The 144179-nt window shown below is 40.3% G+C and overlaps 2 protein-coding genes, 1 long non-coding RNA gene, 2 other non-coding genes and 1 pseudogene across 5 annotated transcripts; 3 read left to right on the top strand and 3 right to left on the bottom strand.

Moving 5' to 3' along the window:
• Positions 1 to 35437: 35437 nt before the first annotated feature.
• On the top strand, positions 35438 to 43355 carry LOC122726691. The gene is made up of 5 exons (XR_006352814.1): positions 35438 to 35590; positions 36113 to 36199; positions 38865 to 38957; positions 40459 to 40596; positions 43253 to 43355. It is a non-coding gene; the product is annotated as an uncharacterized LOC122726691 (long non-coding RNA).
• On the top strand, positions 38709 to 38785 carry LOC122727090. Its single transcript, XR_006353046.1, has one exon. It is a non-coding gene; the product is annotated as a small nucleolar RNA R38 (small nucleolar RNA).
• On the top strand, positions 40298 to 40370 carry LOC122727091. Its single transcript, XR_006353047.1, has one exon. It is a non-coding gene; the product is annotated as a small nucleolar RNA R38 (small nucleolar RNA).
• A 648-nt stretch (positions 43356 to 44003) lies between the features above and the next one.
• ST6GALNAC2 (ST6 N-acetylgalactosaminide alpha-2,6-sialyltransferase 2) lies at positions 44004 to 118593 on the bottom strand. The gene is made up of 9 exons (XM_043964548.1): positions 118300 to 118593; positions 55016 to 55079; positions 53235 to 53403; positions 51641 to 51806; positions 50941 to 51079; positions 49963 to 50066; positions 47777 to 47860; positions 46904 to 47003; positions 44004 to 44662 (listed from the first exon to the last, which is right to left on the bottom strand). The coding sequence occupies exons 1-9, from the start codon at positions 118446 to 118448 to the stop codon at positions 44495 to 44497; spliced, it is 1143 nt and encodes a 380-aa protein (XP_043820483.1). The 5' UTR covers positions 118449 to 118593; the 3' UTR covers positions 44004 to 44494.
• LOC122726690 lies at positions 74899 to 75353 on the bottom strand (annotated as a pseudogene).
• A 2741-nt stretch (positions 118594 to 121334) lies between the features above and the next one.
• ST6GALNAC1 (ST6 N-acetylgalactosaminide alpha-2,6-sialyltransferase 1) lies at positions 121335 to 142266 on the bottom strand. The gene is made up of 9 exons (XM_044003286.1): positions 142085 to 142266; positions 131062 to 131305; positions 125535 to 125703; positions 125150 to 125324; positions 124638 to 124776; positions 124036 to 124142; positions 121938 to 121982; positions 121743 to 121842; positions 121335 to 121526 (listed from the first exon to the last, which is right to left on the bottom strand). The coding sequence occupies exons 1-9, from the start codon at positions 142264 to 142266 to the stop codon at positions 121335 to 121337; spliced, it is 1353 nt and encodes a 450-aa protein (XP_043859221.1).
• Positions 142267 to 144179: the final 1913 nt, after the last annotated feature.

The raw sequence follows: 144179 nt of genomic DNA, 5'->3' as shown, positions 1-144179 counted from the left end.
TACTTTATAAATTAATATACAGTACAGTATTAGCAATTTAATTAATTAATATCATATGTACCAAGAAAGAATTGACCACATGTCTCCCTAACTTCTCATAGCCTCAGGCCTTCATACGTACATAGTCCTAAGAGCATGCACTAAGCAAGAGAGGGGTTAGAGGGCAAAAAGAGAGAGACCCTGGTGTGGCTAAGGGTTTTATCCTCCTTAGATAGAAGCGGGTCACTACACATTGATCTAATCCAATTGGTTATAGCATCATTCAGTTCCATTGATTGACATGACTTGAGGGTGGTCTAGAGAGCATGCAAAAGGGCAAAGTCCAGTGTCTGCGTGTGGTTCTAGCTACACAAAAGAATCAGTCTCCATTTCCCCTGCTCCCTTGGGCTTGTCCCAGACAAGAGCTGAACTTTCTGGAGGGAGGGGTGGGGGGGAGAAAGGACAAACTGATCTCTGGGTCCACCCAAGAAATTCATTATCAAGAATTATTGTCCCCTAACTCCTCCCCTAGGTGCTATTGGGCGATCCTGTCCCTGCCTATGGTGTGGTATGGGTCTTTCTCATTTCCTGACCGCTTCATGTAAAATAGAGCCAAATTCTTTGTACCTTACAATTTCAAACTGGAATCACAAGGAGTAGCTGAGGCTGGGGGTAAAGTCAGGGATATAGGGATAAGAGCAGCAAAATGGTAGGGATAGGAAAAGAAACAGGAGTTGGGAGTTGCTGTTTCCTGGGATGAATATCTCCTCCTCCTCCCCACCCCCCACCCCCAACCTCCCTGCTGATAAAACTCTATTCTTTGTCACTGTTCTTGTGGCCAGTAAACTGATACACAGCCTCCCAGGGACCTTGAGCAGGGAGGGCATTACCACTCCTCCTCAAGCCAAGAAGTCAGATTCTCTTCCTCCATGTGCCCTGTCCTCATATCACTGAATATTTCTCTGTATCCTGGCTCAGAAAGCAGACAGGAGGTAGTGACCTGGTGAGTTTTTTATCCTCCATTTGAATACTAATCTCTCCACTGGTAGGAGGCTGAGTGACAGCAAAAAGGCTGCTCCGAGCTGCAGGGAGGCAGGGGGCATCGTCTGGGAGCAGGGAAGGTGCTGTTCTCAGTTGCTTCTGCTGCTGAGACCTGGTATTTTGCTATTTCTCCTAGTGCTCAGACATGAGCTGAGAGCTAATGGGGTGTGTGTGTGATGGGATGAGGGGAGCTGATGTGCCACAGCAGCAACAGCCTCATTCTGGGTACCGTGGCTGGATGGAGAGACTACTTCCCTTTTTCAGGCACATGCATGGATATATATGTGTGGAATGCCTACACACATATGTGCATGCTTACAGATAGGCCCTGGGCAGAAATCAACATATGCACGTGTGTATTTCCTGTAGTCATCCTAGAAACCTTGCTGGGAATGTTATCTATTCATTGGGCTGATCAGCGCTGCATGCAGGTCTAAGTAACTGGATTTAATTGACATATGAAAGAAAGGCATTACAGTGCCTATGACATGTGTGGACTATGCAGGTACCCAGGTCTACAGACTGTGCAGTCTGTGTATGAAAAGCTCTTTAGTGAGGTTCTGTTGAGACTATAAGGGGCATCATTGGGATACCCTGAAATAATCCCTAAGGAAAAACTCCTGGGAAGAAGGAAAAGACTTTTTTTCTTCTTCTCTAGGGCAATGAGGGTTAAGTGACTTGCCCAAGGTCACACAGCTAGTGAGTGTCATGTGTCTGAGGCCGGATTTGAACTCAGGTCCTCCTGAATCCAGGGCCAGCGCTTTTTCCCCTGCACCACCTAGCTGCCCCAGAAAAGACATTTCTTGATCAGACTTGAAATGAGGAGATACCAGGAAAGGGTAGGAAAATTACTTCCTTGGTAAAGGTCTAGAGGAAGCAGCTGCCTATCCCTAATGGCCTATGGTTCAGGGAGTAGAACTGGGTTTCTAGTCTGTGGGTTTGGGGATATAAGCAACTTCTAATCTGTACTCATTCCCTTCAAGGTGACAACAACACAAGAATTATTCTATAAGCAAGATTTTCCCAATCTAGGATTCAGTTTCCTGCCATTTGCCAGAGGTGCTCAGCCAAGGTTATCCTCCCTGCTTTTCAGGAATTCATTATTCAATAATGGAGCCAACTCCAAATATAAGTGCCACTCTATTCTTGCCAGATGAAGGAGCATGAATCCTGTCTGCCTAGGAGATGTCTGCTCTGATATCTGGCCAGTCTCCCTCAGTTGAAAAGCAATGAGAACTAGCAGTAGACATGTAATTAAAACAAACAAACAAGACAAACAAAAACAAGAAACCTTTGACAGTCTTCTCTCCAACCTCCATTCTCAAAAGACAGATAGGGGACCTTGGGGGAACATGGGAGGGGGCAGGCAACCTGAGATGAAGGGATGGGAAAGGAGAGAGAGAAGGGTCTTACTAGATAGTAGCTGGCATGGAGAGGAAAGGCTCATAGCAGGATAAACTGGGGAGGGAGTACTGAGAAGGGAGGAGAGATGTCCAGTGTCCTTCCTGCTGACAGAAACTGGAACTCGTTATTGAGTATTACAGGTTCTATCTGTGGGAAACATCTGCCCTCTAGTGGGAGTATAAGGACAAAGTGAGAAAGAAAGGGAGGGAGGGAAAGAAAGATACAAAAAGGGGAAGGAAGGAAGGGGAAATGGGGAGAGAGAGAAAGAAAGAAAAGAAAGAAAGAAAGAAAGAAAGAAAGAAAGAAAGAAAGAAAGAAAGAAAGAAAGAAAGAAAGAAAGAAAGAAAGAAAGAAAGAAAGAAAGAAAGAAAGAAAGAAAGAAAGAAAGATGGAAGGGAGAGAGGGAGGAAGGAAGAAAAGGAGAAGGAAAGAGGGAGAAGGAAAGAGGGAAGAAAAGGAGAAGGAAAGAGGGAAGAGAAGGGAAGGAAGGAAGAAAGGAAAGAAGGAAGAAAGGAAGGAAGGAAGGAAGGAAGGAAGGAAGGAAGGAAGGAAGGAAGGAAGGAAGGAAGGAAGGAAGGAAAAACAGGTTTGAAGGCATAGTCATTTGTATCTGGTAGATACAGATACACACATATATGGACCATAGCATGTACTCACATGGGACTCATATTTTCCTAGCCCCAAATTGGGATGTGAAGTTTGACAAAAAGTTTATTTGCAGGGGCAGCTAGGTGGTGCAGTGGATAGAGCACCAGCCCTAGATTCAGAAGGACCCGAGTTCAAATTCGGCCTCAGACACTTGACACTTACTAGCTGTGTGACCCTGGGCAAGTCACTTAACCCTCATTGCCCAGCAAATAATAATAATAATTATAAAGAATATGAAAAGTAAAAAAACAAAAACGTTTATTTTCTCTTTAATTCATTGATTTATTTATACAAGTCTTAGAAAATTATATAGTTAAGGAATGTTTTAATTAAAATTTAAAAATGACAAGAAAAGAAATACAACCTTGAACCACAGGCAAAATAACTACCTCTGCTAGTGCCTGAAAATATTCATTGTCTTAGCACATACATTACAGTCAGATCAGCTTTGTCCACAATTGGGGAAGGGGGAGCAAAGGGGTATTTTAACATAAGAAATATGGTGCCAAAAGATTTCTTCTGTTGTCTGCACCATGCCAAACACCATATGTATCCATACTATATGCCTAACCATAGACAGAGCTCATTCATGTTTTAGTGGGCAATTATGATTTTTTGGACCTGGGATCCATATCTCTATTGTAATATTTGTTGGCTTGATTTCTTCAGTTACTGTTTACTAAAGAAACTAGAGTTTGTGGGACATTTCAATGGCTTATAAGGACAAGAAGACAGAATAGCTGAAATTGGAATAATTGTAGGAAATCTGGCCCTCTTTGCATTGAAGCCTGAATAGCTTTGCTGGCTAGAAAGCTGGCCCTGGATTCCAGAAGACCTGATTCAGTCAAGCCCTGTCTCTGATACAGACTGATCGCAAATCACTTAAACTCCCAGTGCTTCAGGCAGTTTCCCAAGACTATAAGTTACAGAGACTCCTCTGTATACATATCCCCAATGTTGTTTCTAATTAGCAGGATGGATACCTTGTATTCAAACTCCACCATGGATTCACAAACCCTCTCCTGTAATATCCTGGCTAACTGCTCATTCATAACCTATGAAACTGATTGCTCCCTCTAATTTTGTTTCACCTACAGTCATGTTTTCCGGGAACCAATTAATGATATTAGGCAGGATGTGCCTGTTTATCCTTGCTATTGAGATGCTTACAGCTGATTAGGGGAGACAGGACAAAAATATGAGAGAATATTAGATGTAAGAACACACAATTACAGCTGCACAGAACTATGCCTTGTATGTACTACATGGTGGGATTTCTGGAATGAGAACTATAATTTCCTTATATGTAAGATGAGAAATTTGGATGTGATGATTTTTAAAGTAGCCCCTTTCAATGCAAACATTCTACAGTTGTTTGATTGGAGTAATGGGGAAAATGGTGGGTCTATTCTGGGAAGAATTAAATTAAATTATACTAAATACACACATATGCATGTATATACATACATACACACATACTTTTTTTTGGGGGGGAGAGGCAATGAGGGTTAAGTGACTTGCCCAGGGTCACACAGTTAGTAACTGTCAAGTGTCTGATTCTGTATTTGAACTCAGGTACTCCTGAATCCAAGGCCAGTGCTTTATCCACTGTGCCACCTAGCTGCCCCCACACACACTTTCTTTCTGTGACCAGTGCAATGTGAAAATTAAAAATATGAGAGACATAGTTTCTGGGTAATGTAATCATTTTATTAATGGGCCAGCAAATTATTAATAAAAGGACGGTCATTTGACTGTCTCTCTCAGACCAAAGACCCCTAATGGCAGTAGGGTCACAGATTACATGCCTTTTGAAGAGGAGGTGTTCCTCAAGAATGCCTCATAATTTTTGATTGGTCAACTTAATTCGGAGGTAGGCTATATTAAAATGAAGGACTAGGGGCAGCTAGATGGTGCAGTGGATAGAGCACCAGCCCTGGAATCAGGAGTACCTGAGTTCAAATCCGGCCTCAGACACTTAACACTTACTAGCTGTGTGACCCTGGGCAAGTCACTTAACCCCCAATTGCCTCACCAAAAAAAAAAAAAAAATGAAGGGCTGATAGCAGACAACATAGGGGGATCTTCACCCCTTCACCCCTTTTATTGCCCTAACACAAGAATAAAAAGAGTCATTCTTGTCTTATCAAGAGTCCTAAAAGTTTATAGCCAGTACATCGGTCAGGGCTAAGGAGAGCATCTTATTTTATAGGTTTATGGCCCTGACTTTATTTTAGCAATAAGGACTTTGGAATGGGTAGAAGCCAGTATTGAATCTCCAAGATATCAACTACAAAAATAATTTCTTACAACACCTTGTGGGATATGCTAGATATAAAAGACACAGTCAGCTTTACTGGTATTTCAGAGGCTGCAAAGTTTCATTACCCAAATATATCTCATACCAGATGAATTAGTTCCTGAAATTCCACAGTTAAATACCCTTAGAAAAAGCAACGTGGTACAGTGGAAAGAATGCTGGATGGATTTGGAGTTAACAGGACATCGTTTCAAATCCTGGCTCTGTTACAGAGGTGTTGGACAAGTCACTCCCTAGGCTTCATGTTCTCCCACTATGAAATGAGGGAGATAAAGTAAATTACCTTGAAGAGACTACCATGTCAAAATCTGTGCTCCTGTAATAAGGTTCTTATTCTACTAACCCACAGACACACCAGCAGCTGGGGTCCCCAGATCATGAGCTGGCTATATCTCTTCCTCAGGTTTTTAGGGGTGCCCCTAAGGGCCTTAGGGTTCCCTAATACTGTAAGCTTGAGCCCTCATTCTGTTGTGTTTCTCCCCACCCCAACAGCACTTATTAGTAATTACTGCCACTGGTATCATCTAATATGATATCGTTGATAAACAATTAATATCTTTTGTTATTGATTTATTTAATTAGCAGCTTTTATGAAGAGATATTTACCAAGAAGATATAGCAAGAACAGAAGTAAAAACACACACAGCCCCCCAAAAAACCCAAGGCACATATTCTCTTTACCACTTTACTCCTTGTGAAGAGTGGCTACTGTTAATAAAGTGGCTCCTATTATGTTTATCCCACCATATTCACTCCCAAATGTCCTATCAATTGATCAACATTTATTAAGTGTATACTATGTTCCAGGCACTGTGCTAAGCTTTGGGGATACAAAAAGAGGCAAAAGACAATGTTCCTGGGGGGCAGCTAGGTGGAGCAGTGGATAAAGCACTGGCCCTGGATTCAGGAGGACCTGAGTTCAAATTTGACCTAAGACACTTGACACTAGCTCTGTGACCCTGGGCAAGTCACTTAATCATCATTGCCCTGCAAAAAAAAAAAAAAAAGACAATGTCCCTACCCTCAAGGAGCTTACAGTCAAATGGACAGAGTCACTACTACTTACAAGACAGGGCTTCTTGGCTGCCAGGTTAATTTACCACTGACTGGGCTTGGTTAAGTGGGCTGCTCCTTAAGGCTGCACTGGTTCACCAGGCTCTGATGTGAGCAGACTCTGGTATGGATTCTGGTTTCTGAACCATTTCTGACCTTTTAGTCTCCTAAGTCCAAAACCTAGCCTGTTCCATCTCCTCCACCCTCTCACCTAAGAATAGAAAGAATAAAGACAAAAAGGCAAAAAAACCCAAAGCACCACCTGTTCAAGAATACATGTTGGCCGGGGTCGGGGGGGGGGGGGTGGGAGGGTGGGGAAGAAACCCCATTCATCCGTTGTTGTTGTTCAGTCGTTCAATCATGTTTGACCCCATGGACCATAGCACACCAGGCCCTTCCTTCCTCTACTATCTCTCCAAGTCTGTCCAAGTTCCTGTTCATTGTATCCATGACACTATCTATCCATCTCATCCTTTGCCATCCCCTTATCCTTTTGCCTTCAATCTTTCCCAACATCAGGGTCTTTTCTAATGAGTCCTGTTTTCTCATCATGTGGCCAAAGTATTTCAGCTTCATTATTTGACTTTCCAGTGAATAGGCTGAATTAATTTCTTTAAGTATTGACTGTTCGACCTTCTTGCTGTCAAAGGGACTCTCAAAAGTCTCCTCCAGCACCACAGTTTGAAAGTGTCAATTCTGCAGTTTTCCTTATAGTTCATCTCTCACAGCCAGACATTGCCACTGGAAAAAACCAACAAAATAGCTTTGACATTTAACCATAGGGAAGAACAATTTGTCTGGTTAATGCTTTTTGTATGCATACTCAATTCTAGCTCAGGAGCCAATTAGAAAGTTTCCCCCACATAATGTAGTAAGCACAAAGAAAACAGTCATGCCTAGCACATGCTCTGAAGTAGAGGGTTGAACCCTTCATTATGTATGCCCAGAAACAGGCTCCCCAAGTATCTACTAAGTTAGCACCAGGCAGAACAGATTATGCATGCTCAAAGGACTGGGCTCCTATCAATCAGTCACATTTATACTCCTGGCATCCCAAGCCACGTTAATCACACAATAAAGCCCAAAGCCAACAATAGCATTTATTTATTGCTGCACAGAGATAGAAAGATTAGATAGGACACTAACTTCTTCAAGGACTTCACAGTCTAGTAAGGGCTAAAAAAAATGAAGATAACCACAATTCAAAATATTACATGAGGGGCAGCTAGGTGGCGCAGTGGATAGAGCACTGGCCCTGGAGTCAGGAGTACCTGAGTTCAAATCCAGTCTCAGACACTTAACACTTACTAGCTGTGTGACCCTGGGCAAGTCACTTAACCCCAATTGCCTCACTAAAAGAAAAAAAAAATTACATGAAACATGCATTAGAGAGTTATAAAACAAAGTATTGTGTTAGGTATGATTTCAAAAGTTATTTTTAACTTTCATGGAAGGCTTCCCAGAGAAAGTGACATTTGAGTTGAGTTTTAAGTAATGGTTAGTGAGAAGATCAAAATATTACCTTGAGTTTCTACTGTATTGATTCTACAATTTTATGCTCTATTGATTTTCATAATTGAGTCTGCATCTGCCTAAAACCATCTTTCTATATCCTTGAGTTGAGCTCAGGAATTTATTTTTCTCTGTGAATTAGTATAAAGTTATAGTTAAAAGAAAAGTTGTTATCTTTCATACCAGGCACCCCTGGGATACTTGCAGGACATCTGCTAACCTGGTACCATCTCCAAAAGATGTGCTATCTGTCCTTGCCTGTTCTTATGCAATTAGGGAGTTTTTATCTCCAAGAAGATAACAAGTTTGGTAGTTTTGATCCCCTAGCAAACTTTACAGGATGCAGATGGTTCCCATAAAATAAGTAACATTCCTTAGTGACTGAGAAGGATGGTTTCTATCCCCACATAGGTGCTAGCCCATTTTCCTTGATGCAGCCAATCATGTTGTCCCTACCCCTATGATGCTGTCTGCTCTGTAACCAATTGAGTTGCCTCCCCCACTACCCATCTCTCTTCTTTGTTCCCTTGTACTTCCCAAACAACTCCCCCAAACTATAGGAAGGCTAGTAAGCCCTACCTTGGGGTTTTGGGTCATTGAGAGAGGTCATTGACCCAATTTATTGGTTACTGCCAACCTAACTAATAAAGTGATCATGCTTGGGCCTTTGTCTCTCAGTTTTCCTTATTTATTTATTTATTTATTTTAGTGAGGCAATTGGGGTTAAGTGACTTGCCCAGGGTCACACAGCTAGTAAGTGTTAAGTGTCTGAGGCCGGATTTGAACTCAGGTACTCCTGACTCCAGGGCCGGTGCTCTATCCACTGCGCCACCTAGCTGCCCCAGTTTTCCTTATTTTTCAAATGTAACATTGGGAATTCAATATGGAAAAAAGGGATACTGACAGCATTTCAGACACAGGCAATACGCAGAGCCAAGGTACACATACACCATATTCAGGGAGCAAAGAATGGTTCAATTTGTCTGAAGCATAGAATGTATTGAGAGAAGGATAGTGAGGTAAGAAAATTTGGTGACACCAAGTGGTGGAGGGCCTTGAATGACAGACAATAGAGTTTGAATTATATTTTAAATAATTAAACGACTGACTGATAGGTGATATAGTGGATGTTATATAGGCCTTAGAGGCAGGAAGAACTGAGTTGAAATCCTGCCTTAGACATTTACCAGATGGGTGACCCTAGGAAAGTCACAACCTCTCTCAGTCTCAGTTTCTTCATCTCTAAAATGGGGATAATAATACCATCTATCTCACAGGGTTGTTGTGAAGATTAAAGGGGATAATACAGATATATAAAGTACTTTGTAAACCTTTAAGTGTCACATAAATACCAGCTTTTATTGTTATTATTTCAACAGTGTAGGGACTCCTACCAAAACAGATTTCAAGCCCACTACGCATTAGGTTTCCAGAATTGTTGTGGTCAAGAAATTCATCTTTCTACAACAAGCCTGTGTTGTTGTTGTTTTGTTTTTGTGGGGCAATGAGGGTTAAGTGACTTGCCCAGGGTTACACAGCTAGTAAGTGTCAAGTGTCTGAGGCCAGATTTGAACTCAGGTCCTCCTGAATCCAGGACTGGTGCTTTATCCACTGCACCACCTACCTGCCCCATATAACAAGCCTGTTGATGCATAGTACGGTCAAGGGAAGCCTTTTTAAAGACTTGGGGAGACCTGAGAATACTTGTTAATAAATGACAAAGAGCCAATGGCAAGGGAGAGATTAAAGATACTTGAGAGAGAAGAGCAAGTTCTTGGAAGAGGCCAGATGGTATGGGATCAAGGAGGCATATAAAATGGTAAGGCCATTTATTTTTGACTATCCATTTTACAGATGAGGAAACAGAGGCAAACAGGGTTAAGTGACTTGTCCAGGATCACACAGGTAGTAAGTGTCTGAGGTCAGATTTGAACTCAGGTTTCCCTGACTCCTATATCCACTGTTTCACCTAGCTGCCCTAGGGAAAAAGAGGGAGGGTATTCATGGGATTTGAGGACCAGAAGAAAGTAATTAGGGGGCAACTAGGTGGCACAGTGGATAAAACAACGGCCCTGGATTCAGGATTCAAATTTGACCTCAGACACTGGACACTAGCTGTGTGACCCTGAGCAAATCACTTAACACTCATTGTCCCACAAAAAAAAAAAAAAAGAAAAGAAAAGAAAAAGAAGAGAGTAATTGAAGTATTTCCTACTAGATTACTTTAATTTTCAGGGAAATACAAGGCCAGGTCTTCTGCTGTAAATATGAGGGGATATGGTTGTTGGGGGGGGCGGGTAAGTGGTACAGTTGGTAGTAACAAGAGAGAGGAACAAGCAGCTAGAGAGGTGGTGAAGTAGATAGAACACTAGACCTGAGGTTGGGAAGATCTGAATTCAAATCCAGCCTCAGATATATTTACAAGGTGTGTGACCCTGGGCAAATCACTGAACCTCTGTCTGCCTTAGTTTCCTTAACTGTAAAGTGGAGATAATACTAGTACCTACCCTTTATGGTGGTTGTGAGGATCATATGGGATAATATTTGTAAAGCACTTTGTAAACCCTAAATCAGCATATCAATGCTAGCTATTATTATTACTTATTATTAAAGGCTTGTGAACAGTCACTGTAAGGACTGAGAAAAGGAATCAGTAGTTGAAATGATATGAAGTAGCAATTAGTGCCCAACTAAGGTTGTAGGAAATGAAATTTGTAGAGGATTAAATGAATGGATCTTGAGAATTTGTGTAGTGATGCTCAGCCTCCCTGGAGTAGAAACAAAGAAACCAAATGGTAAGGGTGAATGAAGATTTACAGGTCAGGAATGACAAAAGGGTTAGGGTGGTAGCTAGTGCAATTTTTACCCCCATTTTCAATTAAATTTTTTTTGGGGGGTGAGGCAATTGGGGTTAAGTGACTTGCCTAGGGTCACACAGCTAGTGTTAAGTGTCTGAGGTCAGATTTGAACTTAGGTCCTCCTGACTCCAGGACCCTTGCTCTATCCACTGTGCCACCTAGCTTCCCCTCAATTAAAATTTTTTAAAAAATTAACCAGCATTTATTTTCTCCCTTTCCCAGTCATCCTCCCCACTGAGAAGGAAAAAAAGAAAAACAAAATCCTTATACCCAACATGCATAGTTAAGAAATCCAAAATGTGTGTTTCATTCTGCATCTTGTGTCGATCATCTCTCCATTAGGAGGTGGGTGGCATTCATTACTGGTTCTTTGGAATCGTGGTTGGTCACTGCATTCATCAAAGCTCTTAAGTCTTTCCAAGTCACTCATTTTGACAATGTTGTTATTGTATAATTTATCCTACTGGTTCTGCTCACTTTGTTGTTGTTGTTCAGTTGTTGCAGTTGTGTCCACCTCTTCATGGTCCCAGTTGGGGTTTTCTTGGCAAAAATACTGGAGTCATCTCCTTCAGCAGCTCATTTTAAAGATGAGGAAACAGGCAAACAGGGTTAAGTGATTTACTCACAGGATCACATAGCTAGTAAGTATCTGAGGTCAGATTTGAACTTGGATTTTCCTTACTCCAGGCCCAGCACTCTATATATCATGCCACCTAGCTGCTCTAGCTGCTCACTTTACTCTGCATCAGTTCATATAAGTCTTCCCAGGTTCTTCTGAAATTATGCTTTCATCAAGTCTTAAGTCCTAGTGCAAAATTAAAGGGGTAAACCATGGAGTCAAGCCAGACTATGCAAGTGAGCTAAGACAGCAGCTCCTTTACTTTGACACAGCTTTCTTCCCACAAATAATCCATACACAACTTCCTTCAGTCCCAGTTTCCCTGAGTGGCTTCCCTGGTTAAATTTCCTCCCCCCAGGACATGTGATTGATCCCAGTTCCCTGGCCTGGGGCCAATAAAAATCCCAATCCATGTAGGCTAGGTGCCTGTTATATTTGGTAGGTGCAGGAGACAAAGAGACTCTCTATATCCTGATGACTGACTGACCAAATATTTCTAGATGGAGGATGGAACATCCTTGTTCATAGCCTTATTGTGTTAGGGTAAAATAAACTTCCTTCTTTGTTAAATGTTGACTCACAAGTGCCTCATTTTGTCCCAACATCAAACTTGAACTAAGAGAAAAACAGTAGAGTGAAAAGTAGTTTAAAGAAAGTGTGGCAAAATATCTCAACATCACAGTCCCAGATATGCTGAAAGAAGAGTTAAAAATATCACTAAAGAGAACATGGATTTGAAGGAGAGGAAGAGTATGGGAAAAAATCTTGGATCTTCTTAATACTTGAAAAGACTATGAAGACAACATCAGTTACATGTGACTAAATGTGACTACTTTCCCATTTATACCAATCCTATATAAGTCATCTAAACACAGATTGGTGGTATTAATAGTAATTATTAAAATAACTATTAATCATATAATAAATAACAATATCAATAGTAGCTACAAGAGAGAATCAACAATGTTCCACACTTTTATCATTTCACAATTAACTGAAACATATAGAAAATAAAAGCTCCATTATGCTAATTGGTTGTTGACTATAAAAAAAAGCATTTGATTTGGTAAAACAAAGCACTGTCTTACTGGTTCTTTTATAACAAAATACCTTCCATCCAAACATCAACATCATTCAAGATTCCTTGGAAGATACAACAACACTGAACAACCTGGTTCAATGACCTTCTGATAGTACCCACCAGGTAAGGCATAAGACAAGAAGATGTGTATGCTCATCAGAGGTGTTTACTGGAGAAATGCAGCACAGAATTTGACTTGTAGAGGGTGAGGACCTCCAGATTCTCCTGTGTGTGGATGACATTGTCCTGGCTAAATCAAGCCCTAGAGTACTGCAGATCCTTCTGGAAATGAAATGCAATCACTCAAAGGAGTTTGGCATGGGCGCTCACACAGAAAACACTGTCATGGGGTGCAGAGCACCCCAGAAGTTCTCTGGGGCACATCAAGGAACCTTCTCCTTGAGAAACCAGAGGACAGATAACGCCTAGAGAGATAAGCTGAACCAACACGGACTGAGCTAGCTTCGGAATCCTACCCTTCATTCTGGTCTCCCTTACCCTGGGGAGATAAATTTGGGTGTGGCTTCGGCCTTTGTGTTCTGAAGAGGGATCCGTAGCCACCCCTCACCCAATTCCTTTAGTCACTACCAGTGGGGGATGGTCCTCCACTCCTCACCCAATTCCCCCAGTTACCACCAGTGGGGGATGGTCCACCCTCACTAAAGGAACTTTTCACGGGCAGATGGTCCACCCCGATCAGGCCTCTATAAAAGTACTTTCCAGTCTCCTGTTCGAGGAGATTTGGTACCTCTGAGCCATGTGCTTTATGCCAATCTCCCCATGAAAGTCCAAGGATTTCTTTCATGGTTTCCCTCCCCCCACCCTTCCCTTCCCTTGCTCCTTAATAAACTACCACCTTATTCTAACTACTTTTGTGTGCAAGAGGGTGTAATTCTTTAAAGAGGAATTCCTAAGAACCCCAACCCTGTACCCCATTTTCCCACCATTACAACACCAAGCAGGTGAAAAATGATTATTGCCTAGATTTCAACATGCTTTTGGATGGACATCCTATAGAGTTCATCTAACTGTATATATAAATCTAGAACAAACAGTTCAGGTAAATAATGAACTAGACCCAGAGTTGAAAAGGAGGAAGAGAGTAGGTTAGATTGCTTTCAGGAAATTATAATAATCCCAAGATTCCTATGAAAGTGATGTGGTGGGAAAATGGGGTACGGGTTGGGGTTGGGGTTCTTGGGAATTCCTCTTTAAAGAATTACACCCTCTTGCACACAAAACTTAGTTAGAACAAGGTGATAGTTTATTTAGGGCCAAGGGAAGGGAAGGGTGGGGGGAGGGAAACCATGAAAGAAATCCTTGGACTTTTCATGGGGAGATTTGGCATAAAGCACATGGCTCAGAGGTACCAAATCTCCTCGAACAGGAGACTGGAAGGTACTTTTATAGGGGACTGATGGGGGTGGCCCATCTGCCCGTGAAAAGTTCCTTTAGTGAGAGAGGACCATCCCCCACTGGTGGTAGCTGGGGGAATTGGGTGAGGGGTGGCTACAGATCCCTCTTCAGAACACAAAGGCCGAAGCCACACCCAAATTTATCTCCCCAGGGTAAGGGAGACCAGAATGAAGGGTAGGAATCCCAAGCTAGCTCAGTCCGATTTGGTTCAGTTTATCTCTCTAGGCGTTATCTGTCCTCTGGTTTAGTTTCTCAAGGAGAAGATTCCTCGGTGTGCCCCAGAGCACCCCATGACAAAAGCAAAGGCTCATCTTGTTAATATTAACATTATATAGGTTTTCCATATGACAGTGAGATATGGAATACAACCACCTTTAAAGAATGAAAAATGAGTATTGGGTAGAGGGCAGAAAGTAATGGAAAGGCATTAAGGTAGGAAGGAGCAGGCTAGGACACATAATCAATGAAAATGCTGAAGAATAAAAGGAGTAAGAGAGATCATGAATAATAACAACTGCTACCTTTAAGGTGTGCATAGTGCTTTACAACTCATCTCATTTCATCCTTACAACTACCCAGGAAGATAGGTACTATTATTATTCCCATTTTATACACAAAGAAACTCGGGTTAAGCGAGTTTAAGTGTTACCCAGGGCTGCATAATTAGTGAGTGTCAGAGGCCACATTGGAATTCCAAGTCCAATTTAAAGTCCGAGCTCCCTATCCACCGTGCCACCTAGCTGGTAGGATATAAAAAGATGGTCCTTGTCAAGTAGCAAGGGTAAGGGATAATAGACAATCAGAGCACTCAACCAGTACCCTTGTGATGTCAGGAGAAATCTAGGCTCCCAGAATGTTGGGAAGATTCCCTGTGGCAAACTTATGGAAGGATATAGACAAGATTTGCATATGTAACGATTGGAATGACGCCACCTGCTGGAGACTTACTGTAGAAGAGTTCCACCCATGAAGCGAAGGTCTTTGAGGGCAAGACCAGGAGTCTTTTCTTTGGAAAAGGAAGTGACGCGGGCTAGTGGGAGGAGGAAGGAAGAGACTGGCGCTCGCGCTCGCTCTCTTTCCTCTGGACTCTGGTGGAGAGCGGAGCTAGAAATGTGCTCTCCCTTTAATAGATAGGAATCTAGGCCTTTCTCTCTCTTTACCAAATTCTTATTCTCCTTAATAAATGCTTAAAAGTCTAACTCTTGCTAAAGCTTATAATTTATTGGTGACCACTCATTGGATATTTTAGACAGACTAGCTAGAATTTTAGCCCTTAACACATAGAATGGCCAGGCTTGGATGGATTGAAATCTTGGATGGAAAATTCCTGAATCAGTGGGATCATGGCTCCATGTAAATACTGGTTTGTTCAAAAGCCACTTGGATGTGATGCCAGCAAGAGACAGAGTGAAAGGGAAGATCATATGTCAGGTACTAAAGTAATTGAAAAATTTTGGAAAATGACCTAAGAGTTGGTAGATAACAGAAACAAAGATGGAGGAAAGGTGGCACAAGCATGGGGGGAAAAAGAGGGAGGAGTTTCAAAAAAAATCTTGAAAGGGCATTGCTGTTTGCTATACAAATGTAAAATTCAACATTTATTCCAATGTGCTTTGCTTTTCCATATAGGAAGGATAATAGATCAACAATTTAGTTCTCTGGCTCCAAGGACACTGTTATTTTGGCAAAAATGCCCTCTGAAATCACTGAGACAGAAAAAATGCTTATTGGGGAAGATTACAAATAGAAAAGAGGTTCTGATGAGCTAGTATATAATTTTCCACATTTCAGTGAATGCATGGCCTCCTTTTGAATACAAGTTTAATACTGCTATTCTTATTAGCGGAACATCCAATGCTTCATGTCTTATAATAAAATTCCTTTTAGTAAATGCTGCCTGCAGTTCAGATTCAAAGGTTTGAAAGCATAATGATTAGGAGTTGATCAAGGCAATCCATATCAATTGACTTCCATCTCCTTCCACCCTGCACCCCCAGCTCTCCCTGGATGATACAACCACAGAAAGTGAGGGGAGCAGATAACAGAAAAAAGGGAGTGTTAAGGTTTTAAATGAAGTATGAAGAAAGGTTTACACTCTTTGTTATGTATTTCCTTGCTAGAAGTGTGCAGAGGTCTTCAATGAAACTTGGAATTTGGAAAGCTTGCTAGATGGCCTTTAAAAAAGGAACTTGCCAAGTTCTGGAGACAAATTGTAGGAGGCAGAGTTTTATAGGGTGTGGCCCTCTGGTAATCTAGAGCAGGAGTTCTTCATTTGGGGTCCTGTGAACTTTAATAAAAAAATAGCAGAACCAAGAGAACATTGTGCACAGAGACAGCAATATTGTTTCATGAAGAACTGTGAATGACTTGACTATTCTCAGCAATACAATGATCCAGCACAATCCCAAAGGACTATTGATGAAACATACTAATTACCTCCAAAGAAAGAATTGATATTGATTGAACACAGACTGAAGCCTGCTATTTTTTACTTTCTTTAAATTTTTTTCTTTTACTCAAGTTTTCTTTGTACAAAATGACTAATACGGTAATGTTTTGTATAATGGCACACGTATAACCCATATCTGATTGCTTACCCCCTTGGGGAAGGGAGAGGGGAAGGAGGGATAAAGATTAGAACTTAAAACTATAAATAAAAATGTTTATTTAATTAGATTTTGATAAAGCTTTATTTCAATAAAACTGGTCTCCTTTGTAATCCCATATATTTTACTTTATGCATTCAAAGATGTGATTCTGATAAGGGGTCCACAGCCAGAGGGAACAATGGCACCCCCCCAAAAAAAGATTAAGAACCCCTGATCTAAAAGAAAGCTAGCTATGGAAAAGAGTAATTTCCTCTCAGAGCTTCCTGCCTGTCTCCAGAGCTGGCTGGTTAGCTTTTTAAAGGCTTCCTCTCCCCTCCCCTTCTCCCTCATTAACTGGTCTGCTAGTTGGCAGTGGCAAACCGTCTTTCTAATTCCATCAGACTTGATTGGAGATTTCCTCATGCCCCATAAAGGGGTAACAATGAGGGCAAATAAACTCTTCTGTACATTTAAATTAAAACCTGAACTCTCTTTGTATGTTTTCTTGCTTTTATTTTCTGTTGTGAGAAAATAATGGGGTTTGGGGACTTCCAGAGGCCCCGCTTGCTCAAGGGCCTAACCCAGAGAGCCTTGCCTGACCTTTCTTAAGGCCAGCCCAGAGTCAGAAGAATTCCAAAGGCAATGTAGTTGGACCTTGACAGTGAATAGAGACAATTAGAGATTAAAAACACACCTCCCTGAAAGCCTTCCCCTCAGAGGTTCCGTCCTCTATACTTTGATCTCAGCATGTACCACCCTCAAGTCCAGCAAACCAATAGATTTGAATGATGCTAGCCAATTAGCTTTGAGCAGTGTGGAAGGTCAGGCTCTCTTCCTGACCTCAGCGAGCTTACACTTGCACTGTGTCTCTTCCCCTTGGAACTTGGAGGGAGCATCCACACGGCCCACTCTCGGGCTCTTGGCCCTAGCATACTGGAGGAAGCAGAGAAGCTTTGATGAGCTCTCTATCTTAGATAGGCCTTCTGATCTTTCTGAGCCATGTGCTCTATCTTTACTAATATTTAATATGCTTTAATAAATGCTTAATGCTCAAAACTGGTGTTTTAGTCTCTAATTTCTTTCTTTCTTTTTTTTTTTTGGGAGGGGCAATGAGGGTTAAGTAACTTGCCCAGGGTCACATAGCTAGTAAGTGTCAAGTGTCTGAGGCCAGATTTGAACTCAGGTCCTCCTGAATCCAGGGCCGGTGTTTTATTCACTGTGCCACCTAGCTGCCCCTAGTCTCTAATTTCTAAGTAGCGATATATTAGAAATCCCAGCTATGTTTCCCTAAAACTTGGGACATACGTAGGGCACCCCATAAATTTTTAATCACGACACTATGTTTACAACAAGTGGGGGTGAGGTGGAAAGAAGGGAATCGATAATTGATCAGGAGGATCCTGAACAGCTTGGCGTCACTGGCTATGAGTTTTATTCTTTCTTAATTGCTGTCCCTGGTCTTTTTTTCTCCTGTCCAAGCAATAATCTCTGTCTAAACAATACTCTGTCTGTCCTATTACAATGCCTTTCTTGTTGTCTTTCCATATCTAACTTTGAGGAAGCATTGCTGTATCACCATAGGGGCTAAGGCTGAGCTCACTCCATGTTCTGCACTCTGCCCTTGGGAGAGCCTGCCTCTAATGAGATGGTCTAGGTTCCCATTTCTCAAAGTCTTTAGCTCATTAAGCATCCCACTCTGGCATCTCCCCACAAAAGGGGAGCAGAGAAAAGTATTCAATATAGACTATGATTCAGCTGTGGGACAGGTAATTTATTCCTACATACCACAAGAAATACCAAACATCAGACACTCACGAGTGGCATATTTGATGCCCCATCCCCACCAAAAAAAAATCTTTTAAAAGGAAAATATAACTTGGTTTATGAATACTGTTATAATCTGCTTAGAGATTGATGCTTAAACTTCATCAGACCATAAGGCAGTTTGGGCATTTTACATTTAACCTTGGCTCATCACTGTCCGACCAACTCTATTTACAGGTTGGTTAGTAAAATGGTCTGGCTTGAGCCAATTTTCCTATCTGTGGGTATCATTGTCTTTGGTCTAAGAGAGAGGTGGCCAAATGACCATCTTTTTATTAAAATGCTGGCATTATTAATAAAATGATTGAATTATCCAGAAATCTCTTGAACCTTTTAAATGCCACAAGTAAAGTATATTTCAAAGAATTCAAAGAAAAGATGAAAGCTCATGACCTGAGACTCTTTAAAAAAAGAAGAAAAGAGTAACCTGGGAAAAGGGGATAATATTAAATAATTTAAGAATCATTTGGACTTTCTGAAAACCATGACTAAACAAAAATTGCAGATAATATATTTCAAGTTATAAAAGAAAGTTGGCTCAGACTACTAGAACTAGATGGCAAATAAAATAGAAAGAATTCATAAGTTTTCTCCCCTCTCCTCCCCACCCCCACAAGAAACTCAAACTAAGCACATATAGAAATGTCATAACCAAGATCTAGAGCTTTCAGGCCAAATAAAAAGTGCTTTGAGTAGCAAAGAAAAAAGAGATCAAGCACCAAGTTACCACAGTCAGGGTCATACAAGACTATGTAGTAATTACTTTCTTTGAGAGAAGAATTTGGATAATGATATAACAAGAAGAAAAAGATTTACAACAAGAATAATGTTTCCTACAAAACTGAGTATAATTCTATAGGAGGTTGGGAAGAATAGGATAGAGGACTTTCAAATAGTCTTGTTGAGAAAACCAAAATTAGGTAAAGTTTATGAAAAACAAAATCTTACAGAGGCAAATTCATTTGACTAATTTGAAAAAGCTAATTATTGGTCAAGTTCTGACATATTCATTGTTTTTTTGTTTTTGTTTTTTGTGTTTTTCCCTTTGGTGAGGCAACTGGGGTTAAGTGACTTGTTCAGTGTCACACAGCTAGTAAGTGTTAAGTGTCTGAGGCCGGATTTGAACTCAGGTCCTCTTGAATCCAGGGCCAGTGCTCTATCCACTGCTTCACCTAGCTGCCCCAAGTTCTGACATATTCATAAGGTGAGAACCAGGGGTGAGCTGGAACCAGCTCATATACACATTTAGTGTCAGACATTTTAGAAATGAGCAAACATTACAAATCAGAGCTCAATTTATTGTTTTGTTGATTTCTATACTTAATAAAGCAATGGAGAAAATGTTAATAATTTAGATTAAACATAAAAGTTATCCTGAATATATTATGTATGCATATATGTGATATATATGCATATCCACACATGAATGTTTATGGATATATATGTATGCACATACCTACCAGAGAGCCAGTTCTTAAATATTTACCAGCATACTCCTAGAAGAGATCATTGTCTTTTCAGAATCCCATTGTCTTTAAGGGGCAAAGAGGGAATAATTAAGATAAGCTCAGAGAATGGGTGTGGTTGTGTGCTGTTTTGTTTGTTTGTAAGCAACACATGAAATATAAGGATTCATACAGAGTTAAAAAGAGGGGTTGAAGGGGGCAGCTAGGTGGCGCAGTGGATAAAGCACCGGCCCTGGATTCAGGAGTACCTGAGTTCAAATCCGACCTCAAACACTTGACACTTAACAGCTGTGTGACCCTGGGCAAGTCACTTAACCCCCATTGCCCCGCAAAAAACAAAAAACAAAAAACAAAAAGAGGGGTTGAAAATGAATTTATTAGTAAACCTCTGATTTTTATTCACTAGTAAACCTCTGTCAAATAAGGCATAAAATAGGGAGACATATGTACTCACTATGGTGTTTGCCACTAATAATGAAAGATGTCCTGCATAGTGTCTAAAATGAAGAGAGATTCCAAAGAGATGATGAGATCCTCCAGATGTTCCTTTTTGTGAATTACATAGTGTTTCAGAATTTTGTAAATGAGATTTATAATCACTCAAAAGACTTTGCAACAATCTACACAGGAAAACCAAATGAACAATGAAAATCTATTTTCTAGACCAGATATTCTCTAACTTTTAGGTCTCAGAATTCTTTTACATTCTTAAAAATTATTGAGGACCCACCCCTTACCGAACAGCTTTTATTTATGTTTATTGATACTTGTTGTATTTGACATCTGAATGTCTTTGTATTGTTATGAAAATCATTTTGACCTTGCGGACTCCCTGAAAGTGTCTTGGGGATCTATTTCTGGACCACTCTTTAAGAACCACTGGTCTAGGAGCAGCTAGATGGCACAGTGGTTAAAGCACTGGCCCTGGATTCAGGAGTACCTGGGTTCAAATCCGGCTTCAGACACTTGACACTTACTAGCTGTGTGACCCTGGGCAAGTCACTTAACCTCCATTGCCTGCAAAAAAACAAAAACAAAAACAAAACTATAACGTGCAGTTGGATAGAAAGACCAACAAAATGGTCCATCAAGACAGATACAACAAATGGCAGGCCCCCAAATGAATAGGAGTAAGACAGCAACATACACTTAGGAAACTGAGCAGTAATTTTAACAACTCCAAGCTTCTCCCTACAACAAAAGCCCATCTTAAAAAACAAAATAATGTTATACCAGTAATGCTCTGTGGACATGAATCTTGGAAATAATATAATCTCCAATGAATCAAGTGTGCATATTAAAAAAAGACAGTGGATGTTAAGGGGCTAAAATTCTAGCTAAACTGTCTAAAATATCTAATGAGTGGTCGCCAATAAATTATAAGCTTTAGCAAGAGTTAAACTTTTAAGCATTTATTAAGGAGAATAAGAATTTGGTAAAGAGAGAGAAAAAGGCCTAGATTCCTATCTATTAAAGGGAGAGCACATTTCTAGCTCCGCTCTCCACCAGAGTCCAAAGGAAAAAGCGCGAGACTGAGCGCCAGTCTCTTCCTCCTCCCACTAGCCCGCGTCACTTCCTGACTCCTGGTCTTGCCCTCAAAGACCTTCCCTTCATGGGCAGAACTCTTCTACAGTAAGTATCCAGCAGGTGGCGTCATTCCAATCATTACAGTCCCCCCTGTTGTTCCTCAAGAAACAAAATGTTTCCTTGACGGAACAGTAAAAACAATATAATAACTATTGCTAACTAATAATATGTGAACAACAATATAGAAAAGGAAGAGAGGAAAGTTTTGTCCAGAGGGGCGATTTTTTGTCCTCATGAACTGACGCTTTGACATTAGTCTTGCAAAGGGAGGGCCTCTGCAGAGAATACATGTTACAGATGGTGTATATTATAACAGAAAGAGAAAAAAAACCAACAAAAACAAATCAAAACTGTTCATTTAAAGTCTCTGAAAGTCTTTTCTCAGATGTCCTCTAGGTGTAGTCGTGGAATAGAAGTCTTTTCAGGGGTTGATGTGTGGATACTGGTAATCAGCCAGGAAATTTCCTACAAAATTGAGCTTAACACAACTTTAAAATAGCTTTGTCAATAATCAAATCAAACAATGAAAGTTCTCAAAAACATGTCTAAGGGAATACAGAATCTTAGTTGTTAACACGTGAAACATACAATAAAACAAAAATTGAACCATTCTTTAAAATTACATTATTATTATAGTCCCCCCTTATGGAGAGTAATTGAGAAGACAATTGCTGCGATATTAATTTTTAAAAATAATTTTTTATCTTTGTTTCATCACTTTTTGCATCATCTGCCTAATTATCCTCATGCCATTATGAGAAATTAAAAAATCTAATATAATTGGTAACAGGTGTCAAGGCCAAATTCAACACTGTATTTATCGTGACACCTGAGATAATTATGGGGGTTACCATAAAAGAACAGAGAAATGATGGGATATGAGCATTCCCACACTTGAGCAATATGTACTGCCCATACAGTATGCCAGGCTTAAAATAGGTGGATGGAATATATGTCCATGCCACCGAACATATTGGAAGAAACTGAGTCAGACTTAATCAGATGCATGGGATTGAGATGTCCATGGCATCAGGCATATAGGAGGGAGCATAGAAGCCAGGTGTAGAAGTGAGATGGGTGGGATGAATACTTCCAGCCATCTGTACAATATTGTGGGGAAAAATAAAATAAAATATTAAACCAAGAGAATCCAACCTCAACAATAGTCAAAAGCCGTTCTCTCAGCCATACCTTGACTTCATGCATGTCTCCCCTCATGTGACAGTTCAGTGTCTGCTCTTGCATGTATTCCTCTTGTGATTGGATGGCACCTTGGCCAACTGGCATCTGATAACTCAGAATAACGGCAATTAATGTCTTAAATGATAAATTCCCATAATTTAAAATCTCATATGGATTTAAAATTGAGGATAATAAATGATTGCAAAAAATGTGAATACATCTTGACTCAGAACACAATATATAGTTATGCAACAATTTCAAATAATATCTTTTTTTTTACTTAGTATACAATTACTTTTGTGAAAAATCAGAACATATTTAAATACAAGTTAAAGCACAACACAATCTCAAAGAAAACTTTTTTTTTTTGAAAATAGAAAACTTTTACAAATGTTCCTCTCTTTTTTTTTTTGGAATATGCTTATCAAAAATAATACTTCTTTACACTTGCCATGGCAACCAATTTGCCAGGGAAATGCTTTAAAGAGTTTGATCAAATAATCAGTTGAGAAAAAATAGCAAAAACAAATAACTCAGAATATGGGAGCACAATACTCCTAGAATTAACATTGTATTATGAAATCAAAACCATCTTGCAATTTTTCAAAATTAGATAGATAAACGAATAGAAGAAAATACACGTGGAATAATAAAAGACAATGAAATTCAAACTAGGGAAATCTAAATGAATATGAACTTAATATTAATAAGAGTATTATAAAATATAAACTTGATCACATGACTATAAAAAGCTTTTACAAATATTCTCCTTGTTTTAAAAACTAAGTACAAAACCCAATCTCAAAATCATGAAAATCTCTATGAAAATAAACCCATACCATTAATTTCAAAATGTATATATAATAGCATAGAAATCCTATGTAACCTCTGAACTGATACTATTACTCTGAGTGAATTCAGAACACTTATGATTCCGATATCTAAAATCTCCAATACTCATATCAATACCTTGCTGCTTACTTCTACATTTCTGTAAAATATGTACCCTTCCGTGGCAAAAGAAGCGGAGTCTTGAACTATGGTGATGATTGTCATTCTTATTCAGCTTAAGTTTTTCTTCTTTAACCCCTCTATATTGTCTGTCAGGCTTTTCACCATACAAATGCTTTATAAGATTACTAATTAAAGACAAAAGCAGGTTAGCAAAATTATGAACAAAACGAGCATATCTGGAATTTAAAGGGTTTTCTAAGGTTGTCTCAGAAGCACAACCAGGCTGGGGAAGGGCTGAGCCTGAAGCTGCAAATGTAGGTAGAGAAAGTTGAGCATGCGCATCAGATCTCTGGACTTCTGGGCAGGGGAAGCAATGGGCTTAGCCATGGGAGGGGTAGAGGGTGGGGTCTGGAGAGGAGGGGAGGGACCAGCACAATTTGAATCAGACTTGATTTTGAACTCAGGCCTGGATTCCTCTTCCCCCACTTGGCCTCCAGGTGCTAGGGGATTAAAAGCTTCTAGAGGGTGGGTCATTGCCTCCAGGCATGCAAAATTAGAGCAACAATTAGTGTTAGAACTGGGAAAAGCTGCAGGAATCTCTTCAGGTTTCTCTGAAAAAGCATGGTTGGGAGAGGGGGAGATATTTCCTTGTGTGAGTACATTGCTGGCTCTTCTAACAAAAATAAAAAGAAAAATAGAAAATCCACAAAAACAAAGCATTAACATGATCTTATCCCCCATTTGTCTGGTTAAACAGACTAAAATCAAAAATAGGGTAATTAGGGAGTTTAAAAGGTCCATTCGAAAAAATTTAAAGGGAAAACACAGCCAGTATGCCAGTACTTAGCAGTTAAAGGGAGAGGGTAGAGAAAATTTCTTACCCAACCAGAAGATCAGAAGACTGAGGTTTAGCTTTCCTCTTCATGGTCAGCCATCTGTTAAGGGCTAAAATTCTAGCTAAACTGTCTAAAATATCTAATGAGTGGTCGCCAATAAATTATAAGCTTTAGCAAGAGTTAAACTTTTAAGCATTTATTAAGGAGAATAAGAATTTGGTAAAGAGAGAGAAAAAGGCCTAGATTCCTATCTATTAAAGGGAGAGCACATTTCTAGCTCCGCTCTCCACCAGAGTCCAAAGGAAAAAGCGCGAGACTGAGCGCCAGTCTCTTCCTTCCTCCTCCCACTAGTCACTTCCTGACTCCTGGTCTTGCCCTCAAAGACCTTCCCTTCATGGGCAGAACTCTTCTACAGTAAGTATCCAGCAGGTGGCGTCATTCCAATCGTTACATGGAGATACATATGGCAAACATAAATAAGTTGCATCATGTTATGAGTGATAAATCATGCAGAAGAAGCAATGTAAAAAATATTCAAAGAGATGTATGACCGGAAAATATGAACCAGTTAGATTCTGCAAGAGTAGGCATACTGGATAGGTATCCTCTATGCAGCATTGGTACTAACTTACTGTTTTTTTCCATTTATTTAGTTCAGGATTCTTTTTTTTGGGGGGGGGGGTGAGGCAATTGGGTCTAAGCGACTTGCCCAGGGTCACACAGCTAGTAAGTGTTAAGTGTCTGAGGCCCTTCTGAATCCAGGGGCTGGTGCTCTATCCACTGCGCCAACTAGCTGCCCCTTTCCATTTATTTGGAATTTTTTTCCCAAATTACATGTAAAAACAAATTTTAATGTCGATTTTTAAAATTTTGTGTTTCAAATTCTCTTTCTCCCTCCCTCCCCACCCTCCCCCTCTTAAAACTCAAGCAATTCAATATAAGTTATACATGTGTAGTCATGCAAAACATTTCCACATTAGTCAGGTTGCAAAAGAAAACAGACAAAAAAAGCTTTAGAAAAAGGAATTTTAAAAAAATTATGCTTCAATTATATTTAGACACCATCACCTCTGGAGAAGGATTACATTTTTCTTAAGTCCTTCAAAGTTGTCTTGGATGACTGCATTTTTGAAAATAACTAAGTCATTCATAGCAGTTCATTTTACAATATTGCTATTATTTTGTATACAATATATTTCACTTTGCATCAGCTCATGTAAATCTTTCCAGGTTTTTCTGATGGCTTCCTGCTCATCATTTCTTTTTCATTTTTTTCCCCAGCACAACAGTGTTCCATCATTAATCTCATCCCAGTTTGTTTAGCCATTCCCCAACTAATGGGCATCTCTTCAATTTCAAATTCAACTTTTTTTAAAAATTTCTTTTTGGATACTAACCTAGTAGTGGTATTATGAGGTCAAAGAATATGCATGGTTTTATAGCCCTTTGGCCACAGTTCCAAATTGCTCTACAGAATGTTTGAATCAGTTTACAGCTTTACCAAGAGTGTATTAATGTCTCATTTTCCCCATATCCCCTACAACATTTGTCATTTTCCTCTGCTGTCCTATTATACAATCCAACAGATATGAAGTAGTACCCCAGAATTGTTTTTTTTCTTTTTAATTTTATTTGTGATATATAATTATATATATCTAACAAAGATATAATATATACTTACACACATATATGACATATGTAATGTAAATTTTCTACATTATTACATTTAGCTATACCTAGATATATTCTAATACATATAACAGTATTTTAAATCCTTAAATAACTGCTTTATAAATAACATACATATCATTTTATATAAATAATTTATGACAAATTTGTTTAATTATAATTACTATATAAATAAAACCTAAATAACTCATAAATGAACAACATATATATTTATGTATGTGTATATAAATACATATATACCTCCTTTATTCTTCCCAGCACATCCCTCCTCACCATTCCAGATTAAACATTTTTATTTATATTTTTCTGTTCCAATCTCTATCCCTCCCCTCTCCCCTCCCCGAGGCAGCAAACAATCTGATACAAGCCATATATATATATATGATCACGCAAAATATCACCGTATTTGTCACAATGAAAGAATGTGAAAAATAGCATGCTTTAATTTGTTCCATCAATATCAGTTCTTTCCTTGTAGGCAGATAGTATGTTTCATCAATATTCTTTGTCTTGGATTGTCTTGGTTGATTGTATTGTTGAGAATAGTCAAGTCATTCACAGTTCTTCATCAAATATTGCTGTCTGTGTATAGTGTTCTCTTGGTTCTGCTCACTTCCCAATACATCATTTCATACATGTCTCTCCAGGCTTTTTTGAAGCACATAGTTTTTTCAAATAATTTATATAGTGTTGGGATTAATTGTTCTTTAATAGTTTGGTGGAATTCATTTGTGAATCCATCTGGTCCTGGAGATTTTTCAACTCATTCAACCTCTCCTTCAAAAATTTAGATGCTATACCATTTGGTGCATATATGTTAAGCATTGATATGGCTTCATTGTCCATGGTACCTTTCAGCAAAATATAGTTTCCTTCTTTATCTCTTTGAATTAGATCTATTTTTGCTTTTTCTTTGTCTCAAATCATAACTGCTACCCCAGCTTTCTTTGCTTCAGCTGAAGCATAATAGATTTTGTTCCAACTCTTTACATTTACCCTGCGTGTATCACTCTGCTTTAAATGTGTTCATATTTATAGTTATGATGACTGTCTATTTCTTTCTATGCTATTTTCACCTGTTTATCTTTCCCACGCTGACCCCCAACCCTCTCCTTTCCCACAATTGTTTTACTTATGATCACCACCTTCCCCAATAGCCCCTCCCTTGTATCAGTCCCCCCTTCCCCTTCTATTATCACCATCCCTATTCGAACTTCCTTATAGGGTAAGACAGTTTGCTATATCAAATTGAGTGTATTTGTTGTTCCCTCTTTGTACCAAATTTGATGAGAGTAAGGTTTAAACTTGCTCATGTCCCTTATCTTCCCCTCCATTTTGATAACTTTTTATGCCTCTTTGTGTATGTATGTGTTCACCCCATTCAGTTTCTCCCCTCCTACTTCTTCCATGCAATTTATTTTTATCCTTTTATTTTGTTTTCTATGGTGTTGTATCATCAATGTCACCTTATGACCACACCCTCTGTCTACATATACTCTTTCTAATCATATATTATAGTTTTTAGACTTACAAATATTATCATACCTTAAATATTACCTTATGACCACAAGCTCTTTACATATACTCCTAATTGCACTACTTTTACAATAAAGTTATTATGACTTACAAATATTATCTTATCATACAGAACTAGAAACAGTGTAACCTTATTAAATTTCTTACAATTTTTCTTTCTTGTTTCTTTTTTATGTTTTTATGTTTCACTTGAACCTTGTATTTGGAAGTCAAATTTCCCATTCAACTATGGCCTTTTAATCAAAAATGCTTGAAATTCCTCTATTTCATTAAATATCCATTTTTTCCCCTGAAAGATTATATTCAATTTTGCTGGGTATGTAATTCTTGGTTGTAATTATTTTCTTCCTTGATTTTTTGTAATTCCTTTTCCATTTGGCTAAATCTGTTTTTTAGGGATTTATTTTCCTTGGTAATATTTTGTATTTCTTTTTCATAGTTCTCCTGCATTACTTCCAATCTTTGCTCAATCTCTCTAATTTGAATTTCAAAGTCCTTTTTAAATTCTTCTAGGAATTTATTTTGGGCCTGAGACCAATTTGCATTTCTCCCTGAAGGTTCACCTGTAGTAATTTTGTTACTGTCCTCCTCTATGTTTTTGTCTTGGTACTTCCTGTTATTGAAGTACCTGTCAATAGTCAAACTCTTTTTCATTGTTTTCCTACTCATCTTTGTGTCAGTTTTTTGCTGAATTGCTAAAGGGGGTCTTGCAAGGTAATTTTATTGTGATCTGCTGAATCCCTGGAGCTGGTTTGCTGTGGAAATAGTCTCTCTGCTGGGAGGTCACAGGGGTGGGAATCTGTTTTTGACCAGCTTGGGTGGGACTTCACTACAGTTCAGCAAGCTCAGAGGTCTGCTGTAGGTCTCTGCTGTGATCCCAGAAGCTGTTGGTATTGCTGTTGCTCCTGGACCTCACCTCCCTCCCACCTAGGTAAGACAGACCTTTCCTGTCGGGCTGTTAGGTTGTTTCTCTGCTCCTCTGAGAGTTCAGAGACAGTTTTATGTTGGTTTAGAGGGGAAATCTGGGAGAGCTACAGTGGGTTGCTTCCTCACTCATCCATCTTGGCTTGGAACTGTTTTGACCTGCATCTCTCCAATCAATAGTGAGTTAGAAGATTTTTTTAATATGGCTATAGGTAGTTTTGATTATTTCCTCTAAAAACTTCATATCTTTTGATCATCTATCAATTGGGGAATGGCTATGATTTTAACAAATTTGACTTGGTTCTCTATGTGTTTGAGAACTGAGGCCTGTCAAAAACTTGCTTCAAATTTTTTCATAGTTACTATTAATAACTGTGTTTCCCTCCATCCTATTCCCTCCCCATGACATTTACTCTATTTTTTTTTTGGTGAGGCAAATGGGATTAAGTGACTTGCCCAGGGTCACACAACTAGTAAGTGTCAAATGTCTGAGGCCAGATTTGAACTCAGGTATTCCTGACTCCAGGGCCAGTGCTCTATCCACTGTGCCACCTAGCTGTCCCACATTTACTCTATTTTCTATCTTCTTTCACCCTATCCCTCCTCAAAAGTGTTTTGCTTCTGACTGCCCCCTGCCCCAATCTGCCCTCCCTTCTTTCACCCCTCCCTCCTTATCCCCTTCCCCTCCTAGTTTCCTGCAGGGTTAGATAGGAAGTCACTGCCTTTCCTCTGCCATCTTGGCTCTGCCTCTGGTACTAACTTACTATTAAGATACCTAGAAGAAAGTTCCCAACATCCTTTTGGATGGACTACTATTGAGGAAAAATATTAATACTCTACTCTGCATTTTAGGCACAAGTTTGCTAGAAAGAATTTTTATTTAGTTGCATCAACTTCAAGATCTTTTATGGCAGGGGATACCTTTTGCTTCTTTTTGTATCCCCAGAACTTAGCACAGTGCCTGGCACATAGTAGGTTCTTAAAAATGTTTATTGTGTAAAAAAAGAAAAAAGAAAAAAAATGTTTATTGTGGGTCAGCTAGGTGGTACAGTAGATAAAGTACTGGCCCTGGAGTCAGGAGGACCTGAGTTCAAATCTGGCCTCAGACACTTAACACTAATGAGCTGTGTGACCCTAGGCAAGTCACTTAACCCCAATTACCTCACCAAAAAAAAAAATGTTTATTGAATGAATGAATTTAACATTATATTAAACCCAAGCATTTCTAGAAAGAGAAATGTCCAAAATGGAATAGTATTACCATGCCCTTCCATCTTTCTCTATTCCAAGATAATGTGAGATAACCTTTATAGGAACCTTGAAAAAAGGTCATATAGCTTAGGATTAAATACAGTTTAGAGTTAATATTTCAGAACAGTCACTTAATAACAATTATTTAATCTTCTATTACAGTTAAGCATTCCTTTTTTGGCAACTTCCTTCAAGAACTGAAAAGAATCTCTTAAGGGGTAGTACCAAGCAGTGTAGTAAAGACAAAGGCTCAATTGAGCTCTCCCAAATTCTCCTCCAAACAACTTTAAAATAACACCTCAAAATTAATCTTGGAGCAGCAGAACCAATGAAAGGATGGGCTGAAAGAATTTTCCAGCTCAAGACAACCTAGAAGTTTGGCAGGAAAGGTCTATATCATTGAGGTGACAATGGAGCACCTCAGTAAGCCAGCAGCAGGCTATGGGGGCATCTGACTCAGCAGTAGCAGCAGCAGCTTTAAGAACTTTTAGCCTAGAGACAGTGAGGGAGTCAAAAGACCCTTTACAGGGGACCCTTTGCTGTGGTGCTGTGGAAACTCTATTATCCATAAGTACTTTTGGGTCATAGTTTCAGAACAAAGAGGAGCTCTTGTGATTGGTTACAAGGGAGCATGGGTCCTGGTCACAGTTCCAGGGACAAGAAGAGTGCCAGCAATTGTGGCTATAGGCTAGTAGGGTAAAGGCCAGAGCACAGACTTGGAGAGTAATGAACACACCTCTCCCAGGATGACACCACCTTGAAATCACTGAAAACTTACAGACCCCCAGAACTAACTCTGAAAACAACAGTACAAAAAAGTCTGGGGCATGGGACAATCCCTCCCAAGCCCCTAGATAAGCAGAACCTAACTTTAACATAAAGTTCAAAGCCAAGGAATAGGTTGGGAAACCAAGCAAACAACAACAAAGAACTTGACCATACAGTGGCAGAGAAGACCAAGACATAAATTTAGAAGACAACAGTATGAAAACAGCTACAAAGAAAGCATTGTAAGAAGATAATGGGCTTTGCCAATGCCCAAAAGCCCCAACTGGGATTGATTTGGACTGATTGGATTGATTGGATTGACTGACTTCACTGATTAACATACTTAAAGTTAATTCAATTGAAACCACACCTGCCTGGCCCTCAAGAGGGTATTGTTCTCAGAAGCTGCGGATTCTGACTTCAACATGGGACCACCCTCAAGTCCAGTGAACCAATGGATTTGGGTGATGCTAGCCAATTAGCTTGAAACAGGGTGAAAGGACTGCCTCTCCTTGGGACACAGAAGAGGGATCGTGGGGCAGTTTGTTGCTCAAACAAGCTGTTGGTGGGTGAAGTTGAGAACGCTAGGCTATATAGGTCTTTTCTTGGCTTTCTGACCCAGGTGTTCTCTTTTTCACCAATAAATGCTTAATGCCAAAATTTGGTGCTAAAGCTTCTAATTTATAAGTAAACCCTAGCTAGTTTTCCCTACACTTGGGACAGGAATAAGGCAACCACACATTAGATTTTTTTTTTTGCTTTTTTTTTTTTTGGAAGCAATGGGGGTTAAGTGACTTGCCCAGGGTCACACAGCTAGTAAGTGTTAAGTGTCTGAGGCCGGATTTGAACTCAGGTATTCCTGACTCCAGGGCCGGTGCTCTATCCACTGCGCTACCTAGCCGCCCCTTTTTTGTTTTGTTTTGGTTTTTTTTAGTGCACACATTAGATTTTAAACACCACAACATCAAAGAAAAATGCTCATTAGATCCAAGGCTAGTAAGAATTCCTAGAAGAGTTAAAGAAAAAGATAAGAGTGGCAGAGGAAGAATGGGGAAAAGAAATGAGAGTTATACAAGAAAACTATGAAAAGAGGATTAGTTGTTTGGCAAAAGAGGCAAAAATAAAATACTGAAGAAAATAACATCTTAGAAAATAAAATTGGCCTAATGGCAAAAAAGGCACAAAAATTCACTGAAGAAAAGAACTCCTTAAAAAGCAGAATTGGCCAAATGGAAAAAAGAGGTACAAGAGCTTACTGAAGAAAGTAATTCCATAAAAATTAGAATAGGGCAAATAGAAGCTAATGACTCCATGAGACTTCAAGAAACAATAAAACAAAGTAAAAAAAAAATTATATCAAAGAAAATCTGAAATATCAGAAAAACAAGTGACCTGGAAAATAGACCAAGGAGTCATAATTTAAGAATTATTGGACAACCTGAAAGCCATGATAAAAAAAAAAGAACCTAGATATCAGATTTCAAGAATTCATAAAGGAAAACTTCCCCAATGTCTTAGATCCATAAGGTAAAATAGAAATTTAAAGAATACACTGATCAGTTCCTGAAAGATATCCCAAAAGGAAAAATCATGGAAATATTATAGCCAAATTCCAGAGCTCAAAGATCAAGGAGAAAATATTGCAAACATCCAGAAAGAAACAATTCAAATATGGAGCCACAGGATCACAGAAAATTTAGCAGCTTCCATATTAAAAGAAGGGAGGGCTCAGAATAGGATATTCTGGAAGGCAATGCACCTAGCATTACAACCAAGAATCACCTACCCAGCAAAACTGAGTAGAATCCTTTTGTGGGGGTGAGGCAGGAAATGGTTATCCAATGAAATAGAGGACTTCCAAGCATTCCTGATGAAAAAGACCAGAGTAGGATAGAAAATTTGACATTCAAACGCAAGAGTCAAGAGAAGCATTAAAAAAAAAACACAAACAGGAAAGAGTAATCATAAGGGACTCGATAGAATTAAAATGTTTACAATCCTATATGGGATAATGATAAATGTAAATTCCTAAGAACTTTATCATTTTTAGGACAATTAGAAAAAGTCTGCATAGACAGAGAGCATGGATGTAAATTGATTATGTTGGGAGGACCTCCAAAAAAAGAATGTAGGGGTGAGAAAGTGATGCACTAAGAGAAGGGGGAAGGGGGAAGTAGAAGGGGGGAAATTTTCTCATAAAAAAGGTGTGCAAGGATGAACTTTAATAGTAGAGGGAGAAAGGGGGTGGCGAAGCTTGAACATCATTGAAATTGGTTCAAAGAGGAAAGAATATATATATACTCAGTTGTGTTTAGAAATCTATCTTACCAAATAGGGAGATAGGAGGGGAAGGGGATAAGAAATATGGTAGGGTAAATGATAAGGGAGAGGGAAGACTGGGGGATGGAGTGGTAGGAAGGCTTTTGAGGAGGGACAGAATAAAAAGAGAGAGAGAGAGAGAAGGACAAACAGAAGAAACTGGGAGGGAGGGAAGTGCTGTTAGTGATCATAACTGTGAATGTGAATGGGATGAGCTAACCCCTAAAATAGAATTGGATAGCAGAATAGGCTGGAAACCAGAATCCAACAATATATTTGTATAAGAGACATGCTTGGGACAAAAAAAACCACAGTTCAAATGAAGGGCTACAGCAGAGTCTATTAAGCTTCAGCTGAAGTGAAGAGGGCAGAGGTGGCAATCACCATCTCAGACAAAGCAAAAGCAAAATAGACCTAATTGAAAGAGATAATCAGGGAAACTACATTTTGCTAAAAGGTCCCATAGACAATAAAGTAATATCAAAAATTTTTACAGCAAGTTTCTCTGATAAAGGTGTAATTTCTCAAATTTATAGAGAACTGAGTCAAATTTATAAGAATACAAGTAATACAAGTCTTTCCCCAATTGACAAATGGTCAGAGGATATGAACAGGTAGTTTTCAAAGAAATCAAAGCTAACTAGTGAGAGGGACATAGGGATATGACCCTCCACTGAGATAGAAAGTGCCCCCCCTTCGGCCTAGTGATCTGATCTCAAAGTCTTAAAGCCCCTTAAAGCCCCCTCTTTCTCTACCCCCCTTTCTAAATATAGGCATATCAACTTAAAAATTGCTTCATAGGGTCTGCACCGAGACATTATGTAGATATGATAAATTGTTGCTGACACAGGAAATTTTGCAAAATAACCTATGGCTGAACCCCTGAGGTTGGGGCACTCTGACCCAGGAGAGAGATTTATTGCTAAACATATGGTATTAACCCAATTACCACATTTTGCTCAAATTAGATGTCTGTAAAGAGTATAAAAACTGCTTGGTTTCCTAATCTTGGTGTGTCACACCTCCTGGTTGTTGCAGTGAGTGTGGTACACCTTTCTTTTGAAAGAAATAAAATCAGTGCTTTGGCCTCCTTTCTCCTCAAGTCTCGATTACAGGGGTCGGTGGGTGTACTTCCCATCCCACTCACTAGTCATATGAAAAAATGTTCTAAATCATTACTGATTAGAGAAAGGCAAATTAAGACAACTCTGATGTATTACCTCATACCTATCAGAAATGACAAAATGCTGGAGGGGTGAGGGAAAATAGGTACATGGTGGTGAACTGGTCCATTCTGGAGAACAATCTAGAACTATACTCAAAGGGCTATAAACCTGCGTATAGCCTTTGACCCAGCAATACCACTATTGGGTCTGTATGCCAGAGAGATAAAAGGAAAAGGAAAAAGATATATGCATAAAAATATTTATTTATAGCAGCTCTCTTTGTGGTGGCAAAGAATGAGAATTTGAGGGGATGCCCATCAATTGGAGAATGACTGAACAAATTGTGTCATAGGACTGTGATGGAATACTATTGTGCTACAAAAAATGACAAGGGGGTGGTTTCAGAAAAAAAAAAAGCATAGCAAGATCTATATGAACTGATGCAAAGTGAAGTGAAAAGAACTGGAAGAACATTGTGCACTGTAACAGCAATGTCATAATGGTGATCAACTGTAAAAGATTTGGCTACTTTGATCCATATAGTGATCCAAGACAATTCCAAAAGACTCATGATGAAAAAATGCTATTCACCTCTAGAGAGAAAAGGGATAAACTCTGAGCGCAAATTGAAATATAAATTTCTCACTTTCTCCATTTATCATTATTATTATTTTTCAATATGGCTAATATGGAAATGTTCTGCATGATTTCACATGTATAATTGATATTGTACTTTGCCTTCTCAGTGAGTGGGAGAGTGGCAGGAGGTGGGAGAAAATCTGAAACTCCAAAAAAAAATTTTTTTTAATGTTAAAAATAATTAATTTAGAAAACTCAAATGGGGACAATATCACCTACCTCCGTTTGTTGAACATAAAATGAGATGTTTATATAGCAGTCTGCAAACCTTAAAACACTATATAAGTACTAGTTATTAATAAAAATGATTACCATTATTGATAAAACAATAATAATTGTTGGAATTCTGTAGCAGTTTAAAGTTTGTAAAGTGCTTTGAATATATTACCTATTTTTATTATCCCAACAACCCTTGGAGGCAAGTGCTATTATCTTCATTTTACTGACCGGGAAACTGAGGCAAATGGGGGTGCAGAGACTTGGCCACGGTCACACAGCTAATAAGTGTATATTTGAACCTAAGTTTTCCTGACTCTATCCACTGCTGTATGCGAAAACATGGTTAGGGATCGCACAGGATAAGTAGGCTTGGAAGGTATGCCCTCTGGAACAGTCTCAAAATGAAAGAGAATGGATCTTTCCGGACAGGCTATCAACGTATGTATTTCTATTGCACTTCCTCTTAGGTGTACATGCAAGTTCTAGAAATGAGCATCCTCCTCTCACCACGTGACGGGTCTTTCCTGACTACATTTCCCATAATCCTTTGCCAGCATCGCGACACTTCTCCCGAGACTGGTGGTGAAGACTTGCGAGATCACGGCAGCCGCGTGTCTTTTCGGTTTCCGGCCCTTTACTGGTTAGGACCGTGTGGCAATGCTTGGTTCGTCGCGGCCTAACCCGGTGAAGAGGCCTAGGCTTTGGACCATGGTGAGTATGATGGGCGCGATAAGAGGCTGATGGGATCAGGCGCCTGGAAGAAAGCCGAGGCAAGGCTCGGAGAGGCCTCGTTTAAGAACGTGACCGCCCCGACCTCCGTGACTCCTCTACCCGCCCCTCCCCCGGGTTATATCCCAGTTCTCGATCGGTGATTTTTGCACTGGCTGCCTTCCATATGCGGGCCCAGGGTTATTTGCAAGTCTTCCTTCATTAGCTTGCAAGCTCCTTTAGGTCAGGGACTATTTTTGTTCTTGCCCTTTATAACAGCGCTTAGCGCCGTGCTTGGCTTGTGGGGAGCACTCAATAAATGCTTGATGACCCAATGACTAACGCCTCAGGGCCCCCCGGGAAACCCAGCTTCTGGGACTTGGGCTGGAGCCCCTGCTGAGTTTGCATTAGAAGGCAGAGATGCTGATTCCTGTTATTCCCCCTTCTCTCCCCCCCACCCCCAATCTAGAATTCACTCTGGCTCCTTCCTCCCCAATCTGTCGGTAACCAATTTGTCATCCGCAGGCTTTTCATTCGCTCTGGGAAAAGTGGAGGCCGCGTTGATGCCAGAAGGGATTGGACTTTGAAACAGAAATGGAAGAGTAGAAAACGGTATTTTCTTTAACTGATGGTGATTGGGATTGATATAAGAATGGATGGAGAATTATAGGGTTATATATTTAACTGGAAAGGGTTTTTAAGAAATCAATGAGCACAACAATCCTCTGGTTTTAGACATGAGGAAACTGAAAGTCCAGAGCTTAAGTAACTTGCCCATAGGTCACAGACCTTGTAAAGATTTGTTTTCCTGATTGAGTCCAGCCTTTTAACCTGTATTTAAAAAAAAAATCCACTTGACACTAGCTGTGACCCTGGGCAAGTCACTTAACCCCCATTGCCCCGCAAAAAAAAAAAAATCATCATGACTTTACTGTATTTTCTAAAATTAATTGCTATTACTATAGTTTATAAATTAAATTGCCACTGTACCAATTTTGGCAGTAAGCATTTATTATAAATTAGTGAGATATATATATCAGTAAAGGATTGACCACGTGTCTCAACTTCTCATGGTCTCAACCCATCAGACCTATGCCTTTTTTAAGGGGGAGGACCAAGCCAAGAGCACACACCAAGCATCAGCCAAGAGAGCCAAGAGCCAAAAAAGCCAGACCCTGCCATGGCCAAGGGTTTTATCCTCTTTATAGATTGATTAAAGCTAATCGGTGAACATCATTCAGTTCCATTAGTTGACATGAGGAGGGTGATCTAAATTAAAATGAACTCTACAGATGACATCAAGGGAGAAGACCCTCAAGTTCCTTAAGGCAAAGTCCATTATCTGTTTGTGGTTTGATCCCATCTGTTCACTTATCTCCATTTCTTTTGTTCCCTTGGTTTTCTCCCAGACAAGATTTTCTGGAGTTCCTCTAGAACTAGATTTTCTGGAGTGGGGGTGGGTGGGGGTAGAGAAGGGACTGAAACTGATCTCTGGGTCTCCCCCCCCCCAAGAAATCCATTATTTTCTCACAAACCGCTTTGCCATATTTGCCTCATTCACAAGAGACAACTTATGTACAGAACACTGTTTAGGAGGGGAGAAGACAAAGTAGATAGATTTTTGCCTTGCAGTAAATCCTCAGCAAATCTGTTTGCTGGTAATTTAATTAGAATTCTGACATCATCCTTATCTTTATTATTATTTTTTAAAATTTAATTTAATTTTTTGTTTTCGGGGCAATGAGGGTTAAGTGACTTGCCCAGGGTCATACAGCTAGTGTCAAGTGTCTGAGGCCGGATTTGAACTCAAAGTCCTACTGAATGCAGGGTCAGTGCTTTATCTACTGAGCCACCTAGCTGCCCCCATCCTTGTCTTTAAACAAAAGGAAAAACTATAACCACAAAAGTATTTGAAGGTCCTACATGGTAGCAAGTGCAGTGAAGAGTCAAAGCACCCTGTGTTAATAGCCTGGCTCTTCACTTTCTACTTCTGTGAAACTTGCATAAGACATTCTTTACCCTCAGTTTCCTCATCTGTCAAATGAGGACATTGGACTACATGACCTGAAATTGTTGCTTGCTAAAAATATTTTATTTGAAGTTTTGAGTTCCAAATTCTATCCTCTCATTCCCTCCCTTCCCCCTTCTTTGAGGTAGCAAGCAACCAGATAATAGGTTATACATGTGCAGTTATGTAAAATATTAACATATTAATAATTTATACAAGAAGACTCAAGTTTTTTAAAAAAGAAAGTGCAAAGCAGCATGCTTCGGTCTGCTCAATCAACAGTTCTTTCTCTGGAGGTGGATAGTATACTTCTTCATTAGCCCTTTGGGATTGTCTTGGATCATTGTATTGCTGAGAGGAGTTAAGTCATTCACAATTGCTTATAGAACAATACTGGTGTCACTGCAGTGTTCTCCTGGTTCTGCTTACTTCACTGTACATCAGTTTATATGAGTCTTTCCAGGTTTTTCTGAAATCATCCTCCTTGTCATTTCTTACAGCACAATAATATTCCATTACAATCATACCACAGCTTGTTTAGTCATTCCCCAATTGATGGGCATTCCTTTGATTTCCAATTCTCAGCCACCACAAAGAGTTGCTATAAACATTTTTTGTACAGTTTTTTTCCTTTTCTCTTTTTCAGTTACTATTGTTAACTGTTTCCCTCCATCCTATTCCCTTCCCCATGATATTTACTCTATTATCTTCTTTCACTCTATCCCTTCTCAAAAGGGATTTGCTTCTGACTGCTCTCTTCCCCAATCTGCCTCCCTACTTTTGCCCCTCCCTCCTTATCCCTTTCCCCTCCAATTTAGATTATTCCACCCAATTGAGTGTGTAAGTCCCTGCTTGAGCCAGCTGTGACAAGATTGAGATCTTTGAGCCAGTTTTGATGAGTGTAAGACTCATTCACTGCCCAATTTAGATAGATTACTCTACCCAGTTGCTTGCTCGAAATTTTTTGTCTTAATTCTTACCATTGAAGACCAGGAATTTTTTAGGGCCCATGCTAATGTTATATGGCTTCTGCCACAAAGCTAACTGATGGGAAAGGGGAGTAACTGGAAAGTCTGGCTTACTTTGTCCAGGGTTTTAAAGCATTTGTGAGAGCTGAGCTAGTGATGATTATAAAGTTATCCCTGTCTGAACAACATCTTTTGTGTGGATTCCATCTTGCTGAGGCCCAGCTCTGCAAACTTAATTCTAGAGTAAACACACTTTGAAGTTGTTTGAAGATTCTTATGTATGTATCTTTTGGGATGCCAGGTGCTGGCTGTTTCTGGACCCTAAAACCAGAAGAAAGGCTTTGGTTTCTTGTGAATGTTAAGATTCCCATCTTCCAACTTCGACCTTCAAAGAGTAAGTATTTAAAATTGTCTTCAAGTATGGCATGGGTTCTTTTAAGTATTAGTTTTGTTATTGGCCAGTCTGCCCAGAATTGATTCTTTAGGGAGCCATTAAAAACTAAAGGTCATGAGGTCATCGCGAAATATTGGATTTTATTGGTTGGTAGCCCCAGGTTTTCAAGTCTTGTTCTCTCATTAACTAGTTTTGTTATGTTAGGTAACTTATAACCTGTTACTGTATTTGTAAAAATTAAGGGTCCTGCTAGATGGAAGAGTCTATTTCACCTCTGGTTTTATGACCATCACAAAACATTGGGTTTATTTTCTATAAAGGACTCAATGTGGTATAGAAAAAGAGTGAAAACTATCACTGCCCCAGTACCTCATGCATATCCTGGGATGGAAAACTGCTTTTGGAGACAATTATCAGAGAAGACAGTCCCCTAGTCCTCAGACTTTGTGGGTTTAAGTCCATTGGGAAGTCCCTATCTCCCACTGCAAACGCTCCTTTATGAGAATGTCTTTCAGTGGTACCCTGTCCCTTCCCTCAACTCTACCCTTTCTCTGGGAAGTCTTGTGGTGTTCTGAGCTTCTCCCCCAAATATCCTTTTTGGAGGTAGACAACAGGAATCATCATCCCTATTTTTCTTTTCACATAGACTATAACCTCCATGAAAGAATTTCAATACTTAGTGTTTTCTCAACAATTGTAGTTATCTTTCTTGTGTTAATTTTTGGGATGTTTGCAAAACAATTCATTTGCCTGGTGTTTTTTGGTTTTGTTTTTTCTTTGGGGGGGATGGAGTCAGGCTGGCATCCTTTAAATACCTTTTTCCTTTATACACTTTGAGGTTTGCTTTGTATAGTTAATTGGCAACTGATTGTTATGCTAGTTGACATAATAAAAGACCCAGAAAACTATAGTTATGTGTACATGACAAAATAGTTTATGGGGGGAAAAGAAAAGAGATTCTAGTATATATCCCTGGGACACAAGATTGACATCTATTTAAAAAATGGGATCCTGAGCAATCTTTTTCTCATCTGTAGAATGAATTGTAACAATACCTGGTACTCCAGTCTATCCACCTTACAGTGTTATTGTGAGGAAAAGACAATATGGGTGTCTTAATAAAAAGGGACTTTGGCTAGTTATATTTAAAGTGATTTTGTTTTACAGAAGGGGGTTTTTTAGTCTTTTTTGTGTCATGGACCCTTTTTAGCAGTTTGAGGCTTTCTCAGAAAAATGTTTTAAAATGCATAAGATACATAGGATTGCAAAGGAAGCCAATAATAATTAAAGTGATCAAACTTATAAAAACAAGTTCACAGGCTGTTAATTGGTGATGAGAGCTGAGCTGGTGATGTTATGAAGTTATCCCTGTCTGAAAAAAAAAATGTGGAATGAGAACTTTCTGAAGCTTGGCTTTCTTTTAAAATGCTGTTTTTAAAAGGAATGGGATTTCTCTAAGTTAACTTGATAAATGTTTTATTGTGTTAATTTTTTTTGGTAGGGTATAGTCAGCCTCACCTGCTGAGGAACAGAAGCTTATGGTTTGAGGATCCTTTTTACTCCTGTAGTTTGAAGACTTAAGAACATCACTGATAGAAGCTATGCTAGAGTAGAAAACTTGTTCTCTACTCTAAAACAGGTAAACATCATCGAAAAACGTTGAAGCTTGGTGCCTTATGGATTATCAGTAAGGCATTTGTGCATGAGTGGATTTTTGTAGTACACTGGACAAGGTTATGATCTGTTTTGCTTTAAGGCGAATCGAAATATGAGTTGTTCAGTGTTTTGTTCCCAGGAAGCTCCAAAAGCCAATGATGTTTTGTTATCCCTGTCTGAAAACTTAACTGAAGGGAAAGCAAATCAATTCTGAGGCTAAATGGCTTGGTGCTTCCAGTGGTCTGTTTACATGAGAACTATGAAGCTCACCTCCTTGTAAGGATTCAGGGTTAGTCAGAAGAAAACATGGCTTTGATTCTTATTATGTACATTCTGCGTGCCATTGTGGTTTAATGTCCTATAACCAAACTCTACCCTAAATTGGGAAACCCAATTCAAATGTACCTGTTAGGATCTTGAGATAATTCAGTCCAGGTGCTCAGTTTTTCTTCTTTGCTCCTCAGTCCCAGTTTGCTCTTCCTACTTTCAACCAGGTGAAAGTAGCTACTGCTTGTTCCTTTGAATAGTTATGAACAAAATGCCCCATAGGCATTGTACCTGTAACCAGGTAAAGAAAATTCCAATGGATTCAGTAGGCTAAAATTCATTCACTAGTTATTTCAGCAAACATTAAGTACACACTTTGTGCAGAACACTGTTCTCAGACAATGTCAGAAGGTGAGGTGAGACATGGGTCCCAGTCATAGAGTTAATAAGAGTGGCACAACAAAATTACATGAATCAGCAAGGATTTTATGGTAAGTAGATAGCATTTGCATTGGACTTAAATGGATGAAAGGAAAGGTCATTTGATTGGCAGGTTGATAATAGTCCAATTTGGGTGGAGTGGAGGTAAACTAATATGAAATGGAAAGACAGCACCCTTATTCATTCATTCATTAATAAGCATTAAGTTAATGTCCTGCTTCCTGGAACATAGGGAAAAACAAGAACATAAACCAGGTTTTTTAATTTAAGCTTTTACACTTGGCTCTAAGACCTGTGGTGGTTCAGTTTGGTCTCACTGGGTGCCCTATATTTCCAGTCTGGAAGTGAGGCACAACACCCTTTCCTCCCCCCCCAGCCCCAGGGTGGGGTTAAATGGGTTAGATTACAGAGGTTATCTCTTACACACCAAACCCCAGCTTTTTTAAGTTCTGATTGGTCATCTTTCCCCTTAAGTAGACTTTGCATTTTAGGGTAAGGTTCACCAATTTTTTGTTACTCATACCTCTAAGGGAGGTGGGTTATAAAATCTTTGGATTGTTTCAAAGAAACAAGTTCATCTGAGATCTTAAAACTAGAAGTTTAGTCCTTAGCAAACATGGTTGCCCATGCCACCCTTAGGAGGCTTCTCTAAGGTTTCTCTTTAAGCCCTACCTCATTCTACCCATTTAGATTAAATTTTGTCATTGTTTGCTGGGGCAGCACCTTCTCCCAAGAAGTAGCACCAGAGTCAAGAGTGAAAAGACATTGGTCGAATAATTTTGTTTTAGGAATGCCCTTTTACCAGGGAGGACTTTAAATGTCAGGTTTATGCCAGTTTAGACAGTGCCCTGAAAATAGCTTCACCTCCAGCCACTAACCTCTTCTCTACTTAATTTGACATCAGTATTTTGACATTCAACAACAGAGTGGTGGTGTAGCACTCAGCGCCTCTTTGGCTCAGGGTCTTTTCTGAGTGGCACATCTGGCATTTGTTGGTCTTAGAACCAAGGAGGCAGAGCAAGGAGATTGTGGGGGTGGTACTTGATGGCTCCCTGGCTTTTCTACATTTAAATGCCTGTCTTGAACTTGGATAGAAAGAGTCCCTTTTCCACTGAAAGAAAAGAATGCTCGTGTGTGGGGATTTCAGTTAATGTCACAGTTTTGGCTCAGCCCCTGAGGTTTGTGTTTGGATTTTATTTTAGTGGATGTGAGAGTTGACCCTGTTAACTTACAGACTGAAATAAAAGTGAAATGGCAGGTTGATGACTTTCGGTGAAAGGTCGGATCATGGTTGAGAACTGGCCTGCAAAGTAATCTAAAACCAAGGTGATTGTGAAGATGACTACCCTTAGTGAAAATATTTAAAGAAAGGTCCTCTAGTGTAGGGTGATCTTAAGAGAGTGACTTAACAGTTCTGGATTCCCTATTTGTTTTAAAGGCAGATTGTAAATAGTTCTGGAACTTTGCTCACATTTAATCACATTTCTATAGTGTGTCAATTTATAAAACACTATTCATGACCTTGTGAGGTGTGGATAGTACAAGTCTTACCCTATTTTTAAAAATGCATTATGGTAAAGGACACTAGAATTCATAAGACCTTGAGTCTGTCACTTCAAGCTTCAGTCTCATAAAGTGAGCTCTGTTATTTAACTGATGGAAATTATAGGTCTGACATAATGTAACTTAAGTAGTGGTGCTCAAACCTTGGTCTTGTGACAGTCCAGTCCTCCAGTAGCTTGTAATCTACTTGAAGGCTCATGCCCATGCAAAACAAGCCTTTGCTCCCCCATTTATATACCCTTGTAGATACTATATAGAACAAACCTGCAACACTGAGCTGGGGTTAGGAACCTTCACAACTAACTTTCTATATGGGGACCATAAAATTGGCTGTTTTTTGACATGTTATTTTTTTTCCTTTGACACAGGTATCTACTATTGAAGCATCGTGTGGCCAACAGGCTTACTATATGTGTATATACTTTGCCCTGTGTGTGTATACTTTAACAAATAAAATTACTTGAAAACATGTTTCATAATAAGTCCCTAAGTCATTTTCACCTAAACACATCTGTTAGCAGCAAAGTGGGCAATATTAGCATTATTAGCAAGAAGGTTCAATACTATTGTTTTTGGGTTTTTTTATGAGGCAGTGAGGGTTAAGTGACTTGCCCAGGGTCACACAGCTAATAAGTGTTAAGTGTCTGAGGCCGGATTTGAACTCAGGTCCTCCTGAATCCAGGGCCAGTGCTCTATCCACTGCACCATCTAGCTGCACCCCCCCCAATACTACTTATAACCTTTTGTGTTAGCATGAGAAGCTATTGGGTCATCATAGACTGTACTTCTTAGGTGCCAGTTATTGAAAGGCTTACAATTCTGATTTCCAAAGTAGAGTGGTTTATGCAACAGGATTGGTAGGCAATTAGTTATCCTTATAATTGATTGCTCTGAAAATCCAGTCGAGAAACTTAAAAAGGTTTTTGAGTTCTACATGGGATCTCTACACTTCCTAACTTCCACCCTCATCCCTCTTTCCACCAGCTTCTCTGCCTTCTAACACCATAGCAAAAAAGACAAAAGAAAAAGGTCATTTAATATTTATGTAATTATACTGAGTGGGAAAATGTTTCAAATTACATTCAATTATCCACCCATTCATCAGATGGGAGTGCCTCCCCTCCCCTCCCTATTGGGCAGAAATTTATCTTGCAGGAATTGATCTTGTTATTCTCAGAGACCTGCTGTTATCTTACTGAATGATTCTTGTTGAGTTCTTTAATATTTCTTTTCCATTGTCTCTGGGCAGAGTTTGAAGTTTTGTGTTTAAGAAATTTTTTTGGTTTTCATACTGTTATTAGAGTATTGTGGGGTAAAGAGGGTGTGATTGATGTGTCGTTTTGTCGTTTCCAAATGAGTACAGTGCCTGCTACCCGCTTTAAAATGCAGGAAAATCAGCAACAAGCATGGCTGCCCCTAAATCTGGCTGCGTGTTACGTATTTTTCATCTCCATTTTAGGATAGGGCATTTTCAGTTTCAAGATAATGCCCTCTGCAAACCATCTGTTAATTCTTAACCAAGGACAGGGCTTCTGTCTCAGACATAGTAGTGACTTTGTAAGGAAATGCTGAGCTCGGCTGTTAGATTACTGCTTGGCTTGGCTTTGGATTCAGCGCTGATAGAGGTACATAATGCCTGCGTTGTGCAAACTCTTCCACAGATCCTTTTCTAGGCGCAGATCATGATTGATGTAAAAAACCACAGGACGCTTCTTGAGTTCATAATAGTGGTCGGAATATTGCCAGTAATTGCTTGTCATGAATCCATAGGCACTGACCTGCCCAAGAGGAATTAAATTAGTTCACAGCATTTATTCCCACTAAATGCATAATCCTGTGAAAGAAAATATAGTCTCTGGCTCAAAAGAGAATTCATTTATTAAAAAGACTTAAGTTGTATAGTACAGACAACTTGTACATAGGAAGGAGTAGATGCAGAATATATGCGTTAAGATGATTTGGTAAGGGGGCAGCTAGGTGGTGCAGTGGATAGAGCACCGGCCCTGGAATCAGGAGTACCTGAGTTCAAATCCGGCCTCAGACACTTGACACTTACTAGCTGTGTGACCTTGGGCAAGTCACTTAACCCCAATTGCCTCACTAAAAAAAAAACAAGATGATTTGGTAAGGTAGTTTTGGGATGGGGAGGCGGGGTGTAGGTAGTTGGAAAAGACTGCATGAAGGTGCTTGAGCTGAGCTAAAGAGAGGCAGAGTTAATTTCAGGGATGGAGGGCAGCCAGTACCAAGACATGGATGGGGTGATGCAGGATCCTTATGTGCATAGTCGTGAGCAGGCCTATATGGCTAGTACATCCTGTATTTGATCATATGTCCAATAGGGAACTGCTGGAGTCTAGGGGAGGGAAGGAGAGATGTCAGGGCAGGGTCGATGGTATTCACATGTAATTTAAGAAAATCACTGGCAGCTGTGCAGAGGGTTAATTGGAGAGAGAATAAAAGTATCAGGGAGGCCCAAATAAAAGACTTGTTTTAGAGCAGACAGGTGCCCAGGGGAGTGGCTATGTGCTGAGACAAGATTGCAACTGATTGAATATGTGGAGTGCACTAAGACTAGTCAAGGATGACAGGTTGGGAACCTGAATGGAAAGAGTGATGCCCAAAACAGTAATAGGGAAAACTTGGAAAAGGGGTGGGATTCTATTTTGGACAAACCTGAATTTGAATTGTTTGTGGGACACCTGGTTTGAAAAGTCCACTAGGCAATTCAGGATAAGGGCTAGGACTACATAGAGATAAACTGAAGGCATATGAACTGATGAGATTACTTTGGGAGCTTGAGAGAAAAAGGTCCAGGATAGCTTTGGGATATACTTAGGATTAACTTAGTAGGGACGGTGTATCAGTTAAAAAGGGTACTGAAGGGGCAGCTAGATGGCACAGTGAATAGAGCACTGGCCCTGGAGTCAGGAGTACCTGGGTTCAAATCTGGCCTCAGACACTTAACACTTACTGGCTGTGTGACCCTGGGCAAGTCACTTAACCCCAATTGCCTAACCAAAAAAAATAAAAAGAAAAAAAAAAAGGGTACTGAAGAATGGTCAGTCATAACCAGGAAAGCAATGTGCTGAGAAACCAGAGGGGTATCGTAGAAGGTTAACAGTGTCAACTGTTGCCGAGAAGTGGAGGAAACTAAGGACGAAGCTTCTAGATTTGGCAGTCATGAACTATGTGTTTTGGAAAGCAATTTCAGTTATGAGGTCAGGAGCCAGATCTATAAGGGTGAGGAAGTTGAGTTTGAGGAGAGAGACCTTGATCATGTTTGTAGGCATCTGGAAAGGGTCCAACAGATAAGGAGAGAGAACATCAAGAAGAGTGGGAATTACTGTGGAGACAATCCACCAATATCAATAAAGCCCGTCAGAGATTATGCCTTATTGTAACAGCAAGTGTAGGAGGGGAACTTGAACCCTGGTTTACAGTATCACTCTTTGAAGACTGTGTAATAAATAATACTGTTAATGTAACAAATTGATAGGTTAGTATGCAGATAAACAAGTGACAAAAAGGTGTGAGGATAGGATGTAGACTGGGGTGGGCCTATGCTTAAGAGTATCGACTAAAAATTATTCAACTAATAGTAGCGGTTGAGGCTTTGAACCCCATAACTTTAGTTAGTATTGGCAAAGACCACTTCATTCCCTCTTTAAAAAAAGTGATTGGAAGATAGTTACTGCTCATCCACGGTCACACATGACCTGAGATGAGGGAAACAAGCTGGGAAGGGGTATGTATGGGAAAAGATCAAACTATTTCAGTCCCCAGCAGTTCAGTACAGGATAAGGTTTTTTGCCTAAAGAGATGGGGTGACTGGAGGAGGCAAAGATTGCACCTCAGTCCCAGCTCTTCTTGGAAAGGTTACCGTGAATTGAGTGCTTCTCAGGAAACTGATTCCAGGCCTAAGGCTCCTGTAAAGATCCCCAACAGGGAATAAACCTGTTTACTGATGGTCCTGGTGTAAGTACAACTGAACTTGATTAGGAGGAGGAAAGATTTCTTACCTGGTCACAGGTATGCAAGGCTGTCAGCAACATGAGGGCCCCAGTACTGGGCATATACAAATACCCATGATTTTTATAGATGAGCTGTGATTTCAAAAACCTGGAGGCAAAAAGAATGGTCATGAGTTTTCACATAAAAAGCTGAATCCATGCAAGTCAGAGGCCATGTCTGATAATTGCATTTTTGTGACAACTAGCACAAATGGATTAGGGAATTTTTCTTCAGAGGCTTTGGCCTTTGTACCTTAGCCATATCCCCACACTGCTAGCCCATCTCTTATGCTTGTATACCCCATCAGTGTTGATGGTGATTAGAAACTGCTGCTGGAGCCCAATCCAATCTCTTTCTACCCAGTCCCCTCCTTCCCACCTTTGTCATTACTCTACCTTCGAGGGAATCCCACAGTGAACTCTTTATTGACAGATTTGAGCCCAACTCTAAAATTATCCTTCACCCACAGACCAGGAGGGAGCAAGCAGCACATGGTACAGTGGAAAGAGAATTAGCTCTGGAGATGGAAGATGATTTAGGTTCAGCTCTTCTGATTTTAAATTAACCTGTGTGACCTGAGCCTCAGTTGCCTCATCTCTTCCTGCTCTAGCTCTGAGCATCTATGAAAGGAATAAGGTGACTTCCCTTAAGCCCTAGATCTTATGGATGGTGAGGCCTATGGTTATTGAGACAATGTTGGCTAGTACAGGAGAGCAATCAGACACATTAAGTGTAGAGAGAGAGGGATGGGGTAGGAAGATGCTAGTGCCTGGATCAAGTAGTGACCACCCAGTGGGGAAGGAAAGCTCTGAGGAAGGTTGGAGGCAAAGGTCAGGGGTTGGAGTTGAGCATTGAAAAGGGCCCCGGGGCACCCTCCATACCTCTCTTTCAGGTAGTTGATGAATTCTGGATGTAACAGCTTGAATTTACTCGCAGAGGCATCTGGTCCAAAATAAGTCTGTGGCCTAGGAGGAGTTTTCACGGAAGAAATGTACAGAACGATTATAATTAATATCCATAAACTGAGTTGGAGACGACGACGATATCGGGGCAAGGGAGTGATGACGACGACGACGATGGCTTCGTGGATGAGGATGGTATCGAGAGAAGGGGGTGTAGAAAGAGGCAGGTATTATGGTAGGAGCTTGATAGGGTTTTGTTAAAGTGAAGCAGTCTAGTGGAGGCTGGTGGGTTAGGGAACAAGGGGGTGTGAACAGCCCATTAGCAGGTGGGTAACTGAGCTTAAGAGGAGGAAGACGAGGAGGGGCAGGAAAGAGTGGGTAATAGAGAGAATCTGGAGGTTTGGATTTATCAGGAGGGCAGGGGTAGTTGCAGGGAAAGCAAGGGGTGAAGGGGATAGGGATAGTAGGTGGCTGAAAATAAGGGTTTGGAGTGAGCAGCTGGGAAACATAGGGAGCAATATGGGAAGGGACGAGAGGAGAATGAGTCCGAGTTGGCCATACAACAGAAGGAGAAAAATTGGCAGAAACTTGAGAGGATTGGGAAGGGGATTTGGAGGGAGGTGGAGTGGGAGTCTGAGAGAGACCCCTGGAGGGAGGTCGGTTTTGGAAGGGAGATGGGTTTAGAGGTGGGGTGAGGGTTTGGGAAGGAGCTCTTGAAGTAGGTTGGGAGGGAGAAGAAGGTACACCAGGAGTTTGGGATGGAACCCGAGAAGAGGGAGAGGAGGGAGATATGGGAGGAGTTTGGGATGGAGTTCTGGGATGTTGCTGGCCAGATCCTCTAGGTGTTGCATGAGGTGGGTTTTGAGGAAAGTGGCCTGAACGGGATTGGGAAGGGGATTGGGTAGGGGAAGGATTGGGGGATTGGGAGGGGGAGTTCATTGGTGTTAGGGAGGCTACTAACTATCTTATAAAACCTAACCTCTGAGTGAACCTCTCTTAGGAGCCCAAACCCCTCCCGGGTCACAAAAGTCATTGTTGTCACTATCACCATCATCAATTAGTAATTATTATGTGCTTTACAAAGTCCAGGGCACTGTGCATGCTTGTGAGGAGTTGAGGATGGCCAACCTCAAAATCTACTAACTTCTGTAGGGGATGAGTATAAAATGGTTAGGGTTTAGATATTTTTTTTTTCCATTGGTCTAGGGCTAAGTAAAGTTAGATGTTAGGGGGAACCCAGAAGCAGAAGGGCAAGGAAATTATTTCAAGCATATGAAATTTCATGGGAGAAGGCTCAGTTTGGAGTAAAGAAGCTGCTTGGTCTAGGAAAGAAGAGAGGAAGGTGGAGAGGTTCAAATGAAGACACAGGAAAACAAAATTCCCTTGATCTTGCCTGCATTTCATAGGAGGTTTAGCAGTAAGCAATCTACTTCCCTGTTTATTATGTGGGAGTCATGGACCTCTTAGCTATGGAAAACAACTTTCCTAACCAAGGCAGAAACCCTCACTACCAAAAGACCTCTTCCAGATCCTAGCTTTGGGCAGCTGGATTAGTTTCTGAGAGATCCTTCAGACAAACAATAAATAAGTCCCTACTTGGTCCATTCAGAACTGAACCCTACCACCCATCACCCCAGTGGTTCTTGAATATTCTTTTATTTGTTTGTTTGGTTGGTTTTTGCAGGGCAGTGAGGGTTAAGCGACTTGCCCAGGGTCACACAGCTAGTAAGTATATCAAGTGTCTGAGGCCGGATTTGAACTCAGATACTCCTGAATCCAGGGCCACTGCTCATATCCACTGTGCCACCTAGCTGCCCCTGAATATTCTTATAGGTTCACCATTAGAAAGGGTTATTGGTGACCAGTCTGAGCAGTGGGATGTTTGTCAGAGATGTTACCTGCACTTTTCTAAAGTGTGGGATGTCATGGGACTGAAGAGCATAAAGTCTTCAACTCTGACTTGGGAATTTGCCAACTCTGCTTGAAGAAACCTTGATGGTGGACTTCCCTGGTCTCCACTCATCCCATCCCACCAATGGACCCCCTGAGTGTTAGGATGTTAGGTTATGACTACTCCAGTTTCATGCCCCTTCCTTATCCTGTAACCCCCTCACACACACACACACATAACATGATACTGCCCCAACCTTGCCTAGTCTACTTACTTATCTCCTTTGTCATGGCCTTCAGGGACAGGCTCACCCAAGATGGCTGACTTTAGCATCAGGTAGTCCCGGTTATTTGAAGGAATGAAAATATAGTGCAGATCCTGCCAAGGTGACAGAGATACCTGAGCCAGAAATGTGGGTTGTATATCTAACCTAGAAACTCCCTCTCTAAACCTGGGTTGGCCTACCGGAAATGACCTTCAAACCTCCCAACTCCCATCTCATGGAGTTGGGATGCCAAGCACTTTTGATATCCTTGATAATCCTCAGGGCCCAGAAAGAGGCTCTGGATTGAAGAGCTAGTCTTGAGACTTGGCACCAAGACATACCTGTCTGATTGACCTGCTGCACAATTGAGGTCTCTCAATTGTAGTCCCTCAGTGCTAAAAACAATAAATTAAAAAAAAAAACCCTACTGGGAGATGCTAGTCTCTTACTAGGTACTTGTACCCTTCCTCCACAGCTCAGCTGACCTCCACCTCCCACTTCTCTTCTGAGGGATAGAGTCCACCCTGAGGCAAAGGGGCAAATTTATAGTCTCTTTGGCAAGGGTTCTTAAATTCTTTGTGTGTCATGTACCTTTTTTGCAGTCTGGTCAAATCGAATTTTTCCCCATTCAAGTTCATGGATCCCCTCAAGTACCAACTAGCTCCAGCCCTCCTCAGAATAATGTTTAAAATGCATAAAACAAAATATATACGATTACAAAAGAAGCCAAAGTTTAGTGAAAATAAAGATGCAATTTTTTTTTCCATCCTAGTACGTGGACCTCCTGAAATCAATCCCCAAGGTAAGAACCCTTGTGCTATGCTGTGGATCAGGACTCTCCTGTGAACCCCAGAATTGGAGTCTGAAGGCCATGAGGGTTAGTGCCCCTTGTTTTTCCAAGGGGTTCTAGCTATTACAGGTATAACCTGTTGCACAAGTTCCTGTGTTCTACAAAGCAATGTCTCTAGTCCCATGGGGGGCACTCACTTGGTTTTTGGGCACTGACGTGAAGCCTAGATGCTTATAAGCTTTCAGGGAGTTTTTCATTGTGTTCACAGTGAAGCCATAGAATGAAGTCTTGGTGCCCACATCCTTCTCATAGCCTTTAATCACAGCGCCATTGATCCTAAAAGGAAAAGGAATTCCCCATTATAAGAACTTCATTTCTCATCAGTCCCCAACACAGAGTCTTCACTTATTTGAACTGATCTAAGTTGCCTTACAGCTTCCTCTCTGCCAATCCATACCCCTCCTCTTCTTTCTTATCCCTGATTGCTGCTTTCATCTATGTTCTTTTGGCACTTATATCCCTTTTTTCTACCATCTTACTTTTCATGTATTGATTCATATATTCTTTTTTTTTTATTCATATGTTCCTAAGTCCTTCCATGAGCATGTCCTGTCTCTCATCGGACCAGGAGATCCTCAAAGTCAGGCACTATTTTTTCTTTTCATGGAGGTTCTGTAGGTTTCATTTTTTCTTTTCATTTTTTCTTTTCAAGGAGGTTCTGTAGACATCAGGGAGGTGCTGAATTCACAGTACTTACTCTGCTTGTAACCCTTCTCCCCCCATGACCATACACTCTTCTTTCCCCTCTTTTTTAGCTGCTCTCCTCCACTACCTCCCCCCACCCCCACTTCTCAATAGCCTTTTCTCCTAACTGGGCTTCTTGGTGAGATCTCGTACCTGAAGACAAAGTCATGGGAATCAATCTCCAGACCTTGGCGGGACCCGTTGAGGATGCCACCATTGCCCACAACAGCACATCGAATGCAACCCGTGTGGTTTGTGGAGAGATCAAACATCTGAGCATTGGCTGAGGTATTCAGGAGGCTCACGGTGGAAACTATAGCTGTGGGATGGAAGCCAGGAGGGGGGAACTAAGAAGTGGGTGGGAGGGAGGCATGTCACAGGCTCATCACTCTCCATCAGCCCTTTTCCCCAAAGAAAAACCAGCAAAGACATGGGGTAGAAACGATGGACCATTGACCAAGACAAAGATGGAGTTTGGCTTGGTGAGAAGGTGCAGGGCTGGGGGGAGAAGGCAGTGTCAGATTTGGAAGGGAAGATATTAGTGTAATTTGTACCTTGGTTCTTTATCACCCTTGAACCCTTTAAGAATCCAGAAGGGTTCCAGTCTCAGACACTTGACACTTACTAGCAGTGTGACCCTGGGCAAGTCACTTAACCTCCATTGCCCAACCCCCCCCCCAAAAAAAAAAATGCAGGGCAGCTAGGTGGCGCAGTGGATAAAACATTGGCCCTGGATTCAGGAGAACCTTGAGTTCAAACAAGTGTCATTAGCTGTGTGACCCTGGGCAAGTCACTTAACCCCCACTGCCCTACAAAAAAAAAAGAAGAATCCAGAAGGGTCAGGGTCTAGGGATCCTTAGCTAGGCATTAGGAGTGACATATATTGTAGGATAACTTAAGCTTGCTAAAAAAAAAAAAATCTTAAGGGAACACAACAATGAAGATCAGAAATGAGGATCCTTCTGCTTCATTGCCACTGCCTGTGGTCCTCTTCTCAGATGAGTAGATTAGCCTAAAGGGCAAAGGGGTCCTTTCTTAGTGGTCTTTTGAGGGAAACCTGCATTTCATGGATTTTCCAAGAGGAATTAGAGAACAGCTATAATCCAAAGCCCAGGATAGAGATGTGCTCTATCTGACTTTACAAAGTACCCCAACCAGACCCCAACATCTCTGGTCACTCTTCCCTACCACACTAGATACAATGGTGGGGGGAGTAGAGGAGAGAGGGGCAAAAGGGATGTGGATTGGGATGACTTCTATCAGGTAGGACCTTGGGCTAGGAATTATGACAATTATGGGCAGGAACAATAAATAGGCAAGGCTATATGATGTCACTGGAATGTTTGCCATCTCTATCTGGACATCAGAACATTTTAATTAGGAAAAGATAAGATGCTTCACCATAGCAGCCCAAGCCTCTCACTTGGCATAAGCCCCCAGACTCCTCAGTCCTCCCAGACTGGGGACCATAGCAGCCAAGGGCAGAGGAGTTGGAGAACCCTAGCTCTAGCAAGAGTTCTTTGTAGAACCTAGGGGTAAATGGGAATGTCAGTAAAGGGAATGCTCAGCAGGCATCTGAACTTAGTAACCAATGAGTACTGTGGCTCCCTAGCGATGTGTCTCAGTTTCTGGGTGGGAAGGTAGTGGATGAGGGGAATCCCATCCTACCCAAGGGAACTAGGGATGAGGTGAGTGAGAGGCCACCAATGGAAGAAGCACAGGGCTGGGGAGAGCAGCAAAAGATTACCTTGGTAGGGAATTCCCTGCCAGCCATAGGGAGACTTCTGTTGATTTAGTTGGTCCCAGAGCTTCTGGGTGAAGAGTCCGTTGTGCAAAAGTACCGGAATATTTAAGTCAAACTTTTGCTTGAAAAGATGGTGTTGTTGAATGGCATTGAACATCTGGTGATTACAGGGCTGTGGGGGAGAGTTGATGGAGCTCAGATTGTGGGCCAGTAATAGGATGGGATAATCTAGTGGGGAACCAGGAGGCCCTCTCTAAAGGGTGGGGGAAGGGGGAGAAGGGAATAGGAAAGCAACCATAGTCTCCACCCAAGGCACTAGCCACGTGGCTCAAGAGATAATCCAAGTTTATCTGACCATACTAGGATTTATGAGCCATTAGGAATGGCAATATCCAGTTCTCCTAGGGAATTCAGTGTGTTGTGGGAGAAAGACTGGGAGCTGGGACACCTGAGTTCTCCTTTAATTCACTGTGTCATGTTGGGTAAATCATCTTTCTGGATCTCATCTATAAAATGAAGATTATCTCTACAGTCTTTTAAACTCTCATATACCGTGATCTATTCACTCTGCTAAGAAATGGCCCAGCTTTCACTTTCCAAATCCACCCAGGAAACATTTACCAAGTACCTATTAAGGGCAAAGTCTGATATAGGCAATGAGGATGCAAAGACCAAGTGAGAAACCATCCCTGCTCTCAGGGAGCTCTGTCCTTCAGGTCTTTGCTCCCACCCTTTCTTAGACCAGAGGTGTTCCCTTTCCTTCCTTTTGAAATCCTACCCATTCTTCCAGATTGAATTCAAAGAACCATTTCTTCCACAAAACTTTCCCCATCTCTCTAAGTTAGTAATGCCTTCCCCCTAGCCTCCAGGCTCACAGAGCACTTTGGACCTCTTTTATATGAATTATTTTACATTATTTCTTCTTATAGTTATCTGTGTGTATACTACATTCCCAACTAAATTTGTAAGCTCCATGAGAGCAATAACTATCTCTTAAACTTTTTCCACATTCGCTCTCCTTCCCACTGCCCCCTCCCAAACACGTGTAGTGCTTTCCACAGAGTAAGCACTTAGTTAATGTTTATTCATATGATAAATTATAATAACTAATACAAATTTAATTTATTTAGTGGTGAAAAAAAGGATCCTTTCTGCATATAACTTGCCTCCCAGCCTTACTGTACCATCTCAGACATCATTACATTTTCAACTAATATTGTTACCTTAGACCGATTTATATAATGCACTGTAAATATTTTTAGGTCACATCCTATAAAATTTGTGCCCAATAGACTTGGAGGACTCTATCATTTTCTTTCTGTGTACCCCACAGTGTCCAGAGGGCTGCTTAGAATACTAGGGGCTCGGGGCAGCTAGGTGGCTCAGTGGATAAAGCACTGGCCTTGGATTCAGGAGGACCTGAGTTCAAATCCAGCCTTAGACACTTGACACTAGCTGTGTAACCTTGGGCAAGTCACTTAACCCTCATTGCCCCACAAAAATTAAAAAAAAAAAAAGAATACTAGGGGCTCTCAGGCTATAGGGTTACCTAACTTGTGAGGGGGTGGGAACAGCAAGCAGGTGACTAAAGACGGTGTAATTTCTTTATCAATCCCAATATTGGCATGTTTATTTGGGTACCCATTATTTTGTTAGCACTGTGTTACTTGCCAGAGAGGGCATGGCCACAAAAGGTTTCTCCTCCATTGGGATCATCCAATTAGGGCCATCTTCTTATCTTGTTTTCCCCCTCAACACTCCTGCAGAGGGGCTGATCATCTTACCTTTCTAGTGGAAGCATTAGGTACTTCAGATTTGATAGAATCAGATACAGATGACACTGTCTTCCTATGAGGAGCAAGCAGAAAGAAATAAAGGATTATGCTCCTGTCTTCTCTGTGCCGTGGTATAATGTATAGAGAGCCGGACCAGGCTAGAGTCAGGAGGGCCTGAGTCTATATAATCTTGCTTCAGACACTGAATGTGTGACTCTAAGCAAGTCATTTAACCTTTGGATGCCTCAGCTTTTTCATCTATAAATGGGGACGATCATAGCACCTACCCCTCAGGGTTGTTGTGAAAGTAAAATGAGACAACATGTAAAATGCTTTGCCAAACTTAAAGCACGATCTAAATGAAAGATATTATTGTTGTTGTTGTTGTTGTTATTTTGTTAATCCTCTTGATTTCCTTGAGTTCTTGAATACCTCATGGTCTCCTTTGTGTCTCTAGTGGAGGTCATTTAGGATATGGGAGAAAAAGCAAGCCTCTGATTATTTTTGTTTAAAATATTTATTGTAAAGGAAGGACAGGTAGGTGGCATAGTGGATAGAGCACCAGGCCTGAGTCAGGAAGACTCATCTTCCTGAGTTCAGATCTGGCCTCAAATACTCACTAGCTGCGTGACCCTGGGCAAGTCACTTAACCTTGGTTACCTCAGTTTCCTCATCTGTAAAATGAGCTGGAAAAGGAAACGGCAAACAAACCACTCCAGTATCTTTGCCAAGAAAATACCAAATGGGGTCATGAAGAGTTGGACATGACCAAAAAAGGACAGAACATGAAATTATTGCAAACCTAATAATGCTCTGAATAAATCCAGTTAAAGAAACAAATTGCATATGGGTATTGAACAATATTCTTTTATATACATAAAACCACGGAAGCCAAAATATTTAAAATTCAGTTAAAAATAATACTTGGATGGATCTGTGGCCTTGTCCACGTAGGTAATTCCTCCACCAATTAGATTTACTATATCTGGCCAGAAATCTGTCAAATATAGAGATGACAGATTCCCAGACAGAACTGAAGTATACCTAACCAAGGCTGGTAGGAATATATTTGCTAGGTATCTTGCAAATATGATTTTAAAAAAGGCTTTAGACTAAAGATGTTACATGACTAAGGCATTCAAGGTAACTTCATAAATTAGAGGAGCAATGAAAAGAAAATACCTTTCAGATCAATAGAAAAGGAAAGAATCCATGATCAAATAAGGGATAGAGAAGATCAGAGAAAATAAAACAGGCAATTTTTTGGTTATAAAAAAAATCTAAGAAATTTGCACAAACAAAACCAGTTAATATTAGGAGGGAAACGGTAAATGAGGGGGAGAATTTTGTAGCAAGGTTTCTCTGATAAAGGACATATCTAAGATACGTAGGGAAATTTACAATGTGAACTTTTCTCCAATAGAAAAATGGTCAAGGGATTTGAACAGGCAGTTGTCAAAGGAAGAAATGCAAGGTGTCAACAAGCATAGAAAAATACTTCAAATGACTAATAATCAGAAATGCAAATTAAAGCAATTATGAGATTCTACCTTATTCCCATCAGATTGGCAAAACTGACAAACAAAAAAAGGAAAATGATAGTTATTGGAGGGACTGTAGGAAAAGAAGCACATAGATGTACTACTTCCCCCCCAATCCCAATTTATTATTTTAATATAAATTTTTGAATTTTGAGTTCCAAATTTTTGCCCTTCCTCCTGTCCTGTGCCCACCCATTGAGAAGGCAAGCAATGTGATATCAATTATACATGTGAAATCATGTGAGACATATTTCCACATTAGCCACACAGGTATATTATTGATGGGAACCATGAATGTCTATACAGTCTGGAGAGTAGTTTGGAATTAAACTCCCAAAGTCATTAAATTTTATATACATTTTGACCCAGTGATTACCATTGCCAGGTCTGTATCTCATAGCAAAGAAAGAGGAAAAGAACCTATATATACAAAAATATTTATGGCAGCTCTTTTTTGTGGTGGCAAAGAACTAGAAACTAAGGGAGTGATCATCACTTGAAGAATGGTTGAAGAAAAAAATTTTTAAAAAAATTAATAAAGTATTTTATTTTTCTCCCGTTACATGTAAAGATAGTTCTCAACTTTTGTTTATACAAGCTTTACAATTTCAGATTTTTCTCCCTCCCTCCCCTCCCCCCTCCCCTAGACAGCAGGTAATCTGATATATATATATATATATATATATGTATGTATATATATATATACACACACACATAATAACATTAATCCTATTTCTGCATTAGTTATGTTATAAGAGAAAAAATCAGAGCAATGATGAAAAACCTCAAAATAGAAAAAAACAACAGCACCAAAAACAAAAGAAATAGTATGATTCATTCAGCATCTATACTCCATAGTTCTTTTTTTTTTTTCTTGGATTTGGAGATCCTGAAGAAAATTTTTTAATAATGATAAATATTTTTACTTAAAGTTTTGAGTTCCTACTCTATCCCTTCTTCCCTCCCTCCCCTTCTTCAGGTAGTAAGCAATCAGATAGAGGTTATACATGTGTGATTACATAGAACATGACCATATTTGTCATTTTGTATAAGAAAACTCAAATAAGGGAAAACAATGAAATAAAGTTGTGTAATTTAAAATTCTAAGTGTGGGTTCTAATCTGTACCCCCAATTTTGGGGGGAAACTGGCTAAAATCACTGAGTTTAGGTTTTTAAGGATTCATTAAAAGATATAAGATAGTAAAAAGATTGAGAACAGATTTCTTATAGCATGGAAATCCTAGCCTTCCTAATCCTCCCACTTGATGTCCTCCCATCAAGCTGATGTCTCCAACCAAAAGAGGAAGGAGTTCTCTGCCAGTGTCAACTTCCTCCTTCATGTTCTCCTCCCAGAAATGGGAGGTTCTTCAAGCTGATTGGCTAGCGTCATTCAAATTCATTGGTTCACTGGACCCAAAGGTAGTCTCGATGTAAAGTTCAAAGTTCTTAGTTTCTGAGAACAATACCCTCTTAAGTGTCAGCCAGATGTGCTTACAATCTAGTTAACTGGAAGTAGGCCAATCAGCAGTCGATCACTCTCACTTAATTCAATCAATTTAGATTAATCTCCAGGTGGGCCTCTGGAGAGCTGCTAAATCCCCTCATCTACCACATTCCATTATCTTGACACAAAGTGAAATAATAGCATGCTTCAGTCTCCATTCAACCAATATCAGTTCTTTTTTGGGAGGTGGATAGTATCATCATTAGTCCTTTAGGATTGTCTTGGATCATTGTATTGCTGAGAATAGTTAAGTCATTCACAGTTCTTCATCCTACAATGCTGCTGTCATTGTGAACAACGTTCTAGAGATAGAACTTCATTATATATCAATATAATGATATATATCACTTCATTATATATAAATTCATATAAGCCTTTCCAGACCTTTCTGAAATCCTCCTGTTTGTCATTTCTTGTAGCACAATAACATTCCATCACCATCATATACCACAGTTTGTTTAGCCATTCCCCAATTGATGGGCATTCCTTTGATTTCCAGTTCTTAGCCACTACAAAAAGAGCTGCTAGAAATATTTTTGTATAAATAGTTCTTTTTCTCGGTTGAAGAAATTTTGGCATAAAAGTCAGCTAGGTTGTGAAGTAAATAGAATGCTTCACCTGAAGTTAGGAAGACCTATGTTCACTCCGACCTCAGACACTTAATAGCTGTGTGACCTTGGGAAAGTCACTTAACCATGGTCTGCTCAGTTTCCTCATATATAAAATGGGGGTCATAATTAACACCTACCTCCCAGGTTGGTTGTGAGGATCAAATGAGAAAATATCTGTAAAGCACATGACAAGGTGCCTGGCACACAGTAGGCATTTAATAAATGCTTGTGCCCTTCTTCCCTATAAACATCATGGAATATTGTTGTTGTTGTTTAGTCATTTTTAGTCATATCTGACTCTTCATGACTCCATTTGGAGTTTGCAAAGATACTGGAGTGGTCTGTCTGCATTTCCCCCTCCAGCTCATTTTACAGATCAAGAAACTAAGGCAACTGGGGTTAAGTGACTTACCCAGGGTCACACACTTAGTAAGTGTCTAATGTCAGATTTTAACTCGGGAAAATTAATCTTTCTGACTCCAGGCCTAGCACTCTATCTTCTTGCCCTAAGAAATGAGGAAAGGGACAGTTTCAGGAAAAGCAGGAAAGCCTTGGTATGAATTGATGCATGGTGAAGTAAGCAGAACCAGGAGAACAATAGCAATAATAGAATAAGTACAATGAAGGACAAAACCAAGGAGAGTCCTGGGCTTAAATATTTTGCTGCCATTCTGTATGAAGATTAGGAGGCTTGCTTCTAAAAGTTCATTATGAGGTGTAATGGAGGGGCTGGCCCCCTAATTCAGAGTATATGCAGGTGATCTATCATTGTTTCCAGTCTGTTAAAACCGTAAGCTTTTTGACTGAAGGCAGAGCTGGAACTAACTATACATTGAAAAGGGCATTCATGGGGACAGTTCTCTATAGTGATCTGTTCCCTGGCCATATATTCCTCTCCTCTAATAAATCTTTTTATTTAAAAAAAAAGAAGAAGAAGAAGAAGAAAAGAAAAGGGCATTAGTAAGCCAACGTACTCTCTTAACTCTCCCTGGCTGTGTTTGAGTCAGGAGGAAATAACTATTGTAAGACTAGAGTCTATGTTGGAATTTGTAGGCAGCCAAGCCTGGTGAGGAATATAGTGCTTGAACACAGCATTAGAAGTAGATCAAGTTGGCAGCTAGGTGGCGCAGTGGATAAAGCACCAGCCCTGGAGTCAGGAGTACCTGAGTTCAAATCTGGCCTCAGACACTTGACACTTACTAGCTGTGTGACCCTGGACAAGTCACTTAACCCTCATTGCCCTAAAAAAAAAAAATTGAGAAAATAAGCAAAGAAGAAGTAGATCAAGCCATTTGACACTTACTAGTTGTGTGACCCTGGGTAAGTCACTTAACCCCAATTGCCTCACCAAGAAGAAGAAGGAGGAGGAGGAGGAGGAGGAGGAGGAGGAGGAGGAGGAGGAGGAGGAGGAGGAGGAGAAGAAGAAGAAGAAGAAGAAGAAGAAGAAGAAGAAGAAGAAGAAGAAGAAGAAGAAGATCAAACCAAGAGGGAGCAACTAGTCCATCAGTTATGCCAAATTTGGAAGTGAATTTGGCGGGGCAAAGGTTTTGATATCAATGGTTTTAAGTCTGAGCCCATTCTCCTCAAGGACTGAGGTAGTAGAGGAGAGAGTATGCCTCTAGATATTGGAATGAAAATGCTTTGTAACTTCTGTTCTTGCTGTGTCATCTCAGTAAATATCCCTTTTAAAAGCTAATTGATATTAATTGGTTAAATTATATTGGAGGGAGGGTGGAGCACAGGCAGCAACCCAGCTGAACTCTCCCATTATTCTCTCCCAAACAACTTTAAAATAACTCATCAGATCAAATTTTGGAGTGGCGGAGCCAACAAAGAGTCAGAGTGAGATATTTTTCCAGCTTAAGAGAACTTGGGAGGTTGATAGGAGAGGCCTGTAACAACACTGGTGTGGGTGCAGGATCAGAGCATATGCAGTGGCAATATCAGCCATGGGCCTTGGAGGCTATAACAGTGGCAGCGGCTTTTAGGAGATCTCAGTCCAGACACAGCAAGGGAGTCAGACAACTGGTCAGAAAGAGGTTACAGGGGACCCCTTGCTGACACTGGGTAAAGTTGGCACTGATTTGCAATTCTGTTTCCTATAAGTGGTTCTGGGTCACAGTTCCAAGGTAGAGAGTTCTAATCAGTCACAAGGAAGTGGGGACCTTGGTTGCAGTTCCAGAGTAAACAGAAGCACCAGTGCTTTTGGCTACAGGAGATCAAGGGTCCTTCCTTGGTAAAGACCAGAGTACAGACCAAGAGAACAGTGACCACATCTCCCTCTGGATCATACCACCTTAGAAGCACAGAAGAATTGCAGAAATAACTCTGAAAACAGCAGCATAAAAAAGTCTAAAGCTTGGGATAGTGCCTCCCAACCCCCAGGTGAGCAGAGCCCAACTATAGCATAAAGTTCAAAGTCAAGAAATAGGCTCTTTTGAAAAATGAGCAAACAACATAAGAGGAACTTGACCATAAAAAGTAAATACAGTGGCAGGGAAGACCAAGATACAAACTTAGAAGAAGACAGCAGTGTGAAAACAGCTATAAGTAAAACATCAAATGTAAACTGGACATAAACCCAACAAGAATTCCTGGAAGCATTAAAGAAATGAGTGGCAGAGAAAAAATTGGGGAAAAAAAGGAAAGTGATGCAAGAAAACTCTGAAAAAAGGTTTAATAGCTTGGTAAAAGAGGTACCAAAATTCACTGAAGAAAAGAACTAAAAAACCAAAAAAGACCAAATGGAGAAGGAGGTATAAAAATTTACTGAAGAAAAGAACTCCTAAAAAGCAGAATTAGCCAAATGGAAGAAAGAGGTACAAAAGCTCACTGAAGAAAATAACTCCTTAAAAATTAGATTAGGTTTAAGATTAAATTAAAAATTAGATTAGATTTAGACTTCACAGGGCATCAAGAGACAAGAAAACAAAGTAAAAGGAATGAAAAAACAGAAAAAAATGTGAAATATCAGAGAAACAACTGACCTGGAAAATAGCTCAAGGAGAGAGATAATTTAAAAATTACTGGACAACCTGAAAGCCATGATAAAATTTTTTAAAAGAGCCTACACATCAGATTTCAAGAAATCATAAAGGAAAACTTTCCCAATATCTTAGATTCAGAGGGCAAAATTGAAATGGAAAGAATCCATTGATCACCTCCTGAAAGAGATCCTCAAAAGAAAAATCTTGGAAATACTATAGCCAAAATCTAGAGCTTCCAGGTCAAGAAGAAAATATTGCAAGCATCCAGAAAGAAACAATTCAAATATCATGGAGTCACAGTCAGGATCACAGAAAATGTAGTAGCTTCCATATTAAAGGAGGGGAGAGCTTGGAATAGGATATTCTGGAAGGCAAAGGAACTAGGATTACAAGCAAGAATCACCTACCCAGCAAAACTGAGTATAATTCTTGGGGGGGGGGGATGGATATTCAGTGAAATAGAGGACTTCCAAGCATTTCTGATGAAGAAGTCCAGAGTTGGTAGAAAATTTGACATTCAAACACAAGAAGACTCAAGAGAAGCATGAAAAAAATAAATAGGAAAGAGTAATCATAAGGGACTTAATGGAATTAAAATGTTTACATTTCTATATGGGATGATGATACATATCAACTCCTAAGAACTTTATCATTATTAAGGCAACTAGAAAAAGTCTGCATAGACATAGGGCATGGGTGTGAATTGATTATGTTGAGATCTCCAAAAAAAGGAATGTAGGGGTGAGAAAGAGGGATGCACTGAGAGAAAGGGGAAGGGAAAGGAAGAATGGATGGCATTTCCTTACATAAAAGAAGTGTGCAAAGATGAACTTTAATAGTAGAAAGAGGGGGGCGGCTAGGTGGCGCAGTGGATAAAGCACGGGCCCTGGATTCAGGAGTACCTGAGTTCAAATCCGACCTCAGACACTTGACACTTACCAGCTGTGTGACCCTGGGCAAGTCACTTAACCCCCATTGCCCTGCAAAAAAAAAATAGTAGAAGGAAAAAAGGGGGGCAATGCTTGAACCTCATTGGAGTTGGTTCAAAGAGGGAAGATCTCTCTATATATTCAGTTGTTTATAGAAATCACAATAGGGAGATAGGAAGGGAAGGGGATAAGAGCTATGGTAGGGTGAATTATAAAGGAGAGGGAAGATGGGGGAGGGAGTGGTAGGAAGCAAGATAGGGCTTTTGAGGAAGGACGATAGAGTGAGTGAGAATGAGTGAGGGGGAGAGTGAGAGCGAGTGAGAGAGAGAGAGAGAGAGAGAGAGAGAGAGAGAGAGAGAGAAACAGGATGGAGGGAAGTGTAGTTAGTGATCATAGCTATGAATGTGAATGGGGTGAACTAACCCATAGAATATAAGTGGATATCAGAATGGGTTGGAAACTAAAATCCAAAAATATGTTGTGTATAAGAGACATGCTTGGGACAGAAAAATACAGAGTTCAAATGAAGGGTTGGAGCAGAGTCTATTATGTTACAGCTGAATGAATAGGGCAGGGATGGCAAACACTATCTCAGAAAAAGCAAAAACAAAACAGACCTAATTGAAAGTGATAATCAGGGAAACTACATTTTGCCAAAAGGTCCCTTAGACAATGAAATAATATCAAAAATTTTTACACCAAGTTTCTCTGATAAAGGCATCATTTCTCAAATTTATAGAGAACAGAGTCAAATTTATAAGCAAATAAGTCATTCTATTGACAAATGGTCAAAGGATATGAACAAGCAGTTTTTAAAGAAATCAAAGCTAGCTAGTCATATGAAAAAGTGTTCTAAGTGTTACTGATTAGAGAAAGGCAAATTAAGACAACTCTTATGTACTACCTCATATCCGTCAGAAATGACAAATGATAGAGGAGTTGAGGGAAACTAGGCATATGATGGTGAACTGGTCCAAACGTTCTGGAGAACAATCTGGAATTATATTCAAAGGGCTATAAACCTGTGTATACCCTTTGACCCAGCAATACTATACTGGGTCTGTATGCCAAGGAGAGAAAAGGAAAAGGAAAAAGACATATGCACAAAACCATTTATTTATAGCAGCTCTTTTTGTGGTGACAAAGAATGGGAATTTGAAGGGATGCTCATCAATTGGGGAATGACTGAACAAATTGTAGAATAGAACTGTGATGGAATACACATTTTGTGCTACAAAAAATGACAAGGGGGGGTGGTTTCAGGGGGAAAAAACCCACCAACAATATATATGAACTGAAAAGTGAAGCAAAGTGAAGTGAAAAGAACTGGAAGAACATTGAGCACAGTAAAAGCAATGTTGTAATGGTGATCAACAGTGAAAGACTTGGCTATTCTGATCAATACAATTATCTAAAACAATTTCTTTTTTTCTTTTCTTTCTTTTTTTTTTCTTTCTTTCTTTCTTTTTTTTTGCAGTTAGACTAGTTTATTTAGGGGCTGAGGAAGGGAAGGGGAAGGGAAGGAAAACCATGAAAGAAGTCCTTGGACTTCTCATGGGGAGAAAGGCATGGCACAGAGAGAGTGGCTCTGAGATACCAATTTCCAATCTAAAACAATTTCTTTCTTTTTTTTTTTTTTTGCGGGTCAATGGGGGTTAAGTGACTTGCCCAGGGTCACACAGCTAGTAAGTGTCAAGTGTCTAAGGCCGGATTTGAACTCAGGTACTCCCGAATCCAGGGTCGGTGCTTTATCCACTGCGCCACCTAGCTGCCCCAATCTAAAACAATTTCAAAGGACTCATGATGGAAAAATGCTTTCCACCTCCAGAGAGAGAAGTGATAAACTCTCAGTGAAAATTGAACAATAATTTTCTCACTTTTATTTTGCTTTTTGCTTTTTACAATGTGACTAAAATGGAAATATGTTTTACATGAAAAATTATGTGGGGGGGCTACTCACTGGGTATATATAAGGGATATTAGGGAGATATTAAATGTAACTAGAGTTTGATATTGGGGAATACATACAGGAAATGGGGCTCAAGTTGATAGCTTTCGAACTCTTACCACTCAGAAGTACACCTAGAATGAGCTACATCTCCTCAGCATTCTAGGGGTGCCCCCGAAGGTTTGGGGTGGTTCTTTTTTTTTTTTTTTTTAGTGAGGCAATTGGGGTTAAGTGACTTGCCCAGGGTCACACAGCTAGTAAGTGTTAAGTGTCTGAGGCTGGATTTGAACTCAGGTATTCCTGACTCCAGGGCCGGTGCTCTATCCACTGCGCCACCTAGCTGCCCCCATGGGGTTCTTCTAATGCTATTAGCTCAAATTAAGTCAAACAGACCTCTTCTCACCAGGCATGGCTGCCAGCAAACTTTGGTACCTGGACCTCTGATAACTCATTCTTCCAACCTTCTAAAACTTATTATACAGGATTCCTTCACAAAGGAAATGCTGTAACTGTATTTAATGATCCTCTGAAAAATCAACACAAGCAAGGCATAAAAGAGGGTGATGTATGCCAAAAGTTTTCACTACTGTCAATGGAGAATGAAAATACAAAAGAGGTTCCCTATAGATGTTGACATTTAGTTAACTGTTTTGAGCTCCAGAATACTATAGAGCATCTTTGATGAGACCCAAATGATGACATTGGCCTAACAATTCACACAGTAAAAACTAGATTCAATTAAGATGCCTGTTATCAAGACTATGAGATGCAGATATATGTTCAAGCAGGAATCCAATTCAGCAGGTCTAGGGCTCATTAAAAAGATTTGGGAATAATTTGCAAAGAGATGACAACTAAACCCATGGGAACTGATGAGCTAACCAAAGGACAGGGTATAGAGGAAGAAGAGGGACTAGGAAAGAGCAATGAGAGATATTTATGCTAAAGGAGCTGTGGATGGATGATGTCGTCATCCTCCTTCTCTCAGAATCTCAATGATTTGGAGTTCAAAGAAGCCTGGTTAAATACAAACCCTTCCTTTGCTACTACAGTTTTTTCATCATGAATAATTGGGATCCCTAGTAGGTAGCAGATCATATGGTGGTTAAGAGTATTGGACATGGGGGCAGCTAGGTGGCGCAGTGGATAGAGCACCGGCCCTGGATTCAGGAGGACCTGAGTTCAAATCCGGCCTCAGACACTTAACACTTACTAGCTGTGTGACCTTAGGCAAGTCACTTAACCCCAATTGCCTCACTAAAAAAAAAAAAAAAAGAGTATTGGACATGGGGCGGCTAGGTGGCGCAGTGGATAGAGCACCGGCCCTGGAGTCAGGAGTACCTGAGTTCAAATCCGGCCTCAGACACTTAACACTTACTAGCTGTGTGACCTTAGGCAAGTCACTTAACCCCAATTGCCTCACTAAAAAAAAAAAAAAAAGAGTATTGGACATGGGGCGGCTAGGTGGCGCAGTGGATAGAGCACCGGCCCTGGAGTCAGGAGTACCTGAGTTCAAATCCGGCCTCAGCCACTTAACACTTACTAGCTGTGTGACCCTGGGCAAGTCACTTAACCCCAATTGCCTCACAAAAACAAACAAACAAACAAAAAAAAGAGTATTGGACTTGAATTACTAGATATAAAGTAATTATAGTTGGTTCCATAAGATAATATAAGCCATGGACAAGGTAAAAACCCATAAATTAACAGTGGAGAACTTTGAATACTTAGAATTCCTACTCTGGAAAAGGATTAGAAAATCAACGTGCACTAGTTCTATCTCCTTGGTAAGAGACTTTCATATTATTCCCCAATGAGAAGTCAACGGAGGTGACCTGTAGCCCAGCCTTGTGGATTTGTGCATCGGGAACAGAGGAAGATCCAGAGATTGAGTGAACAAGGAAACAAGTACAGCATTTCTCTGACTACTTCCACAGCTTGCATTTATACTTGTAGGTTGGATCTACAAGTATAAAGTTGGAGTGGCTGCTATTTCAGGTTCTGGAAGTAATCCTAGGAGGTGGAACTCTTAATACCATTCATGACGGAGAAGGAAAAGGAACAAGCATTTAATAAGTGCCTAATAAGGGGCTTCTCTGTTTTGGACCCATACTTGAAGATAAGGTTTAATCCCGAAGTTCGGCATTTCTCCAAGTATTCCTGCACTATATAAGGAATCCAAGCAGAGGCTCTTCCTACCAGCATGCCCTGGGTAATATCTCAATAACTATCATTTCATCAATATGGGTATTCCCTCCACAAGTCTAGATTGTAACCTATCTATGCTTTCTCATCCTATTTAATTCTAGTCCATATCCTCTCATAAATTTTCCCTAAAGAATCTACTCAATATCCTGTAGGTCATTTAACATTCCATGGGTCCTGGTCCATTACGTGGATGGTCCATTTGTTATCTTTTATTCCACCTATCAGGTGATATATTTTATGTCTTTTCTTTCATGCAACACATCATTGGTAATAAGCTAAAGCCTTCTTACAGCTACCTTATAGCTCTCCCTTGCCCTTTGGAACATCCAGATTTTGATTCTTTAGAAATTAGAGTAATCTCATCAATTCTCACTGTTATCTTTCTCTATGTAGATCAATCTTAGATCTTTTTATCCGGATCTAAGCCCTCTCTCCTGACTTCAAGTCTCACAACTGTCTATTAGACATTTCAAAAAAGATGTCCCCCAGGACCTCAAACTCAACTTGCCTAAAATTGAATGTATTATCCTTCCCCTGAAACTCTTCCTTCCTTTGAATTTCCCTATTACTATCAAGGGCACCACCATCTTCCTAGTCACCCAGTCTCACTACCTAGATATTATCTTCAACTCTTTACTCTCTCACCACTACCTTCCATATCCAATCTGTTGCAAATCCTTTCAATTTTACCTTTTCCACATATTTTATATGTCTCCTGACACAATCATCCTGTAGCAAGAGGGGATGCTATAGGATAATGGGATTTGGGTAATAGCGGAGAAGAACTGAGACAAGGGGGATAGGGTGTGTGGCATGGGAGTCTCACCCTAGAGGAGAGAGAAAATCCTGAGAGGAGTATTTCTTTGAGCTTCATTCCTGCAGTGGGAAAGGTAGACCTTGTGGTAGGTTCAATCTGGAAAAAGTTTGTGCATTTGGAGGTTGCCTTCTCTGAGAGAGCCCTATGCATCCATGGGTAGCATGCTACCCCAGATGAAAGGATATGTGAGTTCCTGAGGATGCAGAGCCAGAAATGTGATGGCAAGATCTCTGGGATGGAAACTGTTCATAGTGAGAAAAGGATGTTGTGATGGCAGAGGAAAGGCAGTGAGCTCTCTAACTCATGACATGATTGCTCCAAAAAACATCCAAATGGGGGCAGCTAGGTGGTGCAGTGGATAAAGCACCAGCCCTGGATTCAGGAGGACCTGGGTTCAAATCTGGCTTCAGACACTTGACACTTACTAGCTGTGTGACCATGGGCAAGTCACTTAACCTTCATTGCCCAGAAAAAAAAAAAAGAAAAGAAAAAGACAAAAAACATCCAAATAATGCCATAGGACAATGCCTGGAGCAGCAAAACCCACAGAAGAATGTGCTGAAATCATCTTCTAACCAAGAACGGCTTGGAAGATCAGAAGGAGGGAGCTGCTGTGCTGAGATAGGAGTGGAGCCCAACCCCACAGTCACCCTGACACAGATCCAGTCCCAGGAAGGCCTCACCAGAGAAGGAGACTCCCAGAGCCTCTGAATCAGCTGAAGCACCAGTGTTGTCTGGAACTAAGCTCACAGTCTGGTGAGAGGGCTGAGCCCTTGGCAGGGGGGGAGGCTACAGGGGTCTATGCTGGTGCTGAGGCAGAACTTGGGTTTTTCACCCCTGCTGGGAACCAGGAGGTAGGCTTGAGTAGCAGTGACCCAGGTGGGGGAGGGGCACAGGCTTATCAGAGCTGACAATCACAACACACAAAGCTGGTTGATTAGCAAGTTGGCATGGGTTCATCTATGGACCAGGGAACAGGTCAGGTGAGTGAAGAACCTGATCCTCCTTAAATCATACCACCTGGGACTTCTGAAGCTTGGGATACTGCAGCCTGGAAACAGTGCCCCACTTTAAGGAGCTAAAAGTCAAGTAAAAGAAAGGCAAGATGAGCAGACAGAGAAAGGTGAGGACCATAGAAAGTTTTTTCAGTGACAAGGAAGATCGAGGTATACCCTCAGAGGAAGATGTCAATGTCAGGGCCTCTATACTAAAGCTTCCAAGAAAAATATGAATTGGTCTCAGGCCACAGATGCACTCAAAAAGGACTTTGATGATAAAGTTGGAGAGGTAGAGGAAAAAATGGAAAGAGAAATGAGGGTGATGCAGGAAAGACATGAGAAAAAAGTCAACAGCTTGAAAAGTCAAATTGGCCAAATGGAAAAGGAGGTACAAAAGCTCTCTGATGAAAATAATTGCCTAAGAATTAGGACTGAACAAATGGAAACTAGTGACTTTATGAGAAACCAAGACACAATAAAGCAAATCCAAATGAATAAAAAAATAGAGGGCAATGTGAAATATCTTCTGGGGAAAACTGCTGACCTGGAAAATAGGTCCAGGAGAGATAATTTGAAAATTATTGGTCTACCTGAAAACCATGATCAAGGAAAAGGATGTTGTGCAAAGCCTTGTGATTTAGGAAACACAGTAAGTCCTACTATACAGCCCAACCTTTTTAAAAATGTAAATTCATTTATAAATTTATATTTTTAAAAGTAAGGTGGGGGGCAGCTAGGTGGCTCAGTGAATAAAGCACCGGCCCTGGATTCAGAAGGACCTGAGTTCAAATTCAGCCTCAGACACTTGACACTAGCTGTGTGACCCCTGGGCAAGTCACTTAACCCTCATTGCCCTGCCCCCCCCCAAAAAAAAGTAAGGCACAAAAAAAAGGGGGGAGATTGAATTAAGATATGTAAAATCAGTAATAGAACATGTCTAGAAGAGGGAGCACAAACCTGGTCCTTTATAAGCTATCACCCCATGAAGGCCACAGAGAGAATAAAGAAGGAATAAGTAAGAATATAGTCCATGATTCAGAAAAGAAAATTCAAATACACTGTGAGGGAAGAAAAATAATGAAGATAAAGGAGAGAGGGCCAGGTGAAGATGATGGAATAGTAGGAAGAAGTATAGCCTAGCTCCACCAACACAATCCCTTCACAAAGATCTAGAAAATGTGTCAAACCAAGTCCTGAATGAGAAGACCAAGAAAAAAAAAACCATAGCAAGTCATTTTTCTAGCTCAGGTCAGCACAGGGAGATAGACAAGAGAAGTCTATTGAAACTGGGTCTTTGGTCAGGAAGCGGTTTCAGTGGCTCCCCAAACTAGTGCAGGATATGGGAATGGGTGCCACCTGGCAGTTCTTTCATGAATTACCCAGTTCTGGGTCATAAGTCCAGGATAGATTAATGAGGGGGCTTGTGCTTCAGGGTAGCAGAGAGGAGTGGTAATAGGCCCTAGGCTCTGGACAGAACAAGCTTCAAGTTTAGAAGCAGACAGCAGCTGTGTGCCTCTGACTCCACGAACAGAGCAGGGGCTTAGTTCTAGCCTTCAGCCCAGTTTGAAAGTTGTATTGGAATAACCAGGGTAGGAATCCCAAACCAAAGTGGAGCCTGCCATTCTGTAACCAAACCAGAAGAGCTTTTCTGATGACTATTAGTGACTGGGTCTAATGGCAGTCCACTGTAACTTACACCTAGGAAGCCTACAGGCTTGTTGCTCAGGTTCAAACCTGGGTCAAGAACTTAAAGAGTTCAGACCAGGAGGGCAGTGACCAGACTTTAGCCTTGATTACACTACTTTGGGAGCACTGAAAGCTTGCAGCTCTCCAGCCTGAGCTGGTCCTTAAATCTCGGAATAATACAATGCTTAACACCCCTAAGAAAGCAGCAAAAAGTCACAACAGGACAAAAGCTCAGCTCAGACAGCCTTCACACACACACACCCAAGAAGTTTACAGAATCCACTTCAAATTCAGGAAGTAGATTAGAATAATATGAGAGAGAGAGAGAGAGAGAAGGGAATCTTACCATAAAGAGCTAATATGGTAACAAGGAAGCTCAAGATACAAACCTAGAAGAAGAGAATAACTCTAAAACATATACAAACAAAACCTCAAAGGAAAAGCATAGCTTGGGCATAAGTCCAACCAGAATTCATGGAAGAGATTCAAGTCAAAGTTTTCAAATAGGGTTAAAATTATTTTTAAAACCAAATAAGGGGGGCAGCTAGGTGGCACAGTGGATAAAGCACCAACCCTGGATTCAGGAGGACCTGACTTCAAATCTGGCCTCAGACACTGGACACTTACTAGCTGTGTGACTCTGGGCAAGTCACTTAACCCTCATTGCCCCACCAAAAAAACAAAACACAAAAAACAAATGAGGAAAACATGGGAAAAGAAAAGGGAGCTTTGGAAGAAAGAGATAGAAAAAGAATGAACAGTTTGGAACAAGAGGTACAAAACCTTAACTAAAGGGGGAAAAAATCCCAGAAAATCAGAATTGATCAAATAGAAGCTAATGACTCCATGAGACAAGAAGAAACACTAAAAGTCAAAAGACTGAAAAAATAGAAGAAAATGTAGGTTATCTCATAGAAAAACTACTGACCTGGAAAACAGATAAAGGAGAGATAATTTAAGAACCATTCAACCATTTAAAAACTGTAACCTCATCTCACCTCCCACCAAAATAGCTTAGATATAATATTTAAAGAAGTCATACAAGAAACCTAACCAGATCTCTTAAAACCAGAGGACAAAGTAGAAATAGAAAAAAAATCCACTAGTCACCTCCTGAAAGAAATCCCAAAATGAAAACTCCCCCAAACATTAAAGCCAAAATCCAGTTTCTAGGTAAAGGAAAAGATACTACAAATAGCTAGAAGGAGCTACAGCCAGGGTCATACAAGACTTAGTAGGCATATCATCTTTAAGGTCTTTGAGCCTTTTCTGATGAGTGTAAAATTCATTTACTGTCCTGCTCCTCCCCCATCTCTTCCCCCACTCCATAAGCCTTTTCCTGTTTCTTTCATGTAGGATTTTACCTCTGCCCTTCCCCCTTTCCCCTCCCCCCGTGCATTCCCCTCACCCCTCAATTTAACCTTAAAGATGTCATCATGGGCAGTGCCCCACTATAAGGAGCTAAAAAGCAAATAAAAGAAAGGCAAGATGAACAGAGAAAGGTGAGGACCATAAGAAAGTTTCTTCAGTAACAAGGAAGACAGAGGTGCACCCTCAGAGGAAGATGGTCAACATCAAGACTTCTATAGCTAAAGATTCCAAGAAAAATATTAATTGGTCTCAGGCCATAGAGGCACTCAAAAAGGACTTTGAAGATAAAGTTAGAGAGGTAGAGGAAAAAATGGAAAGAGAAATGAGGGTTATTCAGGAAAGACATGAGAAAAAAGTCAACAGCTTGTAAAGTCAAATGGAAAAGTTCTCTGATGAAAATAATTGCCTAATAATTAGGACTGAACAAATGGAAGCCAGTGACTTTATGAGAAACACAATAAAGCAAATCCAAATGAATAAAAAATAGAGAGCAATGTGAAATATCTTCTGGGAAAAACTGCTGACCTGGAAAATAGGTCCAGGAGAGATCATTTGAAAATTATTGGTCTACCTGAAAACCATGATCAAGGAAAGAGCTTAGACATCATCTTCCACAATATTCTCAGGGAAAATTGCCCTGAAATTCTAGAAGCAGAAGCTAAAATAGAAATTGATAGAATCCAACAATCACCTCCAGAAAGAGATCCCAAAAGGAAAACTCCTAGGAATACTATAGCCAAATTCCAGAGCTCTCAGATCAAGGAGAAAATATTGCAAGGTGCCAAAAAGAAAGAATTCAAGTACTGTGGAGCCCCAGTCAGGATAGCACAAGATCTAGCAGCTTCTACATTAAAAGACCAGAGGGCATGGAATATGATATTCCAGAGGGCAAAGGAATTGGGATTATAACCAAGAATAACCTACCCAGCAAAACTCAGAATAATCTTTCAGAGGAAAAAATGGGACTTTAATGAAAAAATAGGACTTTCAAGTATTCATGATGAAAAGACCTGAACTGAATGGCAAATTTGACTTTCAAATACCAGACCCTAGAGAACTATAAAAAACTGGAGTTGGGGGGACATACCTGGGGTCATGCAGTGGGTGACTGTCTTGTGTTTGAGGCCAAGTTTTGGTTGGGATTCCCCTGGGTCCAGGGGTGATGCTTTGTCCACTGTGTCACCTAGCTGCCCCATGATGACATCCTTAGGGTTAAATTGAGGGGTGAGGGGAATGCACTGGGGGAGGGGGAAGGGCAGAGGTGAAATCCTACATGAAAGAAATAGGAAAAGGCTTATGGAGTGGGGGAAGAGATGGGAGAGGAGCAGGACAGTAAATGAATTTTACACTCATCAAAAAAGGCTCAAAGACCTTAAACTCATCAGAGTTGGCTCTAGGAGGGACTAACGCACACATCCAACGGGGTGGAGTAATCTATTTAATCTGGGCAGTAAATGAGCCTAACACTCATCAAAATTGGCTCAAAGACCTCAATCTCATTAGACTTGGTTCAAGGAGGGAATAATGTACACACTCAATTGGGTGGAGTAATCTCTCTAACCCTGCAGGAAAATAGGAGGGGAAGGGGATAAAGAGAGAGGGGCAAAAGAAGGAAGGGCAGAGTGGGGGAGGGGACAGACAGAAGCAAATCCCTTTTGAAGAGTGATAGGATGAAAGAAGATGGATAATAGAATAAATATCATGGGGAAGGGAAACAGTTAACAATAGTAATCATGAAAAAGAGGAAAGGGGGAAAAATTGTACAAAAAATATTTATAGCAACTCTTGGTGAAGGCTAAGATTTGAGATTAAAGGGAATTTCCATCAATTGAGGAATGATGGAAGAAGCTGTGCTGTATGATTGTGATGGAATGGTCTTGTGCTATAGGAAATGACAGACAGGATGATCCCAGAAAAACCTGGAAAGACTAATGAACATTGATGTATAGTGAAGTGAGCAGAGCTGGGAGGACATTGTGCATAGTGACAACAGTATTGTTCAGTGAGCAATTGTGAATGACTTAACTACTCTCAGCAATGCAATGATCCAAGATAATCCCAAGGATCTAATGAGGCAGCTTACTATCCATCCCCATAGAAAGAACTGATAAAAAGAACACTTGTGGACTGTACATATATTACCTGGTTGCGATCTTGTGGAGGGGGGAGGGAAGGGAGGGAGGGAGGGAGAAAAATTTGGAACTCTAAATCTTATGAAAATGAATGTTGAAAACTACCCTTAACTGGAAAAAATAAAATAAATGTTGCTTAAAAAAAAAAAGATGTCATCATGGGGCAGCTAGATGACACAGCGGACAAAGCATCTACCCTGGACTCAGGGGGATCCCAGCCAAAACCAGGCCTCAGACACAAGACAGTCACCCACTGTATGTCCCCCAACTCCAATTTTTTATGGTTCTCTAGGGTCTTGTGTGTGTGTGTGTGTGTGTGTGTGTGTATGTGAACGGCCCTGTTTCCTGTTGGAGAGGAGGCTTCTGGGACACACAACTCCAAGCTAATTGGCTGGTAGCTTTGATTGACAGTACCCATGAACAAACATCACTTCCTGATGACAAAGCCACATGGCTATGTCCTCAGGCCAGAGCTCACAAAATGTTCCTCCCAGCAGGGGGCATTATTCCAACTCTCACCGGGAGTAAATATGGATCTGGAAATAAAGTAAAATTGAATTTTTTTTTTTTAAAGAAGAGAAAGGGAAGGAAAAATTCTTGTTGAAGGGTTCAGTAAAAGAAACTTACTGAAAATAAAATGTGGAGGAGAGAAAGGGAGAGAAAAAAATCTGAATTGCCTACTTAACTGAGTAGGAAAACAGAAGGGACAAAAGAGAAGGAGAAAGAGATTAGCAAATAAATAAAATATTGGTAGAGAAATTAACAGTAATTTCAAAGAACTCGAGATTGAGGAGGGGAGGAGAGAGTCTGATAAAACAGCAACAAAGTAGTGTAAACAAAATTGATCTTAGGGACAAAGCACTGACTCATAAAAAAGTATTTTAAAAGTATAGCATCTTTTCCTGGTTACTCCCTCAATTTAGTAATCAGATTCTTAGGTTGAGTACCCAAAGGTTAGCTGTTACCTTGAGCTACCCATGGGCTCCCAGCAACATATTTACCTTTAAAATATACCATTGGACAAAGTTACATCTTAGCAAAGGCATTTACTAAGATAACCTAAAAAGGACAATAGTTATAAAATATCACCCCCACACACACCAAACATGCAGCACATTCTCTGACAGTCACAGGATCCATGAACTGCATATAAATGTGGTTTTTTTTAAGTCCAATAAGTTTATTTTTGAAAATGTACACAAAAATGTTGAACCATTTCATGCATCTTCAGCAGCTGGAGCATCTCCACCCTTGGTGTTCCTAGTATATATCACTTGTGCTCTGTGTTTGGAAACCAGCTTAATCAGACCTTTACTAAGCAGTTCTTGGAGGGCTGCCCAGGCTAGAGAACCCTGAATCTTCAGTCTTTCTGAGACCACTGCAGGGGTAATAAGTTTATAGTTGGGGACCTCCTTGCAGAGTACGTTGCTTTGTCAAACAGAACCAGATTGTTGAGCTTTCGCACTTTCCCCTTGGACCACTTCTTCTTCTTAGCTTTGCCCCCAGACTTGTTCACGGGGTTCTTGTCCTTCTTGGCCGACTTGCCGGCATCTTTCTTCTTCTTATCGTCCTTGGGCGGCATGGTGAGGCTCCAGGAACTCCTGCTACTGCCGCCTCCAAAGTAAGATGTTGAACAGAAAGGAAGTGAGTACAATGGTGGGGGGGGGGTACTATGGTTTTAGCTGTATGGCTGGATCACACAAGGAAATCTGACCTTCTTTTTCCCCATTACATGAGGGGAGCTATGTGTGCCTGGGCATATTCCAGGCACACTACCATAACATTAGCCAGTTCTGTCCTCTACAGTCCTGGGGACTTTCTTATCAATAGTTTCCCAGAGTATGTATACACCTGGCCTCTCTCCTGCGTGCCTTGTTTACCCCTCCCTTATAAAAGGAGCCCCCTTAGTATGGGATAGTACGGTTCTATGCTGGCCATCACGGACCTCTGTTACTCAAGTATGAGTTGTTTATAATAAATCTTTCTTTATTATTTATAATACTGGCTGTTCTGACATTGTTCTTCAGTATCTTTTTTGTCTCGGCTTATGGAGGAACTTACTCCCCCAACCCTTTCCTGGGATCCAACAAATGGTAGTAAGGTATACCTGTAGGGAATACACATGGCCAAGCCTACTCATTAATACTAAATAGCCTGGGGGGAGTTAGGTGGCGCAATGGATAAGGCACTAGCCTTGGATTCAGGGGGACCTGAGTTCAAACCCAGCCTCAGACACTTACTAGCTGTGTGACCCTGGGCATGTCACTTAAACCCCATTGCCCTGCAAAAAAAAAAAAATACTAAGTAGCCTGAGAGTCCTTTCTATCCCACAGAATCCTCATAAATCTTCTCAGTCTGGATGTAGCATCTTTGATAAGTGGACTGCTCAGCTCAGCACTCAGAATCTATTCCTCTTCACAACACAACTCTAAATTGTTGGGAATGCTAAGTCCACAGACACCTTCTTTCTCTACTACCAGAGGTCCCATTCCTGGAAGCTTTTCTCTCCCACAAATAGCTGCCTATCAGAATCCATTTGGAGTGTGTCTCTCCTCCATACTGGATTGAGTATTTCCTATTAGTAAGGTAGTCTTACCTGAAAGCAACATGGCTGATGGATAAAGGTAGGGGAAAAAAACCATAATTGTCTCAAACCCCCAAATTTGTCCAGGGTTTAGCTACTTAAAGTCCTGAAAAGGTATGTATAGTTTTTACTCTTCAGTGAGGGGTGTGGAAAATGGGCCCCCTTAATTTGCTTCAGAAGAGAACAATGGGGAGCAGAGTTGCCCAGCTGCCTTAGAGAGAAGCTTTGTCCTGCTTCTACTTACCAAACCTTCAACCACCATACTGTTAGTTCATGTCAGTCCAGGGGGATGCAGAACAACTTGGTGTTGTGTAAGGGAGAGACTGATCAATGAAGGTACAGTCCTTGGAGTATGCACAATGTTTTCTGCCTGGTATCAATGCACAAGGGAGTCTTGGTGAGCTTGCTTCCAGAAGTGCAGGATGGAGAAATTACCTTTTTTCTCACTACTTCAGAAAGACACATAGGTATTCTCTGATTGTTTTCTGTTTACTTACTGCATGGCAGTGGAAAGCCTTTTAACTGGTTAAGGGAAATGAGGATGCCAACAAAAGACAAAAACAGATAAAAATTATCCCTGGCAGCTTTTGAGTGAGGTAGGAGAAAGGCTGCAAATCTTGGTGGGGGGAAGAGGGGGAGGTTTTGCACGGGGAGAGACCCTCCCCAACTTAGTTACTGCGTGCCTGCAAACATATTTCTCAAGTCTCTGTTGTGGTTCTTCTTTCCTGATCTTAGGTGTATGAATATCCAGGATGAAATGAACCAGATTATGGCTTTGTGAACTTCAAAATGTGGGAAGAGCCCCCAGTAGTCCAGAAAATAGAGTCTAGAACAGAGCCTACCAGTAGCCACAGCTGCCAAATGGGTAAGGAGACAACACAGTCCTGAGGATTGACCTGCATGATCCAGGTCAGCAGTGGATCAACCTGGCAGGTAAGGCACCATGTTCTTTTTTTTTTTGTTTTGTGCAGGGCAATGAGAGTTAAGTGACTTGCCCAGGGTCACACAGCTAGTAAATGTCAAGTGTCTGAGGCTGGATTTGAACTCAGGTCCTCCTGAATCCAGGGCCTGTTCTTTATCCACTGTGCCACCTAGCTGCCCCAAGGCACCATGTTCTTCAAGCAAGATAGCAACTCATATATCAGTTAGGCCACACCCAGAAGCGAACTTGTGGCAGATATTTGGTACTCTAATTGCCACTTCAAGTTTGAGTCCATTCTCCCCTGGGACAGAGGCAAAAAGGGGAGAATGTACACCCATTCAGGGGTATAGTTTTGTACTTCAGGTCTTGCTCACACATTCTTAGCATGTATCTTTTTGTAAAAACTAATTGATCAAACTGTGATAGACTGAATTCTTCTCACCAATACAATGGTACAAGAAAGTTCCACGGGACTCATGATGGAAAAGGCTCTCCAAATCCAGAAAAAAAAAAAAGAACTGTGGAATATGGATGCTGATTGAATCATACTGTTTATTTTGGTTTTGGTGCTGTTGTTCTTCTATTTTGAGGTTTTTCCTTATTGCTCTGATTCTTCTCTTATAGCATGACTGATGCAGAAATATGTTTAATGTTGTTATGTATATGTATGTGTATATATATATATATGTATGTATATATATATATATACACACATACACACACACACACACATATATATAAAACCTATATCGTATTGCCTGCTGTCTAGGGGAGGGGGGGAGGGAGGGAGAAAAATTTGAAATTGGGAATCTTATATAAACAAATACTGAAAACTATCTCTACATGTAACTGGAAAACAATAAAATGCTTTTATTTTTAAAAAAGGGAAAAAGAAAAAAACGAATTGATCAGGGGGCAGCTAAGTGGCACAGTGGTTAAAGCACCAACCTTGGATTGAGGGGGACCTGAGTTCAAATCTGACCTCAGACACTTGACACTAGCTGTGTGACCCTGGACAAGTCACTTAACCCTCATTGCCCTACAAAAACAAAACAATATACTTTAATAAATGTTTAATGCCCCCAAACTGGTGCTAAAGCTTCTCATTTTTAAGTAATAACTATATCAGAAACCCCAGCTAATTTTGCCTACACTTGGGACAGAAATAGAGCGACTACATATAGTTTTATTCGCCACATAGCTCCCACCCCCAACTGAGCAAGCTTTCTGACATCTTCACTTCACATTAGATACTTTTGTTCTTCCTTTTCTCCTTAGGGAGAAGAGTAGCTGAGCTTTCAGTCACAGTCTCATGGCTTTCCAAAATAAACACTGGTGAATCCCTGGTTATGACAATATCAAAGAGTGATAAACAGGGAAATTATAAAATGCTTAAAGGAACCATGAATAATGAAACAATATCAGTACTAATCATATATATGCACTAGATGGCATGTCATCTAAATTAATACAGGAAAAGTCAACTGAATCATAAAAAGACATAGTATCATAATAATTTCAGGAGATATTAATGTTCTCCCAGATCTGGAAAACCTATAACAGAATGATAAGCTTAAAAGACCATATAGAATGGAATAAACTGCAGGATTTCTTAGAACTGAAGGACTTATGAATGGGAACATTAAAGACTTTTCATATTTCTCAGCATCAATCAAAAAGAGATGTAGGACACAGAGAAATTATCAAATCAATGTTTAAAAAAATTAGTCTACATCTGTATACAGGTCTTCACATTTCCCTAGTTTCTACCTGGACTAGGGCACTTCAGGCACAGGAAATGCAGAGAGTAGGGAGTTGAATTGCTCAGGACACTGTCATTGTTATGGTGAGCAAGGACTTTAAAAAAAGACTACTTTATAGTAGCCACACTAGAGAGAGACAGAATGGAGGGTGCAGTATGTTGGATAGAGTTCATGCTTCTTTTTAATAGATAGGTGAACTTCTTACTCTTTTCTACTCTTCCACTTGTCAGAGCTGGTAGCTTAGGAACTGCTAGTAAGGGTAGTGCCTCAGATGCTTGGATGGGAAACTACTCCACTTTATATTCAGCATGGACAGTGGGCTTATAAGACCCCTGGGCTGGGAGCTAGAGTAGATGTCAGTGATACTATTCCTTTCCTTTGAAGGGCACAAGAAGAGCTTCCTTCTCTCTCTCTCTCTCTCTCTCTCTCTCTCTCTCTCTCTCTCTCTCTCTTTTTGTGAGGCAATTGGGGTTAAGTGACTTGCCCAGGATCACACAGCTAATAAGTGTTAAGTATCCGAGGCTGGATTTGAACTCAGGTCCTCCTGACTCTGGGACCAGTACTCTATCCACTGCACCACCTAGCTGCCCCTAAAGAGCTTCCTTCTCTCTCTCTCTCTCTTTTTTTTTTTTGGCGGGGCAATGGGGGTTAAGTGACTTGCCCAGGGTCACACAGCTAGTAAGTGTCAAGTGTCTGAGGTTGGATTTGAACTTAGGTACTCCTCAATCCAGGGCCAGTGCTTTATCCACTGCGCCACCTAGCTGCCCCCAAGAGCTTCCTTCTCAAAAACATTTAGGTTCAAGAGATTCTAGGTGCTAAACTCTCCATATGTGGAAGTGAAGAGTTCAAACTCTAGAACTCTAAATCAATTGGTTCATTTGGTGAAAGTGAAGTTCTGAATTCACTACGGGAGATGACTGACCTTTTAACTGTACAGGGTGGGGCAGCCAGGTGGCACAGTGAATAAAGCACTGGCCCTGGATTCAAGAGGACCTGAGTTCAAATCTGACCTCAGATGCTAGACATTTACTAGCTGTGTGACCCTGGGCAAGTCACTTAACCCTCATTGCCCCATAAAAAAATTAATTCATTAATTCATTAATTAACTGTACAGGGTGTAGCTACATGGAATCTCAGTACTCGATTGAATGATCCTAATTTCATGAAGTACATGTATTAAAATTGATAATGTGTGCTTTTCCTTTGGGTAACCAAAATTGGGAAAGAAAATAATAATCTCATTGGGATGGATATAAAATACATCCCGGTCATAGTTCTATATCTAGTACAATAGATTACATAGAGCCTTCTGGTTCAGAGGAATATTCCTTTCATAAAAACATATTTTCTAATTCCAAAGAAAAGCTATCCACAGAGAAATAAAAACAGTTCACAGAAAGGTAAAGGCAGATAAAAGCTACTGTCAAAGAGATTTTAAAAAATAAAAACAAAAAGCAGTAGACAACAAGTTCCCTAATGTCTGAGAAGCTCCCTGCCAAAGCCCTAAACCTGTCTTTATATATTTCTTGTCCAAAGGGTTCACAGCTGAGTTCCAGATCAACCTGTTCGAAGGCAGGTTTAACTCAAATTGACCCAGGTCTACTCCACACTCTTAACTCACAACAGCGCGGCGCTGGCTGATGGTGTAGAAGCACAGGGATTAATTCAAGCCGCCCCAGTTCCACTAATGTTCTGACCCACAATAGTCCATCCCCATCCCTGACCCCACTAATAACCTGAGCAGCCAGGTCAAAAATGTCAGCCTCACCAAGCAACTCCCCCCACCACTTATTCTATAGCAAAGCTAGCCGCTCCCCCCCTTAAAATAGCAACAAAGGATGATTCCTGCTGCTGACTCATCCACCTGGCTAGGATCCAACAGCTTATGATAAAACAGCCAGTGAAAAAGGGGAATGGGAAGTGGTACCCTGTTTTATAGATGGCTGAGCAGACAATGGCATAGGACCCAGCCAACTGTGGGTAGGTCCTAGCAATGAGGTTTGTGGGCTTCAAGCACTGGGGATGGGGGTGGAGTTAGCTGTGGGTGAGCCTCAGCAAACCAGAGGGACCAGAAGGAGTATGAGCCTTACCCAGGATCAGAATAGCACAGGTCTTATCCAGCAAGATAGGTCAGACTCTACAGAGCAGACCTGAAGCTCTGAATTAACTTTATCTCTAAGTGGATTGATCTGGGACCCAGCTGTGGGCCCTCTAGAGGAGGAATATATAATGATGGGTTTCCTGTTTTTTAATCTCCTTTCTAGTAGCTTTTACCTGCCTTTATACCTTCCTATGGACTGCTTTTTTTTTTTTTTAAATCACCTCGTGCATTGATTTTGCCTGGGAGCTAGTATTACCTTCTTAGTAAATATCTTTTTTTTTTTTTTTTTTTTTTTTTTAGTGAGGCAATTGGGGTTAAGTGACTTGCCCAGGGTCACACAGCTAGTAAGTGTTAAGTGTCTGAGCTCGGATTTGAACTCAGGTACTCCTGACTCCAGGGCCAGTGCTCTATCCACTGCACCACCTAGCTGCCCCTATATCCTTTTGTTAAAAAAAAAAAAAGCTAATTGAGCAACTTATTAATTAGTATTGGAGAGACTTTAACTGGCTAATTGATATTGGGGAGCATACTAGATGGTGAATTGTGAATTATATTATTAGAAATTACAATCCTAGGGCAGCTAGGTAGTGCAGTGGATAGAGAACCGGCCCTGGATTCAGGAGAACTTGAGTTCAAATCTGACCTCAGACACTTAACACTTACTAGCTGTGTGACCCTGGACAAGTTACTTAACCCCAATTGCCTCACCAAAAAAAAGAAAAAGAAATTCTAATCCTTCAAGGTTATTCTAAGGACTACAAAGGAAGAAATGTGGAACCCTAGCCCGAAGATATGAATAGAAGTTGGGGACAGTAAGTTAGAGGGAGGGCTGCATATATATGCTGACTTCTGGCTCAGTAGCCAATTAGGGAATTCATCATCTTCCAATGACAAATCCCTGAGCCACACATGGCTGAAGTTACACATGAGCATACACCAAGCTCCCACATGGTGGTCAGTGTGATTCAAGTTGGGAAGGGTACCTGCTACATATTCAAAATCTATCCAGAATAGCAGCTAGGTGGCACAGTGGATAAAGCACCGACCCTGGATTCAGGAGGACCTGAGTTCAAATCTGACCTGACACTTGACACTTACTAGCTGTGTGACCCTGGGCAAATCAGTTAACCCTGTTCACCTCAGTTTTCTCATCTATAAAATGAACTGCAGAAGGAAATGGCAAACCATTCCAGTATCTTTGTCAAGAAAACCCCAAATGGGGTCACAAAGAGTTAGACATGACTGACTGAACAACAACAAAGGGATTCCACAAGGCAGGGGTGAAGAGAGAAAGCATTCCAGGTTTGAGGGACAGCTTGTTCAAAGACACAAAGGCAAAAGATGAAATTTCATGTGAGTGGGCCAGTTTGGCTGGAATGTGGAAGTGTGAGGCAAAGTCATGTGATTTGTCTGGAATGACAGCTAAATTCCAGCTTGTAAGGGCTTTAAATGCCAGGCAGAGGAGTATGCATTTGGAATGAATTTAGTGCCTTCCACGTGTAAGAGACTTTGATTCTGTAGCTGCAAAAAGTTAAGAAAGTTTTCTAAAAGGCAGAAGTACTTGCCCTGTACTTTGGCCTATGTTCTTCTCAGATCAGTTTAGGATTTAAAAAATGCAAAATTTAATTACTCTTCTAATATAATAATTCATATGCTTACATATCAATAAGTATTCCCATTAAGTACTTTATTTTTATTAATTTATTATTATTATTCCCATAGAATACTTTATGTATTTAATACAAATTGACTTACGTCCCAATCTGTTTCTACTTTTGGCATAATAGATCTTCCAGAGGCTAAAGGTTCAAATAAATACTTCCTTTAATAAAAAACAAGTCACTAAAACATCCCCCAAGCCAGGGCATACTTTCTTCTCTGTGCCCACTCTGTCCCTGGAGAGAGTGGGCTCACATTTAAGTGGCTGATACAAAATACTTCCTCCCTAGCTGTCATGAAGAGATAGTATTCCTTAGCCCTAGAAATCCCTTTCTCCTTCTGCAGAACCCCCACAAAATGGGGATAAGGCATAGCTGATGGACAAGTCCCTCCCTTCTTTATATGACATAAGGGGCATTCGTTGCTGGGCTGAATCAAGCTGGTTACTCCTCAGGGCTAGCTGCTTACTGGATTCAGCTGATATGACTGCTATTGACTCTGCTGAACCCTCTATTGCTCATGCCAAGGAGCAGGCACAACAAGCCTCCATGTGGATCAGAACTAGGCAGGATATATTGGGCATGTTCTAAGGTCTGGGACCTCAATGGATGACCCGCTATCACACATATAAAAATATCAACTTGCTCCTTCATATCTTTTTCACTATAAAGGAAGAGGACTACTTCAAGCTGTTTCCCAAGAAGTGGATGGGGGAAAGGGCAGTTGGTCCTATTCTTCTCATCGGCCTCCAGGCAGCCATGAGTACATGACCACTTCTCCCTTTTTGTGGTTGTTCTTTCTTGATTTTAGGTGAACAAATATCTGGAGACACAAGTGTCTTTGGGTAACCTTGTGAATTTGAAAACTCTGGAGGATTACAACATTCCCCTGGCACAGCAACAGAAACAGTGATGCCCCCTAGAACAAAAATGATGGGTGACCAGTGATGTTTCTTTAATAGAGAGGGAACATGCTTGGCCCATTTCAATAGCAGAATTGGTCAGATAGTATCCATTAGAGGTGAAATGTTAAGTGGATAATTAGCAGTATCATACAATTGTTTTATGTCATGATGAAGATTGCCTATGTGCCTTTCATTTATTTATTTATTCATTCATTCACTCATTTATTTATTTATTTGTTTGTTTATTTATTTATTTGTGGGGCAATGGGAGTTAAGTGACTTGCCCAGGGTCACACAGCTAGCAAGTGTTAAGTGTCTGAGGCTGGATTTGAACTCAGGTCCTCCTGAATCCAAGGCCAGTGCTTTATCCACTGCACCACCTAGCTGTCCTGATCTATGTGCCTTTTAGCAGAACAAGACAATAGTTATATTATTACTGAATTCTGTTCTAATCATTCTGTAATGTGTGCTGTGATTCTTTTTTAGAGTTAAAATTTTCTATGTAAGAAACATATAATGATGTCATGATTGAAATTAAGATAAATTGAGATTCAAAGCTCTGCACATGATCAATTTATTAGCAAAGCATGAATTTGCCAATAAACAGGGTCTCAAGCCTCCTCAGCTAGCTAAGACCCTGAATGAGAGCTGATAGATAATTTTTATGGACAAAAGGATATCCAAAAGTCAGAAGGCAGCATCATAGGTGGGGAAAACAATATGATTGGTTACGAAGTCAGAAGCATCATAGGTGTGTGTGGGGGACAATATGATTGGATGGACATCAGGAATATGGGGCTAGCAACAACCTCTACTTCCATACTGTTGTGAGAAAATAATGGGTTTTGGGACTCCCAGAGGGGTCTCCCCCAACCTTGAGAGGATAATATTGAGATTGATGATTGACTTTGCTGATTAACTCACTTAAAGTTGACTTGATTGAAACCACACCTACCCAAGAGCCTGGGGGGTTGAGGGGCATTTCTCTGAACTCTGACCTCCTCACATTCTGCTCATGGACAGCCCTCAAGTTCAGTGAACCAATAGATTTGGGTGATGCTAGCCAATTAGCTTGAAGCAGTGTGCAAGGATGGCTTCTCCTCCAGACCTGGGGGAAGCACTCATGGAGGAGGATTTGGAGGAAGAAGCAGACCAGGCTAAGCTCTTATCTCTCCTCTAGTGTAGACAGGCTTCTTAACTTTCTGAGTCAAGTGTTCTCTCTTTACTAATATTTGGTATGCTTTAATAAATGCTTAATGCCCCAAACTGGTGCTAAAGCTTCTAATTTATAAGTAACAAATATATTAGAAACCCCGGCTAATTTTCCCTAAATTTTGGACAGAAATAAGGTGACCATATATAATTTTATATGCCACACGGTGACTAAGAAATTGCTGATTGATTTCATAATAGTACTTGCACACTTACAAGAATAACTAATGGTATATGCAAAATATATTTCCTTTAATTATACAAGAACAAGTAGTGGTAGAAAAAGAACAGATTTCCTTTCATTGGGCAAGGAAAACTGTTGGTATAAAGATAACAGGTTTCTCTCATTAAAAGTGACTTATAGGGACAGGTAGATGGCGCAGTGGTTAAAGCACCGGCGCTGGATTCAGGAGGACCTGAGTTCAAATCCGGCCTCAGACACTTGACACATACTAGCTGTGTGACCCTGGGCAAGTCACTTAACCCCCATTGCCTGCAAAAAATTTTTTTTTAAATTAATAAAAGTGACTTATAGGGGGCAGCTAGGTGGCACAGTGGATAAAGCATTGACCCTGGAGTCAGGAGGATCTGACTTCAAATCTGGCCTCAGACACTTGACACTTACTAGCTGTGTGACCTTGGGCAAGTCACTTAACCCTCATTGCCCCACCAGAAAAAAAAGTGACTCATAGGACAGCTAAACTTTGAAACTTAACTCAGAGAAGAGAACTGGTCATTATATGAAAGCTGTGAGAGAAATGATTATTAAATAACACATGATTGGGGAGATCCAGGGTTTTTTCCTTTCCTATCTCATCATTCTCTACTGGGTCAAGTCAGCATCTGAAGGACATTGCTGATAATGAGACTGGATTAATTTTCTCCTTGATCTTGTTCAGACTTACCTCAAGTGGAGAAGCCCATTGGGTTCTACTCAGGCTTGTGTGGAGGAGACTAGGAGTAGTCTGGGAGTGAGAGTGTTCAAAGTCACATCCCTACCCCCTCGTTGGAATGGGTCCACATCTCATTATAATATTCATTCTTCTCATTAATTGTGAACCAATCAGAGTTGATTGCCATCCTCAGGAATACCCATTCTTCCAAGAGCATATAATTGTTGAATGAGTTCTATGAGGGTCTTTGGCATTTAAGAGTGCCACTCATCCCCTTTATTAGTTATCCTCTAACATAGTTAATGTAATGATTGGAATGATGCTACCTGCTGGAGAGCTACTGTAGGAAAGCTCCGCCATGAGGAGAAGGCATCTGAGGGCAAGCCATGTGGTCAGGTCCTTGGCATCAAGGAAGTGACGTTTGCTTGTGGGTACTGTCGATCAAAGCTATCAGCCAATTAGCTCGGAGCTCTGTGTGTGTGGGACAGGACATTTCCAGTTTTCACAGGAGGCTTGTGGGATTGAGGAAGGTGTGGTTTGTGTTATTCCATCAGGATTCTGGTGGAGAGTGGAGCGAAAAATGCGCTTTCCCTTTGATAGATAGATGGATCTAGGCCTTTCTCTTTCTCTTCACCAAATTCTTATTCTCCTTAATAAATGCTTAAAAGTCTAAACTCTTGCTAAAGCTTATAATTTATTGATGACCACTCATTAGATATTTTAGACAGACTAGCTAGAATTTTAACCCCTTACAGATGGCTGACCATGAAGAGGAAAGCTGAACCTCCATCTTCTGATCTTCCGGTTGGGTAAGAAATTTCCCCTACCCTGTCCCTTTAAACTCTAAAGTACCGGCTGTTTTCCCTTTAAATTTTCAAATGGGTTTTTTCAACTCCTTAAGTACCCTGTTTCTGATTTTAGTCTGTTTAACCACACAAATGGGGGATAAGATCATGTCAGTGCTTTGTTTTTGTGGATTTTCTATTTTTCTTTTTCTTTTTGTTAGAAGAGTGAGCAAGGTACTCACACAAGGGAATATAAATATCCCCCCCTCTCCCAACCATGCCTTTTCAGAGAAACCTCTGACTCCAGCATTTTTTTCAAATTCTAATGCTAAGAGTTTCTCTTCTTTTGCATGCCTGGAGGCAACACCCCAACCACATCTAGAAGCAGTGGGGGGAGGGGAAATCAGGCCTGAATTCAAAAGCAAGCCTGATTCAAATTGCCCTAATTCCACCCCTCCTCTCGGGACCCTACCTCCTCCCCCTCCCATGGCCAAGCCCCTTGATCCTCCTGCCAGGGAAGTCCAGAGATCTAATCCACCCTCCTCAGGTCCTGATCTTGTGCATGTGCAACTTTCTCTACCTGCATTTGCAGCTTCTACTCAGTTGCTGAAGCAGTCAGCCTCAGCCCTTCCCCAGCTTGGCTATGATTCTGGCTCGACCTGCTGTGTTTCTCCCAAACCAACCTTAGAAAACCCTTTAAATTCCAGATATGCTCGTTTTGTTCATAATTTTGGTAATCTGCTTTTGTCTTTAATTAGTAACCTTATAAAGCATTTGTATTATGAAAAGACTGAAAGACAATATAGAGGGGTTAAAGAAGACAACCTTAAGCTGAATAAAAATGACAATCATCATCATATTTCAAGAAGATGGGGCAGCTAGGTGGTGCAGTGGATAAAGCACTGGCCTTGGATTCAGAAAGACCTGAGTTCAAATCCAGCCTCAGACACTTGACACTTAACTAGCTGTGTGACCCTGGGCAAGTCACTTAACCCTCATTGCCCTGCAAAAACAAAAAAACCCCATATATTTCAAGACGACATATTTTGCAAAAATGTAGAAGTAAGCAGCATGGTATTGACATGAGTATTGGGGATTTTAGATATCAGAATAAAAAAATATTCTAAATTCACTCAGAGAAATCATGTCAGTTCAGAGGTTACATAGGATTTCTATGCTATTACATCTACATTTTGAAATTAATGGTATGGGTTTATTTTCATAGAGATTTTCATGCTTTTGAGATTGTGTTTTATACTTAGTTTTTTAAAAAGGAGAATATTTGTAAAAGCTTTTTATATTCATATGATCAAGTTTATATTTTGTAATACTCTTATTAATGTTAAGTTCATAATCATTTAGATTTCTCTAGTTTGAATTTCATTGTCTTTTATTCTTCCATGTGTATTTTCTTCTATTTATTCATCTATCTAATTTTGAAACAATGCAAGATGGTTTTGATTTCATAGTACAATGTTAATTCTGAGTTGTTTGTTTTTGTTATTTTTTTCTCTCAACTGATTATTTTATCAAACTCTATAAAGCATTTCCCTGGCAAATTGGTTGCCATGGCAAGTGTAAATTGATTCTAGAAGTATTATTTTTGATAAGCATATTAAAAAAAAAGATAGGGGAACATTTGTAAAAGTTTTCCTTTTTCAAAAAAAAGTTTTCTTTAAGATTGTGTTGTGTTTTAACTTGTATTTAAATATGTTCTGATTTTTCAAAAAAGTAATTGTATACTTAGTAAAAAAAGGGGGTATTATTTGAAATTGTTGCATAATTATATATTATATTCTGAGTCAAGGTACATTCACATTTTTTTTCAATCATTAATTTTTAAATCCATATGAGACTTGGCTCAGGTGGCATGATAAATACAGTGTTGGATTTGGCCTTGACATCTGTTACCAATTATATTAGATGTTTTAATTTCTCATAATGGCATGAGGATAATTAGACAGATGATACAAAAAGTGATGAAACAAAGATAAAAATAACTGTAGTAATATTTTTAGAGAATGTTTTGATTTTTGTTTTATTATGTTTTATGTGTAACAACTAAGATTCTGAATTCCCTTAGACATGTTTTTAAGAACTCTCATTGTTTGATTTGATCATTGACAAAGCTCTTTTAAAGTTGTGTTAAGCTCAATTTTGTAGGAAATTTTCCTGTCTGATTACCAGCATCCATACATCAACCCCTGAAAAGATTTCCATTCCATGACTACACCCAGAAGACATCTCAAGAATCATCTGAGAAAAGACTTTCAAAGACTTTAAATGAACACTTTTGTTTTGTTGATTTTTATTCCCTACTGTTGTTATGTAAACCATATGTATTCTCTGCAGAGGCTCTCCCTCTGCAGGCAGTGTCAAAGTGCCAATTCATGAAGGACTGCTCCTCTGGACAAACTTTCCCCTTTCTCCCTTTTCTATATTGTTATTAACATATTGTTTGTTAGCATAGGGTATTATATTCTGTTATTTTTAACTGTTTCATCAAGGAAACACCTCACGTTTCTTGAAGAAACAAAGAGGGAACTGTAATGATTGGCACGTCACCACCTGCTAGAGAGCTACTGTAGGAAAGCTCTGCCATGAGGAGAAAGCATCTGAGGGCAAGCCATGCAGTCAGGTCCTTAGCGTCAGGAAGTACCTTTTGCTCGTGGGTACTGTTGATCAAAGCTATCAGCCAATTAGCTTGGAGCTGTGTGTGTGGGGACAGGACATTTCCAGTTTTCACAGGAGGCTTGTGGGATTGAGGCAGGTGTGGTCCGCGCTCTTTCATCATGACTCTGGTGGAGAGTGGTGCTAAAAATGCGCTCTCCCTTTGATAGATAAATGGATCTAGGCCTTTCTCTCTTCACCAAATTCTTATTCTCCTTAATAAATGCTTAAAAATCTAAACTCTTGCTAAAGCTTATAATTTATTGGTGACCACTCATTAGATTTTTTCGTGTGTGTGAGGCAATTGGGGTTAAGTGACTTGCCCAGGGTCACACAGCTAGTAAGTGTTAAATGTCTGAGGCCGGATTTGAACTCAGGTCCTCCTGAATCCAGGGCTGGTGCTCTATTCACTGTGCCATCTAGCTGCCCATCATTAGATATTTTAACCCCTTATATTAATAAAGTAATTAATTACCTAGAAATTATGTCACTTGAACTTTTTATACATCACAATTGAACTTCTAAACTTCTGAACTTCTGAACTTAACTTGAAGACATAGGAATGTACCTTGAGGTAGTTATACAAAATATTGGTGATGATACAGAATAGAATCAATTACAAAATGGAATCAGAATCAATTTGATTTTCTCAACAACATGGTACATAGATGGTTGTGAAGTGGCATGGAGGTCTCATGTTCCTGGCAAAAGTCAGTCAATAAGCATTTATTAAGTACCTGCTATGCTTTAGGCACTGTGCTAAGTGCTGGAGAAAAGGAGAAATTTCGGTTAGACAGGTAACTCAGGGACAAGGTTCAGTGGAGGGAGAATGAGGATGATAGCTAGATTAAGATTGCAGGCAGCATTGTGGGGAAATGTCTAGGAGGTATTCCTCTTGATATTCTTGAATCTCTATTTTTAAAATATAATTTTTAGGTTTTACCTAATTTTAGAAAATTGCACATCGATATTTTGATTGACATTGTATTGTGGGGGCAGCTAGGTGGCACAGTTGATAGAGCACTGGCCCTGGATTCAGGAGGACCTGAGTTCAAAACCAACCTCAGACATTTGACACTTATTAGCTGTATGACCCAGGGCAAGTCACTTTGCCCCAATTGCCTCACCAAGAAAGAAAGAAACAAACAAAAGACATTGTATTGTGTCTATAAGTTGATTTGGAAGTGGCTGATGGCATGTGAGGTTTCAGAGAGAGACTAAGCCCGGACCATTTGAATAGCAATATATCAGTTCAATCTAACCTTGAGCAGGGGATATTGCTTCATTTTTTCAGTTCTCTAATTTACAATGAAGATATAATGACTAATCACATTCCAAAGAACCTATTATGAAACATTATCCACCCCCTGACAGGGAGAAAGGTGATGAACTTGGGGTGCAAGTTGAGACATAGATTTTTCTGGACACAGCTGATGGAGGAATTTGTTTTCCTTGACTTGATATTTGCTACAAGAGTTTGGTTTTGTTTTTTCAATAAGTATAGAAGTAAAATATAGTTTAATTGGAAAAAATGAAAAACTATGTGGAAATTATTGAAATTGTGTTTATAGGAGAGAGGATTCTGGGAAGATGGCAGAGTAGGTCAGAAAAAAAAAAAAGAATATCACCTCAGAGCAGCAGAAATAAACATGGGATAAAGCAGTTGTCCTAAGACAATTTGAGAAGACTTCCAGTGCAGACATGACCCCCAGGGGTGGAGGTTCCTCCTGAGTGAATTGCAAATACCTCTGTGCTGACAGATCTCTCTTGTATCAATGGATACTTTTTTTTCCCCTTTACCCTGTGTGCAGTGTGAGCAAGCTGGTTACACTGGTTTGTATATAAAGATACTTGGTTTATTTTGTACCTCTTTTCTTGTTGACTGTACTAATGCTCACTAATCTGACCTGAGATGACAGAGGTGACATGCAGCTATAATATACCCAAACCCTTTCCTTAATTACTTCCATCATCTTTATTGTTTAATCATCCAAACAAACAACTGTAAGTGCGTCTAATATTAAGTTGTGTGGACATTGTGCTGGGGTGGTTTCAGTGTGTAAACTTTACGAATTGAAATATAAACCAGTAGCATTGTAAAGAAGAAAAAAAGAAATGCAAATACCTCCAGGCTGACTGCAGAATCAACAAACATCAAGCCCTGGGGCAGCAGGGTAGAGAAGCAGCCTCAGTCTTTCATCTTCCAGACCAGTGTGGGGGTATGAGAAGATTGAAACACCTTGCACTGTCCAAGCACAGCTGTGCCTACCAGACATGTCCCTGGCTGTGACTGTGGGGAGAAGGAGCTAGCCCTCATGCTGAGTGCTGTAGCTAGGGGAGGGAAGATGTTGGCCGTGGGCACTTGCAGGAGAACAGAGTCCCTGGTTTCAGTTCCAGGGCAGAGAGGACATCTGCAGTTTGCAGTCACCTGAGAAACCACAGAGAGCAAGATCATTTGAGGGACAGTGTGGCTGGGGGCCCTAGCCTTGGCTTAGAAATGAAGAGGAGAGCCTAAGGTTGAAGAAGGACCTTAGAAAATAACTGCTAAAAATGAAATAAAACAAACAAATAAAGAAAGAAAGTTGAGTAAGCAAAGGAGAAAGAACACATCCATAGGCAGTTATTATGGGGATAGAGAACATCCAGGTTCATATTTAGAGGAAGATAATGGAACTTTAAAAAGCCACTCCTTTTTCAAATGCCCCCAAGCACAAAAAGAGTTTTTGGAAGAACTTAAAAAGAACTTTAAAAATCAAGTAAGAGAGATCAAGGAAAAATTAGGGGAAAAAATAAGAGCAATCCAAGAAAATTATGAAAAAACCAAAAACTTAAGGAAGGAAAATAATTTCTTGAAAACTAGAATTTGGCAAGGGAAAGCTAATGATGTTCTTGGACACCAAGAATTCATAAAACAAAACCAGAAAAATGAAAAAAAAAATAGAAGACAAAGTAAAACATTTAATCAGAAAAATAACAGATCTGGAGAACAGATCAAGAGAAATAATATGAGAATAGTCAGACTACCTGAAAATTATGATTAAAAAAAGAATCTCAATACAATATCACAAGAAATTATCAAGGAAAATTGCCCTGAAGTTCTAGAAGAAGGTAAAGCAGAAATAGAAAAAAAATCTACCAATCATTATCTGAAAGAAATCCCAGGAGAAAAATTTTTAGCAATATCAAAGCCAAGTTTCAAAGCTCTCAGGTTAAGAAGAAAATATTGGAAGCAACAAGAAAAAAAAAATTTTTAATATCATGGAGCTACAATAAGGATTACACAAGATCTAGCAGACCATAGGTCTTGGAATACTACATCCCACAGATCTAAAAAACCAGGGTTATGAGCAAGGGTAACTTACTGAGCAAAGATAAGTATAATGCTGAATGGAAAAAAAAAAGGGATATTTAATGAATTGAAAGACTTGTGGGTTTTTATGACAAAAACCCAGAATTTAAGGAGAAATTCAACATATAACATCCAGGAGAAATATAAGGTAAACATTAAAAAACAATTATAAGGGACTCAATAAGGACAAAGTGTTTACTTCTTATATGTGAAAATATTAGCAATACTCTTATGACTGTCATTAATGTTTGGGTAGTTTCAGAGAAAGACAGGCTGAGATGAATGTGATGGGGTGATTCTAAAAAAATAAAACTTTGTAGGGAGAGAAAAATAAGAATAATTATCTCATACAAATGAGGCATAAAAGGAAGAATTGATACAGAAGAAACTAGAAGGGGGAGGGTGGGTAGTGATGGAATCTTACTCTCATTGGGAATGGGTTAAAGAGGGAACAAACATACATAGAAGGATATAAAAGTCTTCTAAATACAGAAAGAAAAAAGAGGACAAGAGGATGGGGGTGGGAGAGGATAAGGGAGGTACTTTTAGGTAGGTTAAGGAATAGGAGGGCAAGGTAGCAAAAGGATAGTGAGGAAAAATAGGAAAGAGGAAAATACACAAGTAATTGTAGCTTAGAATGTGAATGGGATGAATTTACCCATAAAATGGAAATGGATAGCAGATTAAAAATTTGAATTCAACAATATGTTGCTTTCAGGAAACATAAAAGTGAGACACACACACAAAGATTAAAAAAAGACCAAGAGTAGACTTTATGATGTCAAAAAAGCAGGGATAGTAATCATGATCTCAGACAAAGTTAAAGTTAAAATAGACTTAATTAAAAGAGAAAAATAGAGAAACTACACTCTATGTCAGCAACAATATTCAATATTATTTTTTTAGACCATGTAAAATAACCAGACAGTATAAAATACCTGGGTGTATACCTGCTAAAACAGACACAGGAACTACATGAACCTAAACATAAATCACTTTTCATACAAATAAATTCAGATCCAAATAATTGAAGTAATGTTTATTGTTCATGGGTAGGTAAAGCCAATATAATTTAAAGTGACAATTTTACATAACTAATCTACTGATTCAATGTTATCCCAATTAAATTACTAAAAAATTATTTTACTAAGTTAGAAAAAATAATAACAAAATTCATTTGGAAGAACAGAAAGTCAGGAACTTCAAAGAAACCAGGAAAAATGATGTAAAGGAAGTAGATTCAGCAGTATCAGACCTTAAACTGTATTATAAGGTGAGAGCATTGTTGAAGTGTAAAATGGATAATTTCAATTATTCTAAATTTAAATTTTCTGGTATAAATACTTCATGATATATTATTTTTTGATTGTGCTGGAGCTCTTCTTTGGTTTGCTTATTATATAAATCTATGTAGCCAAGAATAGAAGGAATGCAAAAAACTGGGGGAAAAAAAACTTTCATAGACCATCTCTCATCTAGGATGTCATTGGGTTGGAATATTGTCGTGGTGAAGGAAATGATGAGCTGGTTCACTTGGAAAAACATGGAAAGACTTGGACTTATGAAGGAAGATGCTATCTACCTTCAGAGAAATGGATGACAGGTGAAAATAAGCATGGCACAGTCTTACATATATGCATATGAGTTTATATGTATATATGTGTGTATATTTTCATAGATATATATGTTTATATGTATATATCCATGCTTAATTATAGATTTCTTTGAGGGGGGAGAAGATAAAGTAAAAAGTACACAGCAGAGAACAAAAGAAAACCAACAAGGAAGCAAAGAAAAGATGGGTAGCTTAGAAAACGATGTGCAGTAATTATTATATACATTTCCTTGAAATGGAAATTTGTTTTATATGGAACCTTGTCTTAAGTTCTACTGTGTACGTGGCAAGGTTTTTCCCCCCTCTTTCCTCATTTTGTATTTAAGTCTAAAATAAATTTGAAAATTTTGCCCCCCAAAATTGTGTTTATACATGCCTTTTGTATGTTTAGGTAGGTTAATGCTCAAATTCATTCCTGTAAATTATATTTCTCGATCAGTTTTTCCTGATTTTTGTTAGTAAAAGAAAGAAATACAGGTAATTTTTGTAGGTTTTGTTTATATCCTGCTACCTTAAGTAACTGTTTTTGTTTAATTTCTGAGACTTTTTTTGGTGGTAATCAGGGTTGTGTCTTGCCAAAGCTCACATAGCTACTAAATGTCTGAGGCCAGATTTGAACTCAGGTACTCCTGATGCCAGGGCTGTTGCTCTATCCACTACACCACCTACCTGCCTATGTGCCCTCTGAGACTTTCTAGATATATAATAATGCTACCCATGAAGATGTTTGAAATTCATTGACAATATCTATTCTTTTGATTTCTTTTTCGTTTCTTATACCTGCTGTGTGATAAATGCCTAGAATTTTTTAAATCATTCCTTTTCTGTCTGCATTTCTTCCAGTATTTTTTCCCTCCGATTCATTTACCTCATGATACATTATTCTTTGATTGTGCTGGAGCTCTTCTTTGGTTTGCTTATTATATAAATCTTTTCTGTTGATTTCAATATTCTCCCATGAATTCCTAATAATAGTGTTCCTCTTTGGTCTTTCTCTTTTTAAATTTGTTTTGTTTTGTTTTTGCTGGGCAATGAGGGTTAAGTGACTTGTCCAGGGTCACACAGCCAAGAAGTCTCAAGTGTCTGAGACCGGATTTGAACTCAGGTCCTCCTGAATCCAGGGCCAATGCTTTATCCACTGCACCACCTAGCTGCCCGCTCTTTTTAACTTTTTTGAAGAGTATTTTTGAGGAACCTGGTTTTCTTTCAAACTCTTTCTGTGCCATCTGATTAGGATGGTAGTACACAAGGACATGGCCAGATAGTGGACTTTTTTTTTTGTTACTTTTCATGCCTGTGCAATCTTTTTTTTTTTTTTTGGTGAGGCAATTGAGGTTAAGTGACTTGCCCAGGGTCACACAGCTTGTAAGTGTTAAGTGTCTGAGGTCAGACTTGAACTCAGGTCCTCCTGAATCCAGGGCCGGTTCTCTATCCACTGTGCCACCTAGCTGCCCCTGCCTGTGCAATCTTGATGAAATGGTCTGTTCCTCAGAGCATGCACAGATACTTCTTGTATAGTTACAGTCCATTCAGTGAAAACTTGAAGGGAATCTACTTCTGAGCATGCATGATTGAGAGTCTTGCACTGAATGATAATGAAGAGTTCCCTAATTGTCTGCTAAGCAGGAGCTTAGTAGTTGTGCAAAAGGGGCAAAGGGCCTTTGAAGACTTGGGGAGGGGAAGGGCAACTGACACCATACTTTCTGTTGGACATGGTAGCCATGAGCACATCTGTCTCTTTGTCTTTGTTTTTTTCTGATCAATCTTAGGTGAACAAACAAGTATCCTGAATTAGGAGTGTTCAAGTGATCTTGTGAATTCCAAAAGATCCAAAGATCCAGGGAATCCTACAAGGTGAAAGCTTCAGTGTCCCCACAGTGACAGTGGCTAATGCTCTATCCACTACACCACCTACCTGCCTATGTGCCCTCTGAGACTTTCTAGATATATAATAATGCTACCCATGAAGCCTCTGCATTGGGAGTGGAAATGTATAATCAAGTTAGATGGAGGGCAACAGAGTCAGGGAGTGAGATTCCCTCCTGCAAGAGGATACTGCTGGAGACACTGCCCCAGAGGGAGCTGTGTGGTAGGACTTTGAAGGGGAAAAGGGACTTCCAGCAATGCCAGAAGTTGTGAGTTACCCCTTTGTTTTCCACATGCCTAGATGTGTGCCTCACAACCATTATCCTCTAAGGTAGAGCCGACTCTTCTCACAGATGCCGTGCATATTTGTGGGAGAGAATGAATGTGTCATACCAATTTCTTACTATACCATCTTAGTAAATCCCTTTGCTACTCATTAATTGAATTCAGTGGCTGATTGTTAAAGGGAAACGCACTGGTAGAAGATCAGGAGCTAGAGTAAAAGCAGTAGCCACCCACAAGTGGAACTTTGGAACTTTGAGAGTAATAGTCACCTTCTAGGGGGTCCAACCTACCAGTACTAAGTAGGCCCAGAAGGGTGTTATATTTGTGCTCTGTACAATAAATGCATTAAAGTATTTGTGATATCACCCTTATTGGATTACCCCGTCTCAAATGGAAGTCATTACCCTACCTCCTGCATCTTCTTGTTACTTAAGTATATTTTATCAATGGTTTCTGATGGTGGGGCTTTGAAATGATAGAATTCTTTTGAAAAGTAATATGAAATTATATGATAAAAGTTGGAGAACTATTCATATCCTGTGACCTAATGAACTTATTCCTAGGATTCCTAAGGATATTATTGACAGAAGGAAAACAAAAGACTTAACTGTACATAGCCAAAGGGTTGGTAAGGTAACCTCTGTTCAAAATAAACCCACATCAATCATCAACATTTCTATATATTACTAATAAAGTCCAGCAACAACAGATAGAAAGAAAAATTCTATTTAAAATAACTGTGGCCAACATAAAATACTTGAGAGTCTACCTGCCAAGACAGACACAGCAACTATATGACCAGAACTACAAAACACTTTTCATAGAAATAAAGTCAAATCTAAACAACTGGAAAAATATTAATTGCTCGTGGGTGGGCAGAGCCCATATAACAAAAATGACAACCCTACCTAAGTTAATTTATTTATTTAGTGCTATACCAATCAAACTATCAAAAATATTTTATAGATCTAGAAAAAATAATAACAAAATTCAACTGGAAAAACAAAATCTCAAGAATATCATGGGAATCAATAAAAAAATTCAAAAGAAGGTGGTCTAGCAGTACTTACTAGATTTCAAACTGTATTATAAAGCAGTGATTATCAAAACAATCTGGTACTGGCTAATAAATAGAGAGGTAGATCAATGGAATAGAATAGATAGAAATTACGCTATAGTAAATGACTATAGTAATCTAGTATATGATAAACCCAAAGATCCAAGCTTTTGGAACCAAAACTCATTATTTGACAAAAACTGGAAAACGGGTATGGCAGAAACGAAGCATAGACTAACATCTCACACTGTATACTAAAATAAAGTCAAAATGGGTACATGATTTACACATAAAGGATGATGCTATAAGTAAATTAAGAGAGTATGGAATTGTTTTTCTGTCAGATTTATGGGCAGAGGAAGAATTCAGGACCAAAGAAGATATAGAGAGTAAAACAAAATGTAAAAGAGATAATTTTGATTATATAAAATTAAAAAGCTTTTGCACAAACAAAATTAATGTAACCAAGATTACAAGGGAAGCAGAAAACTGGGAAAGAATTTTTGAAACAAATATCATTCCCATGATATCCTTGAGATTTTGTTTTTCCAGAAGAATTTTGTTATTATTTTTTCTAGATCTCATTTTTCAAATTAGAGAGAACTGAATCAAATGTATAAAAATAAAAGTCATTCCCCAGTTGATAAATGGTCAAAGGATATGAACAGGCAGTTTTCAGACAAAGAAATCAAAGCTGTCTATAATCATATGAAAAAATGCTCTAGATCACTATTGATCAGAGAGGTGCAAACTAAAACAACTCTGAGGTATCACCTCACACCTAACAGAATGGCAAATATAACAAAAACAGAAAATATTGGATGTTGGAGGGGATGTGGGAAAGCTGGGACACTAATCCACTGTTGGTGGAGTTGTGAACTGATTCAACCATTCTGGAGAGCAATTTGGAACTATGCCCAAAGGCTCATAGAACTGTGCATACCTTTTGATTCAGCAATACTACTGCTAGGTTTATATCCCAAAGACATCCCTGAAAAGAGAAAAAGACCTATTTGCACAAAAATATTTTTAGCAGCTCTTTTTGTGGTGGCTAAGAATTGGAAATCAAAGGAATGCCCATCGGTTGGGGATTGACTAAACATGGAACATTATTGTGCTATAAGAAATGACAAGCAGGATGATTTCAGAAAGGCCTGAAAATATTTACATGAACTGATATATAGTCAAGTGAGCAGAATCAAGAGAACGTTGTACACAGAGACAGCAATACCATTTGATGAAGAACTGTGAATGACTTGATTATTCTCAACAATACAATGATCCAAGACAATCCCAAAGGACTATTGATGAAACATACTATCCACCTTCAAAGAAAAAACTGGTATTGATAGAACAGACTTAAGCATGCTATTTTTCATTTTCTTTCATTTTTTTCTTTTAATCAAGTTTTCTTGTACAAAGTGATAAATATTACATAATCATACATGTATAGCCCATATTTGATTGCTTGTTGCCTCAGAGAAGGGGAAGGGAGGCAAATAGGGATAAAAATTGGAACCAAAAAGTATAAATAAAAATGTTGATTGCATTTTAAAAAATAAAAAATAAATGAGAAAAAAAAGGCAACCTCTGTTCAAATAACTTCCTCAATTCACTTAATGAATTGAGAGGAACCTTTGTCAGAAAAGTACATTTTCGGGGCAGCTAGGTGGCGCAGTGGATAGAGCACCGGCCCTGGATTCAGGAGTACCTGAGTTCAAATCCAGCCTCAGACACTTGTCACTTACTAACTGTGTGACCCTGGGCAAGTCACTTAACCCCAATTGACCCGCAAAAAAAAAAAAAAAAAGTACATTTTCCATGGAGCCTGGTTCAGGAATGACAGTTATATGTTTACAATTGCCATTGCCCTGGGTGATGAGGGGAGAGAAATCCCTTTCCTCTCCTCCTCCCTTTCTGGGAGTCCAAGGGGGAGACAACATCGAGTGTACCCCCCCAAAAATCCAGCTATTTCTTACCTATTTGTTTTGTTTTGTTTTGGGGGGGGCAGGGCAATGGGGGTTAAGTAACTTGCCCAGGGTCACACAGCTAGTAAGTGTCAAGTGTCTGAGGCCAAATTTGAACTCAGGTCCTCCTGACTCCAGGGCTAGTGCTCTATCCACTGTACCACCTAGCTGCCCCGGTCCAGCTATTTCTAATCAGGTCCTCTTATACCACCCCCCCCCCCCCCCCGCTCCCACCAGCTTCTCTTGTAGTGGGTTGTTCCACTTGATTCAGTTGACAATCATTTTCTCCCAGGTAGATATCAATTAGGAGTCACCCCAAAGTACATGTTCCAGTACTGAGCCAGAGCTGATGTCTAGCTCCATGGAAAATTCCCATTTCTGGCTATGGAAGCATATTTAGAAAACCTCTTTTTTGGTTTAACTGGAAATATTAATAAATACTATTTTCTCTAGTCTAAAAGCTTTCTCCTCGTCTTCCTTTTAGAAAAATGCATTAAAAGGAAAATAACTAAATTCTTCCTTTTGTATGGTTTAATGGTGTTAAACAAACTTATTTCTGGTGTTGCTTAGATCCTTGCCTTCTGGGAATTTGTACTAAAACCCACCTGAAGTGTAATTTCTTCTTTTCCATTCAAAGATTAAGATATTTTTCATAGGTTGTTGTTGTTCGGTTGTGTCTAACTCTTTGTGACCCCATTTATAGGGTTTGCTTGGCAAAGATACTGGAGTGGTTTGCCATTTCCTTCTCCATCTCACTTTACAGAGGAGAAAACTGGGTCAAACAGGGTTAAGTGACTTGTCCAGGGTCACCCACCTAGTAAATGTCTGAGGCTGGATTTGAATTTATGTCTTCCTGACTCCAGACCCTGTGTTCTATCTACTGTACCATCTAACTGCCCTATTTATCGCTGGAAGCCCTTTCAATCTTCGAGGACAATAGTTTAGGAAGGAATTCATTATTTTGAATATTTTTATTTAAGTAACTATTGTTCTGGACTATTAATCCCAAACTATATTTTGACATATGACCTTTGCCTTGTTCACAGTCTTTATACATGTTACCTCAAATCCTCTTGGGGAAAAAGATGTCTGAGGGCATGAGTGGATTATGCCAGTTTAGATTTTTCCTTTCTCTAAACTAGAAGTGGCTTGGATTTAGGTTAGTGTTAAATTAAATAAAATTGTTTCTGGCAGGCTTGTGCCTAAGATGCAGAGTATAGTCGTATTAATAGTTTTATTCGACATGACAGAAGTCCACACCCTATAATTGGGGTGGGGGAGAGACTCAACTTCTCAAGGATTCCCCTCATCAACTCCTCATTACCTCTGTAAAAATATTCCTAGCACCATTATTTGTAATAACAAAAAAGTGGAAACAATCCACATCCAACATTGGTTAATGGCTGAGCTAACTGTGGTTTATAATGCCATGGAATATGATTGTACCAGGAGATGACAAATGTTAAAAATACAAGGAAATAGGAAAAGACAGAACCCAAAGATATTGACTACAATTATGTAAATAATTAGAAACAAATCCTCTGCTTGACTTTACCAGTTCAAACATGCATGCACCACCCCACCCCAAAAATACACAGGGTAAAGTCCAGTCAGTTTATTTGGTCCTTAAAGCAATGGTGCCTAAAATGGGGTATACAAGATGGAACCTTTGTCAGAAAAGTACATTTTCAGGGCAGCTAGGTGGTGCAGTGGATAGAGCACTGGCCCTGGATTCAGGAGTACCTGAGTTCAAATCCAGCCTCAGACACTTGTCACTTACTAGCTGTGTGACCCTGGGCAAGTCACTTAACCCCCATTGACCCGCAAAAAAAAAAAAAAAAGTACATTTTCCATGGAGCCTGGTTCAGGAATGACAGTTATATGTTTACAACTGCCATTGCCCTGGGTGATGAGGGGAGAGAAATCCTTTTCCTCTCCTCCTCCCTTTCTGGGGGTCCAAGAAGAAAATACTTGAAGTTCTATTTATCATTTATCTAAAAATCAATCAATAAGCCTTATGGGCTAAGCAATGGTCACACAAAGAAAAAGGAAATGTTTTTGCTTTTTCTTTGCATGACAATTTCCTGCCCTCAGGAAATTTACATTATAATGAGGGAGAAAAAATATACATACATATCTATATATATATCTATGTACATGCAACATATATACGGGCATATGCAAGGCAATCTCAGAAGGAAAGTCACAAGCAGTTGAGGGCATTCCTACAGAAGGTGGCATGGGGGCTGAGTCTTGAAGGAAGCCAGTGATTCTGAGAGAAGTGAGGAAGGAGAGTGTTCCAAGCTTGGAGGAAAGTCAGGGCAAAAACATGGCGCTGAGAGATGGAACGTCACATGTGAGGAACACCAAGCTGGCTAGATTGTAGAGGGTTTGGAGAGGAGTATTGGGGAAGAAGAGTGGGAAAGAAAAAAAAAAGAGTGGGAAAGTAGGAAGGAACCAGGTTGTGAAGAGCTTGAGATGTTAAATAAAGGCATTTGCATTTGATCCCAGAAGTAATAGGGAGTTACTGGAGATTATTGAGTAGGGAGATGACATAATCAGATTTATTCTTTTTCTTTAGGAAAATATTTTTGGCAGCTGTGTGGAGAGAATGGATTAGAGTGGGGAGAGACTTGAGTATGAGTGACCAACCAGAAGGCTATTTTAATAGTCCGGGTGTTGAGGACATGAGTCAAGGTGATGGTTATGTCAAAGGAGAGAATGGGGCATAAATGAAAGATTTTACCAAGTTGGAATCAACAGGACTTGGCAACAGATTAGATTGGGGGGTGGGGTTTCAAGTGAGTGAAGAGTTATGGACGACATCTACATTGTGAACCCAGGTGATTGGGAGGGTGGTAATTATCCTCAGGAATAATGGGGAAGTTTAAAATCGGTGAGGGTTTGGGGAGAAAGATAATGAGTTCAGTTTTAGACATAATTGGGTTTAAGATGTCTATGGGACATCCAGTTTGAGGTGTGCAGTAAGCAGAAATATATAATCCTGGAATTCAGGAGAGAGGTTAGAGCTGGATAAATAGATTTTTGAATCATCTGCAGAAAGATCATAATTAAATCCATGGGAGCTGATGAGATCACCAAAGCACAGGACAGAGCCTTGTGGGTCAGCCACATTGAAAAGGTATGACATGGATGAGGATCCAGCAAAGGAGACCAAGAAGGAATGATTGGACAAGTAGAGGGAAAACCAGGAGAGAGCAGTGTTACAAAAACCTAGAGAAAAGAGAGTATCAAGAAGAAAATGATAGACAATGTCAAAGTTTGCAAAAAGGTCAAGAAGGATGAGGATTGAGAATTAGATTTGGCAATTCAGAACGTACCTAGAGAGAATAGTTTCAATTGAATAATGAAGCCAAAGTGTAGAGTTTTTTAAAAAGAGTGAGAAGAGGAAATGGAGGAATCTCTTGGAGATAGCCTTCTCAAGGAATTTTGCCTTATAAGGTAGGAGAGATGTGATTGGGGAGACAAGGTAGAAGGAATGGATGGATCAAGTAAGATTTTTTTTGGGGGGTGTTTGTGGTTTTTTTTTTTAGGATAGGGGAAGACATGTTTGTAGGTAACATGGGAGCTATTAATAGGGAGAGACTGAAGATTAGTAAGAGTGGGCATTATAAAAGGGGGTGATCCACTGGAGAAGACAGGCTGAAATGGGATCACTTGTGCATGTAGAGAGGTTAGCCTTGGCAAGGAGAAGGTTCATCTCTTCATGTGAGATGGCTGAAGGAGGAAATAGTGAGAAAAGATATCTGAGTGATGTGGGATAAAGAAGGGGGAAGAGAGTGTCCTATAAATGATTTAATTTTTTCCCTGTGATGTATAAAACAACATTCTCAGCTAAGAGGGGAGGGGGAGGGCCAGCCATGGGAGATTTGAGGAGAAATCCAAGATTTGGAAAGATGACTGTGGTGATGGGGATGGCAAATCAAGTAGGGAAGTATAAAAGGATTGCCTTGTTCCAATGAAGGCCCACTTGAAATGATGTGACATAAATTTGCAGTGGATCCAGTCAGCCCAGTTTAGCAATTGTCTCCAGGCACTTTCATATGAATAAGAGCGAAGGTCATAGATGGTGAGAGTAATCCAAGGTTAAGCTATAGGATAAAGGGGAAAGGGAGTTGAGTAGAGGACAGTGTAGAGCTAAAATAGTTTATTAAGAGTTTATTAAGAGTTAAGATAGGGGGGCAGCTAGGTGGCGCAGTGGATAAAGCACCAACCCTGGATTCAGGAGTACCTGAGTTCAAATCCAGCCTCAGATACTTGACACTTACTAGCTGTGTGACCCTGGGCAAGTCACTTAACCCCCGTTGCCCTGCAAAGAGTTAAGATAGGAAGAGAGTGTAGCCAGTGCAGAGGTGATGGTCAGGGAAAGAATTGAGGGTTGGAGGGGATTAGAGGTGATGGTTAGGACAACAAACAGGGTTAGAAGTTATAGGGCAAGGGGCAGCTAGGTGGCGCAGTGGATAGAGCACCGGCCCTGGAGTCAGGAGTACCTGAGTTCAAATCCGGCCTCAGACACTTAACACTTACTAGCTGTGTGACCCTGGGCAAGTCATTTAACCCCAATTGCCTCACTAAAAAAAAAAAAAAAAAAGTTATAGGGCAGGGGGCAGCTAGGTGGTGCAGTGGATAAAGCACCAGCCCTGGATTCAGGAGGACCTGAGTTCAAATCTGGCCTCAGACACTTGACACTTACTAGCTCTGTGACCCTGGGCAAATCACTTAACCCTCATTTCTGCCCTCCCCCAAAAGAAGTTATAGGGCAGAAAGTCAGCAAAATGCAATACTATGATCAGATAAAGGCATTTCAGAGTACCTGAACATGGAAATGTAACGCTGGTGGGTGGTGGCAAGATCCCTGTGTGAAGATAGAAGTCGAAGAGCAGGTCATAAGAGCTGAGCTCAGAAACTAGGAAGTTAAAGTGTTTGAAGAAATTAAATATGGAATTCCCTAGCATGATGACATAAATTGGGAGTGGAAAGGGAGACTATAAGGGAAGCACTGAATTCATTAGGAGAAGAAGGGAAAATGTCCTGGGATCAGTAGATGATAGACACCAACATTTGGATCAGGTGATAAATTTGGATAGTGTAAACCTCAATGAAAAGGAAGTTGCTAAGTGTTAGAGGGAAAGTCTGGAAGTAGCAACAGGGAGCAAGGAGTATTCCAACTCTCTCACCATAACCTGTGAGTACAGAAGTATAAGAGAAAGCGTGGCCAGTACTAGAATGGTTGACCTAGGGTACAGTTTTGTGAGGAGGGAGTCAAGTCTCCTTAAAAGAAAGTAAGGGCAAGAGAGAAAAAGGTTTAAGATGAGAGAAGCATGTTAATTTTGGAGTAAAACAGAGAAAGAAATCAAGGTTTGTTAATATTCAGGGTATCCCAGAAGTCTTAGTCCATAATAAAGTTTAAATTTGCACTAAGACTTTTGAGACGTACTATATTATAAAATAATTACTGATGACTTTGTGCAACTCTGCCTCACTTAAACCCAATTCACTCGCAAGTCAAGACTTTACTCTGTGATGTCACTGGTCTCTGAAAATGAAGGACAAACAACAACAATTATAATCTACATTAGTTGAATAATTGTTCTTGGGTTTTGTTTTGGTTTGGGTTGGTTTGGGGTTTTTTTTGAGTTAATAGGGTCTGGGGAAAGTATCTAGTCTGAAATCTTATTGCTCCCATGACCTGGGTGTCTAGCTTTATTAATACACATTTAATATATGAATCAAAACTAGTGCCCTCTCTTGGTCTATATGTAAGATCATCCTGTATGGAATGCCTACATATCCTGAGGGAAGATTAAGACTTCCACAACATGAGTGGGTTGACTGCAGGACGCTTAATTATCCATTGACTTTTAGCATATTACAGCACATTTGACTTTACATGGGCTCAGGTAAGTAGGTAACACAGTGGATAAAGCACCAACCCTGGATTCAAGAGGACCTGAGTTCAAATCCTGACTCAGACACTTGACACTTACTAGCTGTGTGACCCTGGACAAGTCACTTAAACCTCATTGCCCTGCCCCCCCCCAATTATATTACCTAGTTTCAACTAAACTGACCCTCACAAAATAAAAAAGTGATTTTTAAAAAGATTCCTGCAAAGAAACCATGGCCTGAAGATAATACTAATAATGTGACTACAATAAGAAAATGGAAGAGAGCAACAAGAAAATGAAAGACCTGATGCTTCTATTCTATTTTTATGGGGCAATGAGGATTAAGTGAATTGCCCAGGGTCACACAGCTAGTAAGTGTCAAGTGTCTGAGGTCAGATTTGAACTCAGGTCCTCCTGACTCCAGGGCCAATGCTCTATCCACTACACCACCTAGCTGCCCCCCAGATTCTATTCTTAATATGAATTCTTTATCAACCACATCATGAGGTTAAACAAATAATTACAATTTAATTCAATATGACAAGAAATAGGTAAAAAAATTCAAAATGATCAAGATTATTTGAAATATGTAATGTGTGTATAGGTCTTGACCCAACTGAACTACTACAAAGCATGTAGGCCATCAAAGAGATTAGAGAAAAAGGAGAAGGTCTATGTGCAGAAAAATATTTATAGAAGCTCTTCATAGTAGCAAAAAAACTGGACCCTCAGGGGATAGGTAAGCAGATGATGGTTTATGAATGTAATGGAATATTATTGCATCATAAGAGATGACAAAAACAGATGGTCTCAGTGGGAAGTGAGCTAGGATGGAATGTACACAACCAGGGGAATAATATATACAATGATAACATTAGAAAGAAAAAGAAGTGGAATGAATACTACTACTGGGTTATACAAACTGATGAGCTAGTTGATTTTAGAAAAACATGGAGGAGGCAGCTAGGTGGTGCTTTGGATAAAGCACTGGTCCTGGATTCAGTAGGACCAGAGTTTGAATCCAGTCTCAGACACTTGACACTTACTAGCTATGTGACCCTGGGCAAGTCACTTAACCCTAATTGCCCCGCAAAAACCAAAAATAAAACAAAACAAAAAATGGAAAGATTTGATTGAAATAATAATGAATGAAATGAACAGAACCAAGAGAACATTGATATAGTAACAGCAATATTATTCAAAGAACAACTGTGAACAACTAAGTTATTTTGAGTATTACAAATACTCAAATGAATGACAAAAGAAGATGCTATCCCCCACCAGAGAAGTAACTGATAATTAGAAATATGCTTAATATGGTTTTACATATATACACCAAATGGTTCTTCTGTGGTGTGGGAGGAGAGGGGAGAAAGAGAGGAAGACAGTTCAGAACTTAAAATGTTACCCCCCAAAATAAATTTAATTTAAAAAAAGAAAAACAACTTTGAAAGACTTTAGAATACTGATCAATACAACAACCACAGGGAACCAATGATCAAACATGCTTTCCACATCCTGACATGAGAGCTGATGGACTCGTTATGCAAACTTTCATAATCTAGATACAAATAAGATGGTTGATGAGTATTTAAAACATCTGGATTTGATGAAGCTGCCTTATTATACAAAAGAATTTTATGAAACCTTGGATTAATGAGATCAAAATGCCCTCCAAATGAACTCCAAACTGAACCCAGACAATATACAAGTGGGTGACAGGCAAACCCAGAGTCATTTCGGTGTTACTTATGACTTGTCTCTCCAAATATCTGGAAAGCTTATAGCTAGCAGATAAGTCCCTATCTACTGACTTCCTTCCCCGGGATGATAAATAAATCCCTATCTACTGACTTTCTTTCCCAGGAAAATTGGTACATTTTATGACTTTCTAACAAACACCTTCATCTGCTGGAGGCATCTGGACATTCTTGTCTTAACAAACCCCTTTTATGTCATATAATCTTATCATAATGTTTGCTTTTAAGTTGAACTGTCAAACTTATTTGTTTTGTTTTGGTTTTTTTACATATAAGGTATTTTATTTTTTCCCTTACATGTAAAGATAGTTCTCAACTTTTGTTTATACAAGCTTTACAATTTCAGATTTTTCTCCCTCCCTCCCCTCCCTCCCCCTTCCCCTAGACAGCAGGTAATCTGATATAGGTTATATCTATATATCTATATACATATACATATATATATCTATACACACACATACATATCCATAATAACATTAATCCTGTTATAAGAGAAAAAAATCAGGGCAGTAATGCAAAACCTCAAAATAGAAAAAAAAAAAAAAAACAACAGCACCCAAAACAAAAGAAATAGTATGGTTCAATCAGCATCTATACTCCACAGTTCTTTTTTTTTTTTTCTTGGATTTGGAGATCCTCTTCTATCATGTGTTCCCTGGAACTCTTCTGTACCATTGCATTGGTGAGAAGAATATAGTCCATCACAGTAGGTCAACACTCAATGTTGATGATACTGTGTACAATGTTCTTCTGGTTCTGCTCATCTCACTCATCATCAGCTCACGTAAGACCCTCCAGGTTTCTCTGAACTCCTCCTGCTCATCATTTCTTACAGCACAATAGTATTCCATTGTATTCATATACCACAACTTGTCCAGCCATTCCCCAATTGATGGGCATCCCCTCAACTTCCAATTCCTTGCCACCACTTAAAGAGCAGCTATAAATATTTTTGTACATGTGGGTCCCTTTCCCCTTTCTATGATTTCTTTGGGAAAAAGACCTAAAAGTGGAATTGCTGGGTCAAAGGGTATGCACAGCTTTATCGCCCTTTGGGCATAATTCCAAATTGCTCTCCAGAATGGTTGGATCAGTTCACAGCTCCACCAACAATGAATTAGTGTTCCAATTTTCCCACAGCTTCTCCAACATTTATTATCTTCTTTTTTTGTCATTTTAGCCAATCTGATAGGTGTCAGGTGGTACCTCAGAGTTGTTTTAATTTGCATCTCTCTAATCATTAGAGATTTAGAGCATTTTTTCATATGGGAATAGATAGCTTTGGTTTCTTCATCAGAAAACTGCCTGTTCATATCCTTTGACCATTTCTCAATTGGGGAATAACTTGGATTCTTATAAATTTGATTTAGTTCCCTATATATTTTAGAGATGAGGCCTTTATCAGAAGTACTGGCCTCAAAAATTGTTTCCCAGATTTCTGCCTCCCTTCTAATTTTGGATGCATTGCTTCTGTTTGTACAGAAATTTTTTAATTTAATATAATCAAAATCATCCATTTTGCATTTTATAATATACTCTATCTCTTGTTTGGTCAAAAACTGTTTTCCTTTCCAAAGATCTGATAGGTAGACTATTCCTTTCTCTCCTAATTTACCTATGGTATCACCTCTTATGTCTAAATCATGTATCCATTTTGACCTTATTTTAGTATAAGGTGTAAGATGTTGGTCTATGCCTAATTTCTGCCATACTATCTTCCAGTTTTCCCAGCAGTTTTTGTCAAATACTGAGTTCCTATCCCAGAAGCTGGAGTCTTTGGGTTTATCAAATACTATATTACTAGTGTCATTTACTACTGCATTTCCTGAGCCTAGCCTATTCCATTGATCTATCACTCTATTTTTTAGCCAGTACCAGATAGTTTTGATGACTGCCGCTTTATAGTAAAGCTCCAGGTTTGGTACCGCTAACCCACCTTCCTGTGAATTTTTTTTCATTATTTCCCTGGATATTCTTGATTTTTTGTTTTTCCAGATGAATTTTGTTATTATTTTTCCTAGCTGTATAAAATAATTTTTAGGTAGTCTGATTGGTATGGCACTGAATAAGTAAATTAATTTAGGCAGTATTGTCATTTTTACTATATTAGCTCTGCCTATCCATGAGCAATTGATATCTTTCCAATTATTTAGATCTGATTTGATTTGTGTGAAGAGTGTTTGGTAGTTGTGTTCATAGAGTTCCTGGGTTTGTCTTGGCAAGTAGACTCCCAAGTATTTTATATTATCTACAGTTACTTTAAATGGAATTTCTCTTTCTATCTCTTGCTGCTGGACTTTGTTGGTCATGTATAGAAATGCTGATGATTTATGTGGATTTATTTTATATCCTGCTACTTTGCTAAAGTTGTTAATTGTTTCAAGTAATTTTTGAGTTGATTCTCTAGGATTCTTTAAGTATACCATCAAATCATCTGCAAAGAGTGATAGTTTTGTTTCCTTCTTGCCTATTCTAATTCCTTTAATTCCTTTCTCTTCTCTGATTGCTAAAGCTAACATTTCTAGGACAATATTAAATAATAGGGGTGATAATGGACATCCCTGTTTCACCCCTGATCTTATTGGGAAGGCCTCTAATTTATCTCCATTGCATATAATACTTGCTGATGGCTTTAGGTAGATACTGTTTATTATTCTAAGGAAAGCTCCACCTATTCCTAAACTCTCTAGTGTTTTTAGTAGGAATGGGTGTTGTACTTTGTCAAAAACTTTCTCTGCATCTATTGAGATAATCATATGATTTTGGTTGGTTTTCTTATTGATGTGGTTGATTATGTTAATAGTTTTTCTAATGTTGAACCAGCCCTGCATTCCTGGTATAAATCCCACCTGGTCATAGTGTATTATCCTGATGATCACTTGCTGTAATCTCCTGGCTAATATCTTATTTAAGATTTTAGTATCAATATTCATTAGGGAAATTGGTCTATAATTTTCTTTCTCTGTTTTTGCTTTGCCTGGTTTTGGTATCACCACCATATTTGTGTCATAAAACGAATTTGGTAGAACTCCTTCTTCACCTATTTTTCCAAATAATTTGTATAATATTGGAATTAATTGTTCTTTAAATGTTTGGTAAAATTCACCTGTAAACCCATCTGGCCCTGGGGATTTTTTCTTAGGGAGTTCATTAATGGCTTGTTCAATTTCTTTTTCTAATATGGGTTTATTTAAGGATTTTATTTCTTCTTCAGTTAACCTGGGCAGTTTGTATTTTTGTAAATATTCATCCAATTCATTTAGATTGTCAAATTTATTGGCATACAGTTGGGCAAAATAATTCCTAATTATTGTTTTAATTTCCACTTCATTGGTGGTAACATCACCCTTTTCATTTTTGATACTGGTAATTTGGTTTTCTTCTTTCTTTTTTTTAATCAAATTAATCAATATTTTATCTATTTTATTGGTTTTTTCATAAAACCAACTCTTAGTTTTATTGATTAATTCTATAGTTTTTTTGCTTTCAATCTTATTAATTTCTCCTTTAATTTTCAGGATCTCTAATTTAGTGTCTAATTGGGGATTTCTAATTTGTTCTTTTTCTAGCTTTTTAAGTTGCATGCCCAATTCATTAATCTCCTCTTTCTCTTTTTTATTCATGTAAGCATTTAGAGCTATAAATTTTCCCCTAAGCACTGCTTTGGCTGCATCCCATAGATTTTGGTATGTTGTCTCATTATTGTCATTCTCTTGGATAAAGTTATTGATTGTTTCTATGATTTCTTGTTTGGCCCATTCATTCTTTAGAATGAAATTATTTAGTTTCCAAATGATTTTCATTCTACTTTTCCCTGGCTCTTTCTTACATGTAATTTTTATTACATCATGATCTGAGAAGGATGCATTTACTATTTCTGCCTTTCTACATTTGACTATGATGTTTTTGTGCCCTAATACGTGGTCAATTTTTGAAAATGTTCCATGTACTGCTGAGAAAAAGGTATATTCCTTTCTATCCCCATTCAATTTTCTCCAGACATCTATCATGTCTAACTTTTCTAGTAATCTATTCACCTCTTTTACTTCTTTCTTATTTATTTTTTGTCTAGATTTATCTAATTCTGAGAGGGGGAGATTCAGATTCCCCACTAGTATAGTATTACTGTCTAATTCCTCTTGTAACTCATTTAACTTCTCCTCTAAGAACTTGGATGCTATACCACTCGGCGCATACATATTTAATATTGACATTACTTCATTATCTATAGTACCTTTAAGTAAGATGTAATTTCCTTCCTTATCTCTTTTAATGAGATCTATTTTTGCCTGCACTTTGTCTGAGATAAGGATTGCTACCCCTGCCTTTTTTACTTTAGCTGAGGCATAATATATTCTGCTCCAGCCTTTTACCTTTACTCTGTGTGTATCTCTCTGCTTCAAATGTGTTTCTTGTAAACAGCATATTGTAGGGTTCTGGTTTTTAATCCACTCTGCAATTTGCTTCCGTTTTATAGCAGAGTTCATCCCATTCACATTCATAGTTATTATTACTGACTGTCTATTCCCCTCCATTCTATTTACCCCCTTTGTACTTTTCCCCCCTTCTTTCACCCTATTCCTCCTCACCGACGTTTTACTTCTTACCCCTGCCTCCCCCGATCTGCCCTCCCTTTTTATCACCCCCCTCTCTTTTCTTTACCCTTTTCTCCCTTGCTTTTGTCCTCCCTTCTATCAGTCCCCCCCTTTCCCTTCCCCTTTTGTTTCCCTAAAGAATGAGTTAAGTTTCTTTATCCCAATGAACGTATATGTTATTCCCTCTTTGAGTCAAATCTAATGAGAATAGGGTTGAAACAATGTTCCCCCCTCCTTTCTTTCCCTCTATTGTAATAGGTTTTTTTCCACCTCTTCATATGATATAATTCATCCCATTCCACCTCCCCTTTCCTCTCCTCCCCATAGACTCCCTTTTTAACCCCTTAATTCTTTTGTATCATCACATCAAAGACAATTTATATTTATACCCTCTTGTCAAACTTATTTGTATACTCATTATAAGGTTTGCTTTTAAGTTCATTTGTATCATGTGAATCAAACTAATCACCTGTACCAAGAGAGACCCAAACTAAGGTCTGTAACTAGGGAGCAGAGAAAGTTTATATACCCTCAGAAAAAAGGAATCTTTGAGCTCCTTTGGAAAGAGTCTCCACATGTTCATGCCTGCTTGTTCTTGGGATAAATAAACTGGTACTATGTTTTCCTGTCAATTCTCTGATATGTTTTCCCCCCTGCATAGGAGGCCAGGTAGAAAAACAATTTGTTTACAGACTCAAGAGGCAGAGTGAGATCTCTATTGTTGGATATGGCCAAATTAGGCATTTGCTTTGCTTGACTCTGCATATTGATTGAAGGTTTTTCTTTCTTTCTTTTTTGTTGTTTAGTTAGGGAGAAGAGAGAAATGCTTGTTAATAAATTTTAAAAGATTAATTTCAAGTATGATTTTGTGACTACTATCATTAACCATAAATCTTACTCTGAAAATTTTTTTAAAATCTTACTCTGACTTTATATTGTGTGTTGAGATGTTATCTAACTAGACTATAAAGCCATTACAATTAAGAAAACATTTAAAAAGTAGGATTTTATTGCTGAAATCAATGTAAACATGTCACCTATAAAAACTCTTACATTTGTACACTTAAAAAACGTGTATACAAAATTTTACTTATTTAAAAACTTTCTAAAGGAAGTTTCGAGGGTATTGAAACTTTTTGTTAACAATGTAAAAATGTAAAAATGTAAAGGACAACATTGAAATCAGGAAAGATGAAAGTTAGCTATCAGAATTTCAACATCAACTTTTGCATAATAGGTGGATGGAATTGAAAAAAAGAGAATCATGATTTAGTAGCAAACAATGTATTTCTTCCATTTGGATCTATATATCTTTTTTAGCCATTGCAGTCATTAAAACTGTCTATTGAAATAGCGAGCTTAGAACCAGACATTTGACTCCTGTATCAGTGTTAAGACAAATTTTTAAATGATGAAGGATATCACATTGTTCTAAACAGAAAAAAATTTTTTTTTTGGTGAGAGCAAAAAAATGCTTTATTCCATTAATAAAATATTTTAAAAATATTGTTTATTTCACCTTTATCTCATCCTTTCAAGTATTTTGTGTATATGTTTTATAATGTACAGAAGTGATGAGTACAGTAGCACATGAATATAATATATTAGTAATATACATATATAGTAGGTTCGTGCTCAAAAATGTTTTACTAACAGGGCTGCCTGGATGAAAGGGTTATTGTCAGGGCAACAAAGACTGCACTGTTGGATTTTGTCTCCAGGAGCTGGAGCAGGTTGAGACCTGTGGAGCAATAAGCTTGTGAATCTGTCCATAGGAAATTAGATCCCTCTCCTTAAGAACAAAGGCAGTGCCCTCTGGGAAGGAATAGGGAAGAATGTTTTAACAGACCCAGAGATAGGGCTGAAAGAAAAAGAAATGATCAGTTAAAGGTTGGGGGAAGGGGGACGGTGTTTCTAACTCATTAAGTTTTCACTAGCTTGCATTTCACTTAAAGTCTGGTAAGGCAGAAGTTGCTTCCAAAGACTCCCTCATCACTCTATTTGTGATTCACTGCCAACTGATTCCAAACAAACACAAGCCGAAAACCCCAGGACAAATGCCTTCAGAAACCTTAACCCTTAGAGGAAGCTGCTGCTGTCAGGGAGAAGTCTGTCTGCATCCCTTGACTTGGACCTCACCCTGAGATTGTCACTGGGAGTTGCCAATTTGGTCTTCAGGTCCCACTACAAATTGTCACTTCTATCATCATATTTCTCACATTTCTTATTCCTCTCTGTAATCCCCACTGCGAAGAGGTAAGCCTGCTCATCACACCCGACATTCAAAGACCCTAAGACTTTCTTCCACTTGTGTTAACATGCAATGTCCTTTGTCTGGAACAGTTTCTTCCCTCTGTCCCACACACCATTCTGCTCAAAATGCACTTAACCTCTGAATCTTCCTGGATTCTAAGCATTGCTCCAGCCTACCGGGTTAGGTCTGTTTCACATTGGTCCCCTTCCTTTGTTTTAGAGTCCAGCCAAACTGGACTCTTAGCTCTCACCCCATCTTAGCTGGAGACCTTCCATCTCCATGCCCTCATGCAACCTACTCCCTCTGCCTGGCCTGTAGTCCTTCCTTATCTCTGTAGGTTCAAAGCCTTCCTTTCCTTCAAGGCTCTCCTGGAATATCACCTACTCCATGAAGCCTTCCCCATTCTCTTTTTTTTTTTTTTGTGAGGCAATTGGGGTTAAGTGACTTGCCCAGGGTCACACAGCTAGTAAGTGTTAAGTGTCTGAGGCTGGATTCGAACTCAGATACTCCTGAATCCAGGGCCGGTGCTCTATCCACTGTGCCATCTAGCTGCCCCTTCCCCATTCTCTCAATGAAAATGTTCTTTCCCTTCTCATATTCTCCTTGAGCACTTTGTCTGGATCTCCCCTTTACTTGTATGACATTCTGCCCTGTATTATATTTGCTCAAAAATGTGTGTGAGTACATTAACATCCTCCACTACCACCCCATTCCTCTTTTAGAAAGATGAAATCATTTTTTACAGGCTTCAGATTAGGATACTGAGAGAAAAAAACCATTCCTAACATTAGAGGGGGGAGGAAGAGGGAATGTTTCAACGTGTATGTGTGTCTTGCATTCCCCCTTCCCCCAAGTAGACTGTAAGTGCAGGAATTGCCATTTTTCACCTTCGAATCTCAAACACAAGAATGTATACTTGAGCACATTTAGTCCCTGCCTTGTACATGCTTGTGGTTACAAGGATGCAAAGCAGGAAATAACTGTTGAGCTGGACTGAATGAAATTCCCCTACTGCCCTTCAAGGAATGGGGTCCTGGAAAGAGCAGTGGATTTGGAGTCTTCTGGGATACTTACAGCTATGTGACCTTGGGCAAGTCATCAGTAATCTCTCTCTGCCTTATCAATAAAAATGAAGAGAAATGGCAGCAGCCATCTCACTGGATTGTTTGGAACCAAATAATATATGTAAAGTTGTGACCAAAGAATAAATGTAAATAATAACATATGTAAAGTGCTTTGCAAAATTAAAGCATACATAAATATCAGTTATTCTTATTATTTAGTACTGGAGCCTAGTTGTCCTATCTCTTGTTTGTTGCAAGTGGGACATTGAATGAGGATCTGAGTAATAGATTTTGTCATCATCTGTTCTTAGTAATTTGCATGTATCACACTTCTTTCTTTAGACTGGTGGGTTCCCTAAGAGTGGGGTCTATTCCTCTGTAACAATAGGTTCTTCCCTGAACAGATTCCAGGGTGGGGGGAAACCCACATCTTTATTTTCACTAACCTCTAACTGAAATTTAGCATTTTCTTCAATTATGAATGTAGACAACAAACTACAGTAGTATTAGGTTTCACCAGACAGCCAAAGGAGCAAGAGAGTTCATGAACCACAAAAGGTTAAGAACTTCTGCTCTATAACAACCTGACTGTGAACAATCAATGCTATGGTCAAGGGAAAGGAAACACCTGAATCTAGACCCTGGGACTTAAACCCTCCTGCCACTGAAACTACTTGGGGAAAGAAGTGAAAGAATACATCAATCAGCAATGGCATATGAATGAAGTCTAAGAACTGGAGACAATAAGACAGAGGCAAAAATGGACACATGGGAAATCCCTGAAGGGAAATGATAGGGATGCTGAAGACAGAAAGAATTCAGGTTTAGGAACCAAGGGTACCCCAGTATCATCTGGTTCCTTCCTTTTTTGGGACTTCAGATATAGAGTGGGTTTACTTGAAGCAGGCTGGCTGGGATGGAAAAACTATTTAATAGGAGGGAACAACTCAATTATGAATGTGGATCATATCATGCCTTTTATAAATATAATTTAAAATTTATTTCAGTTTTCTAGTGTAAAATCCCAAGTCTCAGTTGAATGAAAGATCTAACCAGGCTTACTTTTTATAAGACAATCAAGTTCAGGGAAGAACTGGGATCCCCTGAAACCAAGATTAGAGGGAAAGCACTGTTAACTAAAAGAGGTAGCCCTTGGTCTTGGGTTACACCCTGGACTAAAACTTGGTATTGTAGAAAGATAACATCTTTAAGGGTATACCTCCCAACATTAACATTTCAAAACACTCAAACTGAACTTTGTAAGTCTAGTTCTATCTCACTGAGGAATTTGCCTTTGTCTCAAAATTACTCTAACATTGTACCAATTGTGGCAGAGGGGTTTTCCAGGGCAGGGAGAAACTCTTCTCCCCTCCCTTCACTCACACACTCACACACACACACACACACACACACACACACACACACACACACACACACACACACCACCCTCATGTCTCAAAAGCAAGGACCCTTTGATGTTCTAAAAAGATTACAATAGCTGTATTTCAATTTAAATGCTTTCCTCTGTAATCTGATGTATTTTGTTTTATTCATTTAAAAACATTATTCTAAGAAGGCACTCATAGGTTTCACCAGACTACCAAAAGGATCAATGATGCAAAAAAAAAAAAAAAAAAGAGTAAGAGCGGACTTATGCTTGGATGGGGGGGAGGGGCAGGGCAATGAGGGTTAAGTGACTTGCCCAGGGTCACACAGGCTGGATTTGAACTCAGGTCCTCCTGAATCCAGGGCTGGTGCTTTATCCACTGCATCACCTCACTGTCCCTTGGAATTTGATTAATAAATGTGTTCCTGGCAGATTTGTGCCAAAAGCAAACACTACTGAGTTTTTCTTTCACATGAAGAAGGAACTGGGCATGTTTGGCCTGGAGAAGACTGGGGATGGGAGAGGGGTGGATAATAGTTGTCTTCAGGTATTTGCAGGGCTGTCATAAACACATATATAAGAGGGTTTAGATTTATTTTCTTTGGCCTCAGAGGACAAGACCATGAAAAATGGGGGGTGAGGGGTGAGTAGGGGAATAGCCAAAAAAAAAAAAAAAGAGGATAGAATATAAGTGGAATTGGCTGCTTCTAGGGATAGTGGATTCCTCTGTCCTTGAAAATCTTCAAGCAGAGGCTAGATGACCCCTTATCAGGTATACTATATCCATGTAAAGTCAGTGCTATTAAGGTCCCTTACAACTCTCAGATACTGTGATTCTGTAACTCTGCTCTAAAGTTTTTGTCTGGTATCTTCAAAGCAATACCTCTAATCAGTAAGTATCAAGGGGAATTATCCCAAAGTTAACCCTGTGAGAAGCTTAGCTTGCAGTTCCTGCCTCCCTGATTAAAAGACTCTAGGAATTTGGAGAAAGATTCAATAAATATTGGTTAAGCACCCAGGCAGACGGGTGCACTGGGCTACTGCTGAAAGGGTTACAAAGAAACTGCCTGGCCCTCAAGGAGCTTAAAATCTTGCAGGCTATAGGAAGCAAGGACCCTCACTGCCAGTCTAAATGTCTTTCCTCTTTCTCTCCTTCCAGGGTATAGATATTTATTGCTCCCTAGGAAGTGAGGGAAAGCATGGTGGAGGCTGTGTTCTTTCAGATGGCATCTGTCCAGAGCTTCGGGGCATAGTGTACTGGAAGGTCCTATGAGTTTGGGAGGTTGACGTGGGGGGAAGGGGACACAAGAAAAGAAGGCAGGGATCGGGAAGACTTTTAGAACATTGGGGTATTTTTCAGCCTCTTCAGGACAGCTCTGACTTCTCAAGCACTCTGACATCCCCATGCCACTAGCCCTGGCACAGGCTTCCCCCCACCTCAGCCTCTATAGTCGAGCCTCCTCAGGCCTGGTTTTCACCCTGTAAAAGGTTCTGGGGGCGACATTGGAGAGACGGAATTTGAGGAAAGAGTTCAATGAGCCTGGGAATCAATGAGAAAAAATACAAAAAGAAGGTGGTCTGGCAGTACCAGATCTCAAACTGTATTTAAAGCGGTAATTATCAAAACAATCTGGCACTGGCTAAGAAATAGAGAGGTAGATCAGGGGAGTAGAATAGATAGAAATGACACTCTAGTAAATGACTATAGTAATCTAGTGTACGAGAAACCCAAAGATCCAAGCTTTTGGAACAAAAGCTCATTATTTGACAAAAACTGCTGGGAAGAGTTGAATGAGCGGGCACCACCTGCTCCGGAGCAGGGAGAACAGAAGAGACTGAGGTCTACGGGGTCCCCGGAGGAAGGCAGGTTGCTGCCTGGTGGAAGGATGCTGGGAAGAAGCGCCAGGTCGCAGTTCTGCACTCCCGGGTTAAGCGACCCCCCTTTCTGGGTCTCCTTACCTGGTTCCTTGCTGGAAGCCATAGGTCAGATGCTTGCCTGAATAGTAGGAGACGAACAGCAGTCCCGAAGAGACGGCCAAGAGCAGGAGCAACAACAAGAAGACCATACCGTTTGGAGCCCGCATCCCGCCGGACCGAGGGAGCTCCATCCGGCTGCCTTCTTGCGCCGCCGAGCTCTCCTGGGGTTGGCCTCAGGTCCAGGGAGCAGCCAGCACGAGGTGGGCAGGGAGGGAGAGGACTTCCCGTGCTGACCTCTACTCCCCGCCCTCTGCTTGATTGCTCCCTAGTCTTCCTCTCCACTCCCCATTTTCCTTTCCTCTTCCTCCCCTCCAAGGGGTTAGACGGGCAGCTCAGCAGACTTTTTCGGGATAGGGATTCGAGGAGCAGTTAAGTCTGAAGGCGTTCGCCCCCCCTCCCCACACACCCCAAACCCCTGGGTCTCCATCCCATCGCTTAGGCTTGTGAGTCCGCTGGCGAACAGAGGAGGAGAAGGAGGAAGCCACTGGGGCCGCGCCTGGGGGTACGGGGAGAAGGGGCTTCAGGCTTACGGAACAAGGGACCCAAGTCGGAGGGAACTATAGCCACCCGAGCAGACTCAGCCTCCCGGCGCCCTTGCTACTGATGTGTCTCTTATGCATGCCCAGCTCCAGCAGAATTCCCAGTAAATCCCTGTCTCGCTCTCCTCTCTGCCCTCCCCCGTACAGTCTCTTTACCCGTCTCCCTAAGATTTCAGGACGAGGATGATTCCGAGGTCCCAGGGGCCCTCCTGGACACAGTTTATTCTTCTCTACTTGTGGGAAGTTCAAAATTGTTCTAAGAGGGGCTGTTGGGGTGTATCAGATACACTCGGATGGGCTTTCAAGGCTATGAAGAAATGCTGTCCCCTCGTGTCTCATCTTGGTATTGCACCCCATCAATCTTCAGCCCCTGGTCCGGGTCCTCACCCCCAACCCTACTCCGCGCTGGCCTTGGTCCTAGGACCTGTGGGCATTAAACTTTGCGCTGCGTTGTTGGATGCCCAAAGGTAGACCATTATTGATTGACAGCCCTGTGTTTTGACCCGACCCTGGAGTTTTGCATAGTTTTGACCCTAATTAGAGTCTGGTTCCAAGGATGCAACAATTCTAAGCACTTCAGGCAGATCCTGGCAGTGCGATTTCCTTGTGTCATTGCGGTTTTAAACTTAGTCATAGGCTCTGGAAAGGAAAGGGTGTGTGTGTGTGTGTGTGTACATAGGGAAGAAAAGAGTAGGTGTACTTTCTGGAAGTAAATCAAACCCCATCTACCTCAAATCTAGGAACCCACCAGATCTTCCAGTTTTCTTTTCAAAAGATTCACAAATTCCATACCAAACTACCAAAAATTATTTGATGGAGCTAGAAAAAAATGAAAGGAGAAAAGGTCAAGAATTTAAAGGGAATTAGTGGAGGAAAATACAAAGGAAGGTAGCCTAAGCAATACCAGATCTCAAACTATATATATATAAATTTTTTTTTCAGGGCAATGAGGATTAAGTGACTTGCCCAGGGTCACACAGCTAGTAAGTGTCAAGTGTCTGAGGCTGGGTTTGAACTCAGGTCCTCCTGAATCCAGGGCTGGTGTTTTATCCACTGAGCCACCTAGCTCCCTCCTCAAACTATATTATTAAGCAGTAATGATCAAAACTATCTGGTACTGGCTAAGAAACAGAGTGGTGGATCAGTGGAATAGGTTAAATACAAAAAACACAGTAGTCAATGACTAGTGTAGCCTAGTGTTTGATAAACCCAAAGACCCCAGTTTTTAGGATAAGAACTCACTGTTTGACAAAAACTTCTGGGAAAACTGGAAAACAATAGGACACAAACTAGGTATAGACCAACATCTCACAGTGTATACCAAAATAAGATCAAAACAGGTGCATAATTTGGACATAAAGGGTAATGCCACAAGCAAATTAGAAGAGCTAGGAATAGTTTACCTGTCAGATCTATGGGGAAAAGAATTCATCACCAAACCAGAGACAGAGAGCATCACTAAATGCAAAGTAGATAATTTTGATTATATTAAAATAAAAGGCTTTTGTAGAAACCAAACCAATGAAACCAAGATTAGGAGGAAAGCAGAAAGCTAGGAAACAATCTTTACAGCAAATGCCTCTGATAAAGGCCTCATTTCTCAAATATATAAACAATGGAGTCAAATTTATAAGAATACAGGCCATTCCCCAATTCATAAATGGTCAAAGGATATGAGCAGGCAGTTTTCAGAAGAAGACATCAAAGCTATCTATAGGCATATGAAGAAGCACTCCAAATCACTTTTAATTAGAGAAATGCAAATTAAAGTAAGTCTGAGGTACCACCTCACACCTATCACTGGCAAATATGACCAAAAAAAAATGCTATCCACATGCAGATAAAGAACTGATGGACTCTGAATGCATTTCAAAGCATGTTTTTTCAATTTATTCTTTTTAAAATTTTAATTAATTTATTTATTTTGCAGGGCAATGAGGGTTAAGTGACTTGCCCAGGGTCACAGAGCTAGTTAAGTGTCAAGTGTCTGAGGCTGGATTTGAACTCAGGTACTTCTGAATCTAAGGCCGGTGCTTTATCCACTGCACCACCTAGCTGTCTCTCTACTTTATTCTTTTTTGTAGGTTTTTTCTTTTGATCTGTTTCTTCTTTCACAACTGTGACTAATATGGAAATATGTTTCACGTAATAGCACATGTATAACCTATATCAAATTGTTTACCTTTTCAGAAGAGGGGAGGAAGAAAAGTTTGAAACTAGAAATCTTGTAAAAATGAATTCTAACAATTGTCTTGACATGTAATTAGGGGAAAATAAAATACTATTTTAAAAAGATTCCTAAATTTCATTTCCCATGGTCTTGGCCTGAACTTTCTACTTGGTTGGGGGAAGGGGAGTTCAAGTAGCTACCAAGGCTAGGAGCTTTCCCAAAGGTACATATGGTTCCTCTTCTTTCCCAATTTCCCCTTTCCTCTACCTACACCATGAGAAAGCCGACGGGCCATTTCTGTACACCTTCTAGTTCTGTGGTTTCGTGGCTTTAGGACCGTGGTATAGCTGGATGATACCTTCACTGTGTAGTTGTTCCCACAGTTTCTTCTCTAGTATAAAATCATGGTTGGTGTACAAGTGCATTTTTTTCCACCTTGGGTCATAGTAGTGATCAGCAAATTGATAAAAGTCACTGGTGATGAAACCATAGGCACTCACCTGTGGAGAGGATGTCAAGGGAAGAAAGAGGGTCCAGATTATGGCTCCCTAGATTCTACTTTTACATCACGGATGACCTTTGCCCAGGTCCCTCCCCCTAACCTGAGGACACTACCCCTGTGCACTTTCACCTCCCATGGATGTGAGCAAACAGCTATTCTCAGCCCAAGGAGATCCATCTACCACTCCCCCCCACCCACCCAATTTTAGCTTTACCCGATCACACAGTTGGATTGCAGCGAGCAGCAGAAAGGCACCATTAGAGGGGCGGTAAAAAGCCCAGTAGAGCGTATCTAGGATGTCTGACCGCAAAAACCTGTGAGCAAAGTCAGGGCCGGCACTGTCAGAGGCAGCCTGAGTTCTGATGGGAAGGGAACATGGCTCTATCCTGCAGTTGTCTTTTGTTCTCACCTGTTCTTCACGTATCGAAGCAAGTCTGGGTGCATCAGCAAATACCTGTTCAAAAGAGAGCAAGCAGCACAGGGGTTGAATCTGTGGTGGGGATCAGCCCAGAGACAGGGACCATCCCCTGGGAAGTTCAAATGATCCCAAACAGAGCAGGAAGGGACAGTAGGTGTCATCTAACCCAATTCCCTCATTTTCCACATGAAAAAACAAGGTTAGAGAGTGAGGATGATGTGTCTGGGGTCTCCCTTTCTTATAGTCCAATGAGGTTCCCTGGGAGGGATTAGTGTGGGAGAACTCAAACTACAAGCCATTTCCAGATTGTAAATGCTAATGATCATAATTAGGATTTATGTAATGCAAATACAGGATGTTCCCAAAGTCTTAGATTGTGTTATTATTTTTTTATCCTCACAACAACCCTGGGCAGGAAGTAGTATTATTATCCCCTTTTCACAGAGGCAGACAGAGATTAAGTCACATAGCTGGTAAAGCATCTCAAGTAATGTGGACTGGTAGTTCCAGCCAAAGCTTCCTTCCAAATTTCTGCATCATGAAGGTTAACCAGTCTCCTAAGACTCCAACCCAAAGGTGTTCTCAAGTCACTTCTTACTGTCTCACGAGAGCTGGTTGTTAAATTTTCTTTCTTTCTTTCTTTTTCTTTCTTTCTTTCTTTCTTTCTTTCTTTCTTTCTTTCTTTCTTTCTTTCTTTCTTTCTTTCTTTCTTTCTTTCTTTCTTTCTTTCTTTCTTTTTGCAGGGCAATGAGGGTTAAGTGACTTGCCCAGGGTCACACAGCTAATAAGTGTCAAGTGTTTGAGGCTGGATTTGAACTCAGGTCCTCCTGAATCCAGGGCCAGTGCTTTATCCACTGTGCCACCTAGCTGCCCTGTTAAATTTTCAGTGTGAGCATTTATACCTTGGAAATCAGCAAAGGGTACAAATGGGGGCTTGATTTATTGTTTGCTTTTTTACTGTCTAGATGATTTAAGGAAGTAATGGAGAAAATGTTAATGATACAGATTAAATTTACTTTTCCCTACTGAGATTATTTTATTTTTGTTTTTCTATTACTTTGTTTTAAATAGTATTCCCAATTATATGTGAAAACAATCTTTAAAATTCATTAAAAATTTTTTTGAGTCCCAAATTTTCTCCTTCCCTCTCAGATTAAATTTAAAAGTGTCCATCTGTGATTTCAGAAAAACCTGGAAAGACTTACATGAACTAATGCTGAGTGAAGTGGGCAGAACCAGGAGAAGAGTATACATAGTAATAGCAACATTGTGTAATGATCAGCTATGATAGACTTAGCTCTTCTCAGCAATACAATGATCCAAGACAATTCCAAAAGACTTGTGTTGGAAAACATTCTTCACATTCAGAGAAAGACCTATGAAGTCTGAATGCAGATCGAAGCATACTAGTTTCACTTTTGTTGGTTTTGAGGTTTTTTTCTTTCTCATGGTTTCCCCCTTTTGTTTAGATTCTTCTCTCACAACATGACTAATATGGAAATTTGTTAATATGACTGTACATGTAAAACCTATATCAGATTGATTGCTGTTTTAGGGAGGGAGAAAAATGTGGAACTCAAAATCTTATAAAAATGAATGTTGGGGCAGCTAGATGGCGCAGTGCATAGAGCACCGGCCCTGGAGTCAGGAGTACCTGAGTTCAAATCCAGCCTCAGACACTTAACACTCACTAGCTGTGTGACCCTGGGCAAGTCACTTAGCCCCAGTTGCCTCACTAAAAAAAAAAAAAAAAGAATGTTGAAGGGGCAGCTTGGTGGCACAGTAGATAAAGCTCCAGCCCTGGATTCAGGAGGACCTGAGTTCAAATCCAGCCTCAGACACTTAACACTTACTAGCTGTGTGACCCTGGACAAGTCACTTAACCCTCATTGCCCTGCCCCCTCCCCCCCCAAAAATGAATGTTGAAAACTATCTTTACATGTAATTGGGAAAAATAAAATACTATTAAGTAAGAAATACATAGAAGTGTCCCACTTTCATTTTTTATCTAGTGAGCCAGTTGTTAAACATTTCCCAGCACACCACTGCTTTACCCCCGTGGAGCAAGAGGAGGAAGGAAGGGTCCTACCGCAAAGGTCTTTCCATGACAGATTTTTCCATAATCTGGTCACGTAGTATGTACTTCAGCCACTCAAAATCCTGAAGCCCTTCAAGGAAGTGCAAATAGTGGATGTCCTAGGGATACAGATGATAAACTGGGAGTATCACCTTTGGGGAACCAAGCCCCTGGGTCAGTCAGTCAACAAGAATTTATTGTGTTTACTGTGTATCAGACACTGTGTTAAGTTTGGGGGATACAAAGGAAAGTTACAACAGTCCCTACCCTTAAAAAGCTTACATTCTAATGGGGAACTCCCCAACATTCCTATCCCAACCTCCTCCAGGTCTGATCTATCTGCTTTTCTGCTTTAGATTTAGAAAGAATACTAGATCTGGGTCATAAGACCTGGGTTCAAATATTGGATCTGTGTGGCCTTGGGTAAGTCCCTTCGATCTTTCTGGGCTTCAGTGGCTCTAGGTCATTTCTGTAGTCACTTTCAGTCTTCTAAATCTATGATCTTGGCATTCCCTCACACGTCTGGGGCTCTGGGTCAGCCACACTCCAGTGTCTGAGATACCAGGATTCCTCTGCCCTTTGGGGTGCCTTGTCTTCTTTTCCACTTGGCTCACCTTTTCCATTGGCATTTGATGAAAACCCTGATTCCTCAACAAACCAAGTGACGCGGCCAAACTGTGGTAGGTGAAACCATAGAAAGATGTCCGGGTACCCACATCCTGTTCATAGCCATTGATCAGAGCCCCGTTGACCCTAGAGGTGAGAGACCACTTTAGACTGAGGGCACATTTGGAAGGTAAAGAGGAGAGCAGGGAAAAAAGATAAGATGGTCTTTGTAAAATGAAGGGGTTGCATGAGGTAACCTCTGAGACCCCTTCTAAACCTAGGATACTATGCCCCTAGATGGTGTTGTCGTCGTTGTCATCATCATCATCATCCTCCATGACAGAAGTTCTGGAGGAGTCTCTGTGTCTCCAACTTTCAGAAATCTAGTGTTTCAGATAGAGGGCATTGTTGAGTGCCCTGGGAGAATGTCATTGTTTCGAATCCTCTCCCCAAAGAGTTGGTGGGCTGGATGGAGGGAGATTCAGAGTTGTGACACAGAGGGGATGGGCTATCTTCTCACCTGAACACATAGTCGTGGCTGTCTATCTCCTGGCCCAACTGAGACCTTTTCAGGATGCCTCCATTCCCTACCACGGCACAGCTGATACATGGGGGGGTCCCAGTTTGGGGGTGGGCGGCCAAGAGAAGCTGTTGCTGAGAGACAGATGGGAACTTCTTCAGGATTTCCTGAACCACTAGAAGAGTGAGGGTCTCTACTCAGTGCCCTTGATGGGACACAGAAGTCTGTTTCACAAATCTCCAGTAGAGACACCAAGGTAAGAACACGTACCTGCTGTCCTCTGTCAGTCCCTTACCCATTTGATTCCTTCTCCTTCCCCATCATACTTTCTGCTTTCCCCAGCCCCACTGCCCTCCATTGCCCTCCCTCCCGTGGAGGAACTCACTGGTATAATTGAGGCCCATGAAGCCAAATGGAGGTTTAAAATGTTCCAGCCGATTCCACTCACTGAGGTTGAAATGTTCCAAATCCAGAAAGAGGGTGAGGTTGGGAAGAAAGCGTTCCCGGAGCCAAGGGGACTGAGCAGCTTTGACTTTCACAGAATCAGGGCAATTCTGTAGCACCAGGTGTGAGTTAGGCATGAAAAGGCATAAGGGGACAATTAGGGCCAGAATGTCAGCGGGGGCTGGGACAAGGCCTCGTGTACCCAAAAAGGTCAGTGGCTTCTGCTCCCTGCTCAGGGGGCTCAGCTTCTATCCTATTCCCAGGGTCAAGTGTTCGTCTTCCTTTTGCTACTGTATCTGCCCAGGAAGGAATCCAGGATCAATCACACTTTAACCTCCCAGATTTATTTCATACTCTTCCCCTTCTTAATCTCAGTGTTCCCAGCCAAATTGACCTACTTGTCCTTTGTTCCACATATAAGATATCCCATTTCCCATCTCTGTGCCTGCAAATCACTCCTTCCTCTAGAATCTCTAGTTCTTTTCAAGGTCACGTCAAGTGGCACCTTCTACAGGGAGTCTGCCGTGATTCCCTTTCACCCCCAAGTAGTTAGTATCCCAACATGTGCGCGCGTGTGCGCATGCACGCGCACACACACACACACACACACACACGCTTGCATTTACTTATCCATGTATATGTTGTTCCCTGCCAATTAAATGCAAGCCCCTCAAAGACAGAAATATTTTGTCTTTGTCCTTGTGTTCCCAGTACCTAACAAAATACCTTCCACACTATAGGCACTTAATAAATGCTTGTAGAATGAGTGAATGAAATCAATCCACTAAAAATCCTGCTGACCAATCTTTCTAGAATGGGCAGTCTCGAGACAGAGGTAGGTGTGCATATTCCTGGGGAATGAGTACAGGCAGGAATAGATGAGCACAGAGCATCGTGTTTTATGTGCATAAATAAAAATGCATGGGTGCAGTCACAGATATCAATAGCATTAGTGTGCCAAGACTCAACACGTGGGGTGTTTGTATGAATGTGTGTGTGTGTTCATGTGACTTGTGTTTTAAGGTTATAGCTCTTTGAGGTGGAGGTTGGACATTGATTAGGAGCAGAGTCAGGGACAAACTTGAAGCATTTCTCACTGACCACAAAAAGTATATTTCTTATATCTAAAAGCCAAAGCCAGGTGTCACAAATGCTGCCCAATTTGTTGATGCTCCAGGTCTTCCCTGGGATGGGCAAAGTCCAAATCTTGACCACCTCCTTCATTCATGGAATTAACCTGGGGTCTGGAACATATACACGGTGTTAATTTTTTCTCTGATCTGTTTGTAGGAGACAGGCAGATATATCATGTTCTCTGATCTGGTTCATTGTAGGAAATATAAGATGCTGTAATTTCTCTGATCTGTTGATTAATTTGTGGGAGCGATTAAACATTATTTCTCTGATCTGTTTGTAGGAGACAGGCAGATACAAAAGCTATATTTTAATATATTTGACAATGGATACACACATACATGCATACACACATATATACATACATACACACAGAGAGAGAATAGAAAGAGATAATAGAGATATAGATACATGTACAGGTACATAGATAACAGTATTTCTCTATAATTGGAATTTAATGCATTTAAAAACATTCTTCTAAGAAGAGGTTCATAGGCTTCACCAGGCTATCAAAAGGGTCTAGGACACACAAAAAGGGTTAGGATCCCCTTTTCTACAGGTAAGGCACTACCCCTTTCCTATGTGGACATTTTGGTTCCTGAAAGATGGGGGGAGAGAGAATATTTGTGTAAGAAACACTGATAAAAATCAACTTGTGAAGAAAAAAACCTCTCAGGTAAAATGTTGAGGAGAGACCCAGACTGTTTGAGGACCTGAAAAAAAAAACTGCCTCTCAGGTAAATAGACTTTTTTTTTCTTTTTTGGTGAGGCAATTGGGGTTAAGTGACTTACCCAGGGTCACACTGCTAGTAAGTGTCAAGTGTCTGGTAAATATGCTTTTGAGGACTTGTTTGAAGGCAGAGAAATGACCCAGTGAAGGATAATTGTAGAGCATCGTGGCTTATAGTTCATTTGCATGTGACTGTTTTAAAGGTTAAATTAAGAATAGTTCTAAAAGCTCCTGGTTGATTTTATAAGCTTTAAATGGAAAGCAAGCTGTGCATAATGGAGAGCTGCAGTTTCAAATACAATTAGCAGCTAGGTGGTTGGTTGGTTGTTGTCCTTCATTCTTGAAGAGGACCAAAATGACATCACTATGTTGGGATCAAGGGACAGTGTGGCTGACTGTGGCTGATCAGACCAATACAAGCTCAGAAGACTCTACCACAAGTAATAGTATGACTATGCAAGGTGCCATGCATAGAATGCATAGATGTGGAGTAAGGAAAAACTGAGTTCAAATCCCGATTGAGATACTTACTAGCTATATGACCCTGGACAAGTCACTTAACCTCCCTCAACCTCAGTTTCCTCATTTACAAAATGAGAAAAATGCCCTAAAGGGGCAGCTAGGTGGTGCAGTGGATAGTGCATCGGCCCTAGAGTCAGGAGTACCTGAGTTCAAATCCGGCCTCAGACACTTGACACTTACTAGCTGTGTGACCCTGGGCAAGTCACTTAACCTTCATTGTCCCACCAAAAAAAATAAAAATAATAGCACCTATAGCATAGGGTTGTTGTGAGGATTAAATGAGACAACATATGTAAAGTACTTTGCAAATTTTAGCTAATCCCCCCATTCTAATATATATATATATATATGCAAATTATCATTCTATTTGGTATTTGTTCAGTTCAGAATAAAATTTTAAACTGAGGAATTATAAATCAAATTACTGGAGATCATGGAATAATTATGCAAGGGCTGCTCAAGTCATGTAGGTAGAATTGTTGAGTATCCCATTATAAGTTAGAGATGGGTTGCTGCTTGTGAAGAGGTACTGATTTGATATAAGGAAGAAGCCAGAAAAAAGAGGAGACATAGAGAGACAGAGAGAGAAAGAGAGACAGAGAAATAGAGAGACAGAGAGAGTGAGAGAGAGAGAGAGACAGAGAAGAGAGAGACAGAGAAGAGACAAAGACAGAAATAGAGGCTGAGTTAGCTGAGAGAGATAAATGATGACTGATAGGCTCTGAGCCCCTGAAGGCTTGGAAGAGACCTTAGTTTGTCTGAGGCAATGCCCATTTGATAAGTGATGTCACTGGTCCTCTTTGTGAATGAAGGACAAGCAGCAGCAGAAGGAGGAGGAGGAGGAGGAGGAGGAGGAGGAGGAGGAGGAGGAGGAGGAGGAGGAGGAGGAGGAGGAGGAGGAGGAGTGGAAGGAGAAGGAGAAGGAGAAGGAGAAGGAGAAGGAGAAGGAGAAGGAGAAGGAGAAGGAGAAGGAGAAGGAGAAGGAGAAGGAGAAGGAGAAGGAGAAGGAGAAGGAGAAGGAGAAGGAGAAGGAGAAGGAGAAGGAGAAGGAGGAGGAGAAAAAGGAGGAGAAGGAGGAGAAAAAGGAGGAGAAGGAGGAGAAAAAGGAGGAGGGGGAGGAGAAAAAGAGAGCTGAATTTTGCTGCTTTGTGAAGCGTTATCTAGGGTTTTTGCTCCCCAGAGCCATCTATAGCCTGAGAGAGGGATAACCTCTTAGGGGGCTTGTGTTGCTTTCTACTGACCTCTCTGGTTTGAGAAGGAGGCACGAGGAGAAAAACAAGTATCTTTTGCTGCAGGACATTTGTCTTTGCTATAGGCAGACCAGAGGAGGTTAGCAGTTCTTTAGTTTAAGGGAATCACTTGTCTCTGAAATGCTTTTTCAGCACCCTGCCAAAGGTGACTGTGTTCTAAAAGAGTTTGTAACTGCTTCAACAGCCTGAGATTAGTAGAGAAGCCATTTCGCTTCATAGGAAAGCTGTGAGAATCATTAAGGAGCAGGGAGCAGAGAAGAAATTTTGTCCAGCAGGTGATGCATAATACAGACTATTCTCTAAAAAACCTAAGGACATCAAGGCTTGCTGTCCAGAGTCATGAGTTACCCCAAGAACATTGGTTGCCCTACTCATATGCATCTCTGCTAGGTTTATGTAAGTGTGTGACTACTCTCCCACATACACACCATGTGGATTGATGGGAAAGTGTGACTCAACCTTATGGGTAAACTATTTTTTTTTCCAGGGCAATGAGGGTTAAGTGATTTGCCCAAGGTCACACAGCTAGTTAAGTGTCAGGTCTGGTCTGAGGCCAGATTTGAACTCAGGTCCTCCTGAATCCAAGGCTGTTGCTTTATTCACTGTGCCACCCAGTACCCCTCCTATTTTCCATTCAGCAAATGTTATGCTAATTACTATTACCTTATTTTGAGTAAATGTTATGATTATTCCTGCTTTTACTTCTACTGAATAAATTTTATGGTTATTATTGCAATTGCCTTATTTGATAAATTTATGTTTAAGAGTTAATGGTTGGGGGGGGGGCAGCTAAATGGCGCAGTGGTTAAAGCACCGGCCCTGAATTCAGGAGGACCTGAGTTCAAATCCGGCCTCAGACACTTGAGACTTACTAGCTGTGTGACCCTGGGCAAGTCACTTAACCCCCATTGCCTTAAAAAAAAAATAACAAGAGTTAATGGTTGGGCAGCTAGGTGATGCAGTGGATAAAGCATCAGCCCTGGATTCAGGAGGACCTGAGTTCAAAGCCAGTCTCAGACACTTGACACTTACTAGCTGCGTGACCTTGGGCAAGTCACTTAACCCTCATTGCCCTGGGGAAAAAAAATAGAATATCCATGGGGAAGCTAGGTGGCACAGTGGATAGAGCATCAGCCCCGGAATCAGGAGGACCTGAGTTCAAATTTGGCCTCAGACACTTAACACTTACTAGCTGTGTGACCCTGGGCAAGTCACTTAACCTCAATTGTCTCACCAAAAAAAAAAAAAAGTTAATGGTGTCATGGTGACTCATTTTATGTAAATGAGAGACATACTAGTAGGGACTCAGGAACTATAGTGGTAAATAGTAGAAAAGTTGTGTCTACCACCACCACCACCACATACATATCAGTATTATACCTAGCACCCTTATAGAAGGATGTTCTCCATAAAAATATATTTTGCCTGACTACACATGTATAACCTATAAAAAATTGCTTGCCTTCTCAGTGGGGGGGTGGGGGGTGGGGACACAACAAGGGAGGGAGAGAATTTGGAACTCAAAATTAAAAAAAACAAATGTTAAAGATTGTTTTTACATGGAATTGGGGAACAAAAAAATATTATATATTTTTTTAATTTTAAAAGAAGGATGTTCTCAAGGGTGGGCCAAGAACCATATGCAACTATCTGTATCATCACAGGGGAAAGGGGATAAAGGCAGAAGGAAGACTTAAAGATACACTCAAACAATGGCAGACCAAAGGCCAGGATCATTAAAATACTAAGAAGGAAACCCTGGGCTAGATAGAGTAAGAGGAGTAAAAACACAAAGTATGTGACAATTTCAGGAGTTTGTTGGGAAGACTCACTGTCTGTAGACTTCCTTCTTCCAATCTATATTCATCCTCAAAGTCCCAGAGGGGTTCTGCCGGGAAGTCTTCGACTTTTAGCCTCTTCTTGCTTGTGGGGGTGGGACTCTGGAAAGAGGCAGTTGGCTGAGTGGTCTGCACACTCTTGCTGGCTGGCAGGGGTGTTGTGAGTCTGGTCATGGTCTTGGTCACTGTCAGTGTCACTGTCCCCTGGACCTCCGTTTTGTCTGTCCCCTTGTCCTGACTAATGAGTCAGTCAAACAAACATTAAGTCAGCATCTACAATGTGTTAGACGCCCTACTAAACACTGGGACTACAAAGAAAGGCAAAAACAGTCCCTGGCCTTGAAGAGCATACATTCTGATGGGGGAAATGACTTTGAAAAAATTAGATAAAAAACTAAGATACATGGAGAGTAGATGGAAAGTAATATGGGAAGGTGAGCAGGAGGAACTCAGCAAGATCTCCTGGAAAAGGTAGGATTTCAACCTTTAATCATCCCCTTGTCCTGACTGTCCCTGGGCCATTCCCACCTAGGTAGTGCAATGGAGAGACCTCTGGGTCTGATCAGGAAAATGGAAGACTTGAGTTCAAATTCAGCTTCAGATACCAACAATGTGACCCTGGACAAGTCATTTAACCTCTGTCTGCCTCAGTTTCCTCAACTGTAAAATAGGCATAATAATGACACCTACCTCCCTGGGTTGTTGAGAGGATCAAATGATATAATATTTGTGGCATGGTGCATGGCACATAGTAGGTGCTTAATAAGGTTTTTCCCCTTCCCTTCCCTTCCCTTCCCTTCCCTGTATTACTGCCCCATTTTTATGATTGCTCAAGCCACATTTCTTTGTCTCTTTGCCAATGAATTAAGTTTAGAAGTCCAGCTCTTCCACTTATCACTATTCTATTATTGTTCCAGGGAACTCTGCTATCTTTGAGTAATACCGGTGGATGCCAGGGAGTTCTATTATCTTTATACCACCAAACTATCCTTCAGTGAGGTGTGGTTTGTTAAGTTTGGTCTACTATCTCTAACCTTGCAGGTAGACTCAAACAATGAACATTTCGTAGTCACCAGAGGGAAAGAGGAAGTTGTTGCTAGTTTCTCATCCCTACATTTTGGGACATCTAGGTGGTGCAGTAGATAAAGTACTGGTCCTGGAGTCATGAGGACCTGAGTTCAAATCTTACCTCAGACATTTACTAACTGTATGACCCTGGGCAAGTCACTTAACTTCAATTACCTTAAACATGCCAGGCCATCTCCAGTCATCTTGATGTATACTTGCCAATGGATCCAGATGACTCCAGAGGAGAAAGTGAGGTTGATGACCTTGTACAACCCTTCCTCATTTAAATCCAATTCACTAAAAGTCATCTCCCTGATGTTAGGGTCCCCTTTGAGAATGAAGGAAAAACAACATTCCTACTTTCCAACCAATTGTGTTGTCCTTACCCCTATGGTGCTGCCAGCCTTGTAACCAACTGAATTATCTTCCTCACCTACCTAGTTCTGTTCTATGCTTAAAAAGGGGCTCTACCTCCTCCTCTGGGTCATTGACCTAACTGAGGTAGCCATTTGACCCATTTTATTGTTAATAAAATGATAAAGTTCAGAATTCTATACCTCAGTTTACCTTTATTAAATTCTTTGGGGACAGTATATTTTATCAGAGGATTTTAGAGTTGGAAGGGGCCTGCTATATCATTCATTTGCCATTTTAGAGATGAGTAAATCAAGCCCCAGAGAAGTTAAATGACTGTTTTGCAGAGGCAAGAAGACTCCAACATGGAGTCAGAGGACCTCGGTTTGAATCTAGACTGAGTTATAAACTGTGGGGAAGTCATTTCTATTCTCTGGGCCTCAGTTTCCCCATTTGTAAAATATGAGGGTTGGATCACTAAGTGGTTTCTAAGATCTATTCTAGCTCTAAATCTTGAGATCCATCTTCTGAACTCACAGCCCCCACAAACCTTTTGGGCCACAACTTCAAAACCAGAGTTCTGTCAGTGTAATGTCAGTAGTTGGGTATTAAGGATGGGGGAATTGAGAGGAAGTTGGGGGGCAGCTAGGTGGCGCAGAGGATAGAGCACTGGCCTCAGGAGTACCTGAGTTCAAATCCAGCCTCAGACACTTAACACTTACTAGCTGTGTGACCCTGGGCAAGTCACTTAACCCCAATTGCCTCACTAAAAAAAAAAAAGAGAGAGAGAGGAAGTTGGAAGGAATCCAAACTCTCATCCATTTTCTGTGACTCACAGTTGTTGGCCTACTGAGGTTTCAGATAGTTCGGGTTATCTCAGTTGGTCTTTCCTCTTTATTATTCGGTTTCTCCAGGAGACCAGGAACTGCACAGGCAGACTCACCTTGGAATTCTTTTCATACACACGCTCAGAAGAAAAGTTTCTATTCTTACCCTCTGCTTCCCCAAATTTTCCTAGGCTCTATCTCCCCAGTAGAATATGATCAACTTGAGGGCAGAGACTATTGTCCCTATTTTTGTCTTTGTATTCCCAGTACAGGTTTACAGAATGTAGGACTTGCTTTAATAAATGCTTGTTGAGTTGAACTCAGTCATCATTGGGAAGACTTGTGTATCTTCACAGTGACTTCAGGTCCTCAGGTTCTTGGGCCTTTTCCTTACTGCTTGTTCAGGCCTCTCCCCTAAAATCTGAACAAGCATCCTCGACTGCTTAGATACCCACATGAGCTGCAGTAGAGCCCCTAGTGTTGGCCACCCACCCCCACCCACTTTTGGGGAAGCTACACTGCTTTGCTCATTTCTTTAGAAAGAAGAAATTTGGGAAACAATAGACTCTTACCTGGAGAGGTGATATTTAGGTCCCCTGATAAAGGAAGAAAGGGAGAAGAGGAGCAATAAGACTGCTATATATAAGGTACACAGGAAGGGCCCCCATCTCCAACCCTGTCTCCACTGGCAGGATCTCACATTGGTGCACTGGTCTGTACCAGACATCTCTGAGTAACAGCTGTGTGGTGAGCAGGGTTATTCAGTCATGCCTATTTGCCTGTGCAGTCAAGGGTGCCACTCTTAGTTCGTGCCCAAGAACAAATGCTTCATGTTCTTCGTCCTAATATAAAACTATGTATGAAGGTCACATTTATTGATCTGTCAGAAGAGAAGAGAAAGAACAAGACTGAGAGGGGAAAGAGATTCCCTTCCCCCCACTCCTCTTTGTGAAGGCCCAGGAAGAAGCACCTGCTCTAACAGATTCACTTTGCACCCTTTCTCATCTATCTGAGGCCACTTTCTGAAGGTCGAAAGTCATATCACCACAGACACAAACCCCTTCTTTTGTTGCTGTTTTTAAAATTAATTTTTATTCTGAACTCAGACATCAAACAAAAGGGGCATTTCCACATAATAAGGAGAATAGAAAAAGAGGATTGTACATAAAACTGCATGTTATTTATAGTTTGTTTTTTTTCTGGGACAATGAGGGTTAAGTGACTTGCCCAGGGTCACACAGCTAGTAAGTGTCAAGTGTCTGAGGCCGGATTTGAACTCAGGTCCTCCTGAATCCAGGGCTGGTGCTTTATCCACTGTACCACCTAGCTGTCCCTGTTTCCTTTTTAAGCAGAAATTCAATCTATAAGTTTCAAAGCTGTTCTGTTTATCTATGCTTCCTTCTGGCTTCCCTTCTGTTCTCTTCTTTGCATTAAAAAAAAAAAAAGATGTCTTGGTGACTCCCTCTCCTCTCCCCTATTCCTATCCTAGCAGCTACATAGCACAGTGGATAGCATTCTGTACCTAGAGTCAGGAAGACCTGAGTTCAAATCCAGCTTTAGACACTTACTTGGCTGTGTGACCCTGAACAAGTCACTTAACCCTATTTGCCTCTAGTTTCCTCATCTGTAAAATGACCTGGAGGAAAAAAAATGGGAAACCACTCTAATATCTTCACCAAGAAAATCCTCAATGGGGTCACAAAGAGCCAGACATGACTCAACAACAACAACAAATTCCTATCCTTCTTTGCCCTTCCAACCTTCCCCATTGGAAGAAAAGCCATTTCCATTTCCCCAATTGATAGGCACCTCTTTATTTTCCAGTTCTTTGATACCACAAAAAAGAGCTCCTATAAATATGTTTGTCTATATGGCTCCTTTTCCTCTTTCTTTAATCTTTTTTGCAGATACTGAGTGATTTCTTTTCTTTCTTTTTCTTTTTCTTTCTTTCTTTTTTTTTTTTTTTGGTGAGGCAATTGGGGTTAGGTGACTTGCCCAGGGTCACATAGCTAGTAAGTGTCAAGTGTCTGAGGTCAAATTTGAACTCAGGTCCTCCTGACTCCAGGGCCAGTGCTCTATCCACTGCACTACCTAACTACCCCCTTAAAAATTTTTTTGGGGGGTGGGGCAATGAGGGTTAAGTGACTTGCCCAGGGTCACACAGCTAGTAAGTATCAAGTGTCTGAGGTCAGATCTGAACCTAGATCCTCCTGAATCCAGGGTTAGTACTTTATCTACTGGGCCACCTAGCTGCCCCTGAGTGATTTCTTTTCAAGGGAGAGGAGGATAGGCAAATATATGCCGTTTGATGACGGCATTCCTGGATTTTTCTCTCAGCAATATAGGAAAATGATGTCTCTTCTTTCTCCCTGCATTGGGACTAATAAAAATGTTTTAGGTTTCAGTGGAAAGGGGGGAATTTGAAAGGACTTCCATTAATAGGTTTTAATTTCTGTTCCTGACCAGAACTGTATCTCCCACGAGACCAGGTATTAAACACCCACTTAAAAGTACTCCATCAGTTGAAGAGGGAACAGGGTGAGTCAGGGACAGAATTTGCCCCAGCTTGCTGCCTGATAGCTTTCTGTTTTAAGTGATTATTCTTGCTAACCAGGAGCTAAGCTTTGTTGTTTTTATGCTGCCAACAGACCTGAAGTGTTATCATTGCCTTCTAAATGTTGACTCCTAAGACAAAATCCCTGTGGAATCTTACTTACCTACTTAGTTGTGGCTCTACCCTTGACAGTTGCTACTTTTAACTCCAAGATGATGCTAGTCATACCCTATGCCCCTGTCCCTAGGTATGTATACCTTTATCCAACAAAAATCTTGCTCTCTGACTCTGAATTTCTGCTCATTCTTTGCTCACAGTGCCTGTTATCTGGTCTAGGGAAATAGCATGTATGACCATGTCAACCCCCCTGGCCCCCACTCTTCTTCTTTTTCTTTGTGGGGCAATGAGGGTTAAGTGTCTTGCCCAGGGTCACACAGCTAGTAAGTGTCAAGTGTCTGAGGCTGGATTTGAACTCAGGTCCTCCTGAATCCAGGGCTGGTGCTTTATCCACTGTACCACCTAGCTGCCCCTTGGATCCCATTCAATAAACCCAGTGGCTTCCTATCACCTTACTCCCTGCAGGTACTCTTCCATCCAGTGACTCTGGTCTCTTGACCATTCCACAAACAAGAAACTCCATTTCTCTGCTCCTGGCATTTTCTCTAGCAACCCCTCTGGCTCGAACATTATCCCTCCTCTGCTTTGCTTATTAATCTCCCTAGTTTCCTTTAAGTCCCTTTTACTAGAAGCCTCCCTCAGCCCCTCTTAATTTTAGTGCTTTCCCTCAGTTCATTACTTCCTATTTTTCCTGTGGGCAGCTGGTGGCTCTGTGGATAGAACGCTGGGCCTGAACTCAGGCAGACCTGAATTCAGATTTGGTCTCACACACTTACTGTTGTGACCCTGGGCAAGTCACTTAGCTCTGTTTTCCTCAGTTTCTTCAGCTGTAAAATGAGCTGTATCTTTGCCAAGAAAATCCCATACAGGGTCAGAAAGAGTCAAACATGACTGAACAATAATGAATATATCCTGTAAATAGCTTGTTTTATAACAATTTGTTTGTGTGTTGTCTCCCCCATTAGACTGTAAACTCCTTGAAGGCAGGGATAATTATTTTTTGCCTCTTTTTGTAGTCACTGAGCTTAGCACAATGCCCAGTACATAATAGGTGGTTAATAAATGTTGATTGATTGATTGATTAAATACATAAATTGGGCCAGTGGAAAAGGTGTTATCTTGATCTGGCTGTGAAGAGGGTTTTCTATCACATTTCATACCCCAAGAGGGCTGGTGGCAACACAGAACTCCCTCAATTACCACAAGGCATGCAGGGGTGGTAGAATTACTCATCCCAAACTGATGTAATGGTGGAAAACTCCTTACTTTGACATGTGAGAAAATAATTATTCATAAATAATTTCTTGGGGGCAGCTAGGTGGTGCAGTGGATAAAGCACTAGCCATGGATTCAGGAGGACCTGAGTTCAAGTCTGACCTCAGACACTTGACACTTACTAGCTGTGTGACCCTGGGCAAGTCACTTAACCCCAATTGCCTCACCAAAAAAAGAAAAAAATAATTTCTTGGGGGGACTCAGAGATCAGCTTGTCCTCCTCCCCCCCCTCCCCCACTCCAGAAAGTTCAGCTCTTGTTTGGGACAAGCCCAAGGGAACAGGGGAAATGGAGATTGACTCTTTTGTTTAGCTAGGTGAAGAACTGTCACGGGGAAATGGGTGGTGGCCCTGGGTGTCCTTAGGTATTCCTCTTTAAAGAATTACACCCTCTTGCACGCAAATCCAATTAGAATAAAATGGTTCAGAGACATGGTTCTCTGAGATATCCATCTCCTCGAACAGGAGAAAGGCCATAGCTTTTATAGATGGTAGATGGGGTGATCACCTGAGCCTTCATTGGGGGTGAGTTGAGAGAAGTTGGGTGAGGGGCAGTTGTTCTGATTTCTGGAGCTATCTCTGTCCCCTTGGCGCCACGCAGGCAGCAGCCACACCTAATAGGCTCATCTCTCTTACTTCTCAAGGTGTGTCTGTCCTTTAGTTTAGCTGGCCAATTTAAACTTTAATAGTCCCAACCCCATAACAGAGCCACACTCATGCACTGGAATTTGCCCTTTTTGCACACTCTCTAGACCACCCTCAAGTCATGTCAATCAATGGAACTGAATGATGTTATAACCAATTGGCTTAGATCAATGTGTAATGACCTGCCTCTATCTAAGAAGGATAAAAGCCTTGGTCATACCAGGGTCACTCTCTTTTTGCACTCTCCTGCCCCTCTCTGTACCCTTGTTCTCATTTGGTGAGCTCTTCCTCCTAGGGCTATGCTGGTATGAAGGCCTAAGAGTATGAGAAGTTAGGGAGACACATGGTCAGTTCTTTACCGGTATATGATATTAATTAATAATAAATACCTACTGGGGCAGCTAGATGGCGCAGTGGATAGAGCACCGGCCCTGGAGTCAGGAGTACCTGAGTTCAAATCTGGCCCCAGACACTTAATACTTAACTAGCTGTGTGACCCTGGGCAAGTCACTTAACCCCAATTGCCTCACTAAAAATAAATAAATAAATAAATAAATACCTACTGCTAAAATGGGTGCATTAGCCATTTATATATAAATAGCAATTAATTTATAAAATACAGTAGCCACAGGGGCAGCTAGGTGGCGCAGTGGATAGAGCACCGGCCCTGGAATCAGGAGTACCTGAGTTCAAATCCGGCCTCAGACACTTACTAGCTGTGTGACCCTGGGCAAGTCACTTAACCCCAATTGCCTCACTAAAAAAAAAAAAATACAGTAGCCACAATAATTTTAAAAACACCATTATTTGGGGACAAGTTTGTGGAGACCATGGCATTGAGCTCTTCCTGCTTCCCGGGTTCCCACAGAAGGTTGTGATGTGCATGGAGATATACATTGTGGGTGGGGTGCACGTGGGTAAGGAGGATTCATTTCTTGTTTGTCCTTCATTCCTTTTTTTTTGGTGAGGCAATTGGGGTTAAGTGACTTGCCCAGGGTCACACAGCTAGTAAGTGTTAAGTGTTTGAGGCCGGATTTGAACTCAGGTCCTCTTGAATCCAGGGTCGATGCTTTTATCCACTGCACCACCTAGCTGCCCCCTGTCCTTCATTCTTGAAGAGGACTATGACATTGGGGAGGTGATGTCATGACTTTCAATGAATTAGATTTAAATGAGGCAAAATCATCAACCTAATGGCTCCTCAGGAGCCATCTGAGTCTAGCAGCAAGATATACATCAGGACAACTGGAGATGGCCCTGGAGGACTCATTTATGCAGGTATATATATATATATATATATATATATATATATATATATATATATATATATATATATATATATATATATATATATATATAACATGTGATAATACAAGGAGTTAAAAGCTCCAATAGCATCATTTCCAGAAAATTCTGGGAGCACATTTACGTTGCCTGTACTTGGGGAAGTATACTTTCCTTTTGCTTAAAAATAATAGCATTTGACCTTGACTGCAAATAGGTTGGGTGGGGCCTAAAGAGTGAGTGACTGAGTAGTCAACAAGCATTTATTAGGCTCTGACTGTGTGCCAGACAGCTAGGTGGTACAGTGGCTAGAGTGTGGGCTTGGAGTCAAGTGGACTCATCTTCCTGAGTTCACTTCTGTCCTCAGACACTTACTAGTTGTGTGACCTGGACAAGTCACTTCACCCTGTTTGCTTCAGTTTCCTCATCTATAAAATGAGCTGGAGAAGGAAATGGCAAACCATTGCAGCATCTCTGCCAAGAAAACTCCACACGGGGTCATGAAGAATCAGACACGACTCAACAACAAGAAGAACACAATGTGCTAGGCACTGTGCTAAATGCTGGGGATACAAAGAAAGGCAAAAGACAGTCCCTGCCCTCAAGAAGCTTATAGTCTAATGGGGAAGGAGTGAGGGTATATGGACTTGCTTTTGCATTTATTCAGAATTGGTATCACTGAGAAGGACCAGTCATTAGACTTAACTTTGAGACTCAAACACATTTGAGGTCTACTTGCCATCATAAGACCATTGATTTTGGGCTAAATAGCTTCCTCTAACCCAATCTCCTTCTTTTGTACCTGAGGAAACTGAAACCCAGAGAGGTTATATGACTTGCCCTATCATGTAGATGCTACGTAGTAAGGTCAAGATTTGAACTCAGATCCTCTGAGTCCAGAACTAGTGCTCTTTCCCCTGCTTCTATGAGACCCCAACCCTGCTCACCTTATCTCAGTGCCTTACATATAAGATGCTTGCCTCTATTGCCTGCTTTTTATTTTTAATTGTTTAATTCTAACCTTAAATTACAGGTGGGTGGAGGGAGAGAATTTGGTACTGAAAATAAAATTGAATTTTAAAAAACTCAGAATTAAAAAAAATAAACTTTAAATCACCACAAAAAAGCATTTGCATCTGTAGAACAGAACACAAAAAAGGAGGTTGTGTATGAAACTATCAACCTTCATTTCATAAAAATTGCTTTTAAAAAACAATCAAGTCCATATTGTTTTCAAAATCGTCCTGTTTTTCTGGGCTTCCTTCTGAAACTCCCGTTGTCCCCTTTTGTGTATTTTTAAAAAATATATTTCAATGACCTTTTTTTTTTTTTTTGCAGGGGGGCATTACTATGGCTTACTCCAACTCTTCCCTTAATTAAAAACTGAGGGAAAGTAAGGAAGAAAAACCCTTATAACAAATAAGCATGGTCACACAAAACAAACCCATACAGCGGCCATGTCTAAAAATGTTTCCTCCTACACCTCGAGTCCCTTCTCTTTCAGGAGGTGGGTATCATCCCTCATTATAGATCCTCATGAGGCACGGTTGATCACTGGAATGATCAGTGTTCTGAGGCATTTGAAAGTCCTTCTTTACAGTGATGCTGACCTTGTATAAAGTATTCTTCTGGTTCAGTTTACTTCAACCTGGGTCAGTTCATACTGTCCAATATTCTCCAAAATCATCCCTTTTGCCATTTCTTATAGACAAGTCCTTAGTTCAAAGCCAGCCTTAGATGCTTACTGGTTCTGTGACCCTAGACAAGTCACTTAATGCCTGCCTCAGTTTCCTTATCTGTAAAATAAAGATAAAATTGGCACTTATTTTCCCAGGGTTGTTGCAAGAATAATATTTGTAACAGTCTTTTGGAAACCTTAAAGTGCAACATAAATACTGGCTATTATTATTATTATTATTATTATTATTATTATTATTATTATTATTATTATTATTATTACATGATCATTGAATTCAATGGGAGCTTCCTTTCATGGCTATGGAGAACATCACCATGGCCATGTTTTACCATGGGGGAAGGCAGCAGCTTCCAGGATTGCTATGAGAAAATCAGGATTGCATTACATTCATCATATATCACAGACTGCCAGGCCATTCCCCAATCAATGGACACTCCCCTAGATCCTAGTTCTTTTTTGTTTTTTCTTTTTTTTGCACAGGGTAATGAGGGTTAAGTGACTTGCCCAAGGTCACGTGGCTAGTGTCAAGTGATCCTAGTTCTTTATTTACCCTGCCAACCTCCTTTAATCCCTCCTGATCCTTCAGGAGCTATGGTTTGGTAAAGGTCATTCTCTCCCTAGGCAGCATGCTAGATTGACTGCCGGACCTAGAGTCAGGAAGACTTATACTCCTGAGTTCAAATCTAGACTCAGACACTTCCTAGCTGTGTGATCTTGGGCAATGAGAACATCAAGCTAACATTGTTCTGTCCTCTTGAATTCATTCCTTACTATACTTTTCCTTTGGAATGTCACTCTATAGAGCCTCTGTTTCCTGTGCCTATCTGTGTTGTGTCTTTGATTTTTAGGATTTATTGGAACCAAAAGTAAATATTGTACTTTCCACCTGAGACTTCTGTCCAGTTTTTAACAGCCGTGACAATGCTCACTTCTCCTCTTTGATGCTCTATGGAATCCTGTGGATTTTCTTCCCATGTGGTAAGAATAGTTACATATGGGCAGCTAGGTGGCGCAGTGGATAAAGCATCAGCCCTGCATTCAGGAGGACCTGAGTTCAAATTCGACCTCAGACACTTGACACTAGCTGTGTGACCCTGGGCGAGTCACTTAACCCCCATTGCCCTGCAAAAAAAAAAAAAAAAAAAGAATAGTTACATATACCAATTTTGTAAGGGAAATGAAGCATGGCAACCAACAGTGCAGCTCCGGAAGCTCCATAAATTGAGTTTGAGACAGAATTCAAAGCTTGTACTAAGCATCTGTCTGATCTTGGATCTTGAATGTAGAGATCTCCACGTCCTTGGTTATCCATGGATGACCATGCATTTGAAGGCATCAGCATGGGCTCTTGCTCATGCTGTCCCCCAGCTTGGAACATTCCCCATGTGCCCAGCATGTGCTTATCCTCCTTCCTACATATATAATTCTTTCCCTTCTTCTAGGGTCCTGCTTAGGTCCTATCTCCATCATGAAGCCCCAGCCAGCTACTATGGCCCACAATCCTCTTTCTCCTTCCTGAATTCCTCTAGTACTTGTTTATACCACACAAGTTAGGAGGAAAAACTCTGGGCATCTTTGGGGACAAAAGAGGGGTCTGTGGGGACAATGTTTCTAGGTGGTTATCTGGGCAAAGGGGACTACCAAAGGGCAGAGGAGTTTGTCTTGTCACACTGATGGTGAAAAGGCAATTGATGTCACTGATGAAGTTTTTATTAGTAATGAAGAGATTGAAATGACTCTAAGTATAAAGTGGGGCTCTGCTGATGATCCCATCACCTTGGTTAGGTTAAGAACCTTTGATAGAGGGGCGGCTAGGTGGCACAGTGGATAAAGCACCGGCCCTGGAGTCAGGAGTACCTGAGTTCAAATCCGGCCTCAGACACTTGACACTTACTAGCTGTGTGACCCTGGGCAAGTCACTTAACCCCCATTTCCCCGCAAACAAAAAACAAAACAAAACAAAAAGAACCTTTGATAGATAGAATCAATTAGAACTGAGTATGAACAGAGCCTGATCAGCTCCTTGATTCAATCAAGCCATTTGCTGTGAGAGACTATATGAATAAGGGATAATTTTAGAACAAACTTGAGATTCTGAGGGCAGCTAGGTGGCACAGTGGATAAAGGCACTGGGCTTGGAATCAGGAAGACTCATCTTCAGGAGTTCAAATCTGGCCTTAGATAGCTGGATGAACCTGGGATCACTTAAGCCTGTTTGCCTCAGTTTCTTCATCTATAAAATGAGCTGGAGAAGGAAATGGCCAACCACTCCAGTGTCTTTGCCAAGAAAACCCCAGATGGGGTCACAAAGGGTCGGACACAACTGAAAAGACTGGACAAAAGAGATTCTGAGGATCTGGAAGTAGGAAAAAAATGATTGAATGTAGAGCTGAGTCAGAAAGAACTGATGGTTCAGGAAGAGCCTGGGAAAGGGGAAAACCAAAGTGAGACTCAGCTAAGGCAAAGAAGGGAGATATTGAGAAGAGTCTACAGGCATCTCAAAGCAGATCACCACCTACCTCCTCAACAAAGTACAAAGTTCTTTTCCTGACTTCCTCTCCTGGTGTCTATCTATACAGAGACATTGTAAATAAGCTGCTGCTTTTAAAAAAAAATGCTCATCATGTCTCTGTCTCTCTTCAAGACAGAGAGAGAGAGACAGACAGACAGATAGACATGCAGACAGGCAGACAGATTAATAAGCTAGGTGACACAGTGGATAAAGCACCGGTCTTGGATTCAGGAGGACCTGAGTTCAAATCCGGCCTCAGACACTTGACACTTACTAGCTGTGTGACCCTGGGCAAATCACTTAACCCTCGTTGCCCCACCCCCCCAAAAAAAGTGATACAGGAAAATTTAAGGAGGAAGAGAACACTGTCAACTGAGGGGATCAGGGATGAGGTGATACCTAAGTTGAATCTTGAAAAGGAGGAGAATTTTGAAATTAGAAACAAGGAAAGAGTACTTTCCAGGTGGGGCAACTGGTCGAGCAGTAGCCTGAAGTCAGGAGGACTCATCTTCCTGAGTTCATATCTGGCCTCTGATAGACTAGCTGTGTGACCCTGGGCAAGTCACTTCACGCTGTTTGCCTCAGTTTCCTCATCTGTAAAATGAGTTGGAGAAGGAAATAGCAAACCACTCCTGTATCTTTGCCAAGAAAACCCTAAATGGAGTCACAAAGAGTTAGACACAACTGAAATGAGTAAACAACAAGAATTCCATGCATGAGGAACAACCTATTCAAGTGCTCGGAAGCCAGAGACAGCATATTGAGTTCAGAAAACAGCT

The sequence above is a fragment of the Dromiciops gliroides genome, chromosome 4 (genome assembly GCF_019393635.1).
Source record: "Dromiciops gliroides isolate mDroGli1 chromosome 4, mDroGli1.pri, whole genome shotgun sequence".
NCBI lineage: Eukaryota > Metazoa > Chordata > Mammalia > Microbiotheria > Microbiotheriidae > Dromiciops > Dromiciops gliroides.
This window is presented reverse-complemented; position numbering and strand designations above follow the sequence as displayed.

Coding starts and splice junctions, on each gene's coding strand:
- ST6GALNAC1 (XM_044003286.1), bottom strand. CDS start 142,266: ATGTTCCAAGCTGGGGGACAGCATGAGCAAGAGCCCATGCTGATGCCT. Junction 131,306..142,084: donor GGAGCTTCCGGAGCTGCACT/GTTGGTTGCCAT, acceptor CTGACTCATTAG/TCAGGACAAGGGGACAGACA. Junction 124,143..124,637: donor ATCAAATGCCAATGGAAAAG/GTGAGCCAAGTG, acceptor CTGTATCCCTAG/GACATCCACTATTTGCACTT.
- ST6GALNAC2 (XM_043964548.1), bottom strand. CDS start 118,448: ATGGAGCTCCCTCGGTCCGGCGGGATGCGGGCTCCAAACGGTATGGTC. Junction 55,080..118,299: donor GGCTTCCAGCAAGGAACCAG/GTAAGGAGACCC, acceptor TGCTCCTCATAG/GAAGACAGTGTCATCTGTAT. Junction 51,080..51,640: donor TCCCATGACTTTGTCTTCAG/GTACGAGATCTC, acceptor TTTTCCTTTTAG/GATCAATGGCGCTGTGATTA.